Raw genomic sequence first — 113,279 nt, 5'->3', positions numbered from 1 at the left:
CATTCTAGTTTCTTAAAAGTTATAATTAAGAAAAAACAAATTACTTCATTATATATTACTTTATTATGATATAAGCTTTCATGCTTGCCTTATTGATTTGTTGAACAATAAACATGTATTAGAAAGTTTGACTTTATTTATATTTATGACACGGGCATTCAGTGCCTATTGGGCTTTGATTTCAGATATTCGCTGTTTGATTATTTATTTCAAAAATAAATTTATTAATTAATCGGAAAGGTAATGAACAAACAAATCTACGGAATCGTGTTTGAACCAACGTGTTTTTTTTGTCAACCTGTACGTCGTACCTTAAAGGGACAATTAAGGTACCAGATGATACAATTGCAAGAAAGAAAAAAAGAAAATTGTCAAAACCTTGCATAAAATTGATATCGTTGTGTACAACCCATTGAATCTTACATTCTGATGTATCACATTACTTACGACACATGTATCTTTGGCATTTTTGCGTATATTACCAAATCGACTGGATATATCTAACCAATAAATCCAAATAAGTTTTAAAATTTATACACACACTTGTAATTCAGTTCCGAAAGACGAGGTATTTGGAAGTGACAAATTACTTCTCTTTAAAGAATATATCTTCTAAAACTTTAATACGAATTTAATACCAAAGACAGAGTAAGGGAAGTAACTTGAAGTTATTTCAACTGTGGTTTTTAAACAGCTTGTCTTACAGGTGTATTATTTACAAGTACTTCCATAAATAGAATTGAATTTTATAATCAACACTTTGAACATAAGTATTCATGTGTATATATTTTAGACATTTAATATTATACTATGCAATATATTATAGGTTTGTTGTGTTCGCCATTTATCTTTTTTTCGGCATATCACTTTGCTTTTTTATTTAAACATGTACCTGATAAAAATAAGTTTTGAAGTAACCAGGAAATGAGGTAATTACTAATTAAAATATAAACCGCGAAGTAAAATTCCCAATGACGTGTCTTGGTGTCTGGGAGAAACCCGTATTATCGTTTTCCTTTTCAAAATATAAACCGTTAATCATTAATAAAACATTCATATTCTCTACAGTAAGAGTTTAACGTTATGTTGGACAAGTGCAGTATTTAAAGGAATGAAAGGATAGACTGGGGTATGAATATAAGCTCTGTACTTTCGAAACTACATATATATATATATATATATTTATGAGTACTCTCTTAAAAGTATTAGTTGAGTTCATTTGTTTCGAGTAATTGACAAACCAGGATGGAAATTGAAAAATGTCATTTATTCACATTAAATGACGTATATCGTTACAAACGAACAATATACATGGCCGAAACAAAGTTGGAGGTAAATAAAACGCCATAAGTTGGCTTTGTGACTGACGGAATGATTTGAAATAAAAGATATAACAAAGCAATTGACACATAGAAGAAATAAACGAAGAAATATAAACAATCGATAAAATATATACTAGCTTTACACAAAAGTTGATAATTAAAATACGGTATCATCAAAAACACTTAAAATGTTTGTTGTTTTTTTTGTTTTGTTTTATCAATTCGGAATGCCTTGTTTTTAATCGGGCAAGATAGCACTTGGGAACTTTGAACAGCTTTTATAAATAGTTTGATGATAGTGTCGTTCGTGGATAAAGAAATTAAAAAATCAGTAACAATTCGGATATAACCCATAGTTGGTACGAGGTACTTTCAATACTTTTTAAAGACAACTCGGGGCTCAAGAGGGTGGTCATTCGGAACTCCTCGGCCATTTTTTATCGAAAACAACCTCGGATGTATGCCGAGAAGTAGTTCGTTAAAATGTTGAATTATATCATTAAGTAAATGAATGTTTGAGCTTGTATTTGTTGATCTAAGTTTGAATTGATTGCCTGTGAAGTTTTTTATTGCAAACATATTTAAGATTTCCAAGAGTTAAGTCATTAAGTTTACAACTGAATTAAATTACTACGCGATCTACTTGCATCGGACTTAAAAGGACTTGATTACTGACAATGTAAACCGTCCATATACATCCGAGGTTGTTTTTCGATAAAAATGGCCGAGCAGCTCCGAATGGAGGGTGATACGTGGTACGCAGACACTTAAATCAGGTACAGGTAGAACATGAATGACTATACGGTACTCAACGGTTACATCATAAATCGTTTCAATGTGTGCCCAGTCAACCATTTACTGTTTAGCTTTCTGATCTGCAAAGAACTACAATTTAAGTGCACCTATTATATCGCCTTTATGGTTATCTCGCTTGTTAAACAAAGTCTTATAACAATACCTGATATATCACCCCAGTAATAATTATCACTAAGATTATATTTCTTTTGCGTCGAAATATAATTGGTGATAATCCTTGGACTTAAGTAATAGTCCAATGACTTGAAGTAACATTTTAATTATTAAGAATGGGCGGAGTGAGCGTATCGGATGAAAGTACGTTTTGAATGATTCAGGTGAAACACGAATAACTTTGCGGTACTCAAGGGTTACATCTTATATCATGTTTAAGTGTGCCCACTTGACCAGTTATTGTTTAGCTGTCTGATCTGCGAAGAACAACAATTGAAGTGCGCCCATTACATCGCATTTTATGGTTATCTCCCTTGTTTAACAAAGTCTTATTGCAACACCTGATATATCACCTCAGTAATTATTATTACTAAGGTCAGTTTCTTTGGCGTCATGATATAATTGGTGACAATCTTTGGCCTTTAGTAATAGTTAGATGACCTGAAGTAACATTTTAATGATTAAGAATGAGCGAGCGTGTCAGATGAATGACAGTAGGCGGACCTTTCAACACCAGCGAAAGTTGAAAATCTTAATGATTAAGATAAGAACTAAATGATCGCCTATCGGCAATTTTATTGGCTAAAAATGTATGTTATACATTAGAATCAATCAATCAGGTACAATGAAACATGTTGATAATCTTGTAGCATTACATGTCCAGGCTAAGTGTAAATCGCCCTCTGTAGCATAAGAGAGGCTGGCCCCCCTTTTAATATTTTTGGCAAGTGGTATTTTACTAGTACGCAGGACTCAAGAGCAGGGTGGTACGCAGTAACAATACACTCAAAACACTTTATATGTATAGATTAATACATTTATTATTTGGTACGCAGGAGTCGGCAGTACACGATAGACAAGGGAGAGAGGGTTGAACATTCTTAAGACTTTAGTGGTGCCATTTTTTATTGAGACAATACTGATTTGTATGTAATTCTTAAAGTTTGGTTATTTTATTGAATTTAAAGGGACTTATTCGCAGAGCATATGTAGACAACAAACGTTTGAAGTATGTAACCGTGAAATAGTTTTATCTAAAAACCCTTGGACTCTTTAAAGGGTGCATTATGCAATTGATACCAATACTTGCAATTTAGTCCCCAAAACGAGGTATTTGAAATTAATAAAGGTCATATATCTTCTATATCCACTTAAACTTTAATACGAACTTAATCCCAAAACGGAGAATGGAAAGTAATATAAACCCGTATTATCGTTTGTCCTTTTCAAAATATGAATCGTTAATCATTAATAAAAGACAATCATATTCTTTATAATAAGAGGTTAACGTTATGTTCGACAAATTCTATATCTTAGGATAGACTGAGGCACGAATATAAGCACTTTCTGTTATGTACTTTCGAAACTACATATTTTTATAAATTAGCTTTGTGACTGACGGAATGATTTGAAACTGAAGATAACAACGCAATTGACATATGTATACAAGTATTAACCCTATAAATATAAATGATACATTAAATGTATACTAGCTTTACGCAAATATTGATTGGTACAAAACGGTCTCATCAAAAACACTTAAAATGTTTGTTTGTATTTTTTTTTCAATTCGGAATGCTTTGTTTTAATCGGGCACGATAGCACATGGGAACTTTGAACAGCTTTTAGTGTGGTTATAATGTCGTTCAGGGATAAAGAAAATAAAAAAACCCAGCAATATTGCGGATAAAACCTCCTTTAGTGGTATGAGGAATTCAGGAACTTTTTGATAACTCGGGACTCGAGAGGATGGCACGCGGTACGCAGACACTTTGGCATAATTCGATACACCTACTCTTTTAACTATGTTTTGAATGATTAAGGTAAAACATGAGTGACTTTACAGTACTCAAGTATCGGATGAATGGCAGTAGGCGGACCTTTCAACACCAGCGATAGTTTAAAATCTTAATGATTCAGCCTAGTACTAAATGCTCGCCTATCTGCAATACCATTGTATACCAATACCATACCATTAAAATGTAGGTTATATTCTTAGTACATTATAATCAACCATTCAGGTGAAATGAAACATGTGGATAATAGTGTGGCATTACATAGCCAGGCTAAGTGTTAATCGCCCCTGTAGCATAAGAGAGGCTGGTTCCCCATTTAAGGCTTTTGGAAAGTAGTGTTTAAATAGTACGCAGGACTAATGAGCAGGGTGGTACTCAAAACAAATAGACTCAAAACACTTCCGTATATATACAGGCGTACTTTCGATATAGATTAATACATTTATTATGTTTTACGTAGAAGTCGGCAGTACACGGTAGACAAGGGAGAGAGGGTTTAATATTCTAAAGAATTTGGTATAGCCATTTTTTTTATTGAGACAATTTTGATGTGTACGTAATTATACAAGTTTGGCTATTTTATTGAATTAATGGCGACTCATTTTTAAATTCTTATGTAGACAACCAACCTTGGTAGGCAGGGAGAAAGGGCTTCACCCTCGTTTTTTAGACAATTATAATTAGTAAGCACAAAGATTTGGATTTTATTTTTATAGTTAAAGGAACTCACTCCCAGATTTTATGTTTAGACAAGAGTTTTTTAAACCATGAAATTTAGTTATTTTATTTACTCTTATGAACTTTTTTTAAGTGAATAGTTATGTTAATGTACTCTTATTACCTAACACCTAACAATTACTGGCAGATACTCGTTTGATTTGGTAAATCTAAGTATAAAATAATTCTATTTTTCAGAAGCATTAGCAACGCTTTTTTACAAAATAAAGCATTTTCTATCACATCTTCGATTAGTATCACTAGAGCTGTATTTTGAACTTCATATGATATTTTATCATTGAAACAAGCATTGTGTTTACATTGCAAACGAAATTAATGTTTTCGATGCTTGATATCGTAAAATGTCCCTTGTAAAGAAAATTCAAATTATAATTCACATCACCTCAAATGCTACGTTAACGCGATATCATTGCAAACGAGATGAGTCCAGATTATAAGATATTACTTGAACAATTTCAATTCATGGAAAAGAGGTAAAAATGGATGACATTACATTTCGACATTCCAAACATGTAAAGAAACGAAGTAACTCCTAATCATATACAAGGAATAAAAACATAATTATTAAGTTCAGCCTTGTTATATCTACGTCATCGTTTCCATTTTTCTTGCATACCTAACTACGTACCAGTAAATGATGTAACGAAAACAGATTTCCATATTTATTTTGACAGAAAATGAACAAAGACGGCCAGAGAATGATGTCCATGCGTCTATCCCGGGTGTTGGGGGACATCGGGGTCAACAGGTACATGATGGATCGAAGGAGGAGAACGTGGCTTATGAAGGAGACAATGGCTCAAATAAATAACGGCAATTTGACTAAGTACTATTTTGGCAGTCAGACAGAGGGAACTACAACCCTAGGAATGCAGTCGGACATTGATGTGTTGGTGTGTGCATGCAATTTTCCTGTAATCTTGAACTGGAGCGATTGGCAGCAGGGTAGGCCACATTTTCTCGTAGTAAAGACAGGTGCGACTCCACCCCAACACTGCTGGCTACAGAGGCTGAGATCAGACCTTCCATTACCAGAGACACAGGTTGTATCACGTAGTGATGATGTGATAGACAGTGATGGAAGAGTGTTGATGACAAACACTCAGATAGAGCTTCATGAACATATCGGGACTGGTGGAAATCTAGTGCAACATGGTCCATCCAGGAGCTGGAATGAAAACTATGATTGTGTTATAGCCTATCATTGCACCAGGCTTCCTGGTGAGTGTCAGTTCCTGTTTCACAGACCACGTCCAGGACACTGGCCAACACCTTGCACACTGGCCAAGGCCAGACGGACAGGAGTTTTCCTGGTACCGCAAGGATATTCCGATTCTCCTTCCAGACCATCCAGGTGTCACTCCACTGCACTCCATGTCACTCAAGATGACCAATACTATCCACAGTCAAGATGGGAATGGAGGTTTTCTACCTCTATGATGGAGAGATTATTGATGTTTGACATGAATATTCTGCAGCGCAAGACGTATGTGTTCCTTAAAATATTAAGAAAAACATTCCTAAAGCCAGAATTTAAAGACCGTCTTAGCACATTTCATATCAAGACCGCCATGTTGTTTACCATTGAGACATATCCACCAAATATATGGCGAGAAGACAACCTTATACAGTGTGTGATCTACTGTCTTACCTCACTGTGCAGATGGCTTAAGATCAACTACTGTCCACACTACACCATTTCGGGGGTGAATCTTTTTTCTGGAAAATTGTTTAGATTTGAGCTCCAAATTCTCGCAAACAAAATCTTAAAAATGATCAGTGAAAATTTCGACTGTATCTTTCAGATACGAATGGACGATTTAGGTAAAAGGATTTCTTCACTTGGTAGACATGTGCATAGCTGTAAGAACAGAAAGTTGGTACATGTAGAAACAAATTTGCGTCTTTCTTATAGATTAATGCTGTCACTACCAGACGCCATTGAGAGTGAAACCGTCAGTGGTGATGCACATAGTTCTTGCTTGCAGATCGTCAATAACCTCAGAGAACTACTCGATACCTTTTACACCAAAACGCCAATAGAACAAGAAGCAATTTCTCTCATAAAACCTTTTATGTATGGGACACTTGCCTCCCTCATTGCCTCTAAGTGTATTTATCTTGGTCAACCAATAACTGAAGACACTTTAAACATGTATAGTATATCGTTGAACTCAGACCTGCTATCAAGCCGACTAAAGTATGCCTCAATGTTGTACTGCAGTGGTCAGTATGAGGCAGCAGCAGACTGCCTGGCCTACTGTGAGAGCCTGCTGGGGCCTGCAGTGTGGCAATGCTGTAGTTGTGGTGGACGAGATCACACTAGACCTGGCAACGCATTCGACGAAAGATCTTTAAATTCATCCATTAAGGACATGCTACAGAGGTACACAGCTATGTGTGTACGCTTTACTCATCTAGAAATGTACTGCATACCAGAACACCTTGTGTATGAAATGTTCAGAACAATAAGTGATGACGACAGACAAGAACGACATCGGGAAACTTGGTATAAATGGACGGACTATGCTGTGATTGACTGTGTTCCATTCCTTCACTACCTGCAATATCTCTCTTACAGACAATTAAACCGGCTTGCATTGAAACATGCAGCACTTGAAAACTTACGTAAATATGTATGTGAGGACAGTAATGGCCATGGTCACCTCGACACAGCCTGTAATGTGCTCGGGCATTGCTATGAACTGGAGAACAGGATTGATATAGCCTGTTTCTGCTACACAATGTCTCTAGAAATCTACCCAAGAAACAATGCTGCCAATTGACATGTGGCTAGACTGTTCTGTAATGCTGTGAACAATCGCTAAATAACTTTATAGATAAAAGGTTTAGAAGTTGAAAAGGAAATATCCGTTAATTTCATCTGGGAGTATTGAACTGTGATAATTGAGCAATGATTGTATGTACATGATTTGTAAGATAGAATTGCTAATAAGCAATAGTAAATGTTATATGCGTTCTTTTGTCTTTTATTCTTATGTGTGTGTGTGGGGGGGGGGGGGCGCTCCCAGTACCACATCATTTCGTCTAAGGGAACTATTTTATGTCAATATTTGATGGAGAGAAAATATATGGGAAACCAATTTAAAGTTTAGCGTCCGATCAATTACCGAAGGGAGGCCTTATTTCAGGTAAAGCGCAATGCCAATTACAATGTGGAGAACTTATATCAAGTAAGCGTCATATCACTAACAGAGGGAGGACTAATTCCATTTTTGCGTCTGATCAATTACCGAAGTGAGGACTTATTTCAAGTAAAGTGTAATATCAATATCAACGGGGAAAACTTCATTTTAAATTTAGTGTCATATAAATTACAAAAGGGAGACTTATTTGATGTTTAACGTCATATCAATTCCCGAAGGGAGGACATATTCCAAGGTTAGCGTCATGTCAAATACCGAAGGGCGACATATTCCAAGTTTATCTTCATGACAGTTACCGAAGAGAGAACTTATTTCAAGTTAAGCGCCCTAGTTATTATCAAAGAAAGGACTTATTACAAGTTGAGCGTCATGTATATTACCAAAGAGACTTATTCAAAGTTTAGCGTTCTAGCTATCAATTACCGAAAAGAGGACTAATTCAAAGTTTAGCGTCATATCAAATACCGAAGGGGAACTTATTCCAAGTTTATCGTCATGTCAAATACCGAAGAGAGGACTTATTCCAAGTTTAGCGTAATGTCCATTACCGTAGTAGGACTAATTCCAAGTTCCATGCTGATGACAAAACGACTATCATAATGCATCAACCCTTTCCTTCAAGAAACAATAGACACCCTAACATAACAATTAGGCGGTATCCAAGGTTTTAATACAAATATTCATAAATCAATTGAATTTAAAATTCAATGTTAGAAATAGTTTAAAATAAAGGTCATTGATTGAATTATATGATAATGACTTTAATATTTGCAATTAATACCGTAAACACATCAATTCAAATGTATAAAAAAGTAATGGTAAAACATATTTAAGTGTCCATTAGTTTAGCGTCATATCAAATACCGAAGGGGAACTTATTCCAAGTTTATCGTCATGTCAAATACCGAAGAGAGGACTTATTCCAAGTTTAGCGTAATGTCCATTACCGTAGTAGGACTAATTCCAAGTTTAGCGTCATGTCAATTTCAGAAGGGAGGACTTATTTGAAGTTATGTGCCATATCAATTAATGAACGGGGGACCTATTTCCAGTAATGCGTCAAATTATTTCCTCAATTTGAGCTTATGTAAGAACATAATATTTCATTTAATTGTGATATGGCTTTCTTAATAACGAGCTTACAAAAAAGTGTTTTATCTCCGTTGTTGAATATAAATAAACACTTATGTATGAACATACTTGTAAAAAATAATTTACTTTACTAATGTATTTTAATATTAGCGTAATTCTGCATACAGCCATAATCTTATATAAATCAAAATTGAGTCTGTTTCAATAGTAGAAATCAGTTTTGGTGTCTTAAATCTGTGAGGCATTAAAGACATGTGGTCGGACTCACACCCATGAGCCTTTAGGTGAGAAGCGCACTGCCCTCTCTTACAACAAGATCACATTAATTTATAGAAAAGCAATTTATTGAAAACATATATCCATTTGATATCTATAAACAGTCCCGGACACATAAGTGATATCCATTAAAGAGTATGCAATTATTTTTATCAATTAATCGGGGCAATCTTCGTACTGAAACAAACGTTTCAGATGCCGTTTTCGAATTTTTTATCTTGCAAATCCATGGAAGATTTCAGTATTAGGCACTTTGTCTGTTGTAACAGGTTATTCTGCAAATACATGTATATCATCACCGTCATTTGTCAAATCACTACTTTTAGTGAAAATACTACCATGCTGCAACTGATCAACATGGTCTCCTTCATGTGTTCTTGAATGTTCAGATCAATGATCATCTGGTATTTCACGCACTTCTTTTGATTCTCCTGTTACATTTTCTTTTGAAACCCTTGATTGATCTGAATCAGTGTTGCTACATTTGTCAATACAGTTACCATAGGAGTTTCCCAGTTATTGCTATAGCAACTTGTATCACGACTAAGTTCATATAATACAGAGGACTACTATTATCTAATGGCTGTACATGTTTCAGAGACCCGGTTTCAAAATGCTGAATTTATAGTGGCAATTTCAGTTGCTCTAATATTGCACGACTTTTACCCATAGTTTCAACATGTCTAAAACAGTTCACTTTATCAAAGACAGTGTGTGTTTACCACGTGATAAATTACGTCATATATGCTCCGTCGGAAGGCAACATTTTGCTGAAAATGAACACTTATAACACAGATAACTTATCTTTAACTACACCAATTTAAATGAATCAATGGGGCAGTCTATGCCACTTAAAGAGTCCCGCCTTTGTTTTATTACCGGAGTTTGATAAGGTGATTAGTTTCATCAAACACTTCGGCAAACCTGATTCCAAAATAATTAAATAATGATTTGACAGTGCTCCGTCAGACGGCCGTATTGTAAAAAGGTTTGTTGAAGTGTTTTAAGAAACTAAACTCTCAATCAAACTCTGGCAAAAGACCGAAGGCGGGGCTCTGTAAGCGGCGTAAACTGCGCTATGTTTCATTTAAAATGATCAAGAAATCGTGAAGTTATCTTTGTTTAAAGTCTTTATCAGAAGCAAAATTTTGCCTTCCGTCGTAGCATTTATGCCGCAATTTATCACGTGGTATATACACACACTGAACGAGCTGAATTGGATAACAACAATTTTAATTCAGGATTATCTATATTTGGCGAAATATTGTCTAAGGTTTTAGTCATTTTAAGTTTCCTTTGTTTGTCAAAAGTTTTTATTGATACCTAAATTTTCTCTGTCCGGAGTTATTTCTGGCCCACAGTCAAAAAAATATTCTTTTGCGTAGAGAATGGAATCTAGTAGTAGACGATTGCTTTAAAAAACATGGATCAGATGACTGGTGCCTACCTTTGTCTGCTTGCTTGTTTAAAGTGCCTCTAAGAAAAGCTTAGTATTTCATAGCATTTACTAAGTATTTCTCATTCATTTTAAAACTTGTCCTTACAACAAAAGCAACGCAAGTGGGTTTTAATGTTCGTCCCGAGGGGGTGGGGTTAATTTAAAAAGGGTGTAACAATTATTTAAATTACGGTTGTGAATCACATAACACATGATTGTGCAGATGATTTCTGGAAGCATGTGTATTAAGCATTAAGTAAATATCTTGGGAGGTTTTTCAGTTATGGTAAAGATGAAAACAATGTATATACAAGATACAAAAATCTTTAATGAAAGTCGGGTTTATGTTAACAAAAATCTATTTCCCGACCTGAATAACAAACATACATAACATGCCAAAACATAACAATGAGCTTGTGACCTGGAAATAAGATCATATAGATCAAAAGATGGCCTCAATGCGAAAAGAGTTCTTCCCACATGTAGTTGTTCTTACTGAAGCACATCTACACAGTTTTCATATCTGAGATTAAAATTTCATGTCGTAAAGGCTACGAGGTTTTGAACATATTCTGAGATACCATACAGACATTTGTATGTTTTAATAGCGATGTACCTTACCCTGCTCAGATGTAATGATGGCAATTGAACTCTATGAAGAAGATTTTCGTAAGTTGAAGTGTAATCATTAAAAAACATTTTTAAAACTTTGTATTGAATCTTTTCTAATTTTTCTATGTTGGTCTTGCTACAAAAATACCATCCAACATGACAATAGTTTAAATTGGATTTGATAACAGATTTAAAGATGATAATATTAGTATTGGTTGTCAAACTGTTGCTTAGTCTTTTAATGTTTTTCAGTTGCTTAGTTGTTTTTTGCACCTTTACAAAATCTTGGCATCACAATTTAATAAACTATCTACCTCAATGCCTAAAAAGTTTAGCTTACTCTTTACAACAACAGTGTTATTAAGTATATTGAATTGTTTTTTTTCTTTAACAGACTTTGAGCCAACTGAAATTTCTTGAATTTTGCCAGTGCTAGCCTGCATTTGATTGGATGTAAACCAGTTTATCAAAATGTTACTTTCTTTTTCAAAAGTGGTCTTAACAATATCAGGATTTTATCACACTCAGAAAGAGTATTGTCATCTGCATAATGTTTACACCTCATTTTCCATTCCTTAAAAGAACTGCCTTTCGGCAATTGCGTTCATCAGTCGATGAACGCAACATCTTCGGATATGTTCGGATCGCAATTTATCGCATAACAAAATACATGAAAACTACTGATCTTGTTATTATCAACATTTGGGAAAGTGCTAAGTTATTATATTTTACGTTTTGTTGCCAAAAGGGTTTCAATTTTACGTTTAAAGGTGATTTCAAGTGGTTAATCTTTTCCTGCGTTATTGTGACGTCATTTGAAAAAAAAGTTTCCGGTAACAATCGGGTCGTCCTATTTACAGAATAGGTAAGAAAGGATTACTGAAAGGTAATCCAAAATTAAATGAAGTATTTTTTAACGTTGATTGACTAAAATAATGAACTATTGGTGTAAATATAAGTAATGAATTGCGGGGTTGATGTCATTATCGGGTATGAACGCAATTGGGCTGGTCAAAGTACGCGTGGAGTCCTTCGGACTCCACACAGTTAGACCAGCCCAATTGCGTTCATACCCGATAATGACATCAACCCCGCAATGCAATCCTTAAATTATACAAAGCTGCATTATTGAAAAAGTAGAAGATGAGGTAGATGATGAAGACTTAAGACCCTAATATTGATCCTAGTGGCACGCCTTTCATATGCTGATGACAAAACGACTATCATAATGCATCAACCCTTTCCTTCAAGAAACAATAGACACCCTAACATAACAATTAGGCGGTATCCAAGGTTTTAATACAAATATTCATAAATCAATTGAATTTAAAATTCAATGTTAGAAATAGTTTAAAATAAAGGTCATTGATTGAATTATATGATAATGACTTTAATATTTGCAATTAATACCGTAAACACATCAATTCAAATGTATAAAAAAGTAATGGTAAAACATATTTAAGTGTCCATTTAGCATGCAATTTTACTTTCTACTCATAACCCAAACACTTATATAATACTTTCGGACAAAATTTGTACGATATATTTCATACCAAAAGTATCACTTCAAACAGTGTTCAAACCTCCATGGTTTACAATATCTTCGTTCTTAGCGCCCAATTTCTCCGATATTGGGATTTCTAATTCTTCACGAAAACATTGTCTGAATTCTTCACTTTAGAATAAAAAATATTGAAGTTTTATATTGCGAGAAACTTATTCTGATCTTGAACTTTGTATTGATTTCTTGATAAATGACATCAATAGAATTTCTTAAAAAAGTATCTTCTTTTTCACTGTATTATAATTATTCAAATATAAGATATGAAGGCTTGTCTGTTTTATTCTATAGATTAATTTATTTATCTTCCAACAAGAAAAGAAACACCGCATTGCTACTTACTGTAATGTGCAATAATTTTCATTCAACAAAAGCTTTTTCAACGGATCAAAATTTCCATCTAATTATTTATGGTAACACTAGTAACTAAACCATGAAGTGCTGAACAATAATGAGTATTTCATTAAATTATTCAATGCTGCAATATGTTATGGGTGTCTGAGGCTTTGTATAACGAAATAAAAAGTTTGCATTTGTATAGAAAAATACCTTTGCCACATCAAGGGTGGTTGGTTGTGTTTGTTGACAACGTCCGTCTGGCACCGTTCTGAAGCAGGAGTTTGGTGGACTCCACACTGTCTCGTATTGCAGTATGGTGGAGAGGCGTTTTGCTGCACATCAAAACGAATGATGCCGTTCATACCTCAAATGTTAACGTGATGATGTTGTCCATATTGGTCCTGTAGGGTTTGATCCGGTCTGCATTGTAATAACAACTGCACCATCTAAGTTTAAGCATTGTTGATTTTCTTGATTTTATTACAGTATTCATTCAAATACGTTTAGCATAAAGCAGCAGGGACAAACTCATTTCCAATGATTCACATTTGCAAAATGTTATCAAGGTAACAGAATCATTATATGTGAATTTACGATGCCGGGTGATCCAATTTAATTTGAAACGATTTTTTGTGCAGATAAAAATAGTATTTTTATCCAAAAAAGTATAACAACAGTTTTGGACTTTAAAGATCACAGGTTATGTCTTTATAGTCCGATTTCAGTTGATAAACAAGAGCCAAGATGCAAATTGTTATAACTTTATGCATGAAGTTCATTCGATCATTTATTATATTATACATACATTGTATTAGTAATAAGGAAGCAATATACGATCGTATAAGGGGAAGGAACTCCATACTACGTATGGTATTGGGAGCTTTCTGTAGTTACTAGTTGTATGTAATCATCGGGGAAGTCAAGGTGTATCCTGAGTTACCTGCCCTTACCATTTCATACTCTTGTTCAATCGGAACTTCTCGGCTAGTATCAAGATGGCTATCTCGAAGCTTGCCGGAGATGGCCGAGTTGTTACGATTGAGGAATGACGTCACCGTTACGTCATATGTACTTCCGTTGTGTGGAAAATTCTCAATAAAAAATATGTTCTTATGATTGATAGACATGTTTTCACATACACTGTAAATCAAAAATATCATTATTCCTGAAACTTTTATAGCTTAAGTATCTATTCTTGCTTGAGTTATCATTAAGAGTAGAGAGTTAAGCATAAACCGCTGCCCTATAGTTGAAAGGTCATTTTGGAAGAACTGTCATGGCGGACGGTGCAATTTTTAGAGTTTGTTTTTCAAGTTGAGTGATTTTTCTTAGAAATGACTTGACCCCCCTTTTTTATTGGCTTAAAAGGTAATTTAAAGCTTGTACTTTAAGAATATATGTGGTTATCATAGCCTGCATTCGGTCGAAATGCCTTTAAATGTTGACTAAATATTATAATTTTACATTGAATTATATAGGGAATAACAATGGTGGTGTGTAACCTTGACTCTTGTTGTGCAGAGTACACTGGGAACCAGACATAAGTCTTGTTGTGCAAAGTACGCTGGGAACCAGACAAGTCAAGGTGCAGATATTTTCGTATTAAAAAGGTGTAACTTTAAAACAAATAGTTCATACTTTTTGTATTTAAATGATATAAGATTTAGGTTTTGATATAAAAAATTGTGACATACAAGGCGTATATTGATCTTTATAATCGGTTGTGTATTTATCCGAAAATATCGGGTAAATATCTTACAGAGCTGAAGTTAACGTTATGAAATTGGTCCAATCTGTCAGGTTATTGCAATTTTATCTAAGTCACGATGTCCTTGCAAAAATTGAACATGGCATGCCTATGTAATAAGGCTGTGAAGCAGGCATTTCTGGCCAGAAATGTTTCATCTCAGGTTTGTTGTATTTTACCCTTAAATCTAGGCAATATAATTACATATAAATTAAGACTATTTACTAATTTAGTAAAAAAAGGCTGAAACTTTGTAGCCCCAGGTACCAAAGATATAACCCAATTCTCGTCTTCTTCATACTATAAGAGTGATCATGGTAAAATTGCTTAAACAGGAGTAGAATCAGGCGTGTAATGAATAAACAGACAGACTTGATCAGTAAATGATACCTTGTCGCACCTATAAGTGTAAGACTAGTGAGATGGACAAAAAAGTCTTAATAGAAGTAAAAATTAAACCATTTTTTGATTATCATAAACGTTATGTCATTTTATTAATGACATTGTGTGAAACTGTTTGGGACACTGGTCTCAAAGTAGTACCATGGAGGATCACCACATAAGTCAATTGTACGTTGACGGATCTTTTTTTACGATTATTGTTATGCCAAATCCTTCACGAACAAATTGTTTTGTATCAAAAGTGGTTAGTTAAATTATAAAATATGAATATACAGGGTTCTCAAAATGTTTGAGTTGAACAGACCAACTTGAATTTGTAACAGGCTTTCTAGTGGGGCCCGAGGGCATGCCCCCCCCCCCCCCCCCCCGGACTTTTTTTAAAACAAGAATGCAATTTCCTGCATTCTGAGCCATTTAGGGTACTGTTTTTCTAGAATTTCTGAAGTGAAAAAATAAATGAAAAAAACACTAATAATTCGGACAAACATACATATTTTGCGAATCCTATAAGTTCATTCATATTTGCAGTGAATTCAAACATTTCGGCCGTGATTTGAAGTTTCTAACACGACGATTATTGACTATAATTTTTCCGATAATCTTACAATCTAGACGCAGACACGGTAAACACGGTAGATGGTTAACTAGCCTACATCACTAGGATCATACAGTATTCGACTGTACATTGCCACGCGACTTTAATCTCAAGTTTAACTTACTGGTATTAAAACATGTGAAAAAATGTGGTGTGCTTGTGCTCTGACGTCAGAAAGTGTATCGTTTGATCTGCAGCCGACATACACGACACATTGCAATACATCATGTGTTAATTAGTTATCCTTTCGCAGGTGTTTGTGATGAGATGGGACTTGCATTAGGCAAGATAAATAACAATTTATTATTGCAGATTAATTATTGTAACGATTAATCAAATGTGTCTTAAAACCTGCCATTTTGCCTGTATATACTCAAAGCCTAATCATTACTACATTAGTAAAAAGTAAGTTTTATTTCGGACGAGGAAAAAAATTAACTCGGCAAACAATATCCGAAATATTTGCCGAAGTAAGAATAGATAATCAGTATTAAAATAGGTCAGAAAAGAATGTGACCTTATAGTTTCTACAACGACGGCTTGTTCATTTTGAGAACCCTGAATATACATAGGGTTTTAGCTTAAGTGGAATGGAAGGGCAACCCGCCCTGCCCTTTTTTGACCCCGCCCCGTTGCCCCTTTTTACACACCCTGTCATATTTTTCCCGCCCCCTTGCACCCTTCTGGCCATTCAGATCGTTGTTTATCACAAAGTTACGCTCTAAAAGTATTTCATTGGTCAATGTTGCCGTTTCCTAATCTGTCACAGATCAGTGCATGCTAAGGCACACGACCGTCATCACCGCGGGTCTGATTTACGGTAATTCACGCTTATAATCAGGGTGCCAATTGCTGTTCATTATGACACATTATTGCTTGTCTGAGACATCCAAATTGTACCTCTAAATGTCGATCTTTGATGCCGATGTTGTTACAAATTTAATTAATTTAGCCATTTATAATCGGTGATCTCCTAATCACATAATTGGGTCGTCTATCATCCAATTATTGAAACAGCCCATGTTAACCAATCAGAGAAGACACTGGTCAAATGATAAAAAGTTTGTTAAATTGCGATAGAAAAAGTGAAGAAATGATGAAAAATGTTGTCAAGCATTAGTAAACAATTGATACTTGCAGTGTAAAAACAAGGCACACTTTTTAGAACATTGTTTCGTTTGAAGCAGATGGTCATTGAAAAACAGACGGTGGCGCTAAGAAAATCTAACACTTGACTTCATGACCAATACTTGATAGTTTTTGTGTTGAATCTTTATAATTAAAATTTGTTTTGAAAAATCTCAAAACTTTTTTATTTGCTTTATTTAGCGTTTACTTACAGTATTTTCCTTATTTGTACGATGTTTAAAAGTAGAAGATTCGGCGAGTCACCGCCATTTTGTCATAACATTTTTCGGAGTTTATTTCTAGATTCTATTATTAAGTATTAGTGAGTTTTTCATGAAGGATAGAGATTTTAAATGTCATTTTGTTTTAAAATGTCAGCATATTGAAATTTATTTAACCAAAGGCAAGTAAACAACAGCAAAGCTGAATGTGACTTTCGTACCCTATCCTGATCATACCAAAACAAGATTCACCCCTGCACTTAAATGTTTTTAACAGCTCACATATAAGGCCATTCTGACTGTTTCAAATAGAATTTTTTTTAAATGTCTTTGTTTTTATTTTAGACGCTTTTTGGAGGTAAACTATACATTGCAAAAAGGAGACTTTAGACAAGTCCACTTTTGATAGGCCCAAAAAGAACACTTTTTTTAACATTCCATATAGTAAAAGCAACCAAAGTAAATGTGAATTTAAAGTTTTGTAGCATTGCACAATATTTATCTCAGGTTTTACGATAAGTATCTCTTCTCCTTAAAGTATCCCCACTTCTCCCTAATTTGACTGGTGGGAGAAGTGACTTCTCCCCAAAAAATCAGCCTTATTGGAACCCTGGTGACAACAACCCGAGATGGTAAAGAAAGTGTCTTAGGTAAAAATGAACAAGGAAGAAGAATAAGAGTACTCTGTAGGGATATCACTACAATGTGTGCATGAACATGCATGTACTTTGATAAGGTACATGGTCGTTTTACAACAATACAAAGCTAATATTGTGCACATTGTTTTCCCATTTAAGAAAGTACCATGCCCCTATTTTGGCCCACCCTGCCCTTTTTTTGGCCCACCCTGCCCTTTTTAATTCCTGGCTAAAACACTAATACATATTTATTATCTACTTCAAACATAAAATACTTCTCAGTTCTCTAAACACAATTTCAAATTTTTTCAAAACCTCTCGGTTTTTGCACAATCCCTTTAGACGTTAGAGATTTGACGAATCCTGTAAAACACATCTATTATTTTAGACAATGAGGATCACATGATCAAAATGGATCAGCTAAATTATTATTGCAAAATAAAGCTTTAAAATGTGATTGATAAAAAAACAACTTTTACCAACAAACAATTGTGTAAACCTATTAAAGATAAAAGGAACAATCAAGATACAAAAAAAAACGTATGTTTTTTCAGCAGTTTTTACAAACCTTTATGCACAATTAATGGGTTATTAATAACTCGCCTGAAAAATCAAAGGCTACGATATTTTTACAGCTTGGTTTACGAACTTTAAGACACGATTCATCAAAACTCAGAAAAAAAGTTTCAGAGGATGTTTTGCTCACTTAAAATAATCTAATTTTTGATAAATTGGTAAACTTAAAAGGCAAGGACAAAATAATAAATAAATATTTCATTACATATAACAGTATCAATGATAAAATGTGGGAACTGTACTTTACCCAACAGTTTTATACATGTAGTCTCACACTTTAACCCGTATGTGAGCCAATCATATCGCAGGAATTTCAGTTACGATACTTCCGGGAGTGTGCAAAAAGCCAGTATCGATATTGGGAAAGCCGGTATCACAGTTTCTGGTACTGGATTATGTTGATATTGGGTTATTCTTCACAGAAGTATGGTAAAGTTACAGTTACTGGGTAATATAATACCCTTTTAAGAAATCCTGGTATCGAAAGGACCGGAATAAATGCCTACAATTTAAATGACTATGACTTTGAATATGTTAAAAAACATATTTAACATGTACCAGGGCTCGAAATTAACAGTCGCTAACTCGCAATATGCGAATAAGAATAAAAAAAATGTGAGTAGAAATTCCTGGCACTCAAATATTTTTGCGACTGCATATAAAATCTTCTTATCCTTACAAACTGTCCTTTGCCCTTTAAAAAAACGCTTTCCGCAAGTAATAAAAGGTAATCATGTGACAGTGTATGGACGCTTGTCGCTGTACTCAAATGTTTATACTATCATGTATATCTATATATTGTGATTATATTGCCCATGGCTATTAAGAAGTGAAACTTGGATAATCTTATTGTAATACAAAAACTTCAAATAGAGATCTTTATCCGATAATCATACCTTCAATAGGCAATAAATAGCTGGTCATTTGATGCCGAGATTTGTCATCTGATAATATCTTGGTATCACTGGAAAGTGATGGTACGCTACTAAACTGTATTCTGCTTCCTTTTAGTCATGTTTCAACAAAATTAGCAACGTCTTTGATGCTTTGCATCAGTATTAGTCTTGTACTTAATTGGAAAAGGCTTCATGGCAATGCTTCTTTATCACTATTTTAATCACTGCTGCAGTAAAATGTGCCAAGGTTTGTATTGGGGATATTTTAATTTTTTATGGCCTCTGAAACATGATAACCATCCTAAATGATTAGTTCACTTTCTAGATATATTACATTGATCACACCATTGATTAGAATGTAATTCTCCCTACATAATTTGTCTGCTTACTTTAGAAATATTGCTCGCGGACTCTGACTCGAAACCGAATTTCTAGCCACAATAACACACTTCAGGGGAGATTTTTTAACATTTGGACATTCTTTATGCTCTTCTCAAAATAATCATCAAAGACTCTGAAATGCAGGGTTTGCTCAGACTTTAATAGTTTTTTTAAATTTTAGGCTGCTGGATGAAATGTCCTTAAAATTTTCAAAAAGATACTTCAATTTTGTTTTTGCCTTGAAAAGCTCTTCAGTCAGGGCTTCTGAAAACTGACAAAGAACAATATCATATGTGCATGAGCAATAGTTGAGTCTTTTTCTGTTTCCATTTTCATTTTTGCTGTGAACAATTCTTGCATTTTTAACAAGAAGTGTTTTTTGCTTATCCTTGTCTTTAAAGATTTGTGTTTAAATTTTTAATATTTGTTAACTAAGATAGTCCTTGTAAGTCTAAAAAAGGTCCTTGATATCTCCTTTAAAACTCCTTTATTATATTTGACAGTCTGGCTGTATGAATCCTAAAACGGCTCTTTATATGGGCTACCTAATTTATTATCCTTTCACCGCTAAATAGTGTTTGCTATGATTGGCTATTGACATATTCATAATAGTGCACTAAATTGAGTGACTTTTTCAACTGAAAAACAACATGTGATGGTTGGCTTTTGCTCAGCATGGTTCTTGTTGTTATAATATTTATAACTTTTTCATCAACTTAAACTTCTATGGAAGACTTTTGGCTGTCATCTTAAATAAAAAGTAGCAATAAAATATGTGATTCTTGCTTCCTATTATAGCTGTGTTGTTATTTCAGCTGAGAAGAAATATTGCTATTGTTGCAAGAGGAAGCTGTCACAAGGATGTGAAGACAATTAAAAAACTGCTTCAGTTGTCAAGAAGATCAACCAAAATATGGACAAGAAGCTTCCACAGGTCTGGGGTCAGGTTGAACAAACAGGGACCTGGAGGTATTCTGATATAAAATATAAGGCAAAACAAACATAATTTTGTGGGTTTGGTTACACGACCAACTTTTCTTTTAATTCTCGACACTTATTATATTTTGTGTATTATTAGCTCAACTTTTGGAAGATTAAGGAGGCTTAATACTTAACTCGCGCCGGTGTTGGCATCTGGTCAAAGTTTAAGGGCATGTTGGCATATTCACTTATAATCCAATACCCTTCATTCACTTCACTTAATACTTCACACAGTTGTTCAGGACCATCACACAATGAGGTTACATAACTCCATATTATCCTTAAAACAAATTGTGGCCCCTCATTGACTTAGGAACTTACTGTAGGTTAAACTTTTAGGGCACATTGCTTCATTGCTTCAATTAATGATGACCATCTTACAATTAGGTAACATAACACCATTCCATCCTAAACACAGCTTATGGCCCCTGATTGACTTAGAAACTTTGGTAAAATTTGATGGCACATTGTTTCCAGTAAAAGTTTTAGGGCAAGTCGGGTTTTTCACTAATTTCTTTTGTACTATATGACATTCAAATGACTGAATACTTAAAACTGTTGCTGACGGCCATCACACAATTTGGTTACATAAGCCATGTTATCCTGAATACAAATTATGACCCAAGATTAACTCAATAAGGTTAAAGTTTTTAGTCATTTGGGTTTTTCATACATGTACTTAACAAAGTAGCCATCACACAATTAGGTTACACATCTCCATATTAACCCAAAATACAACTATGGCTCTTGATCATCTTTTTTTAATTGCTTTTGACAGGCGAATTTTAAGCTAGACTATTCAAAGAATATGGAGAGCTATACTACCAACCCAAGCGTCGGCGTTGGCGTCACACCTTGGTTAAGGTTTTGCATGCTAGCACACATAGCTTAATATCTCAGCAACTACTTGAGGTATTGCACTGAGACTTTATAAAGTGGTACTCAACCATCCAACCTACTTAATTAACCAATTTAGAAAACTCTAATTTGCATTTAATGCAAATAATAGGCCTTTATTATTCGACTTAGAAATTCTGGTTAAGGTTTTGCGTGCAAGCACACATAGGTTAATATCTCAGCAACTACTTGAGGTATTGCATTGAGACTTTATAAAATGGCACTCAACCATCCAACCTACTTAATTAGCCAAGTTAGATAACTCTAGTTTGCCTTTTAATGCAAATAATAGGCCTTAATTATTCGACTTAGAAATTCTGGTTAAGGTTTTGCGTGCATGTATACAATGATATTCAACCACCCAATGTAATTGAATAACCAAGTTAGATAACTGTATTTTGCAAATAATGGCCCTTTATTATTAGACTAAAAAAGTATGTTTAAAATGTTCCATGTTAATACATTTATGTCAATATCTCAGCACATCATGTATTGCATTGAAATCTTATGTAACAGTGATCCATGCGTGTTTCGCCAAAACTTTTCAATCCTTATACTGAAAAGCGGCGGAATAGTCGAGCGCGCTGTCTCTGTGACAGCTCTTGTTATATTTTTACCCAGGTGGGAGTTCTGATTTAAATTTCTAAACTTTGATTTTTGTGTCGCCTGAAAAGACGGCATATAGGGGTTACTTTTGTCGGCGGTGGCGGCGGCGTCCGCGTCCCATTTTCGCTTGTCCGGGGTATATCTCCTAAACTATTAGTGGTATCAACTTGAAATTTCATATGTAGATAGATCTAATTGAGGGCAAGTGCAGTGCACAAAAACCGTAAGTCTTGCATCTATATGTTTAGAGTTATTGCCCTTTGTTAATTTTCATGCTTTAAGTTTTGTCCGGGGCATATCTTGTAGAATATAAGAGTTATCAACTTGAAACTTCATATGTAGATAGATCTCATGGAGGGCAAGTGCAGTGTACAATAACAGTAACTCTTGCTTTTTTAGTTTTAAAGTTATTGCCCTTTGTTAATTTTCATGCTTAAAGTTTTGTCCGGGGCATATCTTGAAGAATATTAGAGGTATCAACTTGAAACTTCATAGCTAGATAGATCTCATTGAGGGCAAGTGCAGTGCACAATAACAGAAACTCTTGCTTTCTTAGTTTTGAAGTTATTGCCCTTTGTTAATTTTCTTGCTTAGGTTTTGTCCGTGGCATATCTCGTAAACTATAGGAGGTATCAAACTGAAACTTATTCCGTAGGTATATCTGATTGAGGGAAAGTGCAGTGCACAATAACAGTAACTCTTGCATCTATATGTTTAGAGTTATTGCCCTTTGTTAATTTTCATGCGTAAAGTTTTGTCCGGGGCATATCTTGAAGAATATAAGAGGTATCAACTTGAAACTTCATAGCTAGATAGATCTCATTGAGGGCAAGTGCAGTGCACAAAAACCGTAACTCTTGCATCTATATGTTTAGAGTTATTGCCCTTTGTTAATTTTCAAGCTTAAATTTTGTCCGGGGCATTTCTCGACTAAAAGAGTTATCAACTTGAAACTTTATAGATAGATAGATCTTATTGAAGGGGATCGCAGTTGACTTCAGTATTTATTGTGCTCATTTTTGCTTATAAAACCAATTGCTTGCTCCTGGCTTAACGTTGTTACCTTCAGTTAAAATGCCACCTACACTTGAAAGTTTAACATCATTGTCTATAAATGAATAAAATGCCAATCTAACAGCTAAAATGTCGACAGTAAATAATTCGTCAGGCGACACATCCGACTCGCGGAGTTCTAGTTAGTTTTTAGAGTACCGGTCAATACTGAAAAACTTGTCTTCAATATAGAAGCTTAAATACATGCATGTCATTATTATCATAGTATATTAATAACATGCAAGCTGTAATTTATCTATGTTTTATTAAATACTTACATGCAATTCTATCTGCCAACCAAACACCTTTAATTTGTATTTGAAATCAGGTACCCCAGGAGGGCCTCCACCAACAGTATTGCTGTGGGCGTAAGTTTCTCTTTTTTTCCTTAAATAGCCTAAAAGGGGCATTTTCATCACTGTTATCTAGATTCTTAGTGATATTTTATGTAATTTTGCTAACTTAAAACCTGAATTTACTTATGTGTTAAAATTGCAGGAATCAGATTTTTCCATAGGAAACAGTTATTAGATTAGGCCTGTCTGTTGGTCAAAGTTCAAGGTTGCAATTAAGGGTCATTTGTCAAAATTTTGTATTTTGGCTTCTCCGGATGTTAATTGGTCATGCATGAAAATAATTTGATTTAATTCTGCACAAATGTTTTCTATGACTTAATTATATGTATTAAGCAAAAGCCTGTATCTCTAGGTCAAAGATCAAGAATCATTGATAAAAAATCTGTTATGATGGTTTCTCCAAGCCATAGCTGGGTCATACATTGGCTTTTTAACAAAATATCTTGATACAAGTGTTCACCATGACTACACTTATGTCCTAAGGTTAAAGGTCAAGGTCACATAAACATATCATTGCTAATACTCCCTTGTATTTCTTTTCTTGGTTATGAATTTGGGGGATTTAAAATAACTTGGCACAAATGTTCACCATGACTAGAGTATCTGTAGTCTGTAAGAGCCATGTTAAATGGGCAAACCTGTGTTGATATGATAATTTTCAGAAATTCTCAGACATGTTTTTAATTGTATAATGATATTTGATTCCTTTATTTCCTTTAATATATATGATTGTAAACAATTTGTTTCCTTTCAGCGGACTGTTAAGTGGCCTTGTCTACCTCTTGCTGTATGCACATAGGATGCTAGTTGATAACCATATTACCTTCAATGAATTTGTGGAAAAATATCTCAAACATGACTTGGTATGAAGGCTTGTCTTGTTTGTTTGTTTTTGTCATCTTTCTCAATTGTATTTAAAGAGTTATGGAAGGCCTTAGGGTGCTACACCCTGACATGTTTGGTTGCACCCTCATGGAGACTTGCATGGGCATCCTTCTGCCCTCATAGAATTAAAGACTTCATATTTTTGGCAGTTAAAACCTGATATTACTTTAATAAAACACAATTCCTAGCTGAAGTAATAAGTTCTGTATAAAATTGGGATGTTTAAGTTCTTCACAGACCGATACAATGTACCCCATTACCACCATTTCCTGTATAAAACCTGGCTAAAACCCTATTTTTATATATTGTAAGAGTTTTGTCATATTGTGGGTTTTTAAAGTGTACACGTAGATTAAAAGTATGCAAGGATGGTAAAGTAACTTACAATATAGTCAAATTTAGTTAGATTTTACCATGTATTGATACATTTGGTAGGGTCGAAGTTGTCTAGTGGTAAAGGTGTGTGCGCGTCACTGGAAAGCTTGTTGGTTCAAGCCTCACAAGGGGTACCTTCTTATGCCCAGAGTCGTGGCCTCTCAAAATGGACACCAGTACAGGCTTCTACCCAGCTTTCAAAGTACTTGAGTGTGATTTAATTAGTTGTAAGCTTTTGTCCCAATCGAGCTTAAAGAACTGAATAATTGATGGAAATTCAGTCATTAAACGTTAAGTTAGTAACATAACATGTCCATTATTATATCTACCTTAGACACATGGTTAAGTTGACAATATTACATCGTGCACATGGTTGAGCTGGCAATATTATATGTCAATCAGACACATCGTGTAGTTTGCAATGTATCATGTCCATTAGACACATGGTTGAGCTGGCAATATTATATGTCAATCAGACACATCATGTAGTTTGCAATGTATCATGTCCATTAGACACATGGTTGAGTTGGCAATATTATATGTTCCTTAGACACATGGTTAAGTTGGCAATATTATATGTTCCTTAGACACATGGTTAAGTTGGCAATATTATATGTTCCTTAGACACATGGTTGAGTTGGCAATATTATATGTTCCTTAGACACATGGTTAAGTTGGCAATATTATATGTCCACATTACAAATGGTTGAGTTGGCAATATTATATGTTCAGTCAACACATGGTTAAGTTGGCAATACTATATGTCCATTGGACACATGATTAAGTTGGAAATATAATGTGTTCATTCAACACTTGGTTTAGTTGGAAATATTATATGTCCATTAAACAGATGGTCAAGTTGGCATTTTATATATGTCTATTACACACATGATTTAGTTGGCAATATAATATGTCCATTAGACACATGGTTAAGTTGGAAAATTCATAGTTAAGTTGGCAATATTATATGTTAACTAGACACATGGTTATGTTAAAATGTACATTTGACACTTTTTCAGGTGAAGGAAATAATTGTGAATGACGAAAGCAATGGTACAAGAAATGTTTTCTTTCGAACAAAGGTAAGAAAGTTATGTACTATTTGTGTATAATTTACATATTCATTAGGGATTAAAGGATCATGAAGTATTGTCATAGTGTTTTGAGTAACAAAATTAATGTTTCTACGCTAATATATTTTCACAGACGGCTGAAAATAACATGGAGTATTTCACAGTGGACTCAGTAACAAGGTTTGAGAACAGAATGAAAGATGTGCAGTACCAGATGGGTAAAACCAACCCAGAAGACCATGTGCCCATACATTATAGAAGGTAAAGGCTAATAATTATCTTCTTCGGGATTCAGGTATAGAACAATTTTATCATTGGGTTTTCGGTTAGCGCAATCGCTTCTGACCTAGGAGACCAGGGTTTGATTCCTCGCCTGTGCGCATGTGAGTTTGGTTTTTGGCCAACAAGCCAGACAAGTGGGTTTCTCTGGTTACTCCAGTTTCCGCCACAACACAAGACCACACTCTCAGTCTCAGGTAACATTGTGCCAACAAGAGTTATTAATATAATGTTGTTATAACTTGTTTCAAAATCTTGTAAAATAAATAAGTTTAAATTACTAATTCTATTATTTGAAGATATTTATGGTTTCTTTTAATTCTAAATAATGTTGCATCTTTGACGTTCAACCACATTATTTCTGCTTCACATTTAAAGATTGCATTAAGATTGCATTATGTTAAGCATTAACATTATTACAATTTCTTTCAGTAAGAGGCTAGATGGTGATGGACTGATTATCATTCTAATGCTGATTGGAATGGTCTTAATCTCGGTGTGTATTCATTTTTAGCTCGTCTGTTTTTCGAAGAAAAAAAGTCGAGTTATTGTGATAGCCTTGGCGTCGTCGGCGTCGTCTGCGTCTGCGTCTGCGTCGTCGTCGTCCAAAAACTTTAACCTTACCTCATAACTCAAAAACCGTTCAACATTTTCACATTAAACTTGCTACACGTGTTCCTATTAACACTATGCATGTTTATAGCAGGTCATATAATTTTGCCTTTAATTAATATTGAGTTATCCCCCCTTTTCGACTTGGAATTTCATCAGACGAGCGTTGGCACCCACTCCGCGGTGCTCTTGTTTGTTTTTACATGTGTACGTGTTGATATTTTTAGCTTGTCTAGTTTTCGAAGAAAAAAAGTTTTGGGTGTTGCCATGAACATGGTCCTGTATGAAAGAGGTTTTAATGCAAAACATTAAACCTTGGCCATAAGGCAAAAAGGGTTTAAGATACCGGTACTCGACTGAAACTTAGTATACATGTTGCCAGAGACAGTTCACGCATGTATAACTATGCCCACAACTCGTGCTTCATTAAATTTTGAGTTATGATTGGGGTTTGACTGAGAACCACAACCGACAGGCATTGGTATTGGTTCAGCATTGCTCTTGTGTATGATTTTTTTTTTTTTTTTTTTTGCATTACTTATTTAAAATGGAACAGTTCCTCATTCAGAGAGTCCCTGACTTGTTTCCCAAAACTGTGAAAAAAATGTTGTTTTAGTAATTTTGTTATTTCATTTGAACAAAAGCAAAAAAGTATCTAACTACCTAGTAAGACTTTAATAACAGTAATCAATTGAAAACATTGTTTCAAGACTTTTGAAGAAATTTTGTCATAATAATTGTTTTAATACATGGACATCAATGTAGATATGGTACACATTAAATTGGTGTGGAACTTTTGTCATTAATTATTTTATCTTATTTTAACAGTCCCGTCACAGGATTGCTGCGTTTTTAAAGCGCTTGGGAAGTGGAGGAATGATGGGAATGATGGTGAAATCACCAGCCAAGCTCATCACTGAAGATACTGGGGTCAAATTCAAGTATGTCGTTGGCTAGCCTACTTTTCTATAGTGAGGGTATGCCTGTACCTCAGATAAAAATGGGTTTGATTTATGGCAAGGTTCTTCCTTGAATCTATTGCAAGATTCTTCTTGTAATTATGGCAAGAATCCTCCTTGAATTTATGGCAAGGTTCTTCCTTGAATTTATTGCAAGGTTTTTCCTTGAATTTATGGCAAGATTCTTCATTGTATTTATGGCAAGATTCTTCCATGAATTATGGCAAGGTCCTTCCTTGAATTTATGGCAAGATTCTTCCTTGAATTTATGGCAAGATTCTTCATTGTATTTATGGCAAGATTCTTCCATGAATTTATTGCAAGGTCCTTCCTTGAATTTATGGCAAGATTATTCCTTGAATTTATGGCAAGGTTCTTCCTTGAATTTATGGCAAGATTCTTCCTTGAATTTATGGCAAGGTTCCCTTTCCTCAATAAATATTTTGCGCAACAAGCTTCTCTAAACTTCATTCAGCCAAATTCCTTACTTAAACTTGATTTTACAAAACAAAAAAAAATACTTTGATTGTCATAAAGATTTTTTCCTTTAAAAGCCTCAGAACTCAAAAATGAGAGAATTACACAAATTGTACCACAAAATAAAAAAGTGTGTGAGCTTGATTCTTTTATAAGGCACTTGAAACAGTTTGAGAAATAAAATCCTTATCCTTAGTTAGACCTTAGTGATTATAATCAGTCTATCAGTCAGTTATTTTTACTGTCCAATCAAAACACTCAGATTCTACTTTTAAAATTAAGTTAAATCTATGTTGGTTATTGAATAAGGCCCAAGGTCTAATATATTGTTCAAGGAAGAAAACCAACTTGAGAATGATTGAATTATACAAATGTTTATAAGCTACTTGTTTATACAGAATTATACAAATGCTCATAAGCTTCATGGTTATACAGAATTTTACAAATGTTTATAAGCTTCATGGTTATACCGAATAATAAAAAAAATCATACGCTACATGTTTATACAGAATTATACAAATGTTTATACCGTAAGTGACATGGTTTTACAGAATTATAAAAAAAAATCATAAGCTACATGGTTATACAGAATTTTACAAATGCTCATAAGCTACTTGTTTATACAGAATTTTACAAATGCTCATAAGCTACTTGTTTATACAGAATTTTTTAAATGCTCATAAGCTACTTGTTTATACAGAATTTTACAAATGCTCATAAGCTTCTTGTTTATACAGAATTTTACAAATGCTCATAAGCTACTTGTTTATACAGAATTTTACAAATGCTCATAAGCTACTTGTTTATACAGAATTTTACAAATGCTCATAAGCTACTTGTTTATACAGAATTTTACAAATGCTCATAAGCTACATGTTTATACAGAATTATACAAATGTTCATAAGCGACATGTTTATACTGAGCCATTGAATCTTAGTTTGTTTCACACATACTATAATTGTCAACCTCATTTCTTCCACTGAATATGAGATATAATTATTGAGTTTAAGCTCCAAAATAGAGAAAAAATAATTTATACAATGTATAAGTTTCTGAACTGATTTTTCTTTTTCTCAGAGATGTTGCCGGTTGTGAAGAGGCCAAAGTGGAAATAATGGAGTTTGTCAACTTCCTAAAGGTAGGCCATCAACAAATTACCCTGGTACTTGATTATGCTACGCACTTCATTTCTTTGCGCAATTCAACTCAAAATCGTGTTTTTTGTGCAAGCAAATTGTTGAAAAGAACTAGCCTCAAATGGTTCACAATATAGGTTTTTGCAAAAAATATGTTAAATTTTAATGCATTATTTTGTTTAACTCATTTGACCTTAATTAATATGATTTATGTACAGATAAAATAATATTAGCCTTGATAAATGTGTTTTTTTTATTTTATTAATAGCTAAGTGGCCACAATTTCACCAATTGAAAAACACAAAATTATAGCTATTTTTTATCTGTATGCACAAATCGTATTCTTTTGTTTTGTTGTGATAATTAACGTCAAATGAGTTTGACAAAATAATGAATGGGATAAAATATGTTTGTTTCTGGTATCTATCAAGTGTAAAGCTATATTATCACCCTTGAAAAGCTCAGTTGGTAACGCTCCTGACTGGGCCGCAGAGAATGTTGCATCTAAATTGGAAACTGTTCAAGTATTATCCTCTGTTTAAACAATGATTTTCTTCGTTAAATATTTAGCAATTTTCCGAACAATTAGCCTAATGTGTGCAATAATTTTGGAAATGGTATCAAGCTTTAACATATTCATAAAAAAATATACCGGTACATTCCATTCATAGCAGATGAATATTTACTCATAATCAAACTCTTTTTACTGTAGATACGAGATTAAGAGAGAAGTGTTTAATATAGTTTTTATGTTTTTATCATAAAACTAGTTTCAGTCTCTAAAGAAAAAAAATCTACCCAATCTTAAACAAATGGTATTTGTTTTTTAAGAATCCAAAACAGTACATAGAACTTGGCGCAAAGGTTCCAAAAGGTGCATTACTCAACGGACCTCCAGGGACAGGAAAAACGCTCCTTGCCAAAGCAACTGCTGGAGAAGCCGGGGTGCCATTTATCGCAGCCTCGGGGTCAGAGTTTCTGGAGATGTTTGTGGGGGTCGGGCCTGACAGGGTGAGTGTTGTTAAGTTTAGCCCAATCTTGTGACATGGTCAAGCCAACAAGTAGTTCTGGGGAAGTTTTGCAAGATAACACTCAAAAACAAATGTATTCCTATACTTACATTTTTCTCTGTTCATTAATTTCAACTGTATTGAATTTAGGTAATATTAAAAGTAGAAATAAGTAAAGATAAAGGAAAGAAATGATATTTTGAATATGAACTTCTATCTGACAAATGACGTTGCGGACATTCAATCAGAGTGCAGCATTTGAAAAATAAATATGTCACAATGCAGTGCAGATCATGCTAAATAAATTTCGCTTTTTTTTCATTAATGTTCATATTCTGTGTGAATCAATTTCCTTTGTACTGAAGATCGAAGTTTGGGCATTATAGGTTCGTAAGATGTTTGCCATGGCAAGAGAGAATGCCCCATGTATTCTGTTTATCGACGAGATAGATGCTATCGGGATAAAGCGTAGCAGCAGGAACACAATAGATGATGAAAGGAGCAACACATTGAACCAGCTTTTAGTGGAAATGGATGGTAGATAAGTCTCGTCTGTTGAAATATATGTTTGAAGTTATCTCACATAAGCTGTAGCTGATGCTCAGTACCGGTATTAATAAATTCTAAATTAAAAAAAATAATTGTTGAAAGATATGTTAAATGATCATACACTTTCATTTTTAATATATAATATATAATTTTAAACTTAAACTTATTTTTTTTAGATGTCACTATACGATTTTGAGTAAGAATAAACATTGCCACTGTTCAGTGCTTTGAAACCTTAAAATTCAATTCCATTTTTCAAACAGTAGTATTGGTGATCTGGTGAGCTTAACCTGGGACCAAAAACATATTTACTCCCAGGTTTAACACTGCTATTCTACACCCTTAGGATTCGAGACTGAGCGAGGAGTAATTGTGATGGCTGCCACCAATCGCCTCAATATTCTTGACAGTGCCCTCTTGCGACCAGGGAGATTTGACAGGCAGATCTATGTTGGTTCACCTGACATCAAAGGAAGGTAATCAAATTTTAATTATTTATATTTATTACTTCCTTTTAATATTACCTCTAAATCATTGAAAGCTGATTCTTTATATAAGGAAGTGATTTTCCCACAGACAGATTTCAGAGGGTCCAAAGGCTCCAGCACCCCCCCCCCCCCCTCCCAAAGTAGTAAAGTAGTAAAAATAAATAAAAACATTAACATTTTGATGTATCATATTTATTGTAAGTATATAAGTATTGACAATCCAGTCAGCTTCAAATGTGAAGTCATGAGCGCTGTCAAAAATAAAAAAGTTTTGCTTGTATATCAAAGGGGCAGCAGCGTCTTTGCCCATTATAATTACCCCCATGATTTCCGCCCTAAAGTTGTCAGGTCAATCACATCCTTGTTTATAGAACCATTGTTCACTTGTTTTTAATGAGATAAGAACCAGTACCAATTGTTGGAAGTTTTGTCGAAATTATTGCCACAGGATTGTATTGATGCGAAAACTTCAATTCAAAATCTGTCAAAATAATGCTTGTTCATAGCTATGATCATCAGAATGAAATTGATAAGAATTGGTATGTTCATTGGCTACTTTTTGAGTTTATGTTTCTCATTTTTGTATTTTGTCAACAGGACATCAATATTCAAGGTTCACTTGAAGAATATTAAAACAGCTGTAGACAAAGATGAACTTGCAAAGAAAATGGCGTCCCTAACTCCAGGGTTCTCAGGTACTATAAAGATTTTCAGACGGTCCCAAATTCAGCTTATACAGTATTTCCTCAAAACAAGCCTAGAATTATCAATAGGAGTTAACCCTTTTGAAAATACTGCATAATGTTTTCACAATTTAAAGTGCGAAAGTCATTTTTAAATTTACTGCTATTTAAATGATAGACAAACCCAGTAAATTTCAAATTGAAAAATACGTTTTTAAGTTTTTGACAATTCTTTTTTTCTTGCAATTGTATCACCTGGTGTCTAGTCCCTTTAAGGATTTGTATATATATATAATTTGTAAAGAAGTATTAAACAACCAGTTTAAAAAAATAATGTTGTTTAACTAAATGATATAAAGAGGGTTATGAATTGTTTTTCTGTATGAAAGATAGCAATATGTTTGACGGAGTACCCGGTAAGCACCAACAGGTATATTAAATAAAGGGCATAGCCACCAGTGAATTATTGACCTTGGGTTTGTATGAGTTAAAATTTATTGCGATCTTTCACTGAAATAAACAATTTTATTTTTTGCCTGAAAAGGATATAAAACAGCATTTTATTATCTAGGTTTATTAGAAAAGCATGCCAAAGTGTATGTGAATGTAATGTCATTTGGAAATAACATCATTGTATTTTTTTCTGAGCCCTGTACGCACTGACAAAACAGTGACAAAGATCAAATTAATATTTTCACTGTTTGTAACAGTGAAATATCATTTTTTATTTCACTGATATATCCCTTGAAACTCCCGAAAAGCATATTAGCAAATTTGCCTATTTAAAGTTTGGCAATGATATCATTGTAAATAAGATAATCTCTGTGCATTTGAAAAGGAGTTTAACTGTATCCATGCCACTTACTTATAGCAAATTTGACCAAAGTATATTCTCTGTTAGGTGCTGAGATTATGAATGTTTGCAACGAGGCGGCCTTGATTGCTGTTCGACATGAAAAGTCGCTTGTCTGTATGGACCACTTTGAACAGGCCATAGAGAGAGTTGTAGCTGGCAAGTATTTGTATAACACGTATCCACCATTTATAGAGTGAATTATAATATTTTCTTTGTAAAGGATATACATGTTCAGGGATGTGATTTGTCCGCGGATTCGCGGAATTCCGCGGATCTAATGGCCCCAGGGACCCCCCCCTCCCCCACAAAAAAGAAATAAAAAAGCTGATTAAAACAGATACTAGTGTGCTTTTTGGTTGTAAGAGTTGATATCACAGTTTGCTTCAAATTTAAAGTCAGAACAACCCTCAAAAGAGCTTCTAAAAAGCAGAAATGGTTTCAGCCCTCCAGCTGCCAGGTCAATCACATCCCTGATGTTTACAATCATGTTAGTGTTATCATTTTTCTCTACCCATATTTCTCTTTAATTCTTTTTCTTTACTTGTCTAATTAAAAAATATTTTACTCCTATGGAAATGTCCATGTTCATTGTATAAATCTTGTTTGTTTATGCTTTAGGTACCTTAGTACCTGAATGCATGGCATCGGCCATGTTCATAAACTTCAGAGTTTATATTCTTATCCTTCTGTGGTCATGGAGACCAGCATTGGCGCCCTTGCACTTCAGTGAATTGAATGATAAAAAGTAAAGACTGTCAAATGTTTATTTTGTAACAAATGACACACAACATCACAATACAATTTAACAATGAAATTGTTTAGATGTTCAAATTAATGTTCAGAAATAAGATTCAATGAACAAGTATCTGCCTTTTGCAGGAATTACATATAACATGTATATATATCTTATATGTTTAGGAATGGAGAAGAAGTCAAGAGTATTACAGCCCTCAGAGAAAAAGAAGATTGCATTTCATGAGGCCGGCAAAGCTGTGACTGGTTGGTTTCTGGAGCATGCTGCACCAATTCTTAAGGTAGTGTGAGAGACTAGTGTCTGGAGTTTGCTGCATCTATTCTAAAGGTAGTGTGACAAACCGGTTTCTGCATCATGCTGCATCTATTCTTAAGGTAGTGTGATGGACTGGTTTCTGGAGCATGCTGCACTAATTCTGAAGGTAGTGTGACAGACCGGTTTCTGCAGCATGCCACACCTATTCTAAAGGTAGTGTGATGGATTGGTTTCTGGAGCATGCTGCATCTATTCTTAATGTAGTGTGACAGACTGGTTTCTGGAGCATGCTGGACCAATAGTTAATATAGTGTGACAGGCTGCTTTCTAAGGTAGTGTGACAGGCTGTTTTTTGGAGCATGCTGCACAGATCTTGGACAAAGTGCACCAGGCTGGTTTCTTTATAACTCTGCACCTATCTTTATCAAAGAGTGATAGACCAATAGAAAAATCTAAATGCAAATAAAAGTTTAATTTTTGAAAATCATGGTATATGGTTTTTAAAACATCACCTTAAAACTACATGTTTGCACATCTTACAAAAAAATGCATGTTCTCTTCGGTTTTTGTTGGCAAATATATATAATTTCTACAATATGGCATTAATTTGTTCCAAAAATGTCACATAAGCTCACTGACATTAATAGAATAAGAATATAAGTTCAATGTACGGTCAATTACAATGTATGATCTTTTGTTTGAAATTGTTTTGGAATTACAAAAAATAATACCTGCACTTTCTATGTTATGATTGATTAATTGATCAGAATACAAATGTACTTCATTTATACTTTAAGATAATAAGAAATGCTTATATTGACATATAGATAACTTTAACCAAAATAATCTACATGTATATTTAATTTAAGTTAAAGGACTCAGGAATGTGATTAGACCTCAAAAGAAGGGTCTTGTTAGGGTGTGTCGCCCAATTTGAGGCCTTAAGCGGCCCCTAAACCCCCCAACAGAAATAGTTCAGTCTTTCAGCTATCAGGTCAATCACATTTTTGGACTTCAAACATGGATGGCATAAGGGCTATATGATGAATGAATGGTATTTTACTTCCTTTGATATTACATTTTACAGATATCCCTGGTTCCTAGAGGCGATAAGCTGAGTTTTTCAATGTCACTGCCGAGAGAAAAGTATTTATACACACAGGAACAGGTAAGCTATTGAATTATGTCAATAAAACTTCATTTTAATTGTGTCCTTTAAAGGCTTATTTGTTTCCATGTTTAATATCGCAATATATTTCACCTATTGAACACAAAAATAAATATTTCACTTGTGGCTACAGCACTCATGAAATATAGCGTTTTGTGCTCACTCCATGAAATATATTTCGATATTATACTGAAACAAAAAATAATCCTAGATATATTATCTGAACTAAATGAAAGAATATGTCAGAGCTAGAATGAGGTTAAATATTGTCTCCCTAAATTTAAATGGAACACTGACATCCAAAAGAAATTGTAACCAAAAAAATGGGCTTTAGTAAGATTTTTGATTGGGTTCCATTCAGAGCTATATGGGCATATTCATTGATTTAGGTTAAAAAAGTGACTCTCTATTGAGTTAATCTGCAATAATTTACACATAATACATAAAAACAATTGAAGTTATTGTTTAAACTAAAGACAAACATAAACACATGTACAATCTAGAGAAAAGGATCAGAACAAAAGATAAATATATCATAAGAAGTTTTTCTCCTGTAGTTTGTGATAAAATGTTAATGGGTGTTGAAAAAAACCCAGACGAGCAGTGGCATCCGGTTTTACCTCTACTCCCTACTTACCTACTATGTTCATTTTCTATGTTTGCTAAAGTTTAAAACTGCACTCTCACAGATTTACCACTGTTACAACTTTTTTATTTTTTGTCTTGGAAAGAGCAAATTTTTACATAGATATCTGCAAACTAAAGATATAAGACTGGTGACAAAAGATCAGATCGTAATTTTTTTATTTCCATTTGAAAATTAATGCTTTAATGCCTAAAACATTATTTTATTAACTTAAATATAAAAATCTGCGATTTCATTTTTTGTCACCAGTCTTATATCAGTGGTTTCCATGGATTTTCACAAAAATTGGCTCATTGCAAGAAAATAAATAAAAACGTTCTCAAAACCTTCAATCTGTGAGAGTGCAGCTTTAATTCATTCAAATTAGACACAAGGTTATGAAACTTTGCCAATGAGCTTATTTCAGTAAACATCTTAGATAGACTAAGGTCTTTATTGAAAAAGTCTTTAGCATCATGCACATGTAAATTTACTTTTGTACTTCTTTTTCTTTTTATTATTTAGCTCATGGACATAATGTGCTCAAACCTTGGGGGAGTGGTTGCCGAGGAAATGATATTTGGGAGTTTTACATCACGCGGAGAGAAGGATTTACAGCGCGTCACAAAGATGGCATATTCACAGGTAAGTGAGATAGTTTACTTAACTTTGCTTTATTCTTAATTATTTTACAATGAATGTTAAACAATTAATTATAACATTATATTAACCACTCTTGTTGGCTTAATGTATTGTGGTCTTATACCGTGGGGGAATCAGAGTACCCGGAAAAAACCCACTTGTCCAACTTTGGTAACCATCAACCAAGTTCACGTGTGTCTAGCTGGGCCAGGAATCTAACCTGGGCACCTTGGTTAAAAGGCAGTGCTCTAACTGGTTAACGCATGCTTTACTTAATTAGTTAAGACATGTAGTTTGATTAGCAGATATGATTGGACTTAACAAAAACGAATCTGTGATTATCAATATCATCATATAAAAAATTGCCTGAATACTAACATGTCATTAGGGATACTACACACTGTTTATTTTTATTTCACATCTAATGTAAAGTAGGCTGTTTTTATGAGCAGCTAAAAACAGTTTACAGTAGAAACAGTATATTTTGTCTAAAATTTGTACAAAACATTTCGCAATGTTGATAATTTAAATGTATCATTTTCATGGTCATATATTTTAAAAACTGATAAATTTATATGAACATGAAACTGGGTTTGGGCGTACACTATGAAAGAAGGACAAAAGTTGTATAATGGTAAATTAAAATGGTACTTTTCAGGTAACAAATTACGGAATGAGTGAAAAAGTAGGAAATCTCTCTTTCGACATCAACGATGATACAGTTGAAAAACCTTACAGTCAACAACTTGCTGAATTAATTGATGTTGAAGTGAAAGTTCTAGTGGATGGTGCCTACCAGAGAACTAAAGAACTGCTTGCCAAGCATAAAGAAGACCTTGAAATGGTTGCCCACAGTTTGTTAGAGAAGGAAAAAATGGACAAAGAAACTATGGTCCAGCTGTTGGGGCCTCGGCCTTTTACGGAGCAAACCACGTACGAGGAGATGGTGGAAGGAACTGGTAAGGATATCACATTGTGTTTTTGTGTGCTAACTTTTATTCAGAGTTGAAATAAACAGAGGTATTGTTATAGTCTAAGTGACAGTGTTGGTTTTAGCAGTATGGTGCAAAATTGCTAACCTTAGGTCAAAGCCATAACAAGAATGAAACTATGTACATGTATGAAACTTGGTTCATATGTTTACATTGATAAGAGAGTATGTTGTTAGATTTTTTTGTAACTATTGCTAAGTTAATTTCTTCAGTTATGCAGCTTCACCACTAAGAATAATGCATGAGCACTTGAGCACAAGCATCCAAATACAATACTCGATTTTGTTTGGTTTTAAGAACAAATTGTGGTCAAATGAACTAAATGCCAAAATTTGTCAGTATCATGAAAATACCCACGTGCTACATTTTCAATTTCCCCGCAATTTAAAACAGTATTGGTGTTAATGGTTAGGGCATCTGCCTAAGGAGCGTTATGTCGTATTTGTTCTGATATGACTGGATGCTGACATAAAGGATTGGAATTTGATGGAAGTCAAGATTTTCATCAATCAAGGTGTTTCATAAGTTCAGCAGACAGGCCCCGTGATTAAGAGGGCATACATTGGAGTAAACAAACCCTTTTCTTACAAGCGACCCAAACTGAGTATCCATTACATGAATGAAAATAAAAACATGTTAATGGTGACCAATAAAAATTATCTTAATAATGATAGTACAATTTAACATGAGATAACATTTACATGATTTATTTTTCCAGGATCTACCAATGAAGACACTGAACTCCCTCCAGGCTTAGACAACTGGAACAAATTTCGACCCTCTGCTGTCTGATGCCTCAACCACAAATTTACCGTACATGACATTAATAAGTTGTTATTTTGTTTTCATTTCTTTAAGAAGTGCTTTGTGATAAGAAGTATTTAACAAAAATGCTCGGGATTTTCTGTTTACAAGAAAATGTACATGTATATCATATGCATTGAACCTCAAAATGTAAAGAAACCATGAACGTTCTTCCTTTTTATTTGGTCCATTATTTTAAGTGAAGAATTTTCTGAAATAGCTAAATCAATATTGATTTTTCACTGTTAATGTGCTGTTAGTACATAGAAAAAATAAAAATAAAAAGAATAGTATTGAATGAAGTGTCACGGATTTATGATATATTGAATTATGAGTTAATTATGTTTCTAAGTTTTAACGATCGAAATAAATATTAAGTTTAGTGTACAATGCCTTTTGCACTATCTTACCGGGTACTTGTCTGTATCGTTACATTCACTGTGTTTTGATTATACTTGATTATCATTTAAAAACATTTATATGTCTTTTGCAAAACTTGTGTAAAGTTCAAAGGTCAATGTCACAGTCAGAGATCTAATAGCATGCAATCGATTATGTATGTGAATTATTTCTGGCTAATCTGTACAATTTTGTAATGATCAAATACATAAGCATTTATTAAAGGATAAACATACTTTTCAGAAGGCATCTTTCATCGGGTTGATAGTAAACAAGCCTTTCAAACAAAAATGTGCGTGAGGAAAAGATGATAGACATTTAAATATCTACCGCAATGAAAGACATCCACAAAATCAAAATAAAGATCAAGGTTTTGAGTCCGCATCATAAAGGTCAAGGTATGACCTTTAAAGTTTCCATCTTGAAGGTCAATGTCCCCAGCTTAAAGGTCAAGGAAACACATTTCAAACCCTATCTTGGTTTCAACAGTATTTATTCATTTGACAATAACACATCAGCATATTACAAGTATACAGAACAAAGGGATCTGAGAGAAAGCTTAGAGGTAACATTAAAACCTTTCCTTATTTATAGCTTTTAACATGCACATCGATATGGTATAGACAACTTATAGCAATACAGTTAAAAAAATGGCGGAAAATATAACATAAGTAACATTAGGTAGAAGAATATATAAGTTACACAGAGAAATATTTGTTATTTATAAGTGAAATATACTCAATCGGGGAAAATGATGGAAAGGATGGCAGGAAACATAAAAGAAAGGTTTGGGTTCTTTATTCGGAATTGTGGCGGAGTGTGACAGAGAATGGAGATAGGAGGAGAGATCAAAATATAGGTAGAAAGTAGTAAATAAGGCATATGAACTGGTTTACGCTCATGGTTCGGAGACACACCCGAGTAGGCCTTTATTATTAATTACGGAAACGTTTTCAAGGCTGAGATAAACTTGTGAATAAGGCGGAATGCGTTCTAGTTGTTATATTCTCAGAATGAGGACTAAGAGTGTTTGGGCATTTACATGTTGAGGTCGCGTTGAACACCATGGAGGGTCATGTGATCAAAATTGGCCAGTCAATGCTATTATTATGAAATAAAATTATTAAATGTTGTTTTCATAAAACAACTTTATGAACAAGTAACTGTATAAACTAATTACAGGAAAAAGAAACATAAATGTACAAAACATCTATGTCTTATACCGTTATTACAAACATTTAATTGGTATTTAATAACGTGTCCCTAAACTCGTATGCAACGGGTTTTTATAGCTTGGTTTACGAAGCTCAGAAATCAGTTTTGGAGGGTGTTTTGCTTATTTTAAAATTATGATTTTCAATAAAAGGATTAACTTGAAAATTCGATGATTATCTATTACATATAACAGAATAAATGATTTAATGCAAGAGCCGTACGTTACCCAACCATCCAATAAGCATGAACGTATCATTGTCTTATTACCTCTCTTGCATCAAATTTATATAATTTAGCTTTCAATTAAAATATTTAAGAAAATAACAGTGCAAGTATGAATATTTTGTTTAAAAAAGTTAAAATAATTTATTCTATGTTAATAGCTCAGTGGTTTAGCGGTACAGCGTTCGCTTCATGTGCGGAAGGTCGGGGGTTCAGTCCACGGCCGCGCCAAACCGAAAAAAGTTCAAATATGGTACCATTGCCAAGCGCTCGGCATTTAAATGGTAGTACTGGGAAATTGGTGGTCCCTCGCAAAGAGCTTGGGTATCGCACCCAGACTTCTTGTATCTCACTCTGTTTATTCAAGCTTCTCAATGTCTGGATTTGACTGCAAATTGCAGTCACTTCTATCTCATGCCATATATGGCATTTAAACACAATTTAAGTCGTGTAAGCCTTTCGCCGGGATCAAGTAATAATGCAACCATTGGGCGCGGGCAGACCTTGATTAACTCAAATAAACATTGCATTAAGCAAATCACGTGATATGGAAATAACGTCATGACGATATTGACGCAAAATTGGGATTATGCTTTCTGTTTTATTGCATGATTGATAATGCGATAAATGCATTTGATTTATTTCTATCAAACTGTGGTTAAAAAATGTCATTTTTTAAGAGAAGTCATTTGGATATACTTGTACATACATTTTGATAAGCTGACAATACTTATTTTGAGTATAAATGTTGAAATTGTTTGTTATGTTTTAATACGTGATAAAAATAAGTAATTCTGTTTGGTTTTTTGAGTTGAATGAAACTATATATATATTACTCAGCTCATTGCGATTTATTAATATCAGCATTAAGAGATACAGAAGCAGTACTTGTAACGGAGTCATCGGCAACCAAGCTTGTATCGTTGGCGAGAAGACGTATTCCTGATTAAAATTGATCAACAATGGCACCAATGAAGACAACAAATAGTTATTGCCCAAGTATAGACCCTTGCGGAACACCAGCTCGAAGATTCAGGAATGTCGACTTTGATCCATGAATAACAGTTCTATGAGGGCGGTCTGAGAGACAGTTTGAAAGCCAACAGAGACTATAAAGAGAGGCTGAAACTCCTTCAGATTCATGTTTATACGCTTATGCGACACCCTATCGGTAGGTTTTGAAATATCATAAACAAAAAGTCGAACCTTTTTTGAACCTCTTATCCTGTATTGTATGAGACACTTGGCCGTATTCAATAAACAATTTAGATTTAACTGAAAATTCAGATTACAGACTAAGTGTTTTGATTGGGCTGTATATTTAGCTGGCCAATAAGCTGAATGGGATTACCGAGGCATGTCTAAGGATAAGAAAACGATCAATATTTAATACTTGCCCCTGTAGTTCTTCGCTTCGTCATATATTCGTTTGCGACTACGAATGAGAGTTCTTATAGTGTTGTTCCACTAAGGATGCTGTTCTGTTATTATAGTTAATGTACCATTTTATTTAGAATCGTTTCCTTAGAGAAGGACAGTAGCTATGATATTAAATCGGTTGAGTAAGTGTTGAATAGATGTCATGTCAAAATCGGTTAACATTTTAGCGGAGGAGATCATTAAGTTTCGAAATAAAACGTTTAAGTGTAGGGTGAATTGGCTTAGATGTTTTAAGTGAACAGAACACCTGGAAATGGAAGCGCAGAGGTTGTTCCAAGACAGACTCCCATATGCCGCTTACTGTGACAATATTGCTACTTGAGAATATGAATAGGTCGATAGTAGAACATGTAGTGAGTTGGGAATGAAATGAGTTGTTGTCCGTAATAGCGCTTGAAATTGGAAAGATTTTTAACCAGACTAACATTTGTGTAAATCAAGCTTGAAATCACCAGTAATAAAAATATCCGATATACCAATATCAATTTCCATTCCAATAGAAGTTTTAATATCGGAAACGACTAAAGATATAGAATTAGGGGGTCCAAAGAGAATCTTCAGATATTTGATAATTGGGTTCGATGTATGCCCGTTAGTAACGTATACGAGTTCCCATCTTAAAGGTCAATGTATCGCATTTCATGTTTGAAGCTTAAATGGCAAGACATCTGCATTTTCCCCTTGCTTAACCAGAGCTACCATGAGTTTTCCAGTTTAATGAGTTATCCCTTTCATATTCGTGTTTTATAAGAGTCTTAATTGGTAATTTACGCAAAATATTACACACACTTACTTTTAATTAAACATGAACTTATCGTGTAAATTAAACATTGTTCCATGTATGTTTCATGAATTGATTTTCATTGAAATATGGTACATTTCTAGTATGATTTTCAATTTCATGTGGACTCGTTTGATTTTTTGTTGTCTTTTACAAAAGTCTTTAGCTTGCGCTTCAGCCTAAAAACCATCTGGTAGTTGCTGATGAGATGTTGCTTTACGGTCAGTGGAGTACCTTTAAAAACAAAAACAATACACTTAAGTTTGTATGTCAAGATAGCACATTTCAGCTTCCTAGCTTATTAACCGAAGTTTTACATTTTACCTCCCCAGCGCTAGGCGAAGAAAGCACAGAGTAGAGTTGTTCATAACTCCATAACTAAAAGACCAAACGGCAGCGCCTTCCGTCTCAAAAGCTTAATTGGACCTCAGCCCGTTGCTCATAGGCCAAATTTTTATAGCACATTTTCTCTCCCAAGCTTTGACGGCCAAGATAGCATATTTCAAAGGATTAAATGTCAATGGACAGGGTGGCTCTTTCTATTCCCTATCACCAAAAATATCGATTTCGGACAAAAACCTTGCCACTAATACTATTTTTAAAATGGGACCTCCAATATCAGCAGGCCAAATAGTATAATATGTTGAATTATTTAGCGGTACACCAATCAAAAAAATGGTGTTACTTAACCCATTGCAGTATAAAGTTATGGTATAACAAAACCTATGATCATGGTCAGCAGATGTTTACACCAGAAGTAGATTGTGAAGATATTTATGATAAATATATATCAGAAGTATGTTAAAATGTTTGTTTATTAAATGTATTTATCTACTACCTAATGAAAATTATTATTCTATGATCGTGTCACTGTTGAAAACGTTGTATATGTGCTTAGACTTCGTATTTGTATTAGATAGTTCATCAGTGTCGACCGGCGCTTATTAAAGAGTCACAGGACTAGGATGTTCTCATTTTCCAAATTTAGGTGTTTAAATGTATACGGTTAGAATGACAACTTGTATCCATTTTATTGTCACGGGGCCTTTTCAATTAAGAATTTGAGTTTTGACTTCATAACTTGTAAACACATTAGAAATGGCAACATAGACAGGGTTCCTCCGGGTTCTGAAAAGTTGTGGCCACTTTTTCCACTGGGGATAAAGTGTCTGTGATGGCCCCCTAACAGGTCTAGGGCAGTGGCCTTATGGGGGTTTATAGGGTGCAAAGCCCCCTGAAGCTCCTGGGGTTTAAGCCTATAAAGAACTTTAGATTGCATTTCAGAAGTATATACAATAATGCACCAGTCAATTGTAACCACGGACCCCCCAGGTACTGGGAATAGGGGGGACTTTAACTTTCGGTCCAGCCAAGCCCGGGCAAAATCTTCGCTTTGCGGGGAGGAACTGCTGGTAAAACCCCCGCCAAATGCCCCCGCTACCCAGGGACCCATTCCCTGCTATATTTGGCCTGGAAGGTAAAAACACAGCCCATTTCCCCGGCTATCCTCGGTATACCCCCGTACCTGGGGGGTCCATGGTTACAATTGACTGGTACATAACATTGCATTTTATTGTAGAGAAAACAAGTTATTAGCACTTTGACATTCTATAACATATCATTTTCTCATTGTCAGAATGTATTGCTATGTATATATTTATAAAATACCATTATATTGCTAAACATGAGACATACATTAAGAGGTTGATTTCTGTCTTATTCCTGCAAACAACAGTGCCATGAAAAGAAATGATACAATTATTAATATTGAGGTAAACTTAAAATAAATGGAAACTCAAGATTTTTTTTTCTCTTTTACTAATTTGGGCATGAGCATTCAGGGATACTTTTGATTCTATTTTCACATTTCATATTCATGTATCCCTGTCTCCACTCTGTGTGGCCATAGTCATAAAATTGTCAAAAGACTCCTTGATGGCCATTTAGGTGGACTAGGCCCTTAATAGCTCAACTAGACTGTGATGCAGTAGTGAACTGAATTTTTGTAAAATGTTTAAAACTTGTTAAATTATAATTTAATTTGTTCAACTTAGTGTTAAGTTTTAAGTTATGTGGCTTCAGTTCAATTCACTGAAATATGTAGTATATTTATGATTCTTTGAACCTAAAGTCATTTAAAGCTGCACTCTCACAGATTGAACATTTTGACAACTTTTTTATTTTTGTCTTGAAATAAGCCAATATTTGTGAGAAAAACACAGAAACCAGTTATGCAAGAATGCTTACAAAAAAATAGATTGCAGATTTAAATGTTTCAGTACAAAAATTGAAGAAAACCGCTAGTAATGGTTTAAGCCATAAAACATTATTTTTTGAACGGAAATATGGAAATCTGCGATCTGATTTTTTGTCAGCTATCTTATAGCACTGGTTTGCAGATAGTTGCGCAAAAATATGCTCTTTCCAAGGCAAAAAAGTTGTAATAGTGATACATCTGTGAGAGTGCAGCCTTAAATTAACAGCTAAGATCTTTTGAAACAGGGCCCCCTGAAAAACAGTTTCAATTGGTATATTTTAAATGATTGACTTTCAAACCCCACAACAACAATCCATAGTAAAATTGCAAATAATTATATGTGTTAAAAATTTTACTATTCATGTTTAATAAATTGAACTTTTTTGTCTTACAAATTGCTTTAATATTTCAAATAATGAAACACATTTTTTTTTTACATTTGAATTACAGAGTGTGTTTAAATAATCTTAAATGTCTGAAAAAGTGATAACAAACACTAGTTTACATTTTATCTTTAGGTTTTTAACAGAAGAAGTAAAATGATAAAATAAGATAATTGATTTAAGTCATTATAAATAACCAGTTATCAATAAAGTTGGTTGGATTGAATTTTTTCAATTAGATTAGATAAATGAGACATCCTTTAGTTTGACTGAGTTATACCTGCAAGAATGTTTTTCGAAAAATAACAGCATTTCATACCACTTCGGACTATTCCATGACAAGTTCTTTTCAAATAGAAACTCTACATGTACATTATTGTTGGTAAATGACAACTGAGTAAATGTGTCATTTACTATGATACTGTTAAAATGTCAGTCAATAAATACATTCCCCCTTTTCAGGATGATAAACAACTTAAAAAAAAATCTGGTGATATTGAAAAATGTATACCTTATCCTTTGATAAACAAAATTGACGTCTGGTTAAAAAACAAATTACATTTCAACCATTTAACATTTTGTTGTTTTTCAAAAAAAAACCTGATATATCTGTCAATTTCTCAAAAAGTTTAAACACATACAGCAAATGGTTGAAAAGCATTTCTTCAATTACACCCTTTACATGTAGATGTTTGCTTGTTAATCTGTTCTGAAATTTTTTGATGTATTTGATGTCATTTAAAATTCTCCATTTGTCTTTAACTTATGTAGGACATTCTGTTACCGAGATGAAAGATGTCAAGATACGATGAAGATTTGTATGACAACCCATTTTTCATCTATTTGGAAAAGCAACTGAAACCTCTCTTCGACAAAGCTGCAAGTAACAGATGGATAGTAAGTAGTAGAGATTTGTAATTTTTTCATAACCTCTTTGTTTCATTGCTGTCTTTAAGCTGCACTCTCACAGATTGATTGTTTTGACAATTTTTGTATTTTTTTTTGTCTTGGAATGAGCCAGTTTATGCGAAATGCATTTAAACCAGTCATTATAAGACTGCTGACAAAACATTAGATCGCAGATTTTTCTATTTAAGTTCAAAAATTGATGTTTTATGCATTTTTCTTAAAACGTTATTAACACTAAAACATTAATTTTTGAACGGAGATATGAAAATCTGTGATCTGATCTTTTGTCAGCAGTCTTTTATCACTGGTTTGCAGATATTTACGCAAAAAATGCTCATTCCAAAACAAAAATAAAAAAAGTTGTAGAAATGGTAAATCTGTGAGAGTGCAGCTTTAAATATTGTGTGATTTAAACATAAAATATAGAAACTGGAAAAAAAAACTGAATTCGTTACACACTGTGTTTTGTGAATCAGTGTCACACAGTAGCCTTGTGTGCATGCTCAAATCTACTTATGCATTACCAGTAATCTTAATTAGCCTTTTGGAAGAACAAGCCCTTCAATTCATATACTACTGCTTGGCATTACATTTTTGAACAAGCCCTGCTGTATATAACCCAGAATTTGAACAAGCCCAGAAAGCATTTTACCACTGCAGGGCTTGCGGGCTTGTGCTTATTTCGACCTTTGCATTACAACCTGATAAAAAAGAGGATTTAAATGCTTTTGTTAAAAGAACTATAATTAAAATAAAATTCAAAAATACTTAAAAGGTATGAAATAAAAGAAATATAGTTTTAGTCAGTTGCTCTGTGAGATTGTGTCATTTCTTGATGCTTACTTAAAGATACAAGACACTCGACCTTTGAGTCTTGTGCAATATGGACTTAACACAAGTATCTCAAAGTAATGCAATTCCACAGATCAACTGACTAAAATAATATTCCCTATATATATTGTTTATTGATATTGTATTGTCTACTTTTCAAAGTTGGCATTTTTTCACTGTAATATATGGTTATCATTAAAATACGGTATTCAATATTTCAATTATTATTAGTTATGTCTTATTTTTGCTTAAAGTGACACTCTTATTCAAATTCAATACATACACAGTCATGTATAACAAACATAAACTTTGAGTGATAAACCTTTACCTACTTACTAATTAATGCATTTATGGAAAATATTAATTACCGATTTTTAATAGCAGAAAGCATAAAAATATTAAATGATTAAATGATTGGAGAGTGCTAAAAGATTTACTATAGTTTCATAAGGTAGAAATGGTGTGTGTTTTATGCCCATTTCTTTCAAATTAAACTCAGTATCCTTCATAAGAACCATTGCTTTTAACATATATTCATCCTTTTTGGTTACGGTATATTAAAACAATTGTATTTATTCTGTTAAATCTTATTTGGGAGTTAGAGTGCATCTTTGAATTGGCCATTATTCAACATACAGTAAACCAGGCAAATAGTGAAGTTACTTAGTGTTGGCGAGGGCCAGCTTATGAGGCATTCAGAACTCCTTGGCCGTTTTTATCGAAAACAACCTTGAATGTATGCCGGTACATCAGTCGAAGTAGATCGGGTTTTTTTTAAGTATATTATTAATTAAATGTAGTGTTTAATCTTGTATTTGTAGATCTAAGTTTAAATTATTTACCAGTGAACTGTATTATTGCAAACATAATTAAGATTCCCTAGAGTTAAGTCATTAAGTTCCACAGTTACTGCTAAATTGAAATTATTACTTCGCGATCTCCTTGCAGCATACATTTAGTTAAAGTGTACCAATTTCTGACATTGTAAATTGTCCATATGCATCCGAGGTTGTTTTCGTTAAAAATTACCAAAGAGTTCCGAATGCTGAGGGCGCATGCAGGAACCACAAAATTACCCACTTTATTGAATCAATTAATGACTTGATTAAAAGATAAAAGATATGCCCTTATTTTTCAATATAAATATTGAAATGGGCAGATCAAAGGCTTGTTGTGTTGATCCTTTGTTAAATCTGGATTATATATCAAGGTGATTTTTTTTAGCATTGGGCAGATTTTTCAGAAAAAAGTTAAAGTTAATGACATTGTAAATGTCTTATTCTGTATTTAAACAGTATTAAAAGCCTTAGAAGAAGGCTTGTTTTGGGTTATCATGTGGTGTTTTTTTACAAATCGATTCATTTTGAAAATATATACATATTTTTATTTTTTATTTGGTGGTTCAAAAGAGTCGAAAGATATACGCAGTCAATAAATTAAATATGAATGTTAATATCACCTGGAATGAGAAGAATTGGTATAACTCAAACAAGCTGTTTGCCATTCAAAAATAAAGTTTAGAAAAATACCTTTCGACCCAGATTTTTTCAGGCCGAAACTTGAAACAATTTTAACTGTTTTTACTCCAGGCCTAATCAGTGTACTCGGTCATGATGATTTTCTTCCAGGTCTGTATTCCAAGGTATGCGGCAGTGAAGGACGAAAAGTTATCCCAGTCTGATGGTGAAGACCACATACTTGTCCCCTCTCCTGGGAGTGAATCTGCTTTTTCCACTGTCTCTAAACATGTAAGATATGTAGGAACTTGTAAATGAAATGAGCTTTCAGGCAATGATCAAATTGAGCCGGCTGTTTGCCAGAGCCAAACCAGGGCTTGTAAAAATATCTGTGTGTTCTTGTTATATGTGTATATCATCTTGCTTGAGGGTTATTCTCCTATAATACTTATATTGCAGAACTGACTGATATCAGAGTTTTTGAAGAAACAAGCTGAAATTTAACCTAACTATTTTGCATAAAAATTGTAACAATTCCTACTTAATGAAATTCAGAATTTGAGCAAATCCTGCGAACATTTTCTCCGTGTAAGGCTTGGAACTTCTTCTAATTAATAATTAGAACAAGCTACAAGCCTTGCGAAAATAAAATGGATGGGGACGCGATTTTGATCATTGTGGTGCTAACGTGAATAACAAGAAAAAGCGAGAATAAAATTGCGCACTTTTGTCCCCTTGATGTTTCATGTTATTTTCGAGCTTACAACTTTGTTATTTGTTGTCAACATTCAAAAACCACGTCCATTTCGGCAATAAACCCTCTGCAGCACTATTTGTTGACGTTTAGTTGATCGTAACCTTTTGACGAGTGTTTAATTTACCAAAAGAGTTAGTCAGCTGTTCAGCTTTGGACTTTGGTAACATTATATTATTGAGAATATTATGTGAATGATCATTCAATATGGAATTTATTGAAAGAGTTTTTCTAAAATTGATAAGAGCAAGGCTTGGGGTGTTTCACATTATATTATTGTACCATACATCTGATAGCTACACCAGGCAGGGTAAATGCTTGCTGTTTGGTTTTGTAAATTGTTGTACCTGTATTATCAAACATATTTCAGACTGTGACAGTTCAACAAGGAGTGATTGTCCTGGGTAATGGTTTTAAACACAAAAAGAAGGTACATGTACAACATAGGATTATACTCCATTTTGAGGCTGTGATTTATATATATCTTTTGCATACATTAACAGCCATATTTAGTTTAAACTTATTTAATTTTACAATGATTGTGAAACCAGCTAATTGCAACTTATATTAATCACTCTCATTGGCATAATGTTGCACGTGTGTGGGGTCTTGTGTTGTGAGGGAAACCGGAGTACCCGGAGATAATCCACTTGTGTGGCTTGGTGACCGCTATCCAAAATCACATGCACCAGGCCTGGAATCGAACCCTTGGTAAGAAGCGAGTGCGCTAACCGGACAGCCATATTTATGAGATAATCTTGTGGTATTTATCTATAAAAAAGGGTGGTACAAATATAAATGTTTTCTGACTATACTATTTTGATATTTAGTAATTTTGCATCTCGGCCAAAATAAAAATCAACTCTACATACAATTTCAATACAATGTATTTAAAAAAAAATAATATTGCCCACTGTTTTAAAGTCCTTGTGATTTCATCAGGGCTTATCAGTGATGAAATAATGGACTTTTTGATGAACTGGTCTAAATGTTAATACTGGTGCCTAGCATAAAATTTTTGAACGTGCCTTACTGAGTAAAAGTCTGAGTACGTCCATTTTACCACTGTGTGCTTATTTTCACCACTGGTTTATCAGTGTGTGTATACCATGTGATAAATTACGTCATATATAATATGCTACGTCATAAGGCAACATTTCTGCAAACCAGTGATAAAAGACTGCTGAAAAAAAACAGATCTCAGATTTTCATATTCCCGTTTGAAAATGAAAGTTTTATGGCTAAAAGAGTAAAATGCTTAAAACATCAATTTTTGAACTTAAATATATAAATCTGCAATCTTATATTTTGTCAGCAGTCTTATATGACTTGTTTACATGCATTTTCGCATTAATTGGCTTGTTCCAAGACAAAAAATAAAAAAAAAAACGTTCAAACTGTGAGAGTGTAGCTTTAATCTTCAAGTCAATCTGTGAAACTTTTGTTATTGCTAGGTTGAGATTCTATTTGAGGAGACCTTTTTCAACTCGAGTGATGAGAGCTACCGCGTATTGTGTGTCGGAGAGTTGTTCAATAGGGACAAAATTGCTGGTATGTTTTATAGATATCACTGTTATAAAGTTTGCTCTATTTTAATACATGTACGTACAAAATCATTTACAGGTAAAAAATATTTATTTAATTGATTATATGTGTGGAATAAAATTATTACAATTAAAATTTATGAATATTATTGGCTATAATCCTCAATGTTTTGTTTAACAAGAAACTACACAAACTTCTTAAAATAATTGTTAAACTATTGACAAATTGTTTAGAACTTTGTTAAAGTTAACAAAATTGTTAATTTTATCCTTGTTAACTTTCAAATTTGTGGTCTTTAGTATTTCTTATAGAATATGAAACAACAGTTTCACTTGTACTTTAATTTAAATATAGGAGCACATTATAAAATATTTCACAATAAAAAGTTAACAATGCTAAAAGTTAACAATGCTAAAAGTTAACAATGATACAAGTTAACAATGATACAAGTTAACAATGATACCATAAATCACATAATATTTAGTGCTGAACAACGGCCCAAAATATACACATTTTCAAACAAAGGGGCTTCTAATCATGACAAGAGTTAACTATTTTCAGAAAACAAAGACAAGGACTCTGTTGACTACAGTCGTCCACCAGCCACATACGAAGAATGCTACAAAATTCTTTGGGGAATTACAGGTACATGTGGGTTTCATGTCATATAACGCACCTATCAATGCACAGTGTGTGTGTATACCATGTGATAAATTGCTTCATAAATGCAACGTCAGAGGGCAACATTGTGCACTGTCAAATCGTTATTTTGGAAACAGGTTTGTCCAATTAGTTGATGAAAATAATCACCTCATCAAACTCTGGTATTAAAACGAAGGCGGGGCTCTTAAAGCGGCATTAACTGTCATTTGTTTCATTTAGAATGGTGTAGTAAAAGAAAAGTTATACTTGTTTTAAGTCTTCATTTTAAGCAAAATATTGCCTTCCATGCAATTTATCGCGTGGTATACACAACACTGATGCAGTGACTTGGATTTTTTTCCTCTTGAGGAAATATAACAATTGTATGGGATTATTCCCAAAATTGATGAGAAATCAGTAAGTGCCATTTAAAAACTAGAAACAAACATGAAATGTTTATTATGCCCCCCTTCGAAGAAGAGGGGTATATTGCTTTGCACATGTCGGTCTGTCGGCTGGTTGGTAGGTAGGTCGGTCAGTCAGTCGGTCCATTCGTCGGTAGACCAAAGCTTATCCAAGTGATAACTCAACAATTCCTGGACGTATGGTCATCAAACTTGACCAGTAGATGACCCCTATTGATTTTAGGGCTCATCGGGTCAAAGGTCAAGGTCACAGTGACCTTTAATGATAAAAGAATTTTAAAGCTTGTCCGAGTGATAACTCAAAAATGCCTAGACCTATGGTCATTAAACTTAATATGGAAGTTGGGCCTGACCAGTAGATGACCCACATTGTTTTTGGGTGTCATCGGGCCAAAGGTCAAGGTCACAGTGACCTTGAATAGTGAAAGGTTGTCAGAGTGATAACTCGACAATGCCTGCACCCATGGCCCTCAAACTTGATTTGAAGGTTGGGTCTGACCAGTAGATGACCCCTATTGATTTTAGGGGTCATTGGGCCAAAGGTCAAGGTCACAGTGACCTTGAATGATAATAGGTTGTCCGAGTGATAACTCAACAATGCCTGCACCCATGGCCCTCAAACTTGACTTGGAGGTTGGGCCTGATCAGTAGATGACCCCTATTGATTTTGGGGACAAAGCTCAAGGTCACAGTGACATTGAATGCGAAAATTTGTTCAAGTGATAACTCGACGATGCCTGCACCCACCGCCCTCAAACTTGAGTTGGGGTTGTGTTTGACCTGTACATGACCCCTTATGATTTAAGGGGTAATTGGGTCAAAGGTCACAGTGGCCTTGAATGAAAAAAGCTTGTCCGAGTGATAACAACAATGCTTGCACCCATGGCCCTCAAACTCGACTTGGGGTTGCGTCTGACCTGTAGATGACCCCTCATCATTAAAGGGGTCATCGGGTCAAGGTCACAGTGACCTTGAACGAAAAAAGCTTGTCTGTGTGATAACTTGACAATGCCTGCACCCATGGCCCCCAAACTTGACACTTAGGATTTTGGTGACCAGCTGATGACTCCTTGGATTTTGAGGTCCTAGAGTCAAGTCATGGTCATAACACACTCTATCCTAACACTTGAATGGTCATAATCTTAACACTGCCTCAACGGCATCCAATGTCAGCGACAAATCAGCTGTCATTTCGGTCCATGCATATTTCATTCTATTGTCCCTATAGTCCTGACAACATGGCGCTCAGGGGGGGCATAATGTTTGACAAACATCTCTTGTTCAATAAGTCCTACAAATTGTACTTCTTTTAATAAACGTTTTAGACAAGTCAATGATGGTATAACACCTTAGTTTCTCTTTAAAGTTTTTGATGACACTTTTTATATTTTTTTTGAAAATAAGAAAAAAAATTGGAAAAAAAAAATGGGTACCAGTCTCTACATCCTTATCATAAGCTGGTACATTCCATTGCTGAATTTTTGGTTTCGGCAAAATTCTGTGTGAAGTATTAAGTGAATTGAACGAAACTACACCCCTTTGACATTTCACATTGTTCAGCAGTGTTATAGCTGTTGATTCAGTAAAAAATGGTTTGAAAAAATATTGTGTCGCATTAAACAATTCTGGTGTCCAAGAGACGTCTAGAGTATTAATGTATAATCACATATGTGACATCTATAACTTTAACCTTGGGCTGTAATTAAAAACCTTTAAAGACATTAGTATGAAACTTGGTATAAATGTTCAAATACGGAATAAATATTTTTTGAGTTGTGCCTCTTTTGAATTAGTGACTTAGAAAAAATAATGAGTATTGACCAAATTGTTGGGGCCCATTAAAAATGATGACAATAATTTTTTATAATGTTTCCAAAAAAATGATGACAATAGTAATTTTTCTTTGTTCTAGAAATGTATCTGCTCTCATTTAGTGACTAATTTATAATGTGATTTTGAAATTCAATCCAGGAAGCACAAGAACGAAGGAGAGTTTGGACAAAGTACTGCTGACTTTCTGCGCGGAATACCAAAGGTTTACTGGTGACATTACTCCAAGCCTGGTGGTGAGACTTCGAAACCATTCTGCTTTAGTTTGCATCAAGTGTGAAATTAATTGGCAAATATCATGAAATGATTATTTAATCAAATGAAATAAATCAGGTAGATAGAAACAATATGTTAAAATGGATTATGGAAAAGTAGGGGCTATTCGAGTAAAACATATTACCCTCAGGGGAAAGGCAATTATTTAAACAGTAAATGGTTGGGTGTCTTTTTTCACAAATTTGGACCCCGAAAGGGTAAATTTGCTTCTGTAGGGGGGTGGTATATTTTAAAAGTGACTTCCCCCGGGGGTCATATGTTTAAATGGAATAGCCCCAAGCTTACAGTTACATGTTGCATTGTTCTTTGTAGTGTAGAAAATACAAAATAAATGTTCTGTTTAAATTATGCTACATCATTAATAAAAAACTAGTATCTATCGCGGACCCAAATTTTTATAGATTGATTTGTGTTTAAAGAAATAAAAAATTGTTGTGCTGTTGAGAATAGTTTTTCTTCAAATTTAAACGTTTAAGCCAAATAAGGATTGAGTTGGTAATATTTATCATTCCTAATGCAATGGCATGTTGTGTTTCAGGACTTGGTAACTGGACAGGTCACAAAATCTATGCAGATAGTTCTCAAAGATCAAACTATTGTGAGTATCACAGTCCTGCCTTTTAGTGAGATATTTTAAGGATTGATTTATAATGAATTTTTCATGTGTTCATGCAGTTTAAGCGATCATGAGTAATTCTGCAAATCCATAGAAGCTTTACCATAAGTCAAGTTATGTCAATCTTGTCCAATCTGAGTCCGGCAATTAAATAAACAAAGTCATATAGCTGTAGGTTAGTCCATATTGTACGGATTGATAAGGTTTTTTTTGAGTGTTTATTAGTTTGAACCATCTGGAGTAATTTTGTGAATCCAAACGCTGTTTACCATTGGTCAAATACAGTCATGCTTGTTGGATTCAAGGGCATGAATTAGTTAAACAAAAACATGAATGGTTAATGCTAAAAGTCTGTTTTTTCTGGAGAAAAGATTCAGGCAAAGTATATAAAATGCAAATTGCCAATACCAAGTACATTTTGTTGTATATGTGCTTCAGACATTTTCATTGAACAATATTTGTACTCTGTTGCAATTTTTCCAATTCACGAATATAAATGTATAAAGCATTGTCCAGATTTTGTTTTAATTTCAGAAAAGGAACATAAAGCAGTATGATATGTACATGGCCAGCCTGAAACTTTCAGTTGAGGTATCTGACACATTGACATATACTTTTCCACTTATTGATTAATTGTATTGAGGTTTGATGTAAATGCTCACTTATTTGATAAATGATTTTTTGCATGGTTATGTGGATAAATAAAGTTTTGAATCTCCCTTCTTTTAACTTCTGCATTTAGAGAACACATAATCTAACGCTATTGGACCTTCTTGTAGTTCTGGGTTGGTATTCATAAAACATCTTAAGTCATTTCTTAACTTACATGTAAGTCGAATTCTTAAAACAATTATAGTCAAATTAAAAGGAGAGTATAAGTGATGTTAAGTGATGTAAGAATAAAAGTATGTTTATTTAGTTTAAACATATTTATTTTACAACGATTGTGAAACAAGTTATTACAACATTATATTAATCACTCTCGTTGGCACGATTTTACGCGAGAGTGTGGTCTTGTGTTGTGTTTGATTCCCGGCTTGGGCGCATGTGAGTTTGGTTTGTGGTCACCAAGCCGGACAAGTGGGTTTCCTCTGGGTTCTCCGGTTTCCCCCACAACACAAGTATGTTTATTCAATAACATTAATAAAAGATAAAGCATTTCAAATAGTATTAAGCTTTTATATCAAATAACCAGTGAGATACCATACTTAGGGAAATGACTTAAGTAAGGCAATGAGTTAAGATGTTTTATAAATACCAGCCCAGGGGATGTATTCAATATCATTCTTATACTTGTCATAAGACATGCCTCAGTGATCCCATTCTGTCCATTGGCCAGTTATTTTTACAGTCCAATGAAAACACTTGGGCTCTTATCTTAAGAAATAAGTGAAATCTAAGGTCATTGAATACAGCCCCAGGTCTTAAAAAGTAAGTATTAGGGTTCTTGAATCTTGCTTGATGGGGTACTCTTTAAAGTTTAATTAACTTCATTTTTTATTGACTTTTTTTTATACCTGTTTTGAGAAATAAAATTAAAAACAGTGGCCGCACTGAGATTCTGGCAGTGAAAAGGCTTGGAAGAAACACCACATCCTTCTTGTCTTTGTTTCTTAAATTTCATCATTCCTTGCACAGATGTACTTCATGAATGCAGTCCACAAGCACCTGTTTGCCACAATCACAAACTGCGTAAGAACGACAGATGCTAACTTGAACAAGATGAATCGCAACCTGGTTGACGTGCGTCTCGAACACCTAGATGTGCGCCCAGAGTATGATCAGAATCTTCCGGCAGCTCGCAAGGAACTGTCCATGTTGAATCAATATAGTACGCCACTTGGAAGGTTGCTCTGTTTGAAGAGGGTCATAACAGCTCTTCTTCGACCAATCAAGGGGCAGGAAAATGATGGAAGTAAGTGTTGTGATTTTCTTTGCAATTTAAAACTAAAAAAACCCAGCTCTCTGTTGTTTGTGATCTTGTTTATCTAGGTAACTTGAGTTACAGTTTACTATTATTGTTCTCTTGTTATTTTAATCACTTTGTGGAGTGGGGGCTGTATAGGAATCAAACACTTCCGTCCTTATGTTTGTCCGATCGTCCCTTCGCACTAACATCTAGTGTTCATCGTTTGGACCAGCACCCTGTCCTTTTTAAAACCATAGTAAAAGTGATATTTTCATTTTTGAATTGTGGCTCAAAAATAGGCAATTATAGCTTTTTAGCTCACCAGAGCACGAATTGCTCAAGGTGAGCTATTGTGATCGGTCTTTGTCCGGCGTCCGTCCGGCCGTCAGTCAGTCAGTCTGGCCGTCAACAATTGCTTAAAAAATTTCTTTTCTGAAACTGCTTGGCCAAATTCAATGAAACTTCCCAGGAAGCTTCCTTGGGTGACCATCTACAAAAACACAACAAGGGGTCTTGATTGATCAACAACAACAACAACAAAATAGCCGTCTTCCTGTTTTGTTTTAAAAAAACATCTCCTCTGAAACTACTGCTCCAAATCCAATGAACTTTACAGGAAGCTTTTTTGGGTGACTTTCTACAAAAATACAACAAGGGGTCACGATTGATCAGCAACAACAATAAGAACAGCAACCACAACAAAATGGCTGACTTCCTGTTTTGCTTTAAAAAACATCTACTCTGAAACAACTGCTCCAAATTTGAAGAAACGTTACAAAAAGCTTCCTTGGGTGATCCTGTACAAAAATACAACAAGGGGTCACGATTGATCAACAACATCAACAACAGCAACAACAACAAAATGGCTAACTTCCTATTTTGCTTTAAAAAAAACATCTCTTCTAAAACTACCAGTCCAAATGCAATTAAACTTTACAGAAAGCTTCCTTGGGTGACCCTCTACAAAAATACAACAAGGGGTCGTGATTGATCAACAACAACAACAAAATGTTAAAATCTGATAGTTATGTAAAGTTTACTCTTGAAGCAAGGGCAGCAAGTCTTGCTATATGGTCTAACTTTTTGTTGGAGATTCCACTACTTTCTATTTTTAGTAACAAGGGAATATATTTTAAATTTTACTAAGTCTTCAACATAGTCACTTCTAAGGTGGAAGAAGTGATAATATTAGTGGAAGGTGTTGAATGTGTTTCAATATTTGATTTATAGAGCTTAAGGCATTATATCGGATGGTTCTTTTTTTGTTGTTTGTGTATCTATACTAAAAGTTCTTTCAGTGTGCAAGCAATTTAACATAGTTCTATCTTTGTGCAAGCATCTGAACAAACTCCTGTCAGTGTGCAGTCAATCACCAAGTCCTGTTAGTGTGCAGGCAACTGAGACAAGTCCTGTCAGTGATTATCCAGGCAACATGTTTGACCTGTATGTTTTTATGCCCCCCAAAGTGGGCATATTAAAATCACACCGTCCGTCCATCTGTCCGTGTGTCCGGCTCAATACCTCGTGTCCCTCTAAGGTCAAGGTCATTCTTAGGCGTTTCTTCACAATGGAATGCTGCATATAAGGACATAGAGTATAGGTTGTCGTGTCCGGGCTGCAACTGTCTCTTGAATGGACAGATTTTAAAATGACTTGCCACATGTGTTCGACATACCAAGACGACGTGTCGTGTGCAAGATTCGTGTCCCTACCTTGTAGGCATTCCTTGCATATATGCACATATATGTCATAACCGGGCTGTAATTTTGTCATGTATATGACATATTTACCGCAAAAATTTGGCACATGTGTTTTGCATATAAAAATTGTGTGTCGTATGCAAGATCCACATGCATACATCAAAGGTCAGGGTTTGATCTTTAACTTTTCATGTACTGACCTTGTTCATAGGTCAATGTCACATTCGGGGGCTTTCATTACATACTGTGACAGCTCTTGTTCAATATTCTCTGAAAAAAAATATCAAGCTATATTGATTACAAAGGTTAAAATCTTTTACTCAGGTGAGCGATTTAGGGCCATCATGGCCCTCTTGTTTGAAATATTTCTGAAAACAATTCTCTTATTCAATTGTTCAAATTATTATAAGTTTGTTTTGTAGTCATTTTCCTTTTTTTGTTTGTTTTTTATTTCGGAACATAAGTGAATTACTCGACAGGTCTCATTGTCGCAGACACTGAACCGATTGTTCAGAACATTGTAAAAGTAAACGATGTTGTTAACTTTCAAATCAATAATGCTCTTGATGTTTTACCTGGTATCTACTGTATTTCTAACAAGATTGAGATGTCTGTTTCAGCTTTACTTGGTTATATTTAAGTATGTGAGTACATCATCAAATATTCAAGGTTAAAAGTTAACAATTATGTAGTTAATCATGTTGTTATTTTAACAAAGTTTTGAACAATTGGCCCAATATTCAAATGTATTCGCTTTCTTTTCAGGTCTAATGATTACGACAGATGACCTGCTACCATTACTCATCTACCTTGTTATAAAGTCACCAATCAACAACTGGTAGGTCTTTATAACTAAAATCAACATGGTCACCCTTTATACTAGTACTCAGTTGTAAACTATTATATGTAAAAGTTATCATTTTTTTCCCTAGGACCCTCAACATCAAATATGGGATGGGGAGGGGGGGAAGGAGGTGTACTCCTTTGGGTATCACAAGCATTTTTTTTTGCCGTGATATAAGAATAGAACGCAAACAATCTTGTTCTTTTTTCTTGCAAGATAAACTACAATTCATTACAATGAGCTTTTAATTAACTTCTTCCATTTCATAAGTCAATGAAAATTGCCACTATACATGTGCTCATCCTGGTGCTAGCACGGTATGTCACCATGAATCATCATTTACAACATCCTCAGCACCCAAGCGTATCATAACCTATATGATACCGAGGGCAAATTAACTGTTAAAATCTCGTACTCATGAATAATTAATAAAGTGAAATCCAGTTGCTTGATTGGTGTCATGAGACACACCTCATGCGGTGCATAAATTGCCGGGAAATTACGGATGAGATCACGGCTAACATATCATTTTAGGCAGGATATTATCAAATATGCTGACAGCTCTGCACAAAGAAGATTCTTTCCTTTTTGTTATCGGCTATTTCATTGGTCGGAAAATGCTTATGAATATTCAAGATATACAAAGTTTCCTTAGCCAATTTGCTCAAGGTATCGTATAGATTATGAAACGCTGGGGTGCCGAGGATACATTTACAAGTACATTCAGGCATTTTTAGATTATGTAGTCAAAATTACAAATGAGCAAGCTGATTGTCTAGTTTAATTTGATGCTATTTGAGACGTGGTTTCCTTCAAATCCAGACGTAATGTAACCATTATAATGCAACTTGTAACATACGCTGCTAAAATCACTTTGGTTGGTACTCCTTGAGTGTGTGGTCTTGTATTGTACTGGAAACAGGAGTACTTGGAGAAAAGCCTTCCATCTTGGTGACCACCAACCACTAATTTGTATGCCAGGAAACAGTGCCTTGGTAAGATACGTCAGTGCGCTACTTGTTACCACTGCGCTAGCCTAACGGGACAATCCAAATGCGTGAAGTGAAAGACAAAATTTTTAATAATACTATACGTCAGATCAAATTGATTTCATTCTGACACTTCAACAGGAATTGCCTTATACCAATAGCACTTTCAAAATTTAACCAGTTGAAAAATAGTACATATTTACAATTCTTCTGCCTCATGTTGCAGGACAGCCAACCTGATGTACATGAAACACTTTCTGTTGTCCAGGGTCACAGAGACTGACGAGTTCAGGTTAGTCCTCACCAGAGATTTGATTTTATGTCTGATATAATATTTATTAATTCATTTATGTGAGAATTTTACTACATTTTCACTGTTCATTATTTTAAGCACTTCAATTTGAAAGTTAATATGGTATGGCTTAAAGCATACCTAATAGTTTAAGAAAAATGCATAAAGTGATGAAATTAAATATGGAAATGTCTGATCTGATTCTTGTCAGAAGTCTTATATCACTGGTTTCCATGCATTTTTGCATAGATTGGCTGGTTCGAAGACAAAAAGTAAAAATACTGTCAAAACGTTCAATCTGTTAGAGTGCAACTTTAAATGGGGCTTATAACATTGCTGACTTTGAATTCTATGTTCAAATAAACCTACGGGAGAATTGTACTACATGAATAAAATGAATGGCTAAAAATGGAATCAGAATTTTGGAATTTGCCAATGACTGAATCAAAATTTTTGGAATTGTGAATTGGGCCCACTAGCTGTTGGCCGCATTTCAGATAGATGAAACACTAGAGGTAGTCATATTATATCTTCAAACTTTACTGCATGTTGTACAAATCTGAAAATGTCCTTAAGGCTAACAAATAACATATCATTAACATGTAGATGTAATTGACAGTGGAAATATGACTGTGAATATGACAGTGGAAATATTGCAGTGGTAATGTGACAGTAGACATTTTGGCAGTGGAAATATGACTGTGAATATGACAGTGGAAATATTGCAGTGGTAATATGACAGTAGACATTTTGGCAGTGGAAGTATGACTGTGAATATGACAGTGGAAATATGACTTTGGTTATATACAATGGAGATATGACTGTGAAAATACAACATGTAAACAGAGGAAAGTGGAAATATGACTGTGGAAATATGACTTTGTATAATTATGTAGCAAGCCTCATTTCTGTTGATAAAAAATTTGTTTGAGCATGTTTTTTATCATCAGAAAACAAGAACAGAAAAGCATTATTCATGTTTGTAATTTTGATATTCTTATTTATCAATCAGTTTCTACCTGGCAACAACTGAAGCTGCTTTGGACTACATTCCTTCTGGGAATCTTACAGTAAGACTTGCATTGTTAGCGCATGTGTTTTTCAAGGAACAAGGGTTGAGGTATTGTCATAGCTTTTGTGTTGTTATTGACCAGGTAAGTTGGCCATGAATGAAAAAACATTGAGGATAGTCATATGAAACTTGGCCATAACTTTTTTTTCAAGACATTCAAATGAAACTTGGTACACATATTGTGAAAGACACCACACATCCATAGGAAGACACTACACACATCCATAGGAAGGCCATTAACTATGGCATTTTTTTTTTAAGTTCTACTTCTTGAAAAGAATGAACAGGCAATTATTGGCATTTGCTTTGTGGCTCTCTGTTTTTTTTTCTTTTTTACTGCTTAAAAAGATATCAGATATTTTAGCCTCCTAAATTTCATGGGTTGATTTTTTAATTTTGGAGTTTTGTATTCTTGTGTTGAAATGTGTTTAGCAAATATTTTTGATAATATAACGAAGGAAAGTGTTGATCTAGAATGGACTTATATATTTTGGTCATTCCTACAGCTTTTGAACTTAGTACTGATACAACCTGCCAACGAATTTAGCACAGAAAGGATTTCACATGTAGCTTTGCATCTGGTGCAGCTTCTTAGCAAAATATGTTGGCCATTCAAAAAATATATAGACACTGTATAACATTAAACGTTGATTCTGATTATATTTACATTGGTAAATATGGTTATATTTACAGAAAGTTTGGTACAAATTAGTTAAAAATAATTTTAGCTCTTGTATGTCTCCCCCCATATATATAATTATATATTTATCAAATGTCACGTAACTCAGACAACCACTGGGGGAGACATCTATTCAAAAACAACTTTCTAGATTCAAATTATACCTAGTATCATTATAATTATGTTTCTCGTACATAAATGTTTAACCCCAAAAACATTTACATACAACGTTTTTTACAAGTAACACAATGGTCAAAACACCAAAAAGTAAATGCAATTTTCCTATTGTTCTTCGCTTATATTTTCACTAAATTATCGTCCTAGTCCCTAAAATCGCGACCAACCTTGATTCGCGGCCATCTTTGTTTTTACCTGGTTATCCCGTGAAATGCACGTATCTGCAAAGCTATGACGTCATTTTTACTACAAACTATTTACAAGAGTAGATGCTTTCAAACTTGCGAAAAAATATCTTTAAAACAGATAAATTCACTTGAAACAATGGTTAACACTGCAAACAACGTAGTTTTACTAATCCCAAATTAATTGCCATAGAAACCAATCATATTTGCCACATAACATCCTTAAAAATTCGCTGGTTATTTCGTCTGCTTTGTATACATTTTATCAATGACAGTCACGTGACCTAAATTCTTGTAGGAAGGCAAAGCAAACTTATAATATGTGTTTTCATGACCCATAGTCTTAGTGTCAAAATAAAGAAATTAGTGAGTGTTAATTTCTGTTTTAGGTGCATCCCTAAGCAGTGATAAAGCAGATCATAATTTATTTCCAACTGCCCTTAAACATGCTTATGTACAAAATGATCAGAGAGGAAGGCACTTATGTCCTTAAGTCATCAAGAATGTTCAGTGTTCCTGAAAATACACTTAAAGAGACAGTTTTGTCTTTGGGTTAAATTATACTTTCCCCCACTACAGGTAATTTGACATGATTTAATGTTTTATGTTTACAAAATACTGTAAATCTTTTATTACAAGTTGAAATTTTGAAATTAACATTTTTAAAGATATGTTTGACTGTTTTTCTCAAAAAACAATTGATCAAAATAGTGTTGGCCTAATTAAAACGTGCTGACAATTAGATTACGTCAGAGCTCGCGAATCAAGGTACTAGAATCAAGATGGCGGCCTAGTTTCAGTGTCTGTACTCTGTTGACATTATTTACGTGAACTTTTGACCGTTTGTTCTTAAATACTTGTGGAAATATGGATAAATAAATGGCATGTCTGACAAAAGTAGTTAAATTATTTCATTGTTTTGCTCAACTTTATTATTTTTTATTTATTCCTTACATCCGCGAATCATGGTTAGTCGAGGATATATGAGAAGACATCAAAACTTGACGAGTAATTAAGAAAACTGCATATTTTTAAAAAAAATCTCATAAATCACATCTTGCCATCTTTATAACACATTCGGAACTTGTCTGCCATTTTCCATCAAAAACCACCTGGAATGTATAAAGATAGCTAACAAAATCTTAACATTGAACTACTCTGCAGGTAGATCATGTAGTAATTTCAATTTAGCAGTTGAACTTCATGACTATAGTCTTGGGGATCTTAACTATTTATGCAATAATACACTTCACTGGAACTTCATGACTTTACTCTTGGGGATCTTAACTATTTATGCAATAATACACTTCACTGGAACTTCATGACTTTACTCTTGGGGATCTTAACTATTTATGCAATAATACACTTCACTGGCATTTAATTTAAACGTAGTAATTCATACTTCACATTAAAACACTACAATTGATTATTACTGTTATTTCAAATTTTACAAACTACTTCTACTAATGTAACATTTTTTTCGATGGAAAATGGCCGAGGAGTTCCAAATTCTTTATAACACTGAAACAAGCAATTACCTTCTAATCCTTTTAACTGTATTTTAAAGATGGCTATATGCTGATACATTAAATATTCTAGTGGTCTGTTCATTGGATGATATTTAGTATTGCTGTATTGACTTTGAAACACCATGAAACACTAGGACTCGAGCCCATGACCTCTTGTTCATATGAATACCTAATTTTTAGACAAACACAAAGCCAACAGTCCCAAGACGAGAGCCTGGCTACACGAGGCAAGGATCCACCGGGTCTCTCACCTCTACCAAGGAAAAGTTCTTCCAGGTAACTTTGAGGTGTACATCTCAACTTCTTTTTTAGACAAATACAAAGCCATCGGTTATTGTGTGAGAGCGTAGAGCTCTACATGAGGCAGGAGTCCACCGAGTCTCAAATTTCATCAAGAAGAAGCTCTTTCACCTATGTTTTTGTGGTCATATGGATGTATGCAACCTGGTGTCTGTATTTTGGGAACCATGTTAGGCACTGGCCACAAAACATTTTATGCTTTCGTTTTCAAAGATGTTTTTCTTTGAACTACTAAAACATGGTGCATTTTTTTTTGTATGCTAAAAATACACAAATTCAGCTGAAAGTATCAAAGGATTTTTTCTTTTTACTCGAAGGTTTATTCACTGTGATTGAAATTTGCACTTGCCCGAAGGTAAAATTTTAGGTAAATGGTTTTTGGGTTTTTGGTAGAAATTTTCCATATTCCTATGACTATTTGAAGTCAGACTTAAATAATTTTTTAAATGGTATTTTACATAAAAATACATGGAAAATCTGCATTATTAAGACTGCATTCAAAAGACCATACATGCCATATTTTCTGGAGACCATTCAGGGGGATTTGTTCAGAAAGGCTGAACATTCAAGGGGATTTTGGTAGTATTCAGGTTTAAGTTGTCGAAATTTCAAAGTATTTTTAGATGCAAAAGTATGAAAATATGTATTCATATATATTTTGCTCTGAAAACCTTTTTCATTATACAGAATTATTTTATGTCATGATTTATCATATTCTTATGATACACTGTAATACTGTAAATTAAATTTAACTTTCTCCAAAGTCTTTAAAAAAATTCTGCTTAATACTATCAGCTATGATGATGTTCAGACACTAAGAGAATGGAATGAAAATTATCAATTTCTTCCTTTTCCAAAATAGTAATATTTCTTTGCCTTTGATCATTACTTCAAGTTAATTGATCACTTATTGTTAATGTCTCCCTTTGGCATTTATCAAACCTTTTTTGTACAGTCATTTCACCCTGTTTGTTTCTTTACATTCAGTTTCCCTCAAATACTGTGTTTTGCTTTGTCATAATTGCCTGATGTAAATTATCTAAACAATTTTTTTTTATTTTTTTTTTAAATTCCGGGCAATTTTTTTCTCCCACCTCAGATAAGTAGATCCAATAATTTAACCATGCTAGATATTCTTATCTTGCCCACAGGCGAAGATAAAATGCTGGTATGGAACTCCTTTTTAATGGTCACCACATTATAATTACCTCCCTTGTTGAAGACTCTGGTTAGTAGCATCAAGGAAATCTTTTCTTATGGTAATATTTAGAACGCTAATTAATTATTTCATGCTTCAAATGTCACCATATAACAGTTTTCACGCACCATTCAAGAAATAATGCTTTTTTTTTCTTAGAACTATTTAATAAGACCGATTTAACATTAACCGGATCACTGTGCGTATATCCATGACAACCACGTGCTATCGCATATCCATACGCAATTATTTTCACTAAGCACAAAAGAGTTCCAGCAAAAAATGCATTTTTACTTAATTTTGTTTAACTGAGGTGGGAGAAAAAGGCATTTACCATAGACGCTCATGTAAGATAGTTTTATCCCAACCCTCGCACAGGGTGTTTTGCAGAAACTTGGTAAACCTCATAAACACCCTACGCTCGGTTTGGAATGAACCTATCTTACACTCTCGGCCATGGAAGATACTTATAACCTCCCGCCGGGAGACCGGGGGATGGATCGAAATTCCGGGAAATTTTCCCCCCCACTGGGGGTTATGGCATGTATAAAAAGACATACCATTTAATTAATGAATACATCTATCCTTTTCAGTATGTGCAATATGGGGATGAGGCTGCAGTTAAGATGATGTTGAAGAAACCCACAAGTGAGGCAGACAACATTTTGTCCAAAATGTGCCATCCACTGTGTACCTGTGAAAAATGTGCAGAGTTACAGAGCAAGTCCTCACAGAATTCAGGGGCTGTTACTCCAATTGTCAGAGATGATATGGGGCGCACTGGTAAATATACATGAAGCTGGTTTGTATTGTAGGAAAAAAACTGGTACAACTGAATTGTATAGCCATTATTGTTGGGCAAACAGGACTAGACACCAGATGATAAAATTGCAAGAAAAAATGGAAATTGTCAAAAAATTACATAAAATTGACATCGTTGTGTACAACACATTGAATCTTACTTACTGATTTATTACAGCACATATGACACATGCATCTTTCGCAGTTTTTGTGCATTTTTCTTTTTCGAAATTTTCTTGGGTTGTCTACTAAATCCCAGTAAGTTTAAAAATAGCGTCAATATATATATTAATACTCATAACCAGATATAATTTAAACTGGGAAACCATTATGTGCTAGTTTTAAACAGGGTAACTCAGATGAGTCAGTATCATGATTGTTGTGTTTTTTCTTTTAATCACGATTGTATTATCGGCCTCCTACTAGCTGGCATTTATAATTCAAGGCTTGTTATGAGAAAATACTGTATTTGCTGATTTTTGGACCATTTGGTGTCTTGTCATTATAATGCTTGTCATAATAGTTTTAACACACACACGCACGCACGCACACATGCACGCACACACACACACATGTATGCTGGTCATACACATGCCTTTATCAACTAAGAACAATTGAAAAGTAATTAAATGTGTTACTTGTTCTTGCTTTTACATTGAATAAATTAATTTGTCATTAGCCATTAGTAAAAGAATGCAACATGGAGAGATAGTTGCTCAAACTTTTCTACAATTAATATACTTTTTTTTCATGAAATTTAGAAAATAGTTTGCCTGCAATTTTTTTTTTGTTTCCTCTGCTTTTGCTGAAAATTGGTGCGAGCTGGTGATTTTTTTCGTTTTCTTGTGTTTTAAAACAGGAGCTTAATGATTAATATTAAGAATGATACAGGACTTGTGTCAAAACATTTGAACCTTATTTTCTTTGAATTTAACCTTTATGGAATTGCCCAACTGAATATTCATTTTATGTAACTGTTTTAGTCTTACTGATGTTAACTCTGAGACAAGTTTTTTTCATAATTGATGTATTTTGACTGTTTTTTTATAACTCTAAATATGCCACCATCTTGAAGTGGAAAAAAATGGCAATTAGTGGAGCAATGAACATGTGACATATGGAAACTGATGGAAACTTAAAAGTGACTTTAATCTTCACTTCAGCCCTTCACCTTGCGGCATTCTATGGTCAGGCGGGCCTAATTGATATTCTTGTGAAGTTAAGATGTCTCACAGATGCCTCAGACTACCTTGGATGTACTCCGCTACACATGGCCACCTTAAAGGGACACCAAAACGTCATAGTAAGAAAAAAGAATATGTTAGATGTGTCTGCCACAGTTTTAAGTATGAGAGCTTAAAGTAATGCTTGTCAAGTTGGTTATTTGGTCGTTTGAATGTATGTCTTTAGCTCTCCTAGTCTTTTGGAAAATTAACCAGATCCGCCCATGCATGACTTGATTATGGCCCTGGATAAAAATATACTCTAAGGGAGACAACTTGTACAGATAGTAGTGTAGTGTTACTCTCTCTTTGCCCTTTGTTACAAATAAGCAGGAAAATATATGGTTCACGGATTGCTTCCCTTTGAATGTGTGTTCAATACATTGCCTCTTACAAGTATGCACATGTTTTGGATAAAAAAAATACCAAAAAAGTCATGCCAGTAGAGCATAGGGTCTTATGGGCTCTTCTTTCCAAATTTTAAAATGAATTGCCATTTGGAAATTAAGTTGTTTAAGTTCTAAAAGCCTGAAAGTTATTAGTTATAAAGCGTATTCGATTATATACAGTGTGCATAATTATACCTCTGCCTCACAAAGAAGATAGGAGGCTATAACGGAAATAACGTGTATCATGACATTTGTCTATCCTGCTTTTATTTCCCATCCATAACTTTATCATTCTTGGTGGGATTTCGAAATAATTCAGCTGAAGTCTCCACCATAAGAATAATATATTATATGATGGTGTATTATGCCCAAGACACAGGCACATATCAGTAAAAAATGAATCATAATAAGGTACATGAATAAGAAATGTCAGGAAAAAAATGTGTGCCAGTATTTTTGAGTACAATGAAAGTTATTATATAAAACCAATGACTAGAAATTAAGGCAGGTTTTCAAAAAGACAGGGTGCTGCAGAAAAGAGAACAGGGTTTTATGGGAGAAAAGGGCACATTGAACCAGGCTGTGAAGTATTTAATCATAATATGAATTTCACAAAAAAAAATAGTAGGAATCGTGCGCATTTGAAGTAATCAAAGGCTTCTACTGCCAAATATGTCAAGTTAAGTTTTATGAATTTATTTCAGTTGCTGTTGGTCCATTTTGGAGCAGATATCAGTGTCGCAGACAATGAAGGAAACACACCCCTCCATCTGTGTGCAAAGAATGGACATGAGGATGTATTTCAACTTTTTTTAAATAGCATTATAAAATGATAACAACTTTTTTGAGATCAAACATTTAAAATCATGATATAATACACTCCTCAAAATAATTTAAGGACCACTATTTCATACCATTATTTTGAATCAGTACAGGTATTGATAATTTATCCATTGAAGTACAAGTATACATGGGTGTATAGGGTACATGTAGAACACAGTTAATCGTGCTTAACTGCACAGGTAAATTGAGGATTTTGGATATTGTTTGGGTCACCCTGCGATACTGAGTGATTCCTACCATTCTTTAAAACAGTCGGTTTTGTAGTGTAACTGGTTAAACACATTATTGTGTAAAGTTTGGATAGTTTCAGACTTGAACAGTAATTTTACGGCAATTATGCCCCTAAGGAGACATTTACCGCTTGGTGATATGGAACGAATTGTTGGAATGATGTTCGTCACATTGGACGTCAGTTTAACGTTAGCCATACTGTGGGCACTGTGGTCGGTCATGTGTGGCAGAGGTACCTGGATACTGGCTCTGTTGTTGAACGATCAGGAAGAGGTCGTACAAGGAAAACAACGGACTGTGGTGAACGTTATATTGTTAATATGGCTAAACGTGGGAGGTTCGAATCCGCTAAAACATTGATGCAAACTTCCGTGTGGCATCTGGGATTTGAATCTGTGAACAAACTGTAAAAAACAGACTTCACGCTGCCAATATTCGTGCTCGGAGGCCAGCTGTCCGCCCTCCATTGAAACCAGGCCACAGGAGGTTAAGGTTGGCTTTTTCTCAATCCACCAAAACATTCCACTAACTAAGACTCTGGTCAGTCCTGTTTACTGATGAGTCGTAGTTTGGTGTTGCCTTCAATGACGGCAGGAGACGTGTGTGGCGACAGAAAACTGAGCGATTCAAGGACTGTTGCATTCAGGAACACGATAGGTTCGGTGGCCTTGTTAGTACTTGTTTGGGGTGGGGTCTCATATGATGGTTCTACTGACTTGTACGTCATCCAAAACGGTTCTTTGACCGGTGTTCGCTATCGAGATGAGATCCTTGATGCATTTGTGCGACCTTATGCTGGTGCTATTGGCCAGGACTTGGTGCTTATGGACGATAACGCCCGTCCGCACCGGGCTCGTGTTGTCAATGACTACATTGAACGCGAAGGAATAGAGGACTGGACTGGCCTGCCCGCTCTCCTGATCTTAATCCAATAGAGCATGTATGGGACATTCTCCAATGACAGATCAGCGCCGCCAGCTCAACCACAGACCCGGGAGGACCTAACACAAGCGCTCATTGAGGAGTGGGGAAGAATTCCTCGACCTGCAATCAGGAAATTGATTCGCAGCTTCAATTCCAGGTTTAGGGCTGTGATTGCCCTAGAGATGGTCACACGCAATATGAACTTTACTTGGTGTGGGACTTTCAACATGTAACATTGCTGTTTGTAAAATTGCATGCCCCACCCACCGATATGCAAACGTTCAACTTTAGGCCTTTTGATCTCAAATGTGTTTACCATTTTTATTCGCTATTACGTACTTTTACAATTGTTAACTACAGATATCATGTAGTTCATATATTAAATTGTTTTGTTTGTAATAATTAAATTGATGAAATTATAGCCCTTTAATTTTGTGGTCGTTAAATTATTTTGAGGAGTATAGTTCAAGCTGATCATTTGACGTTATGCAAAATATCAATGTTGAAGGCCCATTAAATGCATTTTGAATGTAAACAAACGTCAAATAGGTTGTATTTTGGCTGAATGATTAGCAATTATTTCAGTGTGTGAAAGCGATCCTTTTCCTGGACATATTGAAGAGTCGACTGAACGTGAACGCCCAGAATGACATGGGAGATACTCCACTACATCTAGCAGCCAAGTGGGGATATGGTAGGGTTTTTTATTGTATACATCATGCTTTACAAAGAAACAGGCAATGTTCTTATGATGTTAACATGTTGACCTCTTTGTTAGAATGAATTCCTCATTAAGTTTATATCGTTGATTCTTCGCTTTTTGTATAAGATAATAAATACAATTTAAATGAAGCGAAGACCTTCTCAAGTATTCATGCAATATGATGTTTTTTGTAATAGCACAATTATGCCTTACATGCAGGATTCTTACAAAGTATCAAATGACAATATGCAGATGTACAGCAATGCTTGTTACTATGGCTTTGATTATTCTTAGGATTTGCCCATTGTTTATTTAGAACACTAAGTCTTGGGTTTGGCCAGCAGTGCTTTTTTATGCATTTTTAAATTCACCACTTTAAACTCACTTTCCTCAGAGGGGATTGTGAACTTTCTTCTGGAATCTGAGGCTGACCCCAGAGTTCGCAACCGTAAACGTCAGACTCCACTCAACGTGGCCCAAAACCCTGACATCAAGAAAGCCCTGCAGATTGTGCTAGATGACCCTCCACCATTGATCTACAGGCACCCAGAGGTAGATTTGGGCTGAGGCTTAACCTAATGAGATTTTTACCAGAGCTTATTGAAGTAGTTTTAGCTCGTAAGTTTTAAAATCAAGGCAAATTGAGATGTTTTCATTAAGATTGACAAACAAAAAGTGCAACAATTTTTTTTTTTTACTGTAACCTGGAATGAGACGGTACTTATGTTTTAAATAAATGTGCAACAGTAAGTTATTATGAAAATCCCATATCTGCCCATTGCAGTCCACCATCAAACCAGTACATTATTCCAAAGGAACTGTTACACCTAATCCAAAAAACACCATCCCCACCCTGTCCCCAGCTCCAACCCCTAATGGTCAAGATGACCAGTCACCCGAGGTATGTGCTTGTTCTGTAAGTGTTGTTGTTTCATTTTCACCCTCAGGTTAGTTGATTGTTTCTTTTGCTCAGGACTTCAACTGATTCACCTTGCATAGCTCAATTTTCAAAGTAAAAAGAAGATGCCATCTGACAACAATTGGAGAGCATAATTTTTCATGTGGTGTTTTTCAGACCCCGCATGGCTTTGAAATTGTGGATGTTAGAGACAGATCCCCTGTTCAACTGGTAGATAACTCCAGTAAGGAAATGATGTCACCAAGAACTCCAGTAGTTGCCTCCCTTGATCAGGCAGAAAACACACGGCAAGTAGAGAAATTGTTCAAGGCCATAGCTGCAAAGGATATTGAACTGGTATGTTTTTATGCCCCCTTTTGAAAAAAGTGGGGTATATTGTTTTGCACATGTCGGTCGGTCGGTCGGTCGGTCGGTCGGTCTGTCTGTCGGTCGGTCGGTCGGAATACCAAATGGTTTCCGATCAATAACTTGAGAACGCTTTGACCGAGGGACCTCATACTTGGTATGTGTATTGGTCATCACCAGCAGATGAACCCTATTGATTTTGAGGTCAGTGGGTCAAAGGTCAAGGTCAGTGTGACCTTTACATGAAAAACGGTTTCCGATCAATAACTTGAGAACGCTTTGACCGAGGGACCTCATACTTGGTATGTGTATTGGTCATCACCAGCAGATGAACCCTATTGATTTTGAGGTCAGTGGGTCAAAGGTCAAGGTCAGTGTGACCTTTACATGAAAAACGGTTTCCGATCAATAACTTGAGAACGCTTTGACCCAGGGACCTCATACTAGGTAGGTGTATTGGTCATGACCAGCAGATGAACCCTATTGATTTTGAGGTCAGTGGGTCAAAGGTCAAGGTCAGTGTGACCTTAACATGAAAAACGGTTTCCGATCAATAACTTGAGAACGCTTTGACCGAGGGACCTCATACTTGGTATGTGTATTGGTCATCACCAGCAGATGAACCCTATTGATTTTGAGGTCAGTGGGTCAAAGGTCAAGGTCAGTGTAACCTTAACATGAAAAACGGTTTCCGATCAATAACTTGAGAACGCTTTGACCCAGGGACCTCATACTAGGTAGGCTTATTGGTCATGACCAGCAGATGAACCCTATTGATTTTGAGGTCAGTGGGTCAAAGGTCAAGGTCAGTGTGACCTTAACATGAAAAACGGTTTCCGATCAATAACTTGAGAACGCTTTGACCCAGGAACCTCATACTTGGTATGTGTATTGGTCATCACCAGCAGATGAACCCTATTGATTTTGAGGTCAGTGGGTCAAAGGTCAAGGTCAGTGTGACCTTTACATGAAAAACGGTTTCCGATCAATAACTTGAGAACGCTTTGACCCAGGAACCTCATACTTGGTAGGTGTATTGGTCATGACCAGCAGATGAACCCTATTGATTTTGAGGTCAGTGGGTCAAAGGTCAAGGTCAGTGTGACCTTTACATGAAAAACGGTTTCCGATCAATAACTTGAGAACGCTTTGACCCAGGAACCTCATACTTGGTAGGTGTATTGGTCATGACCAGCAGATGAACCCTATTGATTTTGAGGTCAGTGGGTCAAAGGTCAAGGTCAGTGTGACCTTAACATGAAAAACGGTTTCCGATCAATAACTTGAGAACGCTTTGACCCAGGGACCTCATACTAGGTAGGCTTATTGGTCATGACCAGTAGATGACCTGCCTCATATGCATCCAATGACAAATCAGCTGTCATTTCAGTCCATGCATATTTCATTCAATTGTCCAAATATTTCTGGCAACTTGGCGCTCAGGGGGCATAATGTTTGACAAACATCTCTTGTAATATTTTAAGTTTTTTTGAGTAGTTTCAAAATATTTGCATTTTTGCTGTCGACATTTCAACACTTATACATTGGTCATTACCAAACAAATCATTCAAAAAACATTCAAATAAAGCTAGCAAATGTTGTCACAGACAATATTGTAGGTCAATGACTCTATAATTATAATAAAGTTATGCCCTGTTTTTACTGAAATAAAACAGAAAATTGTTAGATTTCGCTCTGCTCAATTTTAGTTGATTATATCGATACAAATATCTTAGAAATATACTACATATAGTTCAACCCTCCCGTCTCTAATCATTCGATGTATCAAGTATGCGAAGTGTCAGCATAAGTTTGACCAATCAATTGTTTTATTATCTCTGCCGTCAGGTGAAATACCACTTTGGCTGGATGGATTCTGACACCAGTGAGAGTCCATCTCCAATATCCAGACAGGCGACGGCCTCAGATAAAATGTGTCACCCACTATGCCAGTGTGACAAATGTCTAGATATTCAAAAGGTGAGCATTTCCAGTCTTTATTTTTTGTCACTGGAAGCTGTCTGTAATATATAGTAAATATAGGCTTAATATGTAAGCCTTAAGAGGAAACATTTCAATAAAGAAATTAAAAGGCAGCATAAAAACCAGAAAGTTGAAATCAGTTTAAGCTTGTGTGTGCTTTAAAGTGTTGTTACAGTGCTCCTGTTTGCTTCTTTGGACATACATGTGATTTCTCTAAAATGTTCAAAATATTTTTTAAACAGTCTGTATCACATTGGCTTAATAAATCTAGAGACATGCCCCTCTGCCAACTGTGAAAAATATAAATGTGTTACATTTGCTTGCCAAGTTCTTTTGAAAAAATAGGCTTATGGGATCAGTTAAAGTTAAAACTTACTAATAATTCCAATATTGTTTTAGCATTCCAACATGAATTGTGTGTCCATTAACTGCCAGAGCAAGAGAGGATTTGCCCCATTGCACACGTGTGTTATAGAGAACAATCTAGAAGTGTTTACGCTACTGTTGAAAAAAGGAGCATTCGTTAACATACTGACAAACAAACATATTACTCCGCTACATCTCGCATGCCATCATGACCGGCCTCAGGTATGTTTGTTATTTATTATCTGTTGTTTTTTCTCAAAAAATGGTATTTCAAGGGTTAGGTGTTATTCAGTGCATCTTTGTTATTCCAAAATGAAAAGCGTTAATTAAAATCTAATTTGTTTATGCACCAGAATTAATGCATTTACTAGTTGCGTTTCATTATATACGTCAGTCCATTACTTTTTTGTTTCAGCTGTATTTAACTTAATTTTATTCGAAATGCGATGAAATCTCTCTGAAATGTACAGCAACCTAATGCTGAAATGTCACACTGAGAAGTTAATTGGCTATCGCACGACAGTAACAAGTTGGTAAGGGGGTCTTTTTGCAGCTACATGTAGATTCAATTAGTACAAAAATTTACAACTACTTAGCTGAACACGAAGCCGGAAGGGCAAAAATACCGAATGTCTGTAAATACTCAAAAAGCTGAGAGAATAGCTAAAATATGAGGTCTACGTTAAGGATTCTGAACCCCAAATCATCTTGTTCCGAAAAGTATATTTTTTAACATGTCTCTCTACTGGTATTTTGTCAGTGGAAACATGCTAATGAATGTGTTGTTTAAAAAAGAAAGATGATCAGACACTTTCTGTTGACTATCACTCAATTTCTATTCTAAATACATAGGAGATAGTGTTTGAACAGGTTGTATACAAGCACATCTTCAATCTTCTTCGTGATCAGACCTTTTTATTCCCTTTCAGTTCAGTTTTTTTTTCCTGCCGACTGCAATTTCAATCCACATAATTTCCTCCAAAATACAAGTCAGAACAGTGTTTTTTGATATCAGCAAAGCCTTTGACAAAATTTGACATTCTGGTCTGCATGTTATGTTACAAAGAATCTGGTTTTCGCGACAATTACTGCCATGGTTGTGATTATGATCTCACCAATAGCAAGCAACTTGTAGTTCTCCTCGGATCTTAATCAAGTTGGGTCTTTTTTGAGGCTTGGGGCAAAGATCTATTTAAGGTCACTTACTATCTATGATTTTCATGAACGACATTGATGTCAACTTCGGAAGAAATGTCAGACTATTTGCAAATGATACAAGTCTTTATATCCTTGTGGAAGAACCCTTACGGGCTACTGAAATACTTTAAAGAGACATCGATACTATTAGTACTTGGGCTAGTTACTTTTAACCCAGCGAAAACAATGTCCATTCTGTTCTCTAGAAAATGACAAGCTAATATCTATCCTGAGTTGTTTATGTATAACCAACAAAATTTCAGAATATAAATCTCAGAAGCACATTGGCTTTCTTCTGCATATTTGCTCTTTTTCCAACTGAGATCGGACTGTTATGATATATTATGCAATCGTTGAAGGCCCAAAAAGCTTATTTGTTGTACAAAATTTGATAAAAATACTATTTTTTGCCTTTCAAAATTTAAATGCGGTCATTAGGTATCTTAAATTCGCATATTTAGGGTACCTTGATTTTGCTAATGTGAGTCATTAGAAATGATCTTGTCCGTAATGCTGTTTGCTTAATACTTTGATCAATACTAGAATCAAATCATGAAATCAACAATACTTAAATTTAGATGGTGCAGTTGTTATTGCAATGCGGGGCGGATGTAAACCTACAGGACCAATATGGAGAGTTAGCCCTACACCTTGCGTGTGCCAAGTCTAGTCCAAATGTAGTACAACTGCTTATAAAGGTAAGAAGTTAAATGAACCATAACAAGCACAAAAAGTTCAGGTAAATTTTGAAACTTCAATGTGGGCATTTTGTCTAAAATATTTTACGTAATATGAAACGTTCCCATGACATGCAAAGTATATCTAACCATGGACATTTTTTTGTAAATTAACTTGATTGTAACTTATTTGTAAACGTTTAAGGGACTAGACACCAAATGATCCCAAAATCGGTCAATACGGTATTTTCTCATAACAGGCCGAGAATTGTCAATACGAGGTGATTCGTGGCCGACATCAGTTTACATGATTTAAAGATTATCATGTCTCACATGCTGTCTCAATCGAGTTTCCCCCTTTAAAAATGGTTTTACGATCACATTGCATGGCGTGTGATCGTTTCACAACCTAGCTGACAATAAAGATTTTAGTCGATGCGCTGACATTTTTAGCAGTGGTAATAGTTTTAGTTTTAATCGATCAATTTCTTCACCGATGATGATATGTCGGTCTCCATGTCTACGTACATGTTGTTACGCCGCAGTTTTCCGCTCCCATGCACTGTCCGTTATTTTGGTAACAATGTTATGTTTATTTAGCTATCAAGTCATTCGATTTGGTCTATAAATATATGACGTTATTGTTAACTTACTTGGTACTCGTCAAAAGAACAATGTTAACATTTGAGGTATGAACGTCATTATGCGTTTTTATTTGCAGAAAAACAGCAGACTTGACGTATGCAACACAAATGGCAACACGCCTCTCCACCATACTGCAATACGAGGCTGTTTTGAGTCAACCAAACTCCTGCTTCAGAACGGTGCCAGACCGGACGTTGTCAACAAACACAACCATTCACCACTGGATGTGGCAAAGGTGTTTTACTATACACATACAAACTTTTTATTTCGTAATACAAAGCCTCGGGCCCAAAAAAAGATATATTATAAATTTTACTAATTAAATGAAATACTCATTATTTTCACCTCTTCATGATTTAGTTACTAAAATTCACTTTGAGCGAAAAAAAGTTCATGTTACAATAATGATTAGACGGAAATCTAAATTTTGATCCATGGAATAAACTTTTGTTAAATGGAAATTATTGCACACAACAGTAATTAGGAAGTGAAGCTTTATTTTTTGTTTGAAGACATATAAAATAAGCAAAAGAATAAAACAGTTTGAAATCAGAATAAGCTTCTTGCAATAATAAAAAAATGTCAATATTTCTGATTCTAGAGTGAAGAAGTCAGACAACTTTTGCTTAAAGAATTAGAAACACTTCCCCCTATATCGGAGAAATCGGACACTAAAAACGAAGATATTTTTAACCATGGAGGTTTGAACACTGTTCATAAAGGTACTTTTGGTATGAAAACTATTGTACACATTTGGTCCGAAATTATTATGTAAGTGTATAAAATATGAGTAGTAAGTAAAATTGCATGTTAAATGTTTTTACCATATATTTTTGATTGCTTCATTACAAATACACATTCTACCAGAAATACTCTGCACAGTCATGTGGTAGATGACCCACAAATCTGATTTAAATATTTGTTACACCTTTTTTAAATTTAAACCCCTGGGACGAACGTTGACACCCACTTGCGGTGTTGATGTACAGGAAGTTTGAAACACTAACTTGGAATGAAAAAGTGCATGGTTTTAAAAGGAAATACTAAGTTGATGCTTTTTTTCTTACAGGCACTTTAAACAAGCCAGCAGACGGAGGCAGGCACCAGTCATCTGATCCAAAACTTTTAAATCAATCGTCTACTACTAGATGCCATTCTCTACACAAAAGTAGAACTTTTGACGGTGGGCCAGTAATAACGCCGGATAGAGAAAATTTAAGTCTTTCAATAAAAACTTTTGACAAACAAAGGAAACTTAAAAGGTCTAAGACCTTTGACCATAGCTCGCCAAATATAGATAATCCTGAATTAAAATTGTCGTTATCAATTCAGCACTTTGATAAAGTGAACAGTTTAAGACATGTTGAAATTACGGATAAAAGTCGTGCTATGTTAGAGCAATTGAAATTGCCACTAGAAATTCAGCATTTTGAAACCGGGACTCTGAAACACGTGGAGCCATTAGATAAAAGTAGTCCCATGTATATTTATGAAATAAGTCGTGATACAAGTTGCTATAGCGATTACTGTGATACTCCTATGGTCGAAAAAACAGAAGAGTTCCAATTCAAGGGAGATAAATTTGTTGACAAGTGTAGTAACACTGATTCAGATCAATCAACAGTTTCAAAAGAAAATATAACAGGAGAATCAGAAGTGTGTGAAACACCAGATGATACTTTATTTGAACATTCAAGAACTGGAGATCATGTTGATGAGTTGCAGCATGGTAGAGCGGTCACTAATAGTAGTGAATTAAAAAATGGCGGTGATGATATAGATGCATTTTTAAAAGAACGTGATACTACAGACAAAGTGCTATATGAACCGATATCTTCCATTAATTCTAGTATGGATTTGCCAGATGAAGATATTGAAAATTGCACCTGAAACGTTTGTTTCAGTGCGAACATTAATTGACCAAAATAATTGTATAATCTGTAAAGGAAATCAATAATGTGTCGTGGATTGTTTATGGATATACTATTTCAATTAACTGGTTTTTAATCAATAAATGTTATCTTGTTGTAAACCTTAAAGTTCATATGCGTGAGTCCAACCATAGGTCTTTGCCTAACCGAATTAAGATACCAGAACTGATTTCTACTATCAAAACAGACTCAAGGTTGAGTTATAACAGATTATGGCTGTCTGCAGAATTAAGCTTATACTAAATAGTGTTATCTAAAAACGTGATAATTGACAAGTATGTTCATACAATCATAATATCCTGCAATATATTTTTTATGCCCCCTTTTGAAAAAAGTGGGGTATATTGTTTTGCACATGTCGGTCGGTCGGTCGGTCTGTCTGTCTGTCGGTCGGTCGGTCGGAATACCAAATGGTTTCCGATCAATAACTTGAGAACGCTTTGACCGAGGGACCTCATACTTGGTATGTGTATTGGTCATCACCAGCAGATGAACCCTATTGATTTTGAGGTCAGTGGGTCAAAGGTCAAGGTCAGTGTGACCTTTACATGAAAAACGGTTTCCGATCAATAACTTGAGAACGCTTTGACCCAGGAACCTCATACTTGGTAGGTGTATTGGTCATGACCAGCAGATGAACCCTATTGATTTTGAGGTCAGTGGGTCAAAGGTCAAGGTCAGTGTGACCTTAACATGAAAAACGGTTTCCGATCAATAACTTGAGAACGCTTTGACCCAGGGACCTCATACTAGGTAGGCTTATTGGTCATGACCAGCAGATGAACCCTATTGATTTTGAGGTCAGTGGGTCAAAGGTCAAGGTCAGTGTGACCTTTACATGAAAAACGGTTTCCGATCAATAACTTGAGAACGCTTTGACCCAGGAACCTCATACTTGGTAGGTGTATTGGTCATGACCAGCAGATGAACCCTATTGATTTTGAGGTCAAAGGTCAAGGTCAGTGTGACCTTAACATGAAAAACGGTTTCCGATCAATAACTTGAGAACGCTTTGACCCAGGGACCTCATACTAGGTAGGCTTATTGGTCATGACCAGCAGATGAACCCTATTGATTTTGAGGTCAGTGGGTCAAAGGTCAAGGTCAGTGTGACTGTAAGCTGAAAAAAGGTTTTCTGATTGTCCATATTTTATTTTCTTATATAGTAGACAGTAGAAATTTATATGTCACTAAATGCATGAGTTGAAGTATCAGTTTTCAGTGAACATCTAGTTTAATTATGCCCCCCTTCGAAGCAGAGGGGTTATATAATTGCTTTGCACATGTCGGTCGGTCTGTTGGAAGACCAAAGCTTGTCCGAGTGATAACTCAACAATTCCCGGACCTATGGTCATCAAACTTGACATGAAGATTAGGTATGACCAGTAGATGACCTGCCTCATATGCATCCAATGACAAATCAGCTGTCATTTCAGTCCATGCATATTTCATTCAATTGTCCAAATATTTCTGGCAACTTGGCGCTCAGGGGGCATAATGTTTGACAAACATCTCTTGTTTATTAAATATTCGACAACGGAGATAAAACACTTCGATACATGCTTGTTGGTAAGAAAGCCATATTATAACTAAATGAAGCATAATGATCTTCCATCAGCTAAATAGAAGAAACGATTTAAAGCGTAACTGGGAATAGATCCTCCGTTCGTTTATTGACATGGCACTGAACTTCGAATGAGTCCTGGCTTTTATAATTGACATGACGTTAAACTTGGAGAAAGTCCGCCCTGACATGACGCTCAACTTGGAATAAGTCCGCCCTGACATGACGCTAAACTTGGAATAAGACCTCTTTTCAGTAAAAAATGGGACGATAAACTTGGAATAAGTCCGCCCTGACATGACGCTCAACTTGGAATAAGTAATCTCTCCAGTCAAAATTGGGACGTTAAACTTGGAATAAGTCCTCCCTTCGGTGATTGACATGACGCTACATTTGGAATAAATTTTCTCGTCGGTAATTGATTGGAGGCTAAACTTTACATAAGTCTTCCTATTGGCAATTGACATGACGCTAAATTTGGAATAAGTCCTCCCTTCGGTAATTCACATGACGCTAAATTTACATGTCGCTAAAATTTCCCTCTATGACGTTTATCTTTGAATAAGTCCTCCCTTCGGTATTTGAAAATACTTTAAACTTGGAATAAGTCCTTCTTTCGGGAATTGATATGATGTTAAAATTTAGTCCTCCCCTTTGATATTGATACTACGCTTTAATTTAAATAAGTCCTCTCGTTGGTAGTTGGTATGACGCTATACTTGGAAAAAGTCCTCAGCTCGGTAATTGGTATGATGCCATACTTGAAAAAAGACCTCTGCTCGGTTATTGGTATTGCACTATACTTGAAAAAAGACCTCTGCTCGGTTATTGATATGACGATATATTTGAAAAAAAGTCCTTCGCTCGGTAATTGGTATGATGCTATACTTTGAATAAGTCCTCCCTTTGGTAGTTGGTATGATGCTTTACTTAAAAAAGTCCTTAACTCGGTAATGGGTATAGCGCTATACTTGAAAAAAGACCTCAACTCGGTAATTGGTATAACGCCAAACTTTAAAAAAAGTACTCCGCTCGGTAATTGATATGACGCTATTCTTCAAATAAGTCCTTTATTCTGTAATTGATATGACGCTAATACTTAAATGGACGTTGTGATAATATTTTAAAAGGTCAAAAAAAAAATATAAAAAAATGAAACAATAAAATATTTAATAACTTTTAATTTTAATTAATAATATCTTGCGTACAAATAAGACTTTCGTCTTGATTTCCCATTTGCTTTCAGGTTAAATCTTAAATTTAATCTTTAATTTGGTATCATTTGAAAAAGGTACTGCTTACGGAGTACTAATATTCAAATTAATTAGTTGAAAATACATTACAGGTCAGGTTAAGGCAGTTTGTATTTTTTTATTTGTAATTCAACTGAAATCGGAAGTAAAGTGACCTATATTTCAATCGTTCAAGGTCTAAACAACGGGCTTGCATTATTTTTTATCGTTATAAATTTTATTTAAATAATCTTCTACAAAGTACACCGTTGCAAATAACACCAAACTAATATTGGTAAAAAGGTGTCAAAAGTTCACATTTTTATTTATCAGATACCTTAAAGAAAAGTAAGCATTAATTCTAAGTGAGTTGCAGTTAAATATTACTGAAAGTAACAAACGTCAATTGACTTTTTTAAGCACATAAGAACACATATCATACTGCAAAAGAGTTTTATGTTTCAGATGATTTTATGTTTCTGTGGTTGATACAATTAGAATATAACATAATATTCATGTTTAGCAATTTTGTCTAACATATCATACATGTTAGATGAAGTTTAAATGCACCCGTCTCTCAAAACCGAACTCCTTGTATGTATTAATTTAAGTTGGAATTGGTGTTTGAGAGTCCTCCCCTAGGAAATATTGGGTACTTTTAATGTGAAACGGTGCATTTTGGTTTGATTTTGGTATTTCTTTCTCTAAAAGAAGAACGTATATAACATTTACTATTACATATTAGCAATTCTTTCACAGCATAAACATACTATGCTAAATGTTAATCAATGCTCTAGAATCACAGTTCAATATTTCCTGATGAAATTAATGGTTCAACTCCTCTTCATTTTTTTAACATTTCATATAAAGTCATAAGCGATTGTTCACAACATTACATAACATCCTTGCCACATGCCACTTGGCAGCATTGTTTCTAGGGTACTTTTGTAAAGACGTTGTGTAGCAGTTCCAGGCTAAATCAATCCTGTTTTCTAGTTCTTCGCAATTTCCCAGCACATTGAAGGCTGTGTCGCAGTGACCATGGCCTTTACTGTCCTCTAATACATATTTGCGTAAGTTTTGAAGTGCTGCATGTTTCAATGCATGCTGGTTCAACTGTCTGTATGAAAGATATTGCAGGTAGTGAATAAATGGGACACAGTCAATCACAGCATAGTCCATCCATTTATAGAAATATACCGGACGGCGTTCTTGTCTGTCGTCATCACTCATTGTTCTGAACAGTTCATACACAAGATGTTCTGGTATGCAACACATTTCTAGATGAGCAAAGCGTACACATACAGCTGAGTAGATCTGTAGCATGTCCTTGGTGGATGAATTTAAATAAATGTCGAAGAATGCATTGCCAGGTCTACTGTGATTGCGTCCCATACAACCACAGTATGGCCACACTGCAGGCCCAAGCAGGCCCTCACAGTAGGTCAGGCAGTTTGCTGCTGCCTCATAATGACCACTGCAGTACAACATGGAGGCAAACTTCAGTCGGCTGGATAGCAGGTCTGAGTCCAACGACATACTATACAGGGTTAAAGTGTCTTCAGTTATTGGTTGACCAAGATAAATACACTTAGAGGCTACGAGGGAGGCAAGTGTCCCGTACAGAAAAGGTTTTATGAGAGAAACTACTTCTTGTTCGATTGGCGTATCATGTAGTACTCTGAGCTTATTGACGATCTGCAGGCAAGAACTATCTATTTCACCGGTTTCACTCACCAAGATGTCATGTAGTGAACACATAAATATTTCAGAAAGAGACAAATTTGTTTCTTCATGTACCAACTTTCTGTTCTTACAGCGTTGCAAATGTCCACCAATTGAAGACATCCTTCTACTTAAATTGTCTATTTGTATCTGAAAGATGCAGCCGAAATTTTCGCTGCTCATTTTTAAGATTTTGTTTGCGAGAATTTGGAGCTCAAATCTAAACAATTTTCCAGGAAAAAGGTTCACCCCCGAAATGGTGTAGTGTGGACAGTAGTTGATCCTTAGCCATCTGCGCAAGGTGGCCAGACAGTAGATCACACACGTAATAAGGTTATCCTCTCTCCATATTGTTGGTGGATATGTCTCAATGGTAAACAACATGGCAGTCTTGATATGAAATGTGCTAAGACGGTCTCCAACTATTGGCTTTAGGAATGTTTTTCTTAATATTTTAATGAACACATACGTCTTACGTTGCAGAATATTCATGTCAAAAACCAACAATCTCTCCATCATAGAGGTAGAGAACCTCCATTCCCATCTTGACTGTGGATAGTAATGGTTATCTTGAGTGACATTTAGTGCCGTAGAATGACACCTGGATGGTCTGGACGGAGAATCTGAATATCCTTGCGGCACCAGGAACACTCCTGTCCGTCTGGCCTTGGCCAGTGTGCAAGGTCTTGGCCAGTGTCCAGGACGTGGTCTGTGAAACAGGAACTGACACTCACCAGGAAGCCTACTGCAATGATAGGCTATAACCAAATCAAGCTTTTCATCCCAGCTCCTGGACGGGCCATGTTGCACTAGATCATTTCGAGGACTCCCGAAACGTTCTTGAAACTCTATCAGAGTGTTTGTCATCAGCACTCTTCCTTCACTGTCTATCACATCACTAGGTAATACAACCAGTGCACTTGGTAATGGAAGATCTGATCTAAGCCTCTGTAACCAGCATTGCTGGGGTGGAGTCTCATCTGTCCTGACTACGAGAAGTTGTTGCCTACCCTGCTTCCAATCGCTCCAGTCCAATATTACAGGAAAATTGTTCATACACGCCAATGTATCAATGTCCGACTTCATCCCATTGGTTGTAGTTCCCTCTGTCTGACTGCCAAAGTGGTAATAAGTAGAGTTACGGAAATAAATTCGATTATTAATCGTCTCCATCGACTCCCTCATTAGCCAGGTCCACCTCCTTCGGTCCATCATGTACCTGTTGACCCCGATGTCCGCCAACACCCGGGACAGACGCATCGACATCATTCCCTGGACGTCTTTGTTCATTTCTGTCGAAATATATGGATATCTATATTCATTACATTTATTTACTGGTACGTAGATAGGTATGCAAGAAAATGGAAATGATGGCGTTAATATAACTGGACTGTATCTAACAGTTAACGTTTTGTTTGGTCGTGATTTGATATTTCATTAGTATTTGAATTTTAGAAACTAGAGATTTTCAGGATACTTACAAGCGTTATTTTGAATTTTACTTTCTTGCTTATAAATGGGAGTTACGTCATTTTCGTATTTCATCCAATTTAACCTCTAATTATAGAATTGAAATACAGTTCAATCAGATGCTCCTTACACAGACATATCATATTTGCAAATATATTACCGTAATGTAGCATTTGAGGTGATGTCTATTATATTTTAAATTTGCTGTTAAAAGGACACTTACGTTTGAACGTGTCTTACATAAAATAACATGAATTTCGTTTAAAATGTAAACACAATGCTTGTTTCAATGATACAACATCATAAAAATCAAAATAAAGAACTCTATTGATAATAAATATTCGAAGATATGACAGAAAATGCTTTATCCTGCAAAAAAGCGTAACTACTGTTTTTGAAAAATGAATTATTTAGGCTTTTTAAACCCCCAGTAAATTTACATTTTACTGACCGTTCCAAGGCGGTACCTAACAATCCTTGATAAATATACCTAGTTTTTATTTTATATAGTATGTATGCTCTGTGCTGTTGGTGGAGTGTTGTGCTGTTCTTTCAATGTTTCTTGTTTGTGAAATCTCTTGGCGTTTGCCCAATGCCATTAAACCGGGTTTATGTTTAAACCTTTTGCTACTGAGCTGGTTTCTGTAGCTTTTCGCATAAATTTAGATTAAACTAAAACAAAGAAAGCCAGTTCTTGTCAGTTATGTTCATGGGTTGAGTCATAAGTAAATAAAATAACTCAATTTCAACGTTTTAAATGAATGTTTTCTAAACCGAAATTCCGAGAGCGAGTCCCTTGAACTATAAACATAGTATCTAAACTATTATGTGTGGTAACATAATAACTGGAAATATGTTATCACTTACCTATAAATGCACTTCGGCTTCTAAGAATTCGCAAATCATAACTGGATAATCAGTTACTGCTAAAAACCAACAATGCATTTATAGATAAGTTGTAACACGAATCTTATCTAGTTAACCAGTTATGATGTTTCTTGTTAAGTGGAATTCGCAAACCATAACTAGTTAAACTGTTAGTGTTGTATAGCTGATAAAAGGTAATAGGTGGCAGTTCCGGTCACTTACACGTCACCATCATTCTACTTACAAATCATTATTGTGTAAAAAAAGAAAAATGGCAACACCAAACTCATAGGAGTGTCGAACCCCTTCTCTCTGCCTACAAACGTTTGTCATCTACATTAAACTTGTAAATTAGTCCCTCAAAATTAAATAAATAGCCAAACTTGTATAATGCCGAATCAAAATTTTCTCAATAAAGAAAATAAAAACATCAAATTCTTAAGATGTTTAACCAACTCTCCCTAGTTTACCGTGCACTCCCGAATTCTAATAACAGTAACAATAACAAAACATAAATATATCAATAGAAAAAATGTATTTTATAAAAACATGAGCGAGTACCAATCTGCGATTGCTCACTAAAAGACATTGATATTTTTCATTCGAAAATTCTTGCACCCGATTTTTTTAGAAAGAGAAGCCTATTTGTTTTATGTCAAATTTCATTTGAAAACGTTCAGTATTTCTTTAGTTTTTAATACAAATTATAAGAGGCTTTATCTTGTAAGTATACATGTATATATACAGAAAATTGTTTTGAGTGTATTCGTATCGCGTACCACCCTGTTCTTGAATCCTGTGTGCTACTGAAATACTATTTTCCAAAAGCCTTAAACGGGGAGCTGCTTTCTCTACAGGTGCAATTTACACTTAGCCTGTAAATTCTACAAGATTTGTCAGCATGTTTCATTGCACCTGATTTGTTGATAATTATGTATTTGTATACACGCATTTACAGCCAATTTAATTGCAGATTGGCATTCACTTTGTACTAGGCTTTTTAACTTTTGCTGGTGTTTAAAGGTCCGCCTACTGTTATTCATTCGACTCTGAATTGAATTAAGAATTGGCGTTGGCAATTTGTCAACCATTGAGAAGACAGATGACCTGAAGTTATATTTAACGAATGAAAAGGGATCGTCCTCTACGCTCATTCAGCCCATTCTTAGTAATTTAAATGTTACTTCTGTGTTATCTAACTATTACTTAAGCCAACGTAATCTAAAATACTGGGGTCGAAATAAGAAAAAAAATATTAATGTATCTAAAGTTTAATTTCGAAGCAAAGGGTATATTATGTTAATTATTATGTTAATAAAGTGACACTCTTATATAAAATCAATACACACACATGTATAACACACATAAATTTTGAGTGGTAAACCTTTAACTTCTTACTATATTATGCATTTTTGGAACATATTTATTACTGGTAACACGATTGTACCCGTGTGTTTAATAGCTGAACACCTAAAATATTAAATGACTGGCGCATGCTACAAGATTTACTGTGATGTACTATCATCTCATGAGGTAACATTTGACCTAATTCTGGTAAATCTTATTTGGGAATAAGTATACATCTTTAAGTACTGAGGTAATATATCAGGCGTCGTAATTAAACTTAATTATTTCATATATGTATCTAAACAAAATACGTTCTTTTTGCATGGTTAATTAAGGAATGGAAATGGAACCATAAAAGGCGATATGGTAGTTGTAGTTTTTTTGCAGATGAGACAGCTAAACGATAAATGGTCAAGTGTGTACAAGTGCATGTGCAAATGATTTTAAGCGTAACCCTTCAGTACCGAATACTTATTATTGTTCTACCTTAATCATGCAAAACATATTTTAAATAGTATTTGTACCACCGCATTAGTGTTTATTTTATTTTCTTCTTTCCTTTATTTACGAAGGACGTTAGAATGGAACTACTTGTGAGAGTATGTGTATCGAATAATGTCAAAGTTTCTGCGTACCACATACCACCCTCTTGATTCCCAAGTTCTCGTTAAATAAACAAAATACCTGGTATCAAAAAGTGGTTTATATGCGAAATATTCTTCATTGTTTTATTACAAATGTTCTTTATTTGAAGTAATTTTGACATATATGCATATTGAATACATATGGGCAGTGACACCGACTGACGGTGGCCTATGTCTTAATTATAACAATCGTCAAACTCAATGTGTTATAGACGCAAACACCATTAGTATAAGCTGCTTGCCATCGAAGTTTCCAAAGTGCAGCTGGCACTGATGGCTCATATGTTATCTTGTCTAACTATTATCAAGATATTTCGGACTTGGAAGTTAAAATAAACTTTTTTTAATATTTTTGATGATAACGTTTGTTTCTTTATGTTCGTGAAAAGCTGGTATACATTAGATCTAGTTTGTATTAATATGATATATATTTATATTTGTCAATGTGCTTTGTTATCTTTAATTTCAATTCGATCCTTGTAACACAGTCATATACTAAATATTCTTCGTTTTGAAAGTACATAAAGTTTTAATATTCATACCTTTGTTGATCCTTTTAATCCTTCAAACACTGCATTTATCAAACATAATGAAAATATCTTACAGAATATGATTTTATTTTAACAACGACTACTGTTTATATTTGATATTCAGTACTTCGCCCAGACGCTAAGAACGTGTCATTGGGAATATTATTTCGCCGTTTATAATTGCGTCGTCTCCTGAATGTTATTTTTTTGCGTATGTCATTATAAACACCTCTTGTGCGAAAATACATCAGATCAATGAAGAATATTGGTTTTGTAATTGAGAACTTTAAATTGATATCAACTTTAAACATGAATGCCAGACGTTTTAGCTCAATACATATCATAATTGTGTGACTAAAGCAATGACAAAACCAAGTTAATTGTGAAATGTTTACCTTTTAAATAGTTTTGAGGTCAGGAGATGATACGGCAAATTGCATTATGATTTGTACAATTAAGTTTATGACAATAAAATATTAAGATGCTTGAACCATCTACGCTCAATTTATGACAAGATATTTTAACCAGAACCTTTGAGTTGCTATTAATTATAAACGTAATAGCCCAATATTCATGCTTTTGCCATGACTGTCTTAAAACGAAAATTGGTATAAATTGTGTAATGTTACCATATAAAAAGAGTGTTGAGGTTTTTAAATCAAATTGGTTTAAACATAATCACGGTAATTATATGTTTGTACAAAGAAAAATGTCTCAACAACAGAATCCTGAAAGGGTGTAACCCCCTACCCCTTGCTTACTGCGTACTCGTTACACTTCTACCGGAATCCGGTGAAACAACCCTACCCCTCGAATACTGCGCACTACTTACATATTGTACTAGAAATCCCTTGTAGCAAGCAATATAAATCTAATTGAAATATGCGTACCATGTACCAACCTCTTGCGTTTCTAGTGTTTTTGTTTAGATTTGCCTTCCAAAAAGGGGTGCGGTGGAGTGGTGGGACTCTCTTATATTATGGGGTCGATTCACACTTGGCCTGGAAATAAAGATCGTAAGAACTATCAACATTGGACTTGATGATAAATTTGAAATCAAAGGGAAGTATTCCTATTGCTTCAATGAATATAGACAGTCAGGTGGATTAGCTGTATCATTATTATCTGTAAACTATTTTAGGACCTCATTTATACAGATGTATTTGTATCTATCAATAGACTCATCTAATTACCAATGACTTTCAAATAAGTTAGTCTACAAATTTATTTTATTTAGGGCTTCAAGTAGTGTGCCGCAATTATAATCATGGAACATGAACATGTACATTTTATAAAGTACACTGTTTCAATTAGATAGATCCATTTTCACCTACGATTTTCAATGTGAAGGGGGCTTTACGTTAGTGACAAGCAAAGGGGTGATTTCTCTGGTAAAAGACTGTTTTGATGATATATATTAACTACATGTATATTTCTATGTTATTGTTAACACAAGACTCAACTAATGCGGCCAATTAGGCAGGCGGCGCATTTAAACAGAATTGTTGCATCTGCAAGGATCTAAAGCAAACCATAACATGCTATGCTGAGAGTGTACGCCCCTTAATACCCGTTGAATCACCATCTCGAGTCCAGTGCCATTAGAAATTCCCTCAATACCGCGAACCGCCCTCCTTTCCGAGTACTCCTTAAAATACCTTGTACCACCGTCTTGAGTTCTGAGTACTCCTTAGAAAGCAACTTAAATACCGCGTACCACCATATAGAGTCCAAAGTACTTCTTAGAAAGCCTCTGAATAAAACCGTCTTGATCCAAAGTAAACGTTAAAAAGCCCCTTCAATACAGCCTACCACCATCTTGATGTCCAGTTCTCCTTAGAAAGCCGCTTCAATACTGCATACCAACGTCTTGACACTCGAGGATCCATTAGATAGCCTCTGAATTATGCATACCACACTCTTGAGCCCATAGTCCACCGTCTTGATTCCCGAGTATTCATCAGAAAACCCCTAGTACCGCATACCGCCCTTTTCAGTCCCGTGTACTCCAAAGAAAGTCACCGAATACCTTTTATCACCGTCTTGAGTCACGATTACTCCTTGAAAGCCCCTTTAATACCGCTTACCGCCCTGATTATTTCTAAGAAAAGTCCCTCAAAACAACATACCGCCAGCTTGAGTCCCGATGATTTTAAAGAAAACCCATGAATACCGCGTCCTGCCCGCTTGAGTCCCGAGTATTCTCTAGAATACCCCCTGAATTCCGCTTGAATCCCAGGTATTATTATAAAATCCTTGAATACCGCGTCCTGTCCACTTAAGTCCCGATTATTTTTTAGAAAACCCCTGAATACCGCGTCCTGCCCGCTTGAGTCCCGAGTATTCTTTCGAAACCTCCTGAATACCACGTCCTACCCGCTTGAGTTCCGAGCATTCTTTAGAAAAAAACCTGAATACCGCGTCCTGCCCGCTTAGGTGCCGAGTATTACTATGTAATGAAATTTAAGTTGAAGGTTGTCTGTTGTTTTTTTTGAAAAAGAAATTCAAGGTATTTTGCTCAAATGACACTTGGCTCACATGTTTCCGAAAAAGGTACGCACATGTACAGCTTTATAAGCTTTAATAGCTGTCCAAGAATGCCCAAACATAGACCAAGTGCTGGCTTTTGTTTAGCCTCGCTCTTTTTTCAGTTACAATAATCATTTTCACATTGTTTTACTCGGCAAAAGAACAATGTTAACATTTGAGGTATGAACGGCATCATGCGTTTTTATTTGCAGCAAAACAGCAGACTTGACGTATGCAACACTAATGGCAACACGCCTCTCCACCATACTGCAATTCGAGGTTGTTTTGTGAACACCAAACTCCTCCTTCAGAACGGTGCTAGACCGGACGTTGTCAATAAACACAACCATTCACCACTGGATGTGGAAAAGGTAAACGTTTTAGTATACAAATACAAACTTTATATTTCGTAATACAGAGCCTCGGACCCAAAAACATATTATAAATTTTAATAAATTAATGAAATACTCGCTATTTTCAGCTCTTCATGATTTAGCTACTAACATTCACTTTTAACTTTTAAATTAATTCATATTACAATGACCATTAATGATGAGACGGAAATCCAAAATTTTGATACGTGGAAATAACTTTTGTTGAATGGAAATTATTGAACAAAACACTAATAGGAAATAGGGCTTCTTTTTTGTGTTTAAAGAAATATTTAAAAAAGCAATAGATAAAAAATGCTTGAGGTCAGAATAAGCTTTTCGCAATAAAAAATATCAAAATATCTGATTCTAGAGTGAAGAAGTCAGACAACTTTTGCGTAAATAATAAGAAACACTTCCCCCCATATCCGAGAAATCGGACCCTATAAACGAAGATATTTTAAATCATGGAGGTTTGAACACTGTGCAAAAAGATACTTTTGGTATGAAAACTATTGTACAAATTTTGTCCGAAATTATTACGTAATTGTTTTATATATGAATAGTAAATTAAACTGCATGCTTAATGAACACTACAATGTTTTACCATATCTTCGATTGATACATTACAAATACACATGCTACCAGAAACAATCTGCACAGCCATGTGCTATATGACCCACAGCTCTGATTTAATTAATTGTTACACCCGTTGTTCATTAAACCCCCATGACGAAAGGTGACACTCGCTTGCGGTGCTATTGTTGTACAGGAAGTCTGAAACACTAACTTGGAATGAAAAAGTACAAGTTTTAAAATGAATAACTTAGTTGATGCTTTTTACAGGCACTTTAAGCAAGCCAGCAGACGAAGGCATGAATCAGTCATCGGATCCAAGTCTTTTAAACCAATCATCTACTACTAGATACAATTCTCTACACAAAAGTAGAACTCTGGACGTTGGGCCAGTAATATTGGGTATTTTAAATGTGAAACGGTGCATTTTGGTTTAATTTTGATATTTCTTTCTCTCAAATATTGACATAAAAATAGTTCCCTTGGACAAATTTAGAGTACTTGGAGTGCCCCCCCCCCAAAAAAAAAAGAAAAAAAAAGAGAAGACAAAAGAGCGTACATAACATTAACCATTACATATTAGCAATTCTTTCTAACAAGTCATGAACATACTATGCTAAATGATAATCATTGCTCAATTATCACAGTACAATACTTCCAGATGAAATGAATGTATATTTTCCTCTTCAACTTCTAAACCCCTTATCTATAAAGTTATTTAGCGATTGTTCACAGCATTACATAACATTCTTGCCACATGTCACTTGGCAACATTGTTTCTAGGGTATTTTTGTAGAGACGTTGTATAGTAGTTCCAAGCTAAACCAGTCCTGTTTTCTAGTTCTTGGCAATGTCCCAGCACATTGAAGGCTGTTTCGAGGTGACCATGGCCTTTACTGTCCTCCAATACATATTTACTTAAGTTTTGAAGTGCTTTATGTTTCAACGCATGCTGGTTTAACTGTATGTAAGATAGATATTGCAGGTAGTGCAGGAATGGGACACAGTCAATCACAGCACATTCCATCCATTTATGAAATCTTCGATCATATCGATCTTGTCTGTCGCCATCTCCAATAGTTCTGAACAATTCATAGACAAGATGTTCTGGTATGCACATTTCGAGATGAGTAAAGCGTACACACATAGCTGTGTACTTCTGTAGCATGTCCTTGGTGGATGAATTTAGATAAATTTCGTAGAATGCCTTGCCAGGTCTACTGTGAACTCCTCCCGGACACAAACAATTACCACACTGCAGGCCCAAGCAGGCTCTCACAGTAGGTCAGGCAGTTAGCTGCTGCCTCAAACTGACCACCGCAGTATAACATAGAGGCAACCTTCAGTTTGCTGGACAGAAGGTCAAAGTCAAACGATATACTATACAGGTTCAAAATGTCTTCAGTAATTGGGTGACCAAGATAAATACACTTAGAGGCCACGAGGGAGGCAAACGGTCCATATATCAGAGTTTTTATGAGAGAAAAGTCTTCCTGTTCAATTGGCGTTTTGTAGTAGGTATCAAGTAGTACTCTGACGTTATTGACGATCTGCAAGCAAGAACTATGTGTATTATCATTGACGGCTCCTTTCTCAATGAACTCATTAAGAATCAACATATGTAGTGTATATAGATACACATTTGTTTCTGCATGCACCAATTTTTTGTTTTTACAGCGTTGCAAATCTCTACTAAATAAAGACATCCTTCTACCTAAATCGTCCATCTGTATCTGGACGATGCAGCTGAAATTCTCACTGATCATTTCTAAGATTTTATTTGCGAGAATTAAAATCTAAACAATTTTCCAGTAAAAAGATTCACCCCCGAAATGGTGTAGTGTGGACAGTAGCTGATCTTAAGCCATCTACGCAGCGTTGTAAGACAGTAGATCACACACGTAATAAGGTTATCCTTTCTCCATATTGCTGGTGGATATGTCTCAATAGTAAATAACATGGCAGTCTTGATATGGAATGTGCTAAGACGGTCTCCAACTATTGGCTTTAGGAATGTTTTTCTTAATATTTTAATAAACACATATGTCTTGCGCTGCACAATATTCATGTCAAAATCAATAATCTCTGCATCATTGAGGTAGAAAACCTCCATTCCAATCTTGACTGTGGATAGTAGTGGTCATCTTGAGTGACATTGAGAGCAGTGGAGCGACACCTGGATAGACTGGGAGGAAAATCGGAATATCCTTGCGGCACCAGGAATACGCCAGAGTGTCTGGCCTTGGCCAGTGTGCAAGGTGTTGGCCAGTGTCCAGGACGTGGTCTGTGAAACAGGAACTGACACTCAGGAAGCCTGGTGCAATGATAAGCTATTACAAAATCAACGTCTTCATCCCAGCTCCTGGACGGGCCATGTTGCACTAGATCATCTCCACCACTCATGAGTCTTTAATGATACTCTATCAGAGTGTGTGTCTGCAGAACTCTTCCATCACTGTCTATCACATCACTAGGTGATACAACCTGTGTCTCTGGTAATGGTAGATCTGAGCTAAATCTCTGTAGCTAGCAGTGCTGGGGTGGAGTCTCACCTGTCTTTACTGCGAGAAGATGTTGCCTACCCTGCTGCCAATCGGTCCAGTCCAATATTACAGGAACATCGCAATCACACACCAATATATCCATGTCCGACTGCATCCCTAGGGTTGTAGTTCCCTCTGTCTGACTGCCAAAATGGTACGTAATAGAGTTGTTGTACTCCATTTGATCGTTTGTTATTGTGTCAATTATTGTCCTCATTTTCTCCATCTCAAGCCACGCCCTCCTCATTCGGTCCATCATGTACTTGTTGAGCAATTGTTAACATTTTCTTGGGGGAGCAGCCCCAAACCCCTCTGCCAACACTTTAATTTTGAGCGAGAGGCGCAACTTAAAAAGGTTTCGCCCCTAAGTAACTCATACGAGGGTGTTGCCACCTCTGCCTGCGTGCCAGCGTTTGACGTTTACATAAAATCTGTGAATGAGTCCTTATCAATTAGTTTGAGGTTTTGAGTATGCATGTGAAAATGTATTTTAAATGTATTCGTACCGCGTTGACCAAGCTGTTAAATCCTGCGTTCACTTTAAATACTACTTACAAAAAGTCTTAAACTGGGAGCCAGTCTCTCTAATGCTACATGGGCGAGTAACACTTAACCTGGACATTTATGCACCAGTCAATTGTAATCACGCCCCCCAGGTCCGAGGAATAGCGGGGACTTTGACTTTCGGTCCAGCCAACCCCGGCTAAAATCCCCGCCCTGCGGGGATGAACAAATGGTAAAATCCCTGCCAAATGCCCCCGCACCCCAGGGACCCTAGGTAAGGCCGATTCCCCGCTATATTTAAAGCGAAAACAAAACCACCACATTCACCCGGCACTGCGGGGCCACCTGAAAGGTAAAAACACGGCCCATTTCCCCGGCTATCACCGGTATACCCCCGGACCTGGAAGGGGGGGGGGCGTGGTTACAATTGACTGGTGCATTAATGTTACAAAATATTGAACATGTTCTATTGCACCTAATTTGTTGATTATTATGTGCTTAGAATACAATGGAATTGCAGATAGGCGATTATTAAGTACGTAAGGCTTAATCATTAAGAATTTCAACTTTCGCGGGTGTTTAAAGGTCCCCTTCTGCCACCCTTTCGATACACACGATCAGATTTTGACTATGTGTCAACCAATGAGGTACTATTCTTAGACAGTAAGATGACAAGAAGTAATATTTAATGATTAAGAAAGGCTCGTTCGCTACGTTAACTCCGCCCATTCTTAATTATTGAAATGTCATCTAACTAAAACTAAAAGCCAAGGGTTGTCACCAATAGTATTTCGATGCAAAAGGAACATAATCTTAGTAGGGATAAATAATGGGATAATATATCAGGCGTTATAAGTGTATTACTGCATTAATGTGTCTAAATTTTATGTTCTTTGTGCGAGGTTTGTCAAGCAAGGGAGATAATCATAAAAGGCGGTGTTATGGGTGCACTTAATTTATAATTCATTGTAGATCAGACAGCTAAAAATAAATAGTCAAGTCCGCACAAATGCACGTGAAAATGATTTAAGATGTTACTCTTGGGTACCAACGTTTTTTAATGTTCTATTTGAATCATGCATAACATGCTTTAAAGCTGCACTCTCACAGATTGGCCATTTAAACAACTTTTTTTATGTTTTGTCTTGGAAAGACCAATTTTTTGCATAAATATCTGCAAACCAATGATATAAGATTGCTGACAAAAAAACAGATCGTAAATTTTCATATTTCCGTTCAAAAATTAATGATTTATGGCTTAAACCATTACTAACGGTTAAAGAAAAATGCACAAAACATCAATTTTTTAACTTAAATATACAATTCTGCGATCTGATTTTTTGTCAGCAGTCACATATAACTGATGTCCATGGATTTTCGGAAAAATTGGCTCGTTCAAAGTCAAAAAATAAAAAAGTTGTCAAAACATTCAATCTGTGAGAGTACAGCTTTAAAGAGTAGGTGTATCAAATAATGCTAAAGTTACTGCGTACCGCGTACCACCCTCTTGACTCCCGAGTTCTCGTTAAAAAATCCCTGAATACATCGTACAAAAAGGGGCTATAAGCGAATTTTTATTTATTGTTTTAGTTTAAATATTCTTTATGTGAAAACCCTGAATAGCTCGTACCAATAAACAGATTGCTTTGTACCTTCTTTATTTACGAACGACATTAAAATCGAACTTTTCATATAAGCTGCTTCCCTACAAAGTTTCCCCAGTTTGACACTGATCGGTTATGTGTTTTTAAGCCCAATCAAAATCAAGATATAACAAATTGAAAATAAAGAAAAAAAAACGTTTTAAGTGTTTTTCATGCTAACATTCTGCACATATCTATGTTTGCGTCAAGCCGGTATACATTCTATTTACTTTATATTAATCGGGCTTATTTGTCAGTTTTCTTTCATATCAATTCGATCCGAGTTACAAAGCTTCATAAATATATTTTGTTTGGAGAGTACAGAACAGAAAGTTTTCTTATTCATACCTATGTCTATCCTTACATTCCTTTAAATACAGCATTTGTCGAACATAACGTAAAACTCAACCATTTCCTTTCATAAAATAAATTGATCTTCATATTTTGAATAGAAACACGATCTAAGAGTGTTTCACAGACGCTAAGACACGTCATTGGGAATTCCACTTCACGGTTTATATATAGAAATTACCTCATTTCCTGATTACTTAAACGCATCTTAAATAGGCACTCATTTCAATAAAAAATCAAAGAGATATGCCACACATCAATAAATTATAAACACAACAAACGTGTAATATATTGAATAGTATTATATTAAATATCGAAGAAATATCCACATGAATGTATCGTTTATAAAATTCAATTGTATCTATAGATATAAGTACTTGCTATTACTACACCTGTAATACAACCTGTAAGACAACCACAGTTGGAAGAACTTTCAGTTACTTTCCATACTCTGTCTTTGATATTAAATTCGTATTGAAAATTAAGTAGATATATTCTTTAAAGAAGAGTAATAATGAATATTATCACTTCCAAATACCTCGTTTTTTGAGAATGAATTGCAAGTATTGGTTTAAATTGCATAATTTCCCCCCTTTAAAGAGTTTAAAGGTTTTAAATAAAACTATTTCACGGTAACTTACTTCATGTTATGTAAAATGAAGTTCAACAAAATGAAATAATACTAAGAACTGCTGCACTTAAAGCTGCACTTCCACAGATTGAACGTTTTCACAATTATGTTTGTTATTTTGTGTCTTGGAACGAGCCAATGTTTGCGAAAATGCATTGAAAACAGTAACATAACACTGCTGACAAAAAATAGATCGCAGATTCTATATTTCAGTTCAAAAAATGATGTTTTATACATTTTTTTCTTAAACCGTTAGTAACGGTTTAAGCCATAAAACAATAATTAACGAGTGGAAATATAAAAATCTGTGATCTGATCTTTTGTCAGCGTTCTGTAATCATTGGTTTGCAGATATTATCGCAAACATTTGCTCTTTCCAAGACAAAAAATAAAAAAAAGATGTAAAAACGGTTTAAGGAATGAATTGCGGGGTTGATGTCATTATCGGGGTATGAACGCAATTGGGCTGGTCTAAGTGTGTGGAGTCCGAAGGATTATTAATTATGAATCAATTTACATGATTTAAAGAATATCATGTCTCACATGTTGTCTCAATCGAGTTTCCCTTTTAAAAATGGTTTTCTGAGCATGACGTGTGATCGTTACACAACTTTGCGGACAATAAACATTTAATCCAACGCGCTGGCATCTTTAGCAGTGGTAATATTTTTTAAAAATTCCAATCGATCATTTTTTTCACCGATGATAATATGTCGGTCTCGTAGTTACGCAGCAGTTTTCCGCTCCTATGCACTGTCCGTCCTTTCGGTAACAATGTTGTGTATATGTAGCATATCAAGTCATTTGATTTGGTCAATAAATACACCGACGTTAATATTTACTTACTGGGTTACTCGTCAAAAGAACAATGTTAACATTTGAGATATGAACGGCATCATGCGTTTTTTTGTGCAGCAAAACAGCAGACTTGACGTATGCAACACTAATAGCAACACGCCTCTCCACCATACTGCAATACGAGGCTGTTTTGAGTCCACCAAACTCCTGCTTCAGAACGGTGCTAGACCGGACGTTGTCAACAAACACAACAATTCACCACTGGATGTGGCAAAGGTGTTTTACTATACACATACAAACTTTATATTTCGTAATACAAAGCCTCGGGCCCAAAAAAGATATATTATAAATTTTACTAATTAAATGAAATACTCATTATTTTCACCTCTTCATGATTTAGCTACTAAAATTCACTTTTAACTTTGAGTGAAAAAGAGTTCGTGTTACCAGAATGATTAGACGGAAATTTAAATTTTGATCGGTGGAAATATCTTTTGTTAAATGGAATTTATTGCACATAACAGTAATTAGGAAGTGGGGCTTTATATTTTGTTTGAAGACATATCATATAAGCAATAGAATAAAACAGTTTGAAATCAGAATAGGCTTCTCGCAATAATTTTGTTTCAATATTTCTGATTCTAGAGTGAAGAAGTCAGACAACATTTGCGTAAAGAAATAGAAACACTTCCCCATGTATCGGAGAAATCGGACCCTAAAAACGAAGATATTAAACAATGGAGGTATGAACACTGTTCATAAAGGTATTATTGCTATGAAAACTATTGTACACATTTGGCCGGAATTATTATATAAGTGTTTGACATATGAGTAGTAAGTAAAATTGCATGTTAAATGTTTTTACTATATATCTTTGATTGCTTCATTAAAAAATACACATGCTACCAGAAATACTCTGCACAGTCATGTGGTAGATGACTCACAAATCTGATTTAAATATTTGTTACATCCTTTTTTAAATTTAAACCCCTGGGACGAACGTTGACACCCACATGCGGTGTTGTTGTACAGTAAGTTTGAAACACTATCTTGGAATGAAAAAGTACATGTTTTTAAAATGAAATACTTAGTTGATGCTTTTTTTTCTTACAGGCACTTTAAACAAGCCAGCAGACGGAGGCATGCACCAGTCATCTGATCCAAAACTTTTAAACCAATCGTCTACTACTAGATACCATTCTCTTCACAAAAGGAGAACTTTTGACGGTGGGCCAGTAATAACGCCGGATAGAGAAAATTTATGTCTTTCAATAAAAACTTTTGACAAACAAAGGAAACTTAAAAGGTCTCAGACCTTTGACCATAGTTCGCCAAATATAGATAATCCTGAATTAAAATTGTCTTTATCTATTCAGCACTTTGATGAAGTGAACAGTTTAAGACATGTTGAAATTACGGATAAAAGTCGTGCTATGTTAGAGCAATTGAAATTGCCACTAGAAATTCAGCATTTTGAAACCGGGACTCTGAAACATGTGGAGCCATTAGATAAAAGTAGTCCCATGTATATTTATGAAATAAGTCGTGATACAAGTTGCTATAGCGATTACTGTGATACTCCTATGGTCGAAAAAACTGAAGAGTTCCAATTCAAGGGAGATAAATTTGTTGACAAGTGTAGTAACACTGAAACAGATCATTCAACAGTTTCAAAAGAAAATATAACAGGAGAAACAGAAGTGCGTGAAACACCGGATGATGATTTATTTGAACATTCAGGAACTCATGAAGAAGATCATGTTGATGAGTTATAGCATGGTAGAGCGTTCACTTATAGTAGTGAATTGACAAATGAAGGTGATGATATACATGTACATGATACTACAGACAAAGTGCAATATGAACCGATATCTTCCATTAATTCTAGTATGGATTTGCCAGATGAAGATATTGAAAATTGCACCTGAAACGTTTGTTTCAGTGCGAACATTAATTGACCAAAATAATTGTATAATCTGTAAAGGAAATCAATAATGTGTCGTGGATTGTTTATGGATATACTATTTCAATTAACTGGTTTTCAATCAATAAATGTTATCTTGTTGTAAACCTTAAAGTTCATATGCGTGAGTCCAACCATAGGTCTTTGCCTAACCGAATTAAGATACCAGAACTGATTTCTACTATCGAAACAGACTCAAGGTTGAGTTATAACAGATTATGGCTGTCTGCAGAATTAAGCTTATACTAAATAGTGTTATCTAAAAACGTGATAATTGACAAGTATCTTCATACAATCATAATATCCTGCTATTTTTTTTATTAAATATTCGACAACGGAGATAAAACACTTCGATACATGCTTGTTAGTACGAAAGCCATATTATAACTTAATGAAGCATTATGATCTTACATAAGCTAAATAGAAGAAACGACTGAAAGCGTAACTGTGAATAGGTCCTCCGTTCGTTTATTGACATGGCACTGACCTTCGAATGAGTCCTGCCTTCTATAATTGACATGACGTTAAACTTGGAGAAAGTCCGCCCTGACATGACGCTCAACTTGGAATAAGTCCGCCCTGACATGACGTTAAACTTGGAATAAGACCTCTTTTCAGTAAAAAATGGGATGATAAACTTGGAACAAGTCCGCCCTGACATGACGCTCAACTTGGAATAAGTAATCTCTTCAGTCAAAATTGGGACGCTAAACTTGGAATAAGTCCTCTCTTCGGTGATTGACATGACGCTAAACTTGGAATAAATCTTCTCGTCGGTAATTGATTGGAGGCTAAACTTTACATAAGTCTTCCTATTGGCAATTGACATGACGCTAAATTGGAATAAGTCCTCCCTTCGGTAATTCACATGACGCTAAATTTACATGTCGCTAAAATTTCCCTCTATGACGTTTATCTTGAATAAGTCCTCCCTTCGGTATTATGCTTTACTTAAAAAAGTCCTTAACTCGGTAATTGGTATGGCGCTATACTTGAAAAAAATACCTCAACTCGGTAATTGGTATAACGCCAAACTTAAAAAAAGTACTCCGCTCGGTAATTGATATGACGCTATTCTTCAAATAATTCCTTTCCTCTGTTATTGATATGACGCTTATACATAATGGACGTTGTGATAATATTTTAAAAGGTCAATTTTTCTTCAAAGAAAAGGAATCAATAACATATTTAATAACTTTTAATTTAAATTAATAATGTCTTGCGTACAAATAAGACTTTCGTCTTGATTTCCCATTTGCTTTCAGGTTAAATCTTAATATCTGGTGGCCTAATTTAATTTGGTATCATTTGAAAAAGGTACTGCTTACGGAGTACTAATATTCAAATTAATTAGTTGAAAATACATTACAGGTCAGGTTATGACAGTGTGTATTTTTATTTGCAATTCAACTGAAATCGGAAGTATAGTGACCTATATTTCAATCGTTCAAGGTCTAAACAACGGGCTTGCATTATTTTTTATCGTTATAAATATTATTTAAATAATCTTTCTCTACAAAGTATACCATTGCAAATAACACCAAACTAATATTGGTTAAAAGGTGTCAAAAGTTAACATTTTTATTTATCAGATACATTAAAGAAAAGTAAGCATTAATTCTAAGTGAGTTGCAGTTAAATATTACTGAAAGTAACAAACGTCAATTGACTTTTTTAAGCACATAAGAACACATATCATACTGCAAAAGAGTTTTATGTTTCAGATGACTTTATTTTTCTGTGATTGGTACAGTTAGAATATAACATAATAGTCATGTTAAGCAATTTTGTCTAACATATCATACATGTTAGGTGAAGTTTAAATGCACCCCTCTCTCAAAACCGAACTACTTGTATATATTAATTTAAGTTGGAATTGGTGTTTGAGAGTCCTCCCCTAGGAAATATTGGGTACTTTTAATGTGAAACGGTGCATTTTGGTTTGATTTTGGTATTTCTTTCTCTAAAATATTCACAAAAAATAGTTCCCTTGGACAGATTAAGGGTATTGGAAGCGCCCCCCCCCCCCGAAAAAAATAAATAAATAAATAAATAAATAAAATGAGAAGAAAACAGAACGTATATAACATTTACCATTACATATTAGCAATTCTTCCAAAGCATTAACATACTATGCTAAATGTTAATCAATGCTGTATAATCACAGTTCAATATTTCCAGATGAAATGAATGGATAAACTCCTCTTCAGTTTTTTAACCTTTCATCTATAAAGTAATTAGCGATTGTTCACAGCATTAAATAACATTCTTGCCACATGCCACTTGGCAGCATTGTTTCTAGGGTACTTTTGTAAAGACGTTGTGTAGCAGTTCCAGGCTAAATCAATCCTGTTTTCTAGTTCTTCGCAATTTCCCAGCACATTGAAGGCTGTGTCGCAGTGACCATGGCCTTTACTGTCCTCTAATACATATTTGCGTAAGTTTTGAAGTGCTGCATGTTTCAATGCATGCTGGTTCAACTGTCTGTATGAAAGATATTGCAGGTAGTGAATAAATGGGACACAGTCAATCACAGCATAGTCCATCCATTTATAGAAATATACCGGACGGCGTTCTTGTCTGTCGTCATCACTTATTGTTCTGAACAGTTCATACACAAGATGTTCTGGTATGCAACACATTTCTAGATGAGCAAAGCGTACACATACAGCTGAGTAGATCTGTAGCATGTCCTTGGTGGATGAATTTAAATAAATGTCGAAGAATGCGTTGCCAGGTCTACTGTGATTGCGTCCCATACAACCACAGTATGGCCACACTGCAGGCCCAAGCAGGCCCTCACAGTAGGTCAGGCAGTTTGCTGCTGCCTCATATTGACCACTGCAGTACAACATGGAGGCAAACTTCAGTCGGCTGGATAGCAGGTCTGAGTCCAACGACATACTATACAGGTTTAAAATGTCTTCAGTTATTGGTTGACCAAGATAAATACACATAGAGGCCACGAGGGAGGCAAGTGTCCCGTACAGGAAAGGTTTTATGAGAGAAACTACTTCTTGTTCGATTGGCTTATCATGTAGTACTCTGAGCTTATTGACGATCTGCAGGCAAGAACTATCTATTTCACCGGTTTCACTCACCAAGATGTCATGTAGTGAACACATAAATATTCCAGAAAGAGACAAATTTGTTTCTTCATGTACCAACTTTCTGTTCTTACAGCGTTGCAAATGTCCACCAATTGAAGACATCCTTCTACTTAAATTGTCTATTTGTATCTGAAAGATGCAGCCGAAATTTTCGCTGCTCATTTTTAAGATTTTGTTTGCGAGAATTTGGAGCTCAAATCTAAACAATTTTCCAGAAAAAAGATTCACCCCCGAAATGGTGTAGTGTTGACAGTAGTTGATCCTTAGCCATCTGCGCAAGGTGGCCAAACAATAGATCACACACGTTATAAGGTTATCCTCTCTCCATATTGCTGGTGGATATGTCTAAATGGTAAACAACATGGCAGTCTTGATATGAAATGAGCTAAGACGGTCTCCAACTATTGGCTTTAGGAATGTTTTTCTTAATATTTTAATGAACACATACGTCTTGCGTTGCACAATATTCATGTCAAAAACCAACAATCTCTCCATCATAGAGGTTGAAAACCTCCATTCCCATCTTGATTGTGGATAGTAGAGGTCATCTTGAGTGACATTTAGTGCCGTGGAATGACACCTGGATGGTCTGGACGGAGAATCTGAATATCCTTGCGGCACCAGGAACACTCCTGTCCGTCTGGCCTTGGCCAGTGTGCAAGGTGTTGGCCAGTGTCCAGGACGTGGTCTGTGAAACAGGAACTGACACTCATAAGGAAGCCTACTGCAATGATAAGCTGTAACAAAATCAAGCTTTTCATCCCAGCTCCTGGACGGGCCATGTTGCACTAGATCATTTCGAGCACTCCCGAAACGTTCTTGAAACTCTATCAGAGTGTTTGTCATCAGCACTCTTCCTTCACTGTCTATCACATCACTAGGTAATGCAACCTGTGTATATGGTAATCGCAGGAATGGCCCCAGCCTCTGTAGCCAGCAGTGCTGGGGTGGGGTCTCACCTGTTCTGACTACGAGAAGTTGATGCCTACCCTGCTTCCAATCGCTCAAGTCCATTATTACAGGAAAATCATACAGACACACCAATGTATTAATGTCCGACTTCATCCCATTGGTTGTAGTTCCCTCTGTCTGACTGCCAAAGTGGTAATAAGTATAGTTGCGGAAACAAATTCGATTATTAATCGTCTCCATCGACTCCCTCATTAGCCAGGTCCATCTCCTCCGGTCCATCATGTACCTGTTGACCCCCATGTCCGCCAACACCCGGGACAGACGCATCGACATCATTCGCTGGACGTCTTTGTTCATTTCTGTCGAAATATATGGATATAGTAACTGGGCTGTATTTAACAGTTAACGTTTTGTTTGGTCGTGATTTGATATTTCATTAGTATTTGAATTTTAGAAACTAGAGCTTTTCAGGATACTTACAAGCGTTATTTTGAATTTTACTTCCTTGTTTATATATGAGAGTTACGTCATTTTCTTATTTCATCCAATTTAACCCCTATTTATAGAATTGAAATACAGTTCAATCAGATGCTCCTTACACAGACATCTCTTATTTGCAAATATATTACCGTAATGTAACATTTGAGGTGATGTCTATTATATTTTAAATTTGCCTTTAAAAGGACACTCTTACGTTTGAACGTGTCTTACATAAAAACACATAAATTTCGTTTAAAATGTAAACACAATGCTTGTTTCAATGATAAAACATCATAAAAATCAAAATAAAGAGCTCTATTGATAATAAATATTCGAAGATATGACAGAAAATGCTTTATCCTGCAAAAAAGCGTAACTACTGCTTTTGAAAAATGAATTATTTAGGCTTTTTAAACCCCCAGTAAATTTACATTTTACTGACCGTTCCAAGGCGGTACCTAACAATCCTTGATAAATATACCTAGTTTTTATTTTATATAGTATGTATGCACTGTGCTGTTGGTGGAGTGTTGTGCTGTTCTTTCAATGTTTCTTGTTTGTGAAATCTCTTGGCGTTTGCCCAATGCCATTAAACCGGGTTTATGTTTAAACTTTTTGCTACTGAGCTGGTTTCTGTAGCTTTTGGCATAAATTTAGATTAAACAAAAACAAACAAAGCCAGTTCTTGTCAGTTATGTTCATGGGTTGAGTCATAAGTAAATAAAATAACTCAATTTCAACGTTTTAAATGAATGTTTTCTAAACCGAAATTCCGAGAGCGAGTCCCTTGAACTATAAACTTAGTATCTAAACTATTATGTGTGGTAACATAATAAATGGAAATATGTTATCACTTACCTATAAATGCACTTCGGCTTCTAAGAATTCGCAAATCATAACTGGATAATCAGTTACTGCTAAAAACCAACAATGCATTTATAGATAAGTTGTAACACGAATCTTATCTAGTTAACCAGTTATGATGTTTCTTGTTAAGTGGAATTCGCAAACCATAACTAGTTAAACTGTTAGTGTTGTATAGCTGATAAAAGGTAATAGGTGGCAGTTCCGGTCACTTACACGTCACCATCATTCTACTTACAAATCATTATTGTGTAAAAAAAGAAAAATGGCAACACCAAACTCATAGGAGTGTCGAACCCCTTCTCTCTGCCTACAAACGTTTGTCATCTACATTAAACTTGTAAATTAGTCCCTCAAAATTAAATAAATAGCCAAACTTGTATAATGCCGAATCAAAATTTTCTCAATAAAGAAAATAAAAACATCAAATTCTTAAGATGTTTAACCAACTCTCCCTAGTTTACCGTGCACTCCCGAATTCTAATAACAGTAACAATAACAAAACATGAATATATCAATAGAAAAAAATGTATTTTATAAAAACATGAGCGAGTACCAATCTGCGATTTCTCACTAAAAGACATTGATATTTTTAATTCGAAAATTCTTGCACCCGATTTTTTAAGAAAGAGAAGCCTATTTGTTTTATGTCAAATTTCATTTGAAAACGTTCAGTATTTCTTTAGTTTTTAATACAAATTATAAGAGGCTTTATTTTGTAAGTATACATGTATATATACAGAAAATTGTTTTGAGTGTATTCGTATCGCGTACCACCCTGTTCTTGAATCCTGTGTGCTACTGAAATACTAGTTTCCAAAAGCCTTAAACGGGGAGCTGGTTTCTCTACAGGTGCAATTTACACTTAGCCTGTAAATTCTACAAGATTTGTCAGCATGTTTCATTGCACCTGATTTGTTGATAATTATGTATTTGTATACACGCATTTACAGCCAATTAAATTGCAGATTGGCATTCACTTCGTACTAGGCTTTTTTAACTTTTGCTGGTGTTTAAAGGTCCGCCTACTGTTATTCATTCGACTCTGAATTGAATTAAGAATTGGCGTTGGCAATTTGTCAACCATTGAGAAGACAGATGACCTGAAGTTATATTTAACGAATGAAAAGGGATCGTCCTCTACGCTCATTCGGCCCATTCTTAGTAATTTAAATGTTACTTCTAACTATTACTTAAGCCAACATAATCTAAAATACTGGGGTCGAAATAAGAAAAAAAATATCAATGTATCTAAAGTTTAATTTCGAAGCAAAGGGTATATTATGTTAATAATATTAAAGTGACACTCTTATTTAAAATCAATACACACACATGTATAACAAACATAAACTTTGAGTGGTAAACCTTTAACTTCTTACTATATTATGCATTTATGGAACATATTAATTACTGGTAACACGATTGTAACCGTGTGTTTAATAGCTGAACACCTAAAATATTTAATGACTGGCGCATGCTACAAGATTTACAGTGATCTACTATCATCTCATGAGGTAACATTTGACCTAATTCTGGTAAATCTTATTTAGGAATAAGTATACATCTTTAAGTACTGAGGTGATATATCAGGCGTCGTAATTAGACTTAATTATTACATATAACCAGCTCTCCCTAGTTTACCGTGCACTCCCGAATTCTAATAACAGTAACAATAACATAACATAAATATATGTATCTAAACAAAATACGTTCTTTTTGCAAGGTTAATTAAGGAATGGAAATGGAACCATAAAAGGCGATATGGTAGTTGTGGTTTTTCCAGATGAGACAGCTAAACGATAAATGGTCAAGTGTGTACAAGTGCATGTGAAAATGATTTTAAGTGAAACTGGAACATATTAATTACTGGTAACACGATTGTAACCGTGTGTTTAATAGCTGAACACATAAAATATTTAATGACTGGCGCATGCTACAAGATTTACTGTGATCTACTATCATCTCATGAGGTAACATTTGACCTAATTCTGGTAAATCTTATTTAGGAATAAGTATACATCTTTAAGTACTGAGGTGATATATCAGGCGTCGTAATTAGACTTAATTATTTCATATAACCAACTCTCCCTAGTTTACCGTGCACTCCGAATTCTAATAACAGTAACAATAACATACCATAAATATATGTATCTAAACAAAATACGTTCTTTTTGCAAGGTTAATTAAGGAATGGAAATGGAACCATAAAAGGCGATATGGTAGTTGTAGGTTTTTGCAGATGAGACAGTTAAACGATAAATGGTCAAGTGTATACAAGTGCATGTGAAAAAGATTTTAAGTGTAGCCCTTCAGTACCGAATACTTATTATTGTTCTACCTTAATCATGCAAAACATATTTTAAATAGTATTTGTACCACCGCATTATTGTTTATTTTATTTTCTTCTTTCCTTTATTTACGAAGGACGTTAGAGTGGAACTAATTTTGAGAGTATGTGTATCGAATAATGTCAAAGTTGTTTCTGTGTACCGCATACCACCCTCTTGACTCCCAAGTTCTCGCTAAATAAACTAAATACCTGGTACCAAAAGGGGGTTTATATGAGAAATATTCTTCATTGTTTTATTACAAATGTTCTTTATTTGAAGTAATTTTGACATATATGCATATTGAATACATATGGGCAGTGACACCGACTGACGGTAGCATATGTCTTTAGTATAACACTCGTCAAACGCAATGTGTTATAGACGCAAACACCATTAGTATAAGCTGCTTGCAATCGAAGTTTCCAAAGTGCAGCTGGCACTGATGGCTCATATGTTATCTTGTCTAACTATTATCAAGATATTTCGGAATTGGAAGTTAAAATAAACTTTTTTAATGTTTTTGATGATAACGTTTGTTTCTTTGTGTTCGTGAAAAGCTGGTATACATTAGATTTAGTTTGTATTAATATGATAGATATTTATATTTGTCAATGTGCTTTGTTGTCTTTAATTTCAATTCGATACTTGTAACACAGTCATATAATAAATATTCTTCGTTTTGAAAGTATATAACATTTTAATATTCATACCTTGTTGATCCTTTTAATCCTTCAAACACTGCATTTATCAAACATAACGAAAATATCTTACAGAATATGATTTTGTTTTAACAACGACTACTGTTTATATTTGATATTCAATATTTCGCCCAGACGCTAAGAACGCGTCATTGTAAATATTATTTCGTCGTTTATATTTGAGTACATTGTAATTGCGTCATGCTATTTTATTGCGCATGTCATTATAAACACCTCTTATGCGAAAATAAATCAGATCGATGAAGAATATTGGTTTTGTAATTGAGAATTTTGAACTGATATCAACTTTAAACATGAATGCCAAAAGTTTTAGCTCAATATATGTCATAATTGTCTGACTAAAGCAATGACAAAACCAAGTTAATTGTGAAATGTTTACCTTTAAAATAGTTTTGAGGTCAGGAGATAATACGGCAAATTGCATTATGATTTGTACAATTAAGTTTATGACAATAAAATATTAAGATACTTGAACCTTCTACGCTCAATTTATGACAAGATATTTTAACCAGAACCTTTGAGTTGCTATTAATTATAAACGTATAATAGCCCAATATTCATGCTTTTGCCATGACTGTCTTAAAAAGAAAATTGGTATAAATTGTGTTACTATATAAAAAGAGTGTTGAGGTTTTTAAATCAAATTGGTTTAAACATAATCACGGTAATTATGTGTTTGTACAAAGAAAAATGTCTCAACAACAGACTCCTGAAAGGGTGTAACCCCCTACCCCTTGCTTACTGCGTACTCGTTACACTTCTACCGGAATCCGGTGAAACAACCCTACCCCTCGAATACTGCGCACTTCTTACATATTGTACTAGAAATCCCTTGTAGCAAGCGATATAAATCTAATTGAAATATGCGTACCATGTACCAACCTCTTGCGTTTCTAGTGTTTTTGTTTAGATTTGCCTTCCGAAAAGGGGTGCGGTGGAGTGGTGGGACTCTCTTATATTATGGGGTCGATTCACACTTGGCCTGGAAATAAAGATCGTAAGAACTATCAACATTGGACTTGATGATAAATTTGAAATCAAAGGGGAGTATTCCTATTGCTACAATGAATATAGACAGTCAGGTGGATTAGCTGTATCATTATTATCTGTAAAATATTTTAGGACCTCATTTATACAGATGTATTTGTATCTATCAATAGACTCATCTAATTACCAATGACTTTCAAATAAGTTAGTCTACAAATTTATTTTATTTAGGGCTTCAAGTAGTGTGCCGCAATTATAATCATGGAACATGAACATGTACATTTTATATAGTACACTGTTTCAATTAGATAGATCCATTTTCACCTACGATTTTCAATGTGAAGGGGGCTTTACGTTAGTGACAAGCAAAGGGGTGATTTTTCTGGTAAAAGACTGTTTTGATGATATATATTAACTACATGTATATATCTATGTTATTGTTAACACAAGACTCATCTAATGCGGCCAATTAGGCAGGCGGCGCATTTAAACAGAATTATTGCATCTGCAAGGATCTTAAGCAAACCATAACATGCTATGCTGAGAGTGTACGCCCCTTAATACCCGTTGAATCACCATCTCGAGTCCAGTGCCATTACAAAATCCCTCAATACCGCGAACCGCCCTCCTTTCCGAGTACTCCTTAAAATACCTTGTACCACCGTCTTGAGTTCTGAGTACTCCTTAGAAAGCAACTTAAATACCGCGTACCACCATATAAAGTCCAAAGTACTTCTTACAAAGCCTCTGAATAAAACCGTCTTGATCCAAAGTAAACGTTAAAAAGCCCCTTCAATACAGCCTACCACCATCTTGATGTCCAGTTCTCCTTAGAAAGCCGCTTCAATACTGCATACCAACATCTCGACACTTGAGTATCCATTAGATAGCCTCTGAATTATGCATACCACACTCTTGAGTCCATAGTTCTCCGTACAAAGCCCCCCGAATACCTGATACTACCGTCTTGATTTTCGAGTTTTCATTTCAGAGCACTTTCGTTATCGCGTACCACCGTCGTGATTCCCGAGTATTCATCAGAAAGCCCCTAGTACCACATACCGCCCTTTTCAGTCCCGTGTACTCCAAAGAAAGTCACCGAATACCTTGTATCACCGTCTTGAGTCCCGATTACTCCTTGAAAGCCCCTTTAATACCGCTTACCGCCCCGATTATTTCTAAGAAAAGTCCCTCAAAACAACATACCGCCCGCTTGAGTCCAAATGATATTAAAGAAAACCCATGAATACCGCGTCCTGCCCGCTTGAGTCCCGAGTATTCTCTAGAATACCCCCTGAATTCCGCTTGAGTCCCAGGTATTATTATAAAATCCTTGAATACCGCGTCCTGTCCACTTAAGTCCCGATTATTCTTTAGAAAACCCCTGAATACCGCGTCCTGCCCGCTTGAGTCCAGAGTGTTCTTTCGAAACCTCCTGAATACCGCGTCCTGCCCGCTTAGGTGCCGAATATTACTATGTAATGACATTTAAGTTGAAGGTTGTCTGTTTTTTTGAAAAAGAAATATACTAAAACACCTTTTCCACATCCAGTGGTGAATGGTTGTGTTTATTGACAACGTCCGGTCTAGCAACGTTCTGAAGCAGGAGTTTGGTGTTCTCAAAACAACCTCGAATTGCAGTATGGTGGAGAGGCGTGTTGCCATTAGTGTTGCATACGTCAAGTCTGCTGTTTTGCTGCAAATAAAAACGCATGATGCCGTTCATACCTCAAATGTTAACATTGTTCTTTTGCCGAGTAAAACAAAAAAGAAAATCAAGGTATTTTGCTCAAATGACACTTGGCTCACATGTTTCCGAAAAAGGTACGCACATGTACAGCTTTATTAGCTTTAATAGCTGTCCAAGAATGCCCAAACATAGACCAAGTGCTGGCTTTTGCTCAGCCTCGCTCTTTTTTCAGTTACAATAATCATTTTCACATTGTTTTACTCGGCAAAATAACAATGTTAACATTTGAGGTATGAACGGCATCATGCGTTTTTATTTGCAGCAAAACAGCAGACTTGACGTATGCAACACTAATGGCAACACGCCTCTCCACCATACTGCAATTCGAGGTTGTTTTGAGAACACCAAACTCCTGCTTCAGAACGTTGCTAGACCGGACGTTGTCAATAAACACAACCATTCACCACTAGATGTGGAAAAGGTGTTTTAGTATACAAATATAAACTTTATATTTCGTAATACAGAGCCTCGGACCCAAAAACATATTATAAATTTTACTAAAATAATGAAATACTCGCTATTTTCAGCTTTTCATGATTTAGCTACTAACATTCACTTTTAATTTTTAAAATAATTCATATTACACTGACCATTAATGATTAGACGGAAATCCAAAATTTTGATACGTGGAAATAACTTTTGTTGAATGGAAATTATTGCACAAAACACTAATAGGAAGTGGGGCTTCTTTTTGTGTTTAAAGAAATATGTAAAAAAGCAATAGATAAAAAATGCTTGAGGTCAGAATAAGCTTTTCGCAATAAAAAATATCAAAATTTCTGATTCTAGAGTTAAGAAGTCAGACAACTTTTGCGTAAATAATAAGAAACACTTCCCCCCATATCCGAGAAATCGGACCCTATAAACGAAGATATTTTAAATCATGGAGGTTTGAACACTGTGCAAAAAGATACTTTTGGTATGAAAACTATTGTACAAATTTTGTCCGAAATTATTACGTAATTGTTTTATATATGAATAGTAAGTTAAACTGCATGCTTAATGAACACTACAATGTTTTACCATATCTTCGATTGATACATTACAAATACACATGCTACCAGAAACAATCTGCACAGCCATGTGCTATATGACAGGCTCTGATTTAATTAATTGTTACACCCGTTGTTCATTAAACCCCCATGACGAAAGGTGACACTCGCTTGCGGTGCTATTGTTGTACAGGAAGTCTGAAACACTAACTTGGAATGAAAAAGTACAAGTTTTAAAATGAATAACTTAGTTGATGCTTTTTACAGGCACTTTAAACAAGCCAGCAGACGAAGGCATGTATCAGTCATCGGATCCAAGTCTTTTAAACCAATCATCTACTACTAGATACAATTCTCTACACAAAAGTAGAACTCTGGACGTTGGGCCAGTAATATTGGGTATTTTAAATGTGAAACGGTGCATTTTGGTTTAATTTTGATATTTCTTTCTCTCAAATATTGACATAAAAATAGTTCCCTTGGACAAATTTAGAGTACTGGGAGTGCCCCCCCCCCCAAAAAAAAAAAGAAAAAAAAGAGAAGACAAAAGAGCGTACATAACATTAACCATAACATATTAGCAATTCTTTCTAACAAAGCATGAACATACTATGCTAAATGATAATCATTGCTCAATAATCACAGTACAATACTTCCAGATGAAATGAATGGATATTTTCCTCTTCAACTTCTAAACCCCTTATCTATAAAGTTATTTAGCGATTGTTCACAGCATTACATAACATTCTTGCCACATGTCACTTGGCAACATTGTTTCTAGGGTATTTTTGTAGAGACGTTGTATAGTAGTTCCAAGCTAAACCAGTCCTATTTTCTAGTTCTTGGCAATGTCCCAGCACATTGAAGGCTGTTTCGAGGTGACCATGGCCTTTACTGTCCTCCAATACATATTTACTTAAGTTTTGAAGTGCTTTATGTTTCAACGCATGCTGGTTTAACTGTATGTAAGATAGATATTGCAGGTAGTGCAGGAATGGGACACAGTCAATCACAGCACATTCCATCCATTTATAAAATCTTCGATCATATCGATCTTGTCTGTCGCCATCTCCAATAGTTCTGAACAATTCATAGACAAGATGTTCTGGTATGCACATTTCGAGATGAGTAAAGCGTACACACATAGCTGTGTACTTCTGTAGCATGTCCTTGGTGGATGAATTTAGATAAATTTCGTAGAATGCCTTGCCAGGTCTACTGTGAACTCCTCCCGGACACAAACATAATTGCCACACTGCAGGCCCAAGCAGGCTCTCACAGTAGGTCAGGCAGTTAGCTGCTGCCTCAAACTGACCACCGCAGTATAACATAGAGGCAACCTTCAGTTTGCTGGACAGAAGGTCAAAGTCAAACGATATACTATACAGGTTCAAAATGTCTTCA

At 35.0% G+C, this 113,279-nt stretch overlaps 4 protein-coding genes across 11 annotated transcripts; 3 read left to right on the top strand and 1 right to left on the bottom strand.

Annotated features, from left to right (window-relative positions):
• Nucleotides 1–5,090: 5,090 nt before the first annotated feature.
• LOC128243767 (uncharacterized) lies at nt 5,091–7,791 on the top strand. Its single transcript, XM_052961702.1, has 2 exons — nt 5,091–6,311; nt 6,741–7,791. Exons 1-2 carry the CDS (start codon nt 5,503–5,505, stop codon nt 7,609–7,611), a joined length of 1,680 nt encoding a protein of 559 aa, XP_052817662.1. The 5' UTR covers nt 5,091–5,502; the 3' UTR covers nt 7,612–7,791.
• Nucleotides 7,792–15,074: 7,283 nt separating this feature from the next.
• On the top strand, nt 15,075–38,708 carry LOC128243765 (AFG3-like protein 2). Its single transcript, XM_052961700.1, has 19 exons — nt 15,075–15,220; nt 20,710–20,863; nt 23,760–23,799; nt 24,542–24,650; nt 26,067–26,129; nt 26,254–26,381; nt 26,832–26,895; nt 27,840–27,952; nt 29,526–29,586; nt 30,416–30,595; nt 30,981–31,131; nt 31,490–31,619; nt 32,229–32,326; nt 33,216–33,326; nt 34,089–34,204; nt 35,267–35,347; nt 36,498–36,617; nt 37,273–37,573; nt 38,325–38,708. Exons 1-19 carry the CDS (start codon nt 15,137–15,139, stop codon nt 38,396–38,398), a joined length of 2,178 nt encoding a protein of 725 aa, XP_052817660.1. The 5' UTR covers nt 15,075–15,136; the 3' UTR covers nt 38,399–38,708.
• A 134-nt stretch (nt 38,709–38,842) lies between these two features.
• On the top strand, nt 38,843–78,626 carry LOC128243763 (ankyrin repeat domain-containing protein 27-like). Of its 5 annotated transcripts, none has more exons than XM_052961694.1 (27): nt 38,843–39,374; nt 45,879–46,004; nt 48,476–48,595; nt 49,429–49,488; nt 50,513–50,609; nt 51,165–51,248; nt 53,642–53,736; nt 54,315–54,374; nt 54,927–54,983; nt 56,031–56,307; nt 58,767–58,839; nt 60,061–60,126; nt 61,139–61,196; nt 63,949–64,044; nt 65,860–66,049; nt 67,231–67,370; nt 68,384–68,476; nt 70,263–70,371; nt 70,775–70,932; nt 71,165–71,281; nt 71,456–71,635; nt 73,493–73,624; nt 74,027–74,215; nt 75,769–75,888; nt 76,589–76,747; nt 77,114–77,243; nt 77,582–78,625. In XM_052961694.1, exons 2-27 carry the CDS (start codon nt 45,903–45,905, stop codon nt 78,400–78,402), a joined length of 3,783 nt encoding a protein of 1,260 aa, XP_052817654.1. In that variant the 5' UTR covers nt 38,843–39,374; nt 45,879–45,902; the 3' UTR covers nt 78,403–78,625. The 5 variants fall into 5 exon arrangements, with proteins under 5 accessions (XP_052817654.1, XP_052817657.1, XP_052817658.1 ...); XM_052961696.1 differs by having other exon boundaries at nt 39,296–39,374; nt 77,114–77,234; nt 77,582–78,624; XM_052961695.1 differs by lacking the exon at nt 38,843–39,374 and adding an exon at nt 43,193–43,263.
• Nucleotides 78,627–81,212: 2,586 nt separating this feature from the next.
• LOC128242290 (uncharacterized) lies at nt 81,213–108,320 on the bottom strand. 4 transcript variants are annotated; one of them, XM_052959383.1, is made up of 3 exons: nt 108,138–108,320; nt 85,302–85,360; nt 81,213–84,256 (listed from the first exon to the last, which is right to left on the bottom strand). In XM_052959383.1, exon 3 carries the CDS (start codon nt 84,252–84,254, stop codon nt 82,110–82,112), a length of 2,145 nt encoding a protein of 714 aa, XP_052815343.1. In that variant the 5' UTR covers nt 84,255–84,256; nt 85,302–85,360; nt 108,138–108,320; the 3' UTR covers nt 81,213–82,109. The 4 variants fall into 4 exon arrangements, with proteins under 4 accessions (XP_052815343.1, XP_052815346.1, XP_052815342.1 ...); XM_052959386.1 differs by lacking the exons at nt 85,302–85,360; nt 108,138–108,320 and adding exons at nt 88,724–88,823; nt 96,337–96,387; XM_052959382.1 differs by lacking the exon at nt 85,302–85,360.
• Nucleotides 108,321–113,279: the final 4,959 nt, after the last annotated feature.

The sequence above is a fragment of the Mya arenaria genome, chromosome 8 (assembly GCF_026914265.1).
Source record: "Mya arenaria isolate MELC-2E11 chromosome 8, ASM2691426v1".
NCBI classification, from domain to species: Eukaryota; Metazoa; Mollusca; class Bivalvia; order Myida; family Myidae; genus Mya; species Mya arenaria.
The sequence above is the reverse complement of the archived record's forward strand: the minus strand, read 5'-3'. Positions and strand labels throughout refer to the sequence as shown.

Coding starts and splice junctions, on each gene's coding strand:
- LOC128243767 (XM_052961702.1), top strand. CDS start 5,503: ATGAACAAAGACGGCCAGAGAATGATGTCCATGCGTCTATCCCGGGTG. Junction 6,312..6,740: donor AATATTCTGCAGCGCAAGAC/GTATGTGTTCCT, acceptor TCTTTCTTATAG/ATTAATGCTGTCACTACCAG.
- LOC128243765 (XM_052961700.1), top strand. CDS start 15,137: ATGTCCTTGCAAAAATTGAACATGGCATGCCTATGTAATAAGGCTGTG. Junction 23,800..24,541: donor CCAACAGTATTGCTGTGGGC/GTAAGTTTCTCT, acceptor GTTTCCTTTCAG/CGGACTGTTAAGTGGCCTTG. Junction 34,205..35,266: donor ATGCTGCACCAATTCTTAAG/GTAGTGTGAGAG, acceptor TACATTTTACAG/ATATCCCTGGTTCCTAGAGG.
- LOC128243763 (XM_052961694.1), top strand. CDS start 45,903: ATGTCAAGATACGATGAAGATTTGTATGACAACCCATTTTTCATCTAT. Junction 66,050..67,230: donor AGATGATATGGGGCGCACTG/GTAAATATACAT, acceptor TCTTCACTTCAG/CCCTTCACCTTGCGGCATTC. Junction 67,371..68,383: donor AGGGACACCAAAACGTCATA/GTAAGAAAAAAG, acceptor AATTTATTTCAG/TTGCTGTTGGTCCATTTTGG.
- LOC128242290 (XM_052959383.1), bottom strand. CDS start 84,254: ATGAACAAAGACGTCCAGGGAATGATGTCGATGCGTCTGTCCCGGGTG.